The sequence below is a fragment of the Muscardinus avellanarius genome (assembly GCF_963383645.1).
Source record: "Muscardinus avellanarius genome assembly, chromosome: 1".
Classification (NCBI taxonomy): Eukaryota; Metazoa; Chordata; class Mammalia; order Rodentia; family Gliridae; genus Muscardinus; species Muscardinus avellanarius.
Window position 1 is genome coordinate 36,359,504 of NC_137786.1, and position 144,179 is coordinate 36,503,682.

The following is a 144,179-nucleotide window of genomic DNA, read 5'->3' on the forward strand; positions in this document are numbered from 1 at the left end:
AATATTCACTAACGTGAAAGAGGACTTTAACAAAGTTGAAGGAGACACAACTCAGTCCATACATTCATAGATTTGAAAATGGTTATGTAAGACATGTCATAACCATAGCATGAAACACAAGTAGAGATATATATGAACTGACATAACAAGATGTTTAGGATCTTGTTCATAGGGATAAAAGGTTGCAGACCAATATATTAAATATAATCTGATGTGTGAACAAAAAGTATAGGTTTTTATATCTGCATAATATATATTATATATAACATGTAATTTATAATATATCATGCACTGGTCCTCTGATCCATACCTTGTGGCCTTCATGATATATATTACATATATATTTTATATCTACATAATATATATCTCATCTTTTTCCTACCCATTTTTATACCTATATCTATCTATCTATATATATCTGTATATATATAATATATATTATATATTATATATATTATATATATTAATGTCTATATATGTATATATTCTTTTGTTTGTGATATAAATTATCTAGAATAAGTTATCATAAATTTTGGATTTAAATATTTTATAATATGAATGCTATATATTATTGGTGTATCTGTACATTATTGTTATAGCTTTTCAACTATGAAGAAAACAACAGTTTACTAAAGAAATACTGAGGTACAAACAGGTGGAAAATGTGTATGCATGTGTGCGTATATGTGTGTGTGTGTGTACATGTGTACTTGTGCACATTGTGTGGCTGTTTGCAATTACTTTTATTCTTAATAACTTCAGCAATGTGAGCAAATTATTTGTGATTTATGACACTTGTCATCTTTTCTAAATCTATAAAAGTTATTTTATACATTTTTCCTCTTAGTCACACAATTCACTTTAACTGGGAATTTTAAAATGTGACTCAAGTATCTAGAGGAAGGCAATGAATAAAGTGATGTTATCACTTGAGTTTTGTATGTGGAGCTCGTGTATGTGGGAACAAGTTCTTTCAGCTAAGTGTAGGCAGGCAGAAAATGTCTGACAGGTGGCATTTAAGTTTTGGATCTCTACCGTCCCCCTTTATATGTAAGCGTTCCCCACCTCTCCTTGTTCTCTTTTTCTTATCTTCTCATCTATTCCTATGATTCCTCCTACTTTCTCATGTTGCCCAGTTCTATTCCATGTAAACTTTATTTTCTGTCTTTCATTATAATAATCCAAAATATTTTCTCCTTGAAACTCCATGGGAAAACATGTGTCTATGTGTCTATCAACAAGCTTTAATACCTATCAATATTTTATTCTAATTTTATCTAGAACCTTTCATGTACACACATCTTATTTTACTTAACTTTTAGTTGTGGTATTTAAAGAAAATCACAGATAGCGTACATTTCAGTTATAAATAGTTTGTATCTGAATCTCTCTGTAGATTCTTAAATATTATACTTCAGGGTAGTTAATCTAGAGGGCTGGAAGGTAAGCCAGCCTCAGCAAGAACTTAATGATGGAGGAATATTCTCTCTAGTGTGAGATTTTAACACCCTGGCAAGAGCCTAACAGATAGGGCATGTTAACTGGTGGTGTGGCTTTTAGAAGTCTGTAGAATGCTTTAGCCTTGGCTGGGTGATGCTGAACTGCATAGTTGTAGAGGCAGATTATGGAGGAAGCAGAAATGCTGAAGGAGGTGACCACACTGGGGTGCATATATTTTGAGGCCAGAGGACTCCATTGCATGAGATGCCCAGGGGACACTGCATAAACAAAAGCTACCAGGTATGGCTACCAGGACCAATGCTTTAGCATCATCATCAGAAGGAGGCAAGCATAAAGGAGCAAGAGGTGAAACAGTTGTCCAGTAAAATGTCATGATCCCTTGCTCAAGTCATGATTGCTAAACTAATTATCAGATCGGAAACACAGTGAATCTAAGGGTGGTCAGGTAAAAAAGATCGATCCTAAAACATCATTTTATAATGTATACTATAAAAATATCTCTAGTTCTTCTCCAAAGGGACCCAAGGCCATTCAACTAATTACTGTACATTGTACGAGAGAAATGAGAAGGTTTAAATGTTTTGGAGGAGTGTCAGATACAGGCCTGATCAATAGACGCTGGTAACTAGAGACCTGGCAGGAGCCAGGTAATAGATACTGAAGCCTGCTGTGCAAGGGGCTCATTCCTTTGGCCTTAGTATGTCATTGAGACTGATACACTTGGAAGTTGGAGTAACCTTCACATTGTTTGGCTTAAGAGCAAATGTGATGGAGATGGACAAATGTAAGACTCGAAGGTGTCTCAAATCCCAGGAAAGCATAAAACAATCCGGGGGGGGGGGGCTATAAAAGTTGAAGTGTAAAATTTCAAAGATTAACAAATGGTGTTGGCAAAACTGGTTAGCCATATGAAAAAATGAAAATAAACCCCACTTCCTCACTCTGCATAGAGTCATTTCAAGATGGACAGAAATTTAATTGATTTGCTAGCAAATTAGAGACATCAAAGAAACGAAATGTTCAGGAACAAGCTCTGGATTCTACTTTTAAGAGTTAGCTCTTCAGGGCCAGGCAGGGTTGCTTATCAGAAAAGACACCATTCATGTCCATGCCATCTTTGAGTTGGTTCTTTTCTCAGACCCACAGATGTGTCAGGTCTTCATCTATTCAGTCAGAAAATTGATAAGAGCATGTTATTTGTTAACAACAGTAGAAGGAAAGGACAAAAATAGTCAACTTTAAGCAGGTCCTCTGTTGGCTCCCAGGGCCAGAAGCTCCAAAGTGGGCCCTGTTACACTCCGGAGAAGAGTGTTTTAATATTTGCTAGTGCCGGGCATGGTGACACACACCTGTAATCTCAGTACCTGGGAGGCTGAGACAAGAGGATTGAAGGTTTGAGGCTAGCTTCAGCAATTTAGCAAGACCTTCATTGACTTAATGAGACCTTATTTTAAAATAAAAAATAAAATAAGGTTGGGATATAGCTCAGAAATAAAGTGCCTCTGGGTTCAATTCCTAGTATCAAAACAAACAAAAACCAAACATTCTGGTATTTTTAGCAATTTCTCTTGGATTTTGAATTTTATAATATTTATTGTTTTCCTGTTCTCTGACATTTTTGTTTGCAAATTCATCTAGTATAGGATTTATGTGTATGTTTATACATATTTGTTTGTATTGTCTTTATACCTTGGCATATACCTATCACGATGTCAGTATTTCACAGTTGCATTGCCCAGTATGCTGGAATTCTCAGCTTGGAATCAAGCCTTATTTTGTCAGCCTAAGTCCTTCATTCTCTGGCAATATTGAAGAGTCATTTTCTAATCCAGAAGGTTAGTTCGACCCAAGTTTGGGATCTTAAATGCTGCTGCTTTTTCCAGCAAGGATAGACCTTTAATAAAGGCTTCAATTATGGCAGGGTCATCGCTGGATTCATGCTACAATGTGTGTCTAAAATGTGTGTGATATTATAGCTCCTCGTTAACTACATAGAAATTGATCATCCACATATTTTTCATGATTCCATCCTGAAGTCTAAGGAATTTTATCCCACCTTACTTCTCTTTCTGGATCATGAACTTCTGATTAATACCATTTCTTCCTTCCTTCCTTCCTTCCTTCCTTCCTTCCTTCCTTCCTTCCTTCCTTCCTTCCTTCTTCCCTCCCTCTTTCTTTCTTTCTTTCTTTCTTTCTTTCTTTCTTTCTTTCTTTCTTTCTTTCTTTCTTTCTTTCTTTCTTTCCTTTTTTTTGGTACTGAGGATAGAACCCAGGAGCATTCTACCTCCAATCTATACCCCATCCCTCTTTTCTTTCTTTCTTTTTTCTTTTTTTGGTGGTACTGGGGTTCCTGGAAACCCTTCTATCTCTGGGCTACACTCCCAGACCTATTTTTATACTTTTTATTTGGAAACAGGGTTTCTTAAGCCAGCATGGCTGGCTTCGAACCTACACAATCCTCCTGTCTCTGCCTCCCAAGCATGGGGATTACAAGCGTGAGCCACCACGTCCGGCTCCTATTTTCTATTCTTTCTTTATTTTTTTAAAAACAGGGTTTCACTGAGTTGCAAAGAGCCTCACTATGTAGCTGAGGCTGTCCATGAGCCATGATCCTCCTGCCTCAGCCTCCTGAATGCTGGGATTACAAGTTTGCATCACCATGCCTGGCTGGTTTAATACCATTTCTAAGTACAAATAAATATTTATGAAAAGCATTTTATTTATGATTATGAAGTTATAATAAGGATATCTATTTAACAGGCAATTTTATAATTCCATGTCAGCTAGAGTTACTATTTATTATATGGTATTATTGCTAATAATACTATAGTAATAATATTAGCAGTAGAATTAGTAATGGTAATTACCTCAGGGTTTTCATTTTAAGCTTATTATCATACAAAGTCTGACTTTTTAAAAGATGAACTGTTGTAAAACTACTATTTAATTTTCTACAAACAATATTTTTATGTACATTAGTATAATTTTCTAGGAAGAAAAGGCAATCTGTCTAATTTATTTAGTCTCATGATAGCTATTTATAATGAACTAGCAAAGGAAATACAACTATAAATTGCCCACTTTTACTAAGGTGCAGGGAAAGAAACTAAGTCACAACAGGTATCTTGAGAGCAACAAAGAGAGTGAAAACTTATGAAAATCAAGTACAAAACTGATAATAAAACATCTAAAATATTGGACTTCCAGGAAGATGGCGACCGAGAAAAGCGGGGCTTAAGAGCCCCACTAACAACCAATCTCCATTACCACAAAATCAGCGCCTTTCATAGCCAGAAAACACCATCACCAGAGAAACAAAAAAATCACCAGGCTCCAGAGAGAAAGCGGTCTGAGAACAGAGCTCAGAGCCACAGAGGAGATACACTGGCCTCACGCCCAAGGATGCAGCAGCAGCGCCATACTGCCGGCGGTAGCGGCGAATTCACCGAACAGCCACAGCAAGCTGAGGTGAGCCATTGCGGAACAGCCAGGTGGGATTTTTCAGCGCAGGGAACATCTAAAGCTCCCAGTGGCTGAGCTCAGCACACGCTGCAAGGACTCAGAGTGGAATTCAAAACCAAGAAAATAAGCCAGCCTCACAGCCGAGGGCGTAGCAGCAGCACCATATTGCCACCGGTGGCAGCAGCAGCAAATTCAATGAGTCCAGTACAGCTACATCTGCGAACTCAAGAACAGTGAGTCAAATAGCGGGCCACAGAGGAGAAATTCCAGTCCTGTACTTCCTGGGACTTGACCCAGTGGGGGAGTGGCAGTGGCAGAGATATCACACCATAGGAGAATGTGCAACCTGGCACCCCCCATAGTTTAAAGCAGCCTCTATCGACTCCCTGGGTCTGAGACTCTGTGATACAACCCAGTAAAGGAGTAGTGGGGTCTGAGATACTACAGACTCGAGATCCAGAGCACCTTAAGTGAAGTCATAGTGACCCAAGGGAAGAACCCAGAGAAGGCACAAAATTCCGAAATCATGGGAAAGAGGAATAACACTGGAGCAATGAATGCCCACAACCCCACAACATCAGAACCTGATAAAACAGAAAATCAGAGATTTCTAGAAGATCAAATCAGGAAAATAACTGTAGAAATAATAGAGGTGCTTCGAAAAGAACTCAGAGAGAGCCAAAAAGAGATAAAGGATGCAATTAATGAAGTAAAGGCCTCAATTCAAAGCACAAACAACCGATTAGACCACATGGAGAACAGAATCTCACTCTGAGAAGATGATCATTCCAAAAATGAACGCATAGTTTCTAATCTAGAAAAAAATATCCAACAGCAGGAATCTGACATTGAAGAAATATGGGCCCATCTTAAGAGAGCTAACCTAAGAATAATTGGAATAGAGGAGGGAAAAGAAAGTGAAACCAAAGGGATCAACAATCTCTTCAAGGAAGTAATAGCAGAAAATTTTCCAAATATAGAGCAAGAGGTTGATACACAGATCCAGGAAACTTATAGAACTCCCTTTAGACAGGATCGGAGAAGAGGATCCCCACGCCACATCATTGTCAAAATGACCAATGTGGAAGCCAAGCAGAGAATCTAAAGGCAACAAAAACAAAGGGCCAAGTGACATTCAGAGGCAAACCAATTAGAATCACTCCAGACTTCCCAAACCAAGTCATGAGAGCCAGAAGGGCTTGGAGTAACATATTCCAAACTCTGAAAGTAAACAACTTCCAGCCAAAAATTTCCTACCCAGCAAAACTTTCTATCAAATTAGATGGAGAATTAAGAAGCTTCCATGACAAACAGAAACCGAAGGAATTTATGTCTTCAAAACCACTGCTAGAGAAAATACTCAAAGAGATTAACTACAAAGAAGAAATAGGTAACACACACCAGAACCAGAGAAACAAGATTTTCTATCCAACAAACAACTAAGATTGGTTATCTGTGGAGATTCATTATTTATGTTAGTCTTTTACCTATCTCTAAATGGTATTGTTTGCCTTTATTGTTGTTAATTTTTAGGATTTCTAGTTGGAATATTAATATACCTTCAGATATAGCATTTGGAAATATTTTATCCCATTCTATTAGTAACTTTTAATTCTGTTTACATTGTCTTTGGATATACAATTTTTTTTTTATTTTTTAGGGAGTTTGTATACTCTTCTATTGCCTGTGCCATTGAAATCATATCCAAGAAATCACTGCCAATTTCAATGTTGTGAGGTTTTATGACCCAGATTTTCTTCTAGAAGTTTATAGTCTTAAGATTTATATTTAGGTCTTTTATCTATTTTGAGTTAATACTTGTATATGGGATTAGGTAAGGGTCCAATTTTATTCTTTTTCATGTAATTATTTTTTAACAATATTTAGTTAAAAAATTATTATTTCCACCACCAAATGTTCATAGAAACCTTGTCAAAAATAACTTGATAATATAGGGAAGAATTTAGCTCTAGGCTTTTATTTAACTCCAAGGGTTTATATATCTGCCTTTAGAACAGTACTACACTGTTTCAATTATTGTAGCTTTATATGGTTTGAAATCAGAAAATATATATCTTCTAGCTTTGTTGTTTTTCAAGATCATTTTGGGTATCTAGAATCCATATTCCATATTAGGATAGATTTTTTTTCTGAAAAATAAATATATAAATATATGATAGTTTCACCTAAAAAATAGAAAAAAATATTCTCTGGTAAGAAAGAAAGCAAAAAGAAATATTGAAATGTTATCTTTAAGTCATCAAAAGCTTGGTATCAGACAAATGAAACTGTTATGTGAAATTATGATTTTTAATTTTTGATAAATTGCTATAGTACTAGATGTCAACCACTAAGCCAAGCATGGGAAGGAGGGATGGGGAGAGAATGGGGTGGAGATTGGGTGGGGGCTGACTGGGTGATGTGTGCATGTATGTCTACAAAAGTTTGTATCCCACTATGATATATGAATACAGTGCGCCAATAAAATAAATAAATAATTTAATTAATTAAAAAAAATTCCTGATGAAAAAAAATAAAAAACATCTAAAATACTAAGTTGATACTGACAGTGCTGTGGGTCTTGTGATTCCAGATATTCCAGTTATTTAATTAATTTCTTAATGAGTTAATTAATTTAATTTTTGTTCTTTTATTACATAAATGTTGAAAATGTAAGCATCTAAAAGATATTCAGTGACGGGTGTGGTTGTGCACACTTGTAATCCCAGCATTTGGAAGGCTGAGATGGGAGGATCATGGTTTGTGGACTGTCTCAGCTACTTAGTGAGGACCTCTGCAACTTAGTGAGATTCTGTTTCAAAATACAGAATAAAAAATAGGCCAGGATTACAAAACTGTGGGATATGTACACAATGGAATTTTACTCAGCCACCAAAAAAACTCAATTACATAATTTTCAGGGAAATGGATGGAACTGGAGGACATTATGCTAAGTGAGATTAGTCAGTCACAAAAAATAAGAAATCAGATGCTTTTCCTAATTTGTGAAAGCTAAGGAGAAATGGGTCATAGGAGGAAATCTAGATGAAAAAGGAAATCCTATAGAGGAGTAAACAAGACAACCTAAATGAGGGGATGGGAGGAGGGAAGAAGGAAATTTTCTAAAACACACAGTGTACTTAAACATATCGAAGTCAACCTCTAAGCCAAGCAAGGGAAGGAGGAATGGGGAGGGAATGGGGTGGGAATTGGGTAGGGGTTAAATCAGTGATGTGTACATGTATGTCCACACAAGTTTTTTTTTTTACTCCAATATGATGTATGAATATAATGCACCAATAAAAAATAAAAAAAGAAAAAAATAGGGCAGGGGTATAGCTTGAAGGTTGAATGCCCCTGGTTTCCATCTGCAGACCTGCAAAAAAAAAAAAAAAATATTCAGACATTCTGTCAAAGGCACACTGCATGGATACCTGACAAATTTGGTCTTATATTAACATAGTTGGAAGTTAACAAAACTGCCAAGAAACATTTAAACTAAATGGCTTTCTATCTGAAGCACATACAATTAAAATTTTTCTTTAATCAGTAAACAGTTTAATGAAACAGGTGCAAAGTTGCTCTTTCCACATCACATTTTCCCCCAACTTCTTTTGGTTGCATCCTCATGGGCTAATGCATAGCTGGTAGCTTGCACTTGGTGATTATCTTGTTCTTCCTCTTTCTGTTGTCTCTTCCCTAGCTGATGAAGTTGAGGATTCATCCTCAAGAGAACAATAAACGTACTCAACAAGATAATCCAATTAACGCATTTGGATTTTAGTTATAAAGGTTGGATTAATCATAATCCCTGGGCCTCAATCCATTCTGATAATTAGTTTAGGCATGATCCTCATTTATTTTTGTCTGTGGGATCAAACTGAAAAATCTTTTTTTCAATACAAATATTCATACAATTAGAAACATAATTTTCAATAAGTGGATGAACATGAGGAGGGTCCTTGGATAGGACTTATCTACCTTTTGCTTATTTTCAAAGGCAAAATAATATATTACAAAACATGTTTTCATCTACTTGGCAGGAGTTGGTAAACTGTATATGAATCTATTATTAATGGCCAGAAAGTGATTAGAATAGTGAAAAAATTGGATTTGAATGCCTATAGGGGGTATGTATATTGTTGGTTTATCAAAAGACCTTCTTCCCCATTCTCTATGAACACATAACTTCTTCACCCATCTTATATTTTCTCACTCAGAAGGCATTTGCCACTTATGGTGAAAGCCACACAATTAATATTTGGTCACTTTTAAAGCTAAATTCCTAAATACATTTTTTTTGCATTGTCGATCTAACACAGACATGATGATATTGAGTAGAATTTTTTAAAGGAAAGTTAATTCATTGTTACAGAGAATATTGGAATAAGAGACAAAAGAGCTAGATTTTTAGTCTTTGTTTTGCTTCTGTTTGGAAATCACAGAATAACCTCTGATTTCTCTTGGCTCTCTAACCTATTCTATTACTTTTCTATTTCATTTTATTCAACCCAGAACCCTGAGAGGTAACTTCTCAAAGGGTCTTCCACTGAACTATTAATGCCCTTCAGTCCTTGTTGCTTCTATAGCCCTCTTGTGCCCTAAGTATATAATTTTCAAATTTGTCTTGCCTTTTGTTTTCAGCAACACATTGGTCTTTCACTTACATGACACCGGAAGTCAGAGTAGCCTCATTTTCTGGAAGAGCCCCACACCTGTCTCACCTTGGCTTCTTGACAGCACAGCTCACACTGTCTGCCTCCCTAAGACGCTGTGTCTACCTTCTGCCAGTTCTCCAGTTCTCAGCTTGGATGTCTCCTCAAAGACATGTTTTTCTGACTCCTATTTAAAGCAGATTTTTTCTTATCCTGCCTCTCTGTTATAGTCTACCATAGCATTCTTTTTCCTTTTCACTTGTAGCACTCACTACAGTTTATAATTTATTAAGAATTAATTTATTGTATCTCCTCTACAATAAAGAGGGATAACCTTCTGCTCTATGGGGATAAGAATTTTATGTGTCCCTAAAGGTCTTTTTAGTAAGCTCTCAATTGAATGAGTAAGTGCTGAAATGAATTAGAGAGTGAATAATTGAAAAAGAAAATTGGGCTTTCATCTCTTAGGGGAAATTATTTACTCGTGTAGTTTTTTGTGTCCGTCATTGATAGATGTTTTCCAAATTTACCTTTATAACCAAATATTTTTTTATTTGTGCTTTTACTTTAACTAATTAAGTATGCTATGATGAGTTGCTGTGTCAATAACTCTGTGCCAGTTATTTTGAGGTATGCCAAGAAGATTTTTAACATAGCTACTTTCCTCATATATATATTGTGATCAATTTTTAGGAGGCACAATTATTAAAGATTGTAGTACATGACATCTAAAGATTATCAAACTAATTTTTTCTCTAAAACATTTTCCTCATTTAATTTATGTTTTTACCCAAATTATTGTCAGTGTCCTAGATACTGAAGCAAGTCACTTCAAAACCATCCCCAGACTTCCTTCTCATTACCAGAGCCTAAAAAAAATGCTATAATCCTAACCAAGCCACTTCTGTGCTTGGGAAAGTTATGTTTTTGGAACTTTACTTGTTAAATTAGAAATGTTAAAATTCACTTCACTGACTAACATATACATTAAATAAAATATGCATCATCTGATGGTTCCATTTCTACCTTTTTGGTACTAGAGATTAAAATTCAGGAAAATTCTGCCACTGATGTAAACCCCCAGACCTTTTTTGTATTATTTGTTTTGAAAAAGCATCTCTTTATGTTGCTGAGCTTCTCGTTAAATTGCTAAGTCTGGCCTCAAACTCGTGATCCTTCTGTCTTCCGAGTTCTGGGATTATAGGCATGTCATCATGCCTGGCACATTCCCAGTTAAAGAATGAAACAGTTCAAATAATACTATGGCAATATGTGTAGACATTACTACCAATTTCATTAACATGTGTGGGGAGGGAGCGGGGAAGAGAGTTGTGGAGAGAGATACATATAGAGCTATGTGCGTGTATAGTTTAGTCAATTGAATCTTACTGTGATGTATAATTACAATGCAGTAATAAAACAACTTTTAAAATGAGAAGATAATTTTAAAGAAGAAAATAATAAAGAGTGGAGCTAAAAATATTGACTATATTAGAAAAATATTTCTTTCAGTCATTGCAAGATTAATAAAAGCAAATACATAACGTACAGGTTTCATTGATAAATTTACTAGCAGAACTTCAGCAGAGAGGCCTGCAGGTGTGGGGAAAGGGACCAGTAGGTTTGTGCTCTAGGAGGACAACCCTCCAAGTATTGGGATTACGAGCGTGTGCCACTCTCCATTTACTGTGAGTTTGCTAACAGGCTCTTCGTGTTTTTTTTTTTTCTTGCCTTATAAGCCCTTTTTATTTATTTTATTTTTATTTTTTATTTATTTTTTATTGGTGCAATGTATTCATACATCATAATGGTATAAAGAAAATACTTTTGTAGACATACATGCACACATCGCACACTTAGCCCCTACCCAATCCCCACCCCGTTCCCTCCCAATCCCTCCTTCCTATGCTTGGCTTAGTGGTTGACATCTAGTTTTATAGCAATTTATCCAATATTAACGATGATAATCTCACAAAACAGTTTCATTTGTCTGATACCAAGCTTTTGATGACTAAAAGATAACAGTTCAATATTTCTTTTTGCTTTCTTTCTTACCAGAGAATATTTTTTCTTTTCTTTCTTTTTTTTTAGGTGAAGCTATCATACATTTATTTATTTATTTTTTCAGAAAAAATCTATCCTGGTATGGAATATGGACTCTAGATACCCAAAAAATCTCGAAGAACAAAGCTAGAAGATGTATATTTTGATTTCAAACCATATAAAGCTACAATAACTGAAACAGTGTAGTACTGTTCTAAAGGCAGATATATAAACCATTGGAGTTAAATAAAAGCTTAGAGATAAATTCTTCCATATATTGTCAAGTTATTTTTGACAAGGTTTCCACGAACATTTGGTGGTGGAAATAATAATCTTTTAACTAAATATTGTTGAAAAATAATAATCACATGGAAAAGAATAAAATTGGACCCTTACCTATCACATATACAAATATTAACTCAAAATAGATAAAAGACCTAAATATAAATCTTAAGACTATAAACTTTTAGAAGAAAATCTGGGTCATAAAACCTCACAACATTGAAATTGGCAGTGATTTCTTGGATATGATTTCAATGGCACAGGCAACAGAAGAGTATACAAACTCCCCCAAAAATAAAAAAAATATTGTATATCCAAAGACAATGTAAACAGAGTTAAAAGTTACTGATAGAATGGGATAAAATATTTCCAAATGCTATATATGAAGGTATATTAATATTCCAACTAGAAAGTCTAAAAATTAGCAACAATAAAAGCAAACAATACCATTTAGAGATAGGTAAAAGACTAACATAAATAATGAATCTCCACAGATAACCAATCTTAGTTGTCTGTTGGATGGAAAATCTTATTTCTCTGGTTCTGGTGTGTGTTCAACCTATCTCTTTGAGTATTTTCTCTAGCGCTGGTTTTGAAGACATAAATTCCTTCATTTTCTGTTTGTCATGGAAACTTCTTATTTCTCCATCTAATTTGATAGAAAGTTTTGCTGGGTAGTAAATTTTTGGCTGGAAGTTGTTTTCTTTCAGAGTTTGGAATATGTTACTCCAAGCCCTTCTGGCTCTCATGACTTGGTTTGGGAAGTCTGGAGTGATTCTAATTGGTTTGCCTCTGAATGTCACTTAGCCCTTTGTTTTTGTTGCGTTTAAGATTCTCTGCTTGGCTTCCACATTGGTCATTTTGACAATTATGTGGTGTGGGGATCCTCTTCTCTGATCCTCTCTAACGGGGGTTCTATAAGTTTCCTGGACCTGTGTATCAACCTCTTGCTCTATGTTTGGAAAATTTTCTGCTATTACTTCCTTGAAGAGATTGTTGATCCCTTTGGTTTCACCTTCTTTTCCCTCCTCTATTCCAATTATTCTTAGGTTAGCTCTCTTAAAATGGGCCCATATTTCTTCAATGTCAGATTCCTGCTGTCAGATTTTTTTTTCTAAATTAGAAACTATGTGTTCATTTTTTGAATGATCATCTTCTAGGAGCGATATTCTATTCTCCATGTGGTCTAATCAGTTGTTTGTGCTTTGAATTGAGGCCTTTACTTCATTAATTGCATCCTTTATCTCTTTTTTGCTCTCTCTGAATTCTTTTCAAAACACCTCTATTATTTCTACAGTTATTTTCCTGATTTGATCTTTTATAAATCTCTGTATTTCTGTTTTATCAGGTTCTGATGTTGTGGGATTGTGGGCATTCATTGCTCCAGTGTTATTCCTCTTTCCCATGATTTCGGAAGTTTGTGCTTCTCTGGGTTCTTTCCTAGGTCACTATGACTTCACTTAAGGTGCTGTGGATCTTGAGTTTGTGGTATCTCAGACCCCACTACTCCTTTACTCGGTTGTATCACAGAGTCTCAGACCCAGGGAGTCAATCGAGGCTGCTTTAGACCATGGGGGGTGCCAGGTTGGGCGTTCTCCTATGGTGTAATATCTCTGCCACCACCACTCCCCCACTGGGTCAAGTCCCTGGTAGTACAGTACTGGGATTTCTCCTCTAGGGGCCGCAATTTGACTCACTGTTGAGTGCGCAGATGGAGCTGTCGTGGACTCGGTGAATTTGCTGCTGCTGCCCGGTAGCAATATGGCGCCACTGCTACGCCCTCAGCCGTGAGGCTGGCGTATTTCTTTTCTGTTTTTGAACTCCACTCTGAGTCCCTGCAGGGTGCGCTGAGCCCAGCCCCTGGGAGCTTTAGCTGCTCCCTGAGCCGAGAAATCTGCCAAATCCCGCCCAGCTTTTCCGCAGCGGCTCACCTCGGCTTGCTGTCCGCTGCTCCTCTCTGGAGCCTGGTGCTGCAAAGCAAAATGGTGCCCGCCACTTCATGCCCTGGCTCTGGTTGCAGCACTGCGGTCTGGTTTCTGGTGTTTCGTTTTACCAGCCCTCTTTTTCTCTGTTCCTTAAAATTACATTTTTTGTTTCTCTGCTGATGGTGTTTTCTGGCTAAGAAAGGCGCAGATTTTGTAGTAATAGAGATTGGTTGTTAGCGGGGCTCATAAGCCCCGTTTTGCTCTGTCACCATCTTCCTGGAAGTCCTCATCAGCCTTTTTTATTGGAGCTACAAGTTACCTTTCTAACATAAAATTCAAATTCCCCTGTTTCCAGATTTAACATAGTCAAGGATTCCTTTTATACAGTTTTCAACTTGGAGGTATAGTTAGAACAAGAATTCATGATTCTAGGCTAAGAAGTTTTGATTCATTACATTTATAATAAAAGCAAATGGATATCCATCACTCGCTGTGCCCTTAAGAAAGTGACTTGAATTTATTCAAGTAATATTTCCAGCATCATCTTTTAAAAAATGTTTTAATTTCTTCATCTTTAAAAATGATGAAAAGGAGCAGAGTGTGGTAGCACTTGTTTGTAATCCCAATACTTGGAAGGCAAAGATGGGAGGATCACAGGTTTGAGACCAGATTCAGCAAAACAGTGAGATCTTCAGCAATCTAGCAAAAACCCTGTTTCAAAACAAAACATAAAAAGAACTGGAGGTGTAGGTCAGAGGTAGAATTTCCTTGGTTTCAATTCCTATTATTACAAATAAAATAAATAAAAATAAGATATGAGGAAAAATAAAATAAAAATAAAATGAGGAAATAAAAATGAGGGTCATAGCCAAGTTTCAGTGTATTAATCCAAGAAAATTTTTGGAACTGTATCTATCATGTAGTAAGTGTTGAATATTATTAATTTTAGTATCATTGGTTAAATTGTACCTTTGGTCAAGTATACTCAAAGTGCCTGTCAGAGAACATATTTTTGTTGGTTTTAATAGGGAAAGAGCTTGTATCAGAATGTACATCGCATTATCATTAATTGAACTGCTTGGGTTAGCTGGGCATTTTTGTTGTTGTTGTGGCAAGGTTTTGTGAAAGAAAGCAGTTGATTTACATTCTGGCGCTAGCTCATTATCTTGTTGGACACTGTAATCAGTAATGGACAGACTGTTTGCTTTGAGTAGTACTTGAGGTAATTTTGGGAGAGATGGTCTTGGCACCATTTTTTTTTTTGAGAAATATGTAAAGTTCATGCTCTTTAAAATGTTACCTCAGTCTGTCATTGTATTCTCATTTTACTCATAGTCCACCATATTCCCCCCCCCCATTCTTCATTATGTTAGAGCAATAAATGGTGTAGAGATAATGAGCAGGAATCCCAGAGTTCACTTACTAAGTGGGTAATTATTTCTGTGATTCCTGAACTTAGAGTTAGTCAATGAATCGACCAAGCTAGAAGACTTGGGCAAGATGGTTAAAGGAATACATTTTTAGGGAAAAAAAATACTGGTAGCTATGTGATCTGATTATACTGACTCAAGCCAAGGGAGGGGATGGAGGCTTAAAAATGAGTGGAAGAAAATGAATGAAGCATGGAGTGTGAACTAGGGCCATGTTGAAAGATTCAGAGCAGGCAGGCAGGCCGATTCCTGACACACATTGCAGGCCTCAGCCAGCCCTCAGACAGTGTTCTTGATTGGGTTTTCATTGAGTGTGTGCTATCATTCAAGCTCTAGAGAATGTTCTAGTAGTCTAAGGATGAGACTTGGGAAGCAATATATTTAAAAAACTCTCCAAATGATTTTGATGACCACCAGGTTTGGGAACTTCAGTGGTTGGATAAATACCCTAGAAGTCCATGTCTGCACCACATTCTCAGAACCAAAAAGCCAGAGAAATCATAGGCTGAAACTTCCAGAGAAGCTAAACTCAATCTGTTCTCTTGATCAATTGATTATCTGTTATAGTGATAGAAAGCTGCCCAATACAGGTGCCACTGCTAGAGCTCCTATTATAATGTGTACTTTTTCTAAAGAAGGTATTATTGACTCAATTTAAAACCCTGCATTGTCAGGTGAGTTGATGGAAAGTTCATGTGTGGTTAAGGCATTGCACTCCCATAGGAGTTTCAAAGGAATTGACTAGCACCCTGACGCCATGCCAGCCACATACACTACAGCAGGAGCATACCCTTTGATCCCAGTTGATTGCTCTGAGGGAGAATAGCCCCCTAATCAGAATTCATGAGAATTGTCCCTTGAGGTTTTAATGTGCCATTTAGAAAACAAGGCTTATCCACTAAATTTTATATAAATTCTGGACTCCCTGTTTCCTACTATGTGATAGAGCATAAAGAATGCATAAGAAAACTGATATATTATTAGGAAGAGAGTCCTGGCAATATTAATGTAATATTAACAATTCTATTATTACAATAATTATTATACTAGTATAATAATTTCTAAGGGACCTGCTATCTCTGCTCTCATTATTGGGATCAAAAGCAAAGAGGTCAGGATGCCATTAGTATTGTAGAGGTGACCTTGGTCTTCTGCTTTGAAATTTATAATTAATTTGAAAAACTTCCAAGTTAATAGAGAACTTAAATCTATCGTGGCTAATGAATAATATCTGAAGTACATCATATGTAGTAAATGGATTCATAGTTCCCCAAAGATGGCCACTTCCTAATCTCTAAAACCTGTAAAAATATTAACTTATAGCCAAAGAGGCTTTACAAATGTGGCTAAATTAAGGGTTTGAAATAACAATTATCCTGAATTATCTGGGTCGATGCAGTATAATCCCACAGGTCCTTATAATGGCAAGGGAGAACAGAAAAGAGCATGAGAGGAGGAAGACGTGGCGACAGAAGAAGAGGTTGGCGTAATGTGATTGCTGGCTTTGAAGATGAAGAAAAGGTCGATGAGCTAAGGAATGAATGCAGGTGGCCTTTAGAAACTGGAAATGGCAAATGAAAAGAGATTTTTCCCTACATATGCACTTTGCTGGCATTTTGCTTTTAGTCCAGTGAGATCCATTTTCTGGCTTTTGACCATTCTCTCTAGAACATCAATCAAATAATAGTAGTAATAATAATAATAATAATAATAATAATAATAATAATGATGATGATGTATTAAGCCATCAAGTTTGTGCTAATCTGTAAAAACAATTTAAAACTTCACCAGCAGAAACAATATAAGTAGAAAACTAAGGATTTACCAGGTGAAAACAAAGGCACAATTCAAAGTTCCTTAGTACAATTTGAAGTTCCACTGACTAAGTGGCCAGTCGTGTTGTTTTAAAGGCATGATTTCTGTCCACTCAGCAGTCCATAGTTCCATGAAAACACAGGCATGGATTTGGGTGCCCTTGCATTGCTCAGATTCAGCCTTCTTTCACTATTCCCACTCAGTTCTCTCTTTAAGAAGGGAGGCAATCAGTCCAGTCCTCCAAAGGCCAAAGACATTATTTAGAAGTAAGAGCAAAATGTTACAACATGGGATTTGTGATTTCTAGTTGTGAGTAAACTGAGCATGATCAGAAGAAGAAGATAGCCACTTCCTAGAGGAAAGTTCAACCCATCACTCTACTGTTAACCCATAACTAGAGGGTCTGCGCAACTGGGCTGAGACCGTCCCCCTTTGAGTGTTGTGTGATTAGCTTGGTGTCGGCCCATCAGTTTAGCCAGGTGAAGAACACAACACAGTTCTTGTTCATAGTTTAATGGAATCTTGTGCTCAAGGAACTTTCTGTTCTGAAATTTTTTCAATCTGCTTTATCTACATTTTTTAATTTATAAAAGCAAACAGCTTATCCAATGGATGACTGTCTTTGAAGAGTCACCAGTTCTACCCAGATTTGCCTGTTCTTTCTCCCTACCACACACACCATGTATTTAATATGGTTTATATCTCTCTATATATTCTCCTACTCTATATATGTATACATATAATATGTAATATATATTTATAATATACTTTTTCCTAGATACTTGAGAGTATCCACCTAGTTTCTTGAGTGCCTATTGCCTTTTAAATAATTATACAAAAAAGTGTTTATGAAAACTGTAATGTTGAAATTGAATTGGGGGTTGCAAAGGAGGCAAAAACCAGCCAAGTTATTGTGAGACTAGGCCTTTTTAATTGACACCTTTGGGTGAGGCCTGCCAACTGTGGGGGAAGGGACCAATGATCAGTCAGCAGAGTCTTGCTGTAGACTGGAGGGGAGGGTATTTATCTTGGGGTGGAGCTAGCGGCATCTGGAGTTTCGAGACCTCTGGAGTTTGCCCCTTGATGTTGGAAGTCTCCCGGCATTTCTGCTCTGGCTTCCAGGGTTCCGGCTCCTGTCCCTGCTGTGGGATCCCAAGGGGGAAGGACCCTACCTATCAAAAACAAACTGTGATTGTGTCTTATAGTTACAATGCCAATTTTCAGATAGAAAATGAGTACATATTATAATATGACTTGTATTCTGGGTGAAAAAAACAAACAAACAATACTTTGTGATTCTTTTCCCTCACTCTAAGAAGGAAAGAACTCTGTTTTACTTCTGAGTATCTCCCTTCCAGATAAATACTGATGCACAGAAGTGGAATTATGTGCTTTGTATCAGGTAGCTTATCATAAAATTGGACACAGCTTCATGTTATTACCTGTGGTTTTACGTAGGTATGACATTTCATACACATCCTGTTAAAAAGCCCATGGGTTCTCTTTTTAAATGTGTTTATTTTAAAATAACTTGTAACAGGAAAATCTCAAAAAGGATGCAAGAAATTCTCAAATATGCTTTACTGAGATTCACCAATCTCTCACCCCCAAACCCACACACACACACACACACACACACACACACACACACACACACACGGTATGTTTGTATATATTTGTGTGCAATTATATATATATATATATATATACACATATATATATGAATGCTAGAACATACTATATATATAAACATTTTAATTATATGTTCCTATATATATACGTATAATATATTCATATATATATAGAATATATAGTATATATTTCTTCATATATAATATTTATAGTTATATTTATAATATATATAGATTTTCCCCCTGAGTTGTTTGAGAATAAGAGGTGGACATTATATTTTTATTCTCATATGCTTTGTCGTGTATATCCTGAGAACAGAGACATTCTCTTATATATAAAAATCCAGTCCCAACTTCCTGGTGTAAAACCATAGGCACTTAGCATTGCCAATCCATTCTGTGAGAATGGTTGAAATGGCTTGTCTGCCTCCTGCTGTCTGGAGCTTCAGCTGGGAGGGTTCAGACATCAGGTTTCAAGTGTCTGAATCTGGAAACTTCTGAAGCCTTCTTCATTCACATGCCTGGTGTCTGGACTGAGATCTCTCAAAACCTGGGCTAAGTTGCACGTGTGGGACAGGTCCTCTGCATGTGGCTCCTTTGTGTGACTTTGGTTTCCTCCCAGCATGGTTATTGGTTCTACCATGGTAATTCAGGGAGCCAAGGCAAGTGTTTCTGTAAAAAAGTCAAAACTTCAGCCCTTTTGAGAGCCAGTGAAGTCACATAGCATCACTTTTGTCATACTCTGCTAGGTAATGCAGTCAGGAGTCTGCCAAGATTCAAGGGACTGGGAATTCAAAACCCACATCTCAATGGGAAGAGCGCCAAACACTTTACAGCCATTTTTACAACCTCTACAAGAAGCATCGTATAGCTGGGTGTGGTGACACATGCCTGTTATCCCAGCTTGGGAGGATGAGGCAGAAGGATTGCAAGTTCAAGGCTAGCCTTAGCAACTAGCAAGGCACTCAGCAAGACCCTGTTTCAAGGTACAAAATAAAAAGGGTTGGGGATGTAGTTCAGAGGTAGAATGGCTCTGAGATCAATCCTCGGTGCCACACACCCCAAACAAAAACCGGGTATAATATAAAAAATAAAAAAATTAACATTAATATGCCTCAGTCAGTTCCTTGGGTGTTTGATTTATGTGAGATATGTTATGTTTGAATTCTGTCTTTGATCTTTATTCATCTTTAAACAAGTCTTATAAGACTCGTCTTTCTTAGAGTTGCTGTGAGGGCTAAATAAAATAATTATACGATGAGTCTTTCACCTGGTAATGGCTTTAGGTCTCACTACTCAGAGAATTAAAATAATGTTGAGTGCTCAGCAAGCCTATAATTAATTATTGGTTATTTTGAAGGCTTTAGAGGCTCCTGGCTTTCTACAAAATAATGAAGTGACTTATTATAAATTTATACTTTTGACTTACTAGGTTCAATTTCTGAAGATTCATTTTACCTTTATTAGATGTAGGATAAGTATCTAACAACTAAGTGGAGGAATAATCCAGATTTTTAGACAAGTTATTGCCATTTTAAGAGCAAAGTCATGCTGTTAACCTATCAACATTATGAAAGCACAAACCTCATGATCATGATTATTTCTGAATTAGCATATATTTAACAAGTAGAAGATTTCAACTCAAAGAATAGTTTAAACATTCAAGAAGGCCTATTATTTTATAACAATAGAAGCTTGAACAGTCCAGTTCAGTGGCTCAAGGATGTCACCAAGGATTAGATTCTTCTTATGATGTTGTGGGACTTTTCCCCCTGTTGGCCTAGACCATGGAAGTCTCATGGTGGCCAGATCCTTCTAGCTGTCTCAAGGATCACATTAGACATAAAAACTTTTGGAAGACATAACATTTTTTTCTGGGAACTCTTGAAGAATGAGAAAATGCTTCTCAAAAGATGAAGATGGCTGGGCGTGGTGGTGCACGCTTTTAATCCCCGCGCTTGGGAGGCTGAGACAGGAGGATCGCGCAGGTTTGAAGCTAGCCACAGCTACTTAGTGAGGCTCTTAGCAACTTAGTGAGACCCTGTTTCCAAATAAAAAAATATATAAAATAGGTCTGAGAGTATAGCCTGAAGGCAGAAAGCCCCTGGGTTCCACCCCCAGTACCACCAAAAAAAAAAAAAAAAAAAAAGATGAAGATGCCCCCAACCTTTCATTCATCTAACTTACACTACAGACATGTATGATATGATGTATGCATGATATTTACCACACAGGAAGGGAAATAGGACCATCTTGACTGACTTACCCAATTGGGATTCACTTTTTGATCTAACATGGATTTGATATCGGGACTAGCCTTTTCTGAAATATTGGCCTTCAGTAGGGATAAAAATAGATTGCGGGGAGCGTGGGGTAATAAATAATACCTACTCAATATACTAATTATATTTTAAGTTCAGTGATGCATTAGAAGTTGGAATGAAGGCTATATTTGTGTACATCTGCATCATTAGCAAATGCCTGGAGTTCTTTAGAATGCAATTTGACAAGCAAGTGCTGGGGAGTATAATTGGGAATGATTTGGTATCAAGAAATATAAAGCATACTCAAATAACTCTGAGATGCTTTTAAAAATAATACACATTTCCAAGATTCCATAAAGTTACTCAAATATAACAGAGTCTCTTAGGAGACTGCTCACCATTTTTGTATCTGTGATTCTTTTTAGTCCTGTCAGGTAAATTCCATATACAAGGATTTATTTTGTCATTGTAACTTGAATTTCTTCTAATCAATTTTTCCATGAAGTGATAAATGCAATTCAGAATGTATTTAAAACAAAACATAATCATAGCCGGGCGTGGTGGCGCACACTTGTAATACCCGCGTTTGGGAGGCTGAGACAGGAGGATCGCACAGGTTCGAAGCCAGCCTCAGCTACTTAGTGAGGCTCTCAGCAACTTAGTGAGACCCTGTTTCCAAATAAAATATAAAATTGGTCTGGGAGTATGGCCTGGAGGTAGAAAGTCCCTGGGTTCCACTCCCAGTACCACACACACAAAAAAACTAAACATAATCATTTCTTTCTTCTAATTTTGTTTATTTTTCCCTTAAGTATACTAGTGATTATAGGCCACATTCAAAGGAATTGCAATTCCCATTTACTCAGTAATGCCCAGACAAAATCAAAAGTGTTCTGGGAGGCAATTTTGGGAGGTGTAAAAGATTAGATTATAATGGCATCATGCCACTTGTTACACTTGCAGTTAATATCAGACATGTAGGCTAGATAGTGATGTAACAAATTGCCCCAACATTTTAATGGCTTAAAAGGAAGGTTCGCAATTTTACATCCCCACAGAAGTTCAGTGGAGTGTTGGGGGCTCTGCTCCTGTCAGTGGCTCAGGGATTCAGGGTGATGGAGCAGCTACCATGTCAAGTGTGCCATAGAGATGCGAGACTCTCAGTCAGCAATCACATGCTTGGTCCAGAAGCTACCACATGCTTCTGCTCATATTACATTGACTTGAATTAATTGCATTACACCCCAACTCATGGAAGAGTCAGGAATGTGATCCTACTAGGTCCCCGAGAGAAAGAAAGCCACTACTACTGGTGCCCCAATTTTTGTAACTGCAGAGCGTACCAGTGCATACCACTACATTTGAACAAAAGGGAGAGGTGCTCCGAAACAAGCCTTAGTTTTGGTCTGAGGAGCAAAATGAAAATGCTTCACTTGGGGTGTTGCTCTAGAATCTGATGCTATTAGAATTTCATGAGGGATGACAACAGCTCATAGACTCATGCCTTTGGACTGCGACATGGCTTTACTCTTAGAGAAGGCTTATTTTTTTAGTAAAATGGAGCCTTTCTAAATCTATTGTATCCCTGCCTACTGGGGAGCGGATAGTGGTGATACTAAACAAGTAATTCATAGAGTGTATTTTCAATAACCCAATCTAATTTTCTAATTTTCTCCTTTCCTTTTCTTTTCTTTTCCTTCCTTCCTTCCTTCCTTCCTCCCTCCCTCCCTCCCTCCCTCCCTCCCTCCCTTCCTTCCTTCCTTCCTTCCTTCCTTCCTTCCTTCCTTCCTTCTTTCTTTTCTTTTTTCTCCTTTCTTTTTTTTTGGTGGTACTGGGGTTCCTGGAAGCCCTTCTACCTCCGGGCTACACTCCCAGACCAATTTTTTTTATTTTTGGAAACAGGGTCTTTTAAGCCAGCACGGCTGGCTTCAAACCTGCGCAATCCTCCTGTCTCCACCTCCCAAGCGCGGGGATTATAAGCGTGCTCCACCACACCCGGCTTTTTTTTTTTTTTAAGTACTGGTGCTGGAACCCAGGGGGCATTCTACCTCTGAGCAACATCCCCAGCCCTATTTTTTATTCTTTATTTGGAAACAGGGTCTCACTGAGTTGCAGAGGACCTAAGTATCTGAGGCTGGCTACAAACCAAGATCCTCTTGTCTCAGACTCCCAAATGCTAGGATTGCAAGTTTGCACCACCACATCCTACTTTCTTTTTCTATTCATAGGTATTTTCTATTCGTGGGTTTTTGGTTCACATTGCTTTAAAAGCATGCATTTATAGGTTTTTTTTTGTTGCTTTAATTTTTTTCAGTTTCAAACATTGGGCCATCTCTGTTTATTTGGCATGAATTATATCCCATTCTGAAGAGAACTTAAGAGCCTTATAGATGTTGTTGATCAAAGCAGTTGTGCTTCCATGAATGCAATGAACAAGCATATTTCACCAGCTTTGTTTGATTTGGATTCTGAATATTCCAGCCATTTATCTCCCTTGGACACTAAGTAAGCCCCCTGGGCTCCTTGACAAGTCAGGCTTCAATATCAAGTTTGGCAATAGTGAAAGTGATCTGATCAAAAATAAAGTGTGGAAGTCTAGCCACTTCCTTCCATTGGTAGAGTAATAGTACCTATGTGTTGAGTATAATTTCACTGTAGGTTCTCTAGTAGTACTTGTGGAATATAACACATACACCTCCCACACACATGCATGCACACACAAATAAATTTTCTTTTCTTTTTACTTTTAGTCAAAATCAGAACAAAGAGTGAACTGGCATTTTACCCCAAGGAAAATGAATCTGAGAGAGGTTTTTCTAACTTCAAATGGCTATTTAGTGTTTCCAACTACTATTAAGAATTGAAGATTTTGACTTGGTTTTATTTTATTAACTGTCTAGTTTTTATTTTTTATTTTTTTGTTTATAAAATGAATTTATGAAAATGCTAATAATTATAAAAGAATATTAAAATACATAGAAATTAACAAGCTTTAAGTCTTATGCCACCATGTATGAAAAGCAGCACGACTATTTCAGCTCTACTTTAGTTAGCCTGCTCATACATTTTTAACTTTTCAGACCCATTATAAAATGATCATAAGAAAATGGTGTGTTGAACCAACAGATCCCGTTGTGCCACCTGTTGTGACTTAAGGTTCTATGAAATCCAAGATGCATGTGTAATAGAAAGGGGAGTGTTTGGTGACAAATACTTTACAAGATGGCCATGATTAGTTTTATAACAAAAATGATGGCTTTTCAATTTTAATGAAATATCTAAACTGTTTGAGGGATGTTTAAAGAAAAATCCCCTGAGAATTTGGTTTAATACTTCAATCCATTAAGATTCACAGGCATTACACAAGGATATGAAACTAAAATCTCTCTAGTGGTTACCACTGGACAGGTTGAGGGCCAGATCCTCCTGCCACAGGCCCCCTGCCATGTCCCTTGGTGTTCCAGGAGTCTGGAGAGGCTGATTTACTCCCATGTACAGACGCAGGCCCCTAGCTTCTCTCTATCACCAATGAGTCAGCATGGGACTCACAAGAACACTGCTGATGTCCTGGGGACCCTGGGTCTCTGCTGAAGCTCTGTTCTTAGATGTCTCGGCAACATCAAATATTAAGAAATGTAGAGGATCTTTGCTCTGTCCATAGCAGCACATTTTAGCCTCCGAAAAGGAGTCTCTCAGCTGGAGTTACAAACACAAAAATACTCATTTCTTTAGAAATTCTACAGTATATACAAAGAGATAAGGCAAAAATGTGTCCTTCTCTAAGATGACACAAATAAAACCACCAATTTCCCACTAGTGGACTTTTTACTAGATGCAGGAAGTAACCAAATCACCAAGCACCTTTGCTCAAGATATAGCCTTGTGGTATGGCAATGCTCTGCATGGTCAGAGGAATGGTGAGGGCCCATGGTGAGCCACAATTTTGTGGTACTTGTGTAGGGAGCCCCTTCTGTCAGGAACCTGGACTGACTTTCTTTCCTTAGCCAAAGTGATTGACACATAAATGCAGCTGCTGCAGCAAACCTGGCCTCCTTCATGATCCAGCCTCTCACTTATCCAATAACTGTCTAGTTTTTAAATGTATGTTCTTAAGACAGTATCTGTATGCCCATAGGTTTTATAAAGCAACTCACTGTCCTCTACTTTGCACAATGTTGTTTTCAGTATACCTTTAAACTCTTTATCTCATGCTACAAGCACATTTATGATCTTTGCATGGTTAGAGACCTAACCCTGTGACTTAGCAGGTGCTCAGTGAGTGCTTGTAAACAAATGAACAATGCACGTGAGGCTCACAAGCTTGGCTGAAAGCTAACAAACCTCCCTCCAGTGGGTATGTTCACACTAGGGAGGTTTACACTATTTATGCCACCAGTGTGTGTACACAGCAGAACTGTTCTCATCTAAATAAAAAAGAAAAATATCAAATTATAACTTACATTTTTAAAAACAGTTGCAAACTCACTGGAGAAAATCTAGGACAAAAAAAAAGCAAATAAGAAAATAAAAGTTGTTTCAAATTTAAACAGTAGATATGACTTTCTTAGTCATTGCTTTTGGAGGCATTTATATACATACACAATTTTCATAGCTATAATCACAGTTTTGTAGCCTGGTTTTTAACTTTTAATTATGTCCCTTAAAAACATTTTTTAAAAAAGTTCTTGTTAGTTGCTTATACTTTCCCATTATATGGAGGGCCCTAATTTGTTACTGGGTATTTAGAATCCATGATTTTTTGACATTGTAACTAATGTTATAATGAACATCTCTCTATATAAATCTTTGTGAGCATGACTTTGAGGGCACCATCTGTCCCCTGCAGTCCCTTGGTGGGTGAAATGCATCCTCTACTGCCATTGGACACACGGAGTTGCAGCCAGGACTTGTCAAGAAGACATACAGGATAGTAATGGCCTGTCTCACATTCATAAGAGACTGGATCCAATGATGACTTTGCAGCCCATTTATTTGGTGAGAAGCTGGATGCCTCATTGGTTTCATTCATGATGCATTCCAGGAGAATGAAGGTGACCTTAGACAAAGCCAGGTATCAGGAATCCAATTAATCAGGTTTCAGGGCATTTTGGTGTCCAATGGCAACCAGGAACAGCACGATCTATCAGATTTCTGTTACTCAGGATTAGAGTTTAAGAAAGAATGCGGGTTAGGTGCAGTCTGTGAATGTACTTTTTGAAACAATGGGGGTGCTCAATTTTCAACACTAAGGAGTGTTGATTGTGGGGGTTGAAGGATTTTACAGAAAGAAAAAAACAATAACATATTTTGAAATTTAGTGAGCTTTACTGAAGAGTACTGAAAAAAGGAAAATGTTAAAGTGCTATGTTGCTGGAGTATTAGAATTTGAAGGTCATAGTCTTAGAATCATGCTTGTGTCTCTGCTTCCAGAACATCTGAAATATATAGCCTGCCTAGTTATAAAATTCTTTAAACTGAGGGGCTCACTTATTTTGTCATTGTTTTACAGAACCAACAAAATTAAAATCTATATTAAAAAAAACCCTGAACTAATTCTGTTACTTAAAGCATGAATGCTTAGTATTCATCTCTGATAGTCTAAGAGGAGAATGCTTGTACCTTTGATCTAGAATTTATTTAATCTTCCAGGATAGAATTGGAGACTCTAGGTCGAAATTCCATGCATTTAATATGTCCCAGTTTTGCTCTTTGTTTCATGAGTATAATTTTATCACCAGCTTTTAACACCTATTCTTCTTAATTGCCATATTAATATTAATACCAGAGTATGAAAAATTCCACTGGTAAATGGTATGCAAATTGGTCTAATACAAACTTTAATGGATTAGTGTACTCAAAAAATTCTCTGAGACAAAGATAACTAAAGTGGTAAAAAGACCAACTAATCACCATTAAAAGGGAATATTGCTACAAGTATAAGAATAAAATGCTTTAAAGTAAGCTTGTCTGATTTTAATTAATCAATATCAATGCAACTGCTGGTATATCCTATTGATTATCCTATGGGCTATAAACAGGAATTATGATTATAATTTTTAATCACAGTGTTGTGGGTTGAATTGTGTCTGCCAAAAAGGTATGTTGAAGTCCTAACATCTGGTATCTGGGAACAAGACCTTATTTAAAAATAGGGTCTTTGCAGACGTAACCATCAAGACAAAGTGAGTAGAGTGGGCCTAATTCAACACGACTGCTGTCCCTATAAGACAGTGGAATTTGGGAAGACATTCACAAGAAGGAAGATGATGCAGAAAGTATGTGACGATGGAGGCAGAAACTAGAGTGATGTGTCCACAAACCAAGGCTTGCTATCAACTACTAGGAAGAAAAGAGGGTAAGGAAGGTTTCTATTACAGATTCAGAGAGAACATGGCCCTGAGGACATCTTGATTTCCTATTTCTCTCTTTAAGAACTATGGAACAATAGATTTCTGTTGTTTTAAGCCAACCACTTTGTGGTACTTTGTGATGAGAGCCCCATTATTCATGTTTAGCCAAATTCATTTCCCTATTTCCTAATTAAGTCTGGGACACAGCACAGTGATTTCCAGTCAACTTCTTTTTTTTTTAATATTCTTATTGGTGCATAGTAGTCATACATCTTAATGGAGTACAAGCTGGTAGAGGCATATATGCACACATCACTCTATCCCTTACCCTATTCCCACTTCATCCTTCCCCCCCTTCCTCCTTCTCATGTTTGGCTTAGTGATTGGCATTCATATGTTTGTGAATGTACATCATGTACATTAGGGAGTTTCCCTCTTTTCTCCTCTCAACCCCCCAGTTAGGCCTCCTTATTGGCTCATTTATGGTTTCTCTTCCTTTGTCTAGTGTTCTTCCTATGACCCTTTTTCTCCCTAGTTTCCACATATTAGGGAAAACATTTGATTTCTTATTTTTGTGACTGACTAATCTCAGCATAATGTTCTCCAGTTCCATCCATTTCCCTGTAAATGACATAAATTTGTTCTTATGGCTGAGTAAAATTTTGTTGTGTACATATCCCATAGTTTTGTAATCCATTCATCTATTGATGGACATCTTGGCTGGTTCCATAGTTTGGCAATTGTGAATTTTGTGGCTATGAGCATAGATACACATGCTTTGTGATACATTTTAGCTGAGATGAAGAGACTCTTTTCCTCTTCTCAGATAATGGAACTCCAAAGGTTTATTTTTAGCTCCCTTAAAAAAGTAATTTCCACTACAGTCTAATCATGCTTACAGGAATGTATACTCCTGTTCCTTGCATAAGATGAGGCTTTAGGATGGGACTCACTCTTCTCTGCTTTATTTCCTCCATAGCCACATTAACATCAAATACACTTCATATTTTACGTGCATATTTATTTTTGGTATTTCTAACCTGGTATGAATGTGAGCTCATGAAGGTAAAGATCTTTGCCTTTTTTATTCACTGCTGATTTCCCAGGATGTTGAGTAGTACCTGGCACAATGTAGACACTCAGAAATGGTCTGTTGAACGAACATATGAAGGATGGGCTTGCAGAATGTACTTTATAGGTTCTGTTCTGTTTATTGATTCATTGAAGAAAATTATGGTTCTTGCTCTCAAATTTAATTTGAGATGCTTCATACCACAGGGTTCATCGGGTCTTGCAGAAGAATCATTATTTATATACAACATGAAAAAGAAAATTTACTAGACTAATGTGGTAGTTATAACTCAAGTGTATGCTATAGAGCAACATGGGCTGGAACTGTATAAGGGGTGCTAAAACAGGAGAGTTGGAGAATAACGGCATGAAACTAACACAAAAGTGTTCCTGTCAGTAACTCTTCCAGAATGCTCTTTGTAGGGGAATGTCTTTTGTAGGTCTCACTTTTGGATAATGAATCCATTGGCCAGTATGTTTGCTAGGCCAAACAGCTCCCAGCATGCAGTATTTCCACCATCCTGTTCGCACATCTCACAGCTCCCACTTCACAGATATTTGCTGTTCTTTCCCGTGTTGATGATCCCATTCTGACACAGTAGAGTTGGAGTCCACCTTTGATGCACTGTGGGGGTAGCAGGCAGACACAAGTGGAAGTGGAAGCTGCAATGAGAGAGAAAACGGGACTCATCATAAAACCTCAAGGACTTGCTTCTACTTAGCTCACCCGTGACAATGACTGGGGAAGGTGAAAAGATGCCCAGAGACCCCAAATGATCCCAAAGACCCAACTGTGGTTAATTGGAGAGACCCAAATACAAGCTGGCAGAGCACACTCCTACATCAGTAAGGTTCAGCATGGGGTCTGCTAGGACCGCCTGGTCCTAGCTCACTCCCTACTTCCAATCATGTTTTGAACTAACTCCAGCACTGGCTCTCACTCTCCGTCTACACTCAGACACTAGTCTTGTTAATTTATTTCCATAGCATCTTCAGTCTGCCCTTTTTCTTCTTTCTTGTTGGTACTCCCTGAGTACATTACCATTATTGTTTATTGAATATGAATTTTGAAACCACACAGTATGCCAAACATGCTCTATGCTTTATTTAATTGGATTTTCACAACAAACACAGGATCTATGGATCATACTAACTCTTACAGATGAGGAAACTGAGCTCAGAAAAGTCAAGCAATTTTCCCATGATCTCAGTAAACGGCACAGGTAGGTTGTGTAATAAATGAGGCACAGGCCTGATCTCTTTTATGTAACTCTGTACCATATTTGTTTATTTCTTTCTAGACTTTTATTTTTGTGGTACTAGGGGTAGAACTCAGGGGCTTTTCTACCTCCAGGCTATACTCCTAGATCTATTTTATACTTTTAGAAACAGGGTTTCACTAAGTTGCTGAGAGCCTCACCAAGTAGCTGAGGCTGGCTTCGAACCTGTGCGATCCTCCTGTATCAGTCTCCCAAGTGCTGGAATTACAACCGTGCTTTACTGTGCCCGGCTTTTCTAGACTCTTAATGGATGACACCTGGGGAATATGTTTTTTTTTTTTTTGTAAGCAGTTAAATTAGGTGACTCTTTTATGGGGCCTGGTTTTTGGAGCCAATTAGTAATTTCATACTTTATATAAATCTTGTGGTTGGTCTTGAAATATTTCTAAAATAATAATTTAGGGATAAAGGCTTCAAGGTTAAGTATATTAAATAAAATTACAGTAAAGAATTTTAGTTCACTTATATATGTGTATGTTTTAGTCAAAGTCTAAAGGTCCTCCATAATTTTACCTCAGCTTCTCTTTTTTTCCTCCTCCATTACAAGTATACTAACTCTGTTTTCCAAACAAGACCCCAAATGTGTTCCAATTTTTTGTCCTTCCTTATACTGTCCTCTTCTTCTGCCAGACTCGTGTGTTCTTTTCTACTTTCATTCACAAGTCTGTTTTCTACAAGTCTTACCTCTTTTGCGAAGCATTTCATAAGCATTTGCTAATCTACTGCCTCATATTTTTAAAAATAATTTTCAGAAGTATGAAAATTTCGGTACCATATCCGATATTTTTATTCTTTCTTTTAAGCTTTTCATATGTCTCCTCCTCAAGGCATTTTTAAGTGCTGTGTTTGAGAACGTTAAATGTAGATCATTATCTAGATATCCTGCTCATCTCTTAAAAAGATGCTCAATTAATTTTGCTGGATCCATTGATTTCAAATTCTGCATCTTGGGTGCATGCAAGAAGGAATACATTTGATAGGTCTGGGATAACAAATGTCACCAGATTAGCTAGGTCAGCCTGAGTATCAGCAGTGATGTCATTAGCTAAGAACTTCTCTTAAGCAGATGTGACTCAACTTATGGGAGAAAATAGGGAAAGGAAGTGGGGAGCTACTCATATGCACCATCTGTGCAGGCATCTTGCTCTTGATAAGAAACATTTTAAGGGAAAGTATGTATTTCCTTTCTAAATTCTTTGTCAACCACCTAGAGAAAATTCTAGTTATGAAAAGTTTTGTCCATTGTAGAAAGGCATGGAGTTTGGAGAAGGCCAAGGGGCTTTTCCACTTCTGATGGGGGGGGGGACTAGTTCTTACAGCTTTTACAAAGGCACTGGTCACCACTCTTTTAGTATGATTATAATAATGTAAATGCTCTTAGCTTGATTATTTTTAGAATACCTTTATCTTCCACCACTTCCACTAATTAATCCTTCGACCCTCAGATATCACATTTTCATGCTGATGAAACCCTTCAAGGAGAGAAGATATTTCTCTCTTATGGTTCTTATCACATACTGTCTTGTGTTCAGGTGATTCATGTAATTATTGTGTAATGTTACTTTTCTAATGAACAATTAGAGGGGTCCTTTGTCTTTAGCCCCCTCACAATGCTTTGGACCGTGACTTCCACATGTTGGATGCTAAATGAATTTTTGCTGACCAAATTTTCTCTTCCTGTTAGTTGATGGGAATATTTTTGAAATTCAGACATAACATTTAATATTCATAAAAATAAGCTCCCTAGGGGAGCCATGTCTGTTATAACTTTTCAAAAGTGAACTTTATGTTACTTTGAAATTCTACTTTAAACTTTTTCTTATTCTATTTTAGATAAAGAAGGAAGTACCAAAGAGCACAATGTAATCAAGAACATGGTTTCATCAAGGTGACATTCAATTCAATTTGAAATTACTAGTATCCCAACTTTCCATTAGTGGGTTGAGTATAAAATGCATTATAGATTTCTCTGTCTTTTTAAATGCATTAGTTTGTACATTGGTGCTATTTTATACTGCTACTCCAAACAGAATTTTCTGTGCTCCTGACAATTTTTAACCAATTTAAGAAGGTTGGAAGAGATACATAGACCATATCTTTAGGTAAAAATTCTTTGCTTTCTGATTATGTGCAGATCCAGAGAGTATTTTAAATTACTTAACTAAATCTCATATTAAGAAATACTCAATTATTGGTTTGCCCCCAAAACACCCTGCTAGTTTGAGCAATATTGGTTAAGTCCTTAAACTTTTAGTATCTATTTTTTTGGACAGACTTAGATTTCTGAAGTCTGTGGACAGGTAAATGTACAGCAAGAGTCACAGTAAAGTAGATATTTAATGAAATTGTATGCTGCCAATTATTTTTTATTCAATCATATTTGAAAAGAATCATTTGTGGAAACATATGGGAAAAGGGAAAGCCTTTCAATAAGAGAGTTTCACGAAGACCTTTCTTCATAATAAAGAAGGATGAGTGGAAGCTAAACCCAAATAGCTCACTAAATACCTCGCCTGCTTATTGTAGTCATGGACAATTTTGTTATCCTCCCTTCTATTCAAATTATATTAATTTTTGTGTATTTTTGACAGTAATATTCTTATACTAGATTTCTCAGAGAAAATAGTTATATTTAAATACAAAAAGGATGTGGCATAATACAGCTTGTTTTGACCACGAATTATTATTTCTGAGAGAAATATCAGTTGGGTAATGATGTTGGTCAAGCATCCAAACACTGAATAGTAAAATTTTTAATCTATAAGATGATTCCATAGTGATTAGAATTGTGCATATCAACCCTGGTTTGCTGTCTTTTGTGTGGAATTACTGATTCACATGAGGCATAAAGGTCAGAAGCCCCAGGTATTCACCTCCTGAGCTGGGGCCATTAGATGGCCCACTCACTGTGTCACTGAGTCACAGGCCAGTTTTGCAGCCTATTAAAACTGACTCTTGATGGTCAGCTTTAGATGGAACAAGAAGGACCTGGCTTTGAGTAAAAAGATCTCTCTTCTTTCTGGAACTGAGCTGATAGAGTCAGAAAGTGAAAGAGGAGCCAAGGAGAACCACATGGTTTTTGTCTTTTTTCTTGCAAACATAAGGCTGTTTTAGCAAAAGTTAGATGTAACAATTCAACTTTTCAATTGCATACTTTATGTCCAGATTTAAGATAGGGTTCTGAAAATGTATTGCGAGAGAAATTTAGCTTCCTATTCGATTTCGTTAAATCCTAATCTCTGACTGCCTTTGTGTATAACGTAAAGCTTAGTTTGGCTATTCTATGGACAAACTTCATCTTGGAGCAATTGTACTATTCTGAAACTCCTGTTCCTAAGCATTTCACAAATGTAATGTCAATGGCAGTACAAATGGAAATTGGATGTCAATTCATAAATATTAAATTGGCAGGGATATAAAGGTGTGACAACTCTAAGATTTGAAGAGGGTAGAGAAAGGTAGTCTTTATTATGTGTCAAGATTGGAATATAATATGGTGAAACACTTCAGGACAGCAAGTTTATGCATTGTCTCTGTAAAGTTTGTTACTTAAAATATAGTATTTACCTAGGAGTTCCGTTTTCTAAGGTATATCTCTGAGGAAATAATCTTAAATCATAGATCTATCTGTGATAGATTTACCCATCACAGCACTGTTTATAGAAGCAAATATAGGGGGACATTCAAATACCTAACCAAAATATTGGTTAAATAAATCATGGAATATCCATAGACACTTTTATAGACATTGAAAATTAAGTGGCAAAATAATATATGGTGACATGAAAATTGCTTCATGATGTATTAAGTGAAAGACAGCAATTTATAAATATCACATAGAACATGATCCTATTTTATCTTTTAAAATTTATATTATGTGTATGGCTACCCCTGAGATTTCTGAGGCCCCAGGAAAAGTAATTTTATGAGGGTGCATGTCTATATAATTAGTCACCCAAATTCGAATATCATCATTATACCGGCAGTCCAAGTTCAAGCAATCCTGAGCAAGAATAACCTTCTATCCAATGGGAACAGGTTGCTTATTAGGCTGCTATTGGGGAGTGAGGGTCTGCCCTTGGGCCAGAAATAACACCATAAGCATGAGTCACACTGCTTTTTAGAGCATCTAGCTTAGTCGGTCATGATGGAGAAGAGAAGCAGGAGAAGGGGGGATATAGTACCTGGGTACATGTGGAACCCTATATGGGCTCAGGGTGTCTGCGCCAGCCCTGGCTGGTCCAGGCACTGGGAGATTATTTAAGGCATTTAAGGAAGATCCTTTTGGCGAATGGTATCTACATGAGATCCAGTCCTACCAGCCCCTAGCAGGTCTCCACCCCAGAGGAATGACTAGACGATTTTGAAGGAGGGCCTTCAAAGCTGGTTGTGGAGGGAGTGCCTGAAGTGAGAGACCAGCACGAGGCTCTTATTACTGGGGTCTAAGTGTAATTCTGATTATGCACATAGAAAAAAATGAAAAAACACCCAGAGTATAAAGGAAGTTACTTCTAACTGTGTATGGTTATATTTTGTCCTTTCTGTTTAAGTCATTTCAAAATATTGCTTACAGTAAAAATAAATTATTTTTAGGAGAAGTTATTTGAAAAAAGAACCATGAGTTCTAAATGCAAAGAAAACATACTATATCACCTGAGATAAATTTAGAGAGTATTTCTAGTATGCGGCCGAAGCTTACCTGAACACCTTTCCCAATCGTAGCAGGTGTTGTAGCCACAGGATTCTTTCTTTGTGCTATTGGATCCAAGTTTTATCCTTTCAAGAATCCATTCTAACTGTGGACCATCTTGGCAGGAACCAATATGTAGAAAATGAAGTTTCTGATCATTTAAGCATTTCTCAGCCAAAAACTTACAAGCAGGTGAAGTAAAGTAATGTTTGGAATCCATATCAAATACACAGAGATCTTCAGAATAATGACTGTTCAGAAAAAGAAAGCAATAATTTACATAGGAAAATCCAGAAAAATCAGATAGTCAATATGTTAACTTACCACTCAGCTTTTTATATTTAAAAAAATATAATTTCTCTCCTTTCAGTCCCTTATTTCATCTTCTTATTTTGTGGCACTGGGGGTCAAACCCAGGAGAATTCTACCTCTGAGCTACGTACCAGCCCTAGTTTTTATTCTTTATTTTAAAACAGGGTCTCACTAAGTTATGGAGTGCCTCACTAAGTAGCTGAGGGTGGCTTCAAACATGTACGATCCTCCTGTCTTATCCTCCCAAGCACTGGGATTACAAGTGTGCGCCATCACACCTGGCTTGGGATTCACCTTTATAAACTTTCATCTTAATCTTGGTAGTTTTCCAAAATGACTTCAACTTTAAGTCTGAAGAACTCAGTAAGATCTTCCATAATTTTATCTGTTCAACTATCCTTCCTAGCATTATTTCCCATCCTCCTAAATTGCTATCACCAGGCAGTTGATTTGATTATTTTCTAGATTGGTATGATAATTTTTCCTTTGCTACCCTCTATGCCTTGCTCAGTAAAAAAAATGCATGGTCTCTTCTTTATCTTTATCCAGTGCAGTTCCTGGTGACACTGAAGCCTACCAAGATCAACCAGGTCCATGGTCTGTGTCTTCTCTGATCTCCAGAATACTCAGTTACTGCAACATCAATGTAGAATATGTCATATGGACCTTATATCATTGTATAGTGTTTCAAGTGTGTTTATACTGTGGTTAAAGCATACGCATTTAAAGGATTCCCTGGGTGACCTGCTTCATCTCCCTAAGTAAATGAATGAGTCCTATTACCATAGTTAACACGTGGCCATAGCCTTTCTCTTGCTGCAAAGGCAAGATTTCCTTGATTGCTTCAAATTTGAGTTTCTCTTCTGATATCTACTTTAGAGCTAACAATCAGTAAACCAGTGTACAAAATTGTTTCCAGGAACTAGAACCCATAAATGGGAACAAAAGGCTACTTTCTACATTCAGGGAACTGAGGCTGTGGGGATAGCCATTCCCATGAACACCTTCGATCCATATAAAAAATCTAAAGTATATAGAGGGAGAAGGGACAGCTTGTATTCTCAAGATTTGGTATTGAACAGATAAGGAGAGAAGCTTCCACTGATTAAATAGATAATGTGAATGTTGTAAGTAGTCCTCAAAAGACCATTTGCTGGTGATGAAACTCAGTAGCATGAAACCACTTTGAGGGCCACTTGTGATGAATATCAAGTAGGGTAGACCAAGTCACAATGGGCCAAACTATGTCAGGAGAGATAGACAGAAAAAACTCCTTGCTTTCCAAAATGACAGCCATTGAGTCCTTACAAATATTTGTTCACCTCGTCATAGAGGAATATATGAGCAATGAGAATTAGCACTGAAATAATCCCAGCTATGTATAGTCTTTGTTGTTGCTGTTGTTGTTGTTGGTAGTAGGGATTGAACCCAGAGGCATTCTGCCTCCAAGTTATACCCGAACCCTAATTTTATTTCTTATTTGGAAACAAAGACTCACTCTGTTGCAGAGGGCCTCCCTAAATTGCCGAAGCTGGCTTTGAACCTGCAATCCTCCTGTCTGAGCCTCCCAAGTATTGGGAATACAAGTATGTGCCACCATTCCTGGCTTTTGAATGTCTAGGCATAAAGAATTGCATTCCCCAGCCTCTCTTGCCATGTGAATAGGAGAAAGTTAAGAGATGCAAGCAAATGGTGGGTCTTCTGGGAAAACTTGAAAGAACTTGTCCCTGTTTGGGCCAGCCTTCCTTCCTGCTTCAACAGAAAAATCTTGCATGACAAATAATTGGGAGGATGGTGAAACAGAGTTCAGGGAAGACGCTCTGTCTTTAGGATATATTAGTCGCCATGCTACCCTGGAACACACACCTCTGCATTTATTTTGTGAGATAGAGAAACAAAATTTCATCTTAAGCTATTATAGTTAAAACCTTTCCCGATGCATAGTTGGGGAAAGGAAAACTTTGATATAGTTGAGTTTGAAGTTTTTAAACGGACAAGAGTAAGCCTTTAAAATAAAAATGAGACTGCTTAAATAAACAAAAGACATGCAGTCTTAGGGAACCAGGCTGAGAGATAACTAAAATAGCTTGTTACCCAATGGGGAATGAGAAATTCAACAGTGCACAGGGTTATCAGTTATGTGAAAATTAATATGTTTCATGTTTGTGCTCCAAGAAGCTCAGATTTTCCATCAAGCTGGTTACACTAGACTGGTTTTTCCAATTTGCAAACACAGTCCACAGAGGACTTCTTACCCACAGTCTTCTTCTGGAGATATACAAATGCATTCAGATCCAGACTGTTTTTGACCTGGCTGACAATGGCCCTTTAATTTTGTTAGACTATCTGAAACAAAATAAAAAGGAGAAAAAAACATCACACAGCATAGATTTCTAGAGATAAGCTAGAACTCAAGAGAAAAGGAGTAGCAAGGCGTTCTCAGTTATCTCCTGTAGTTTGGTCCTCCATTTTGGCTTCTACAAATACTCCACCTTCTATTATATACTCCACCTGAACCATCATTTCAAGCTAACATACACTGCCATTTTCCAACCTGAAATTGCTGTTAAGTTCAGAGAAAATGAAATCGGTGGAGTTTCTGTACATTTGCTTCTCAAATATGTACTGAACACTTGTGATATTCTCTGAAATCTGCTAGGTTCTGGGGATCATGGGTTGGGCAGAATCTAACCTGTATTCTGTGCCCACAGAGTTTGTTGTCTTGTGAGGCAGATAGGCATTGATAGAACACACTAACACATATAGAATTACTGCTATTATTAGTGCTATTAGAGAGAAAGCATCTAATCAAGCAAATTGATGTAACCAGAAAGAGTAGGAATGTCAAAACGGGGAGGGAGGAGAGGATATTGTTTGAAGCAGAGAGAACATCGGGTACAAAAGTGTTCAAAAGGCAGGCAGCATGTGAGTTTCCTGGAACTGAGAAAAGGCCAGTATGGTTGAAGTGCCGAAAAGCAAAAGCATGTGACAAGATGTGGCCTGAGAATTAGATATGTGGTAGTCTGTGCGGGGTCTAAGGAGGCTCCCCTTCCGCCTTCATTTTCTGAGCAGTGCAAGGTCTTTGATGGGTTTTAAGCAGGGAGTGGTGTGACAAAATAGCATCTCGATTTTGAAAAAGAAATGGCTTCTGGCTTTTGCTTAGATAATAGATTTGGAGAGGCACAGGGGCTCAAGAGAGATGTGTCAGATAGTATATGAGGTTATTATGGTAACTCAGGTGAAAGGGTATGGTAATTGAGACCAAAGTACCAAGGTGGAAGTAGAGAGAATAGATACACTAGGATATATGAAGCAAGTTAAAATCAATGGTATCACATACTGTGGTAAGTTATGAAAGCTGTCAAGTATGATTTTTAATTTTCTGGGTTGCATGAGGAAATAGACATTGGCACCTTATCTAAAAGCAAAAATATTTGAAGATGTTTAGTTTTAGGCAGAGAGAGTGATGAATCGAGTGTTTTTCTCCACACATGCTGAATTCATGGTAGCTTTAAGACATTCAAAGAATATAAAGAGAGAAGAGTTTAGGTATGATTTTAAAGCTCAGTAGAGAAGGCTGTGCTCAAGATATAAATTTATTAGCTTATGAGGGACTCACTGAAGCTCTGAATGTGGGGGGATTCCTCAGCAGGAGGGTGTGACATGAGGTGAGGGGACATATCTGAGCCTGAAGGAAGTCTAACGTTTAATATCCTAGCACAGGCAAGAGGCTACAGAAAGCATAAAGCGATAATCAGAGGGGTAGGAGCTAAACAAGAAGGTGTGTCTTAGAAACCAAAGAAAGAACATATGTGTTGAAGGTTTCTGAGAAGTCAGAGAAGATGAAGACACAAATAATATACACTGCATGGAACAATATGACTGTTGACTAGGAAAACCTTGCAAATGGCTTTTTTGGATCCAACATTTGACTTAAAAGTCCAAAGTTCTTGCAAGAGGAATCAATAGAGAAATACAACTCCTAACTGCAAGAACTTGCCCATGAATAATATCTGAGGCAGTAGTATATTATGATGAAGAAGGAAATAAGGGCAAGAAGAAAGTATGGACAGAAAGTAGAAAAGGATGGAAGTAAGGAAGTAAAAAAGAAAGAAGGAAAGAAGGAAGAAGAAAGGAAGGAGAAAGGGACAAGGTTAAGTGGAGGGGAGGTGATGGAGGAAAAGGGGAAGAAAGAGGCAGCATCAGTTGCTTCTTCATCAATCTAGAGTATAAGAGGAAAGCAGACATTAATCAATTAATCTAATAATGGATTTATTATCAAGAGTTGACAAGAGTATTAAAAAAAGGGAACACAGTTTCAAGAGATAATATATTATAAAGTCTCTAATGGGAAAAGATTCATCAGGAAATGATGGTTGGACTAAGGCGAGGGAGTGAGTAATATGTACTTGAAGGAAGGGGATTAAAGTAGAAAGAATGACACTTGGGGTATATTACCCTTGGTCATCTTTGTCTATATGGAGGCCCACCCAGAGAATCTTTAGAACAATTATGCTGGAACTGGGGATGCCCTCCTGCACATGTTAGATGAAACAAACTCTCTCCATCTGGAGCTGACAAGTCAGGCATCCAGTCCACGGGAGCAAGATGGTCTTTGTGATCCAGTTAACTGTCAAGATAGGAAATAGCAGCCATATCTAGATAGTGTCTCAAATTACATGGCTCATGGTTTTTCTTCTTGGCCCACTAGGTTTGATAAGAGAAAGGAGGTTTATGTTATAGACAAGAATAAAGGTTGAAAAAATCATAGCTTTCCTTCTTTGCTGCATTTCATTTTTTTTACTATGATCCTGTGTTAGGGTCCTCATTCCATCTGGTCAGATTTGAACCAGAAGCTTCATAAACCTGGAGATCTGTAGCTCGGGAAAGGCTGATGCTACTAAGATTCACAGTGATGTGGGATTATGGGACTGGGTTTTTTGTTTTGCTTTTATTTGGCTGGTGGGTTTGTTGTAAAGTTATGCTTCTTTGCCTTTGTTAAAAAATTTACACATGAGACAAGCAAAAGCCACAAGAAATGCATTGTTGCCAAAGAGAATCAGTTTCAGTTGTCACAGAGCACATGGCAGGAGTCCTTGGTCTTTCTCAAAGCCTCAGATTGAAGCAGGTACTGTTACTGAGCTGCCCACATTGCTCAGCGTATTGAGAACTTGGACATGAGAACTTTTTGTGACCTTTGGTGAGAGAGAAAGAGAGGAAGAGAGAGAGAGAGAGGGAATGTGTGTGTGTGTGTGTGTGTGTGTGTGTGTGTGTGTGTGTGTGTGAACCCAGGGTGTTTTACCTCTGAGTTACACCAATTTATGTTTTATTTTGAAACAGGGTCTCTTTAAGTTATCACATGCTGGCCTTGTCCCAGCTTCCTAAATACTGGGATTACAGGTGTACATCCATCACATCCAGCTGGATCATAATTTCAATTTCTTATCCAAGGACAGAGTCATCTGTGTGTGTGCATGAATATGTGTCTACACATGCTCTTAGGGATGCTCTTAGGAAGAAGCTATCAGTGATGGTGTCCATAGCATGGTAATTCTATGGAGCCTGCAATTTCCAAACACACCCATTTATCTGATAGTCATACTATTTATCATTTCTTATTGTGATCAGGAGCCCAATGAAACCAAGATACAATATTAACCTGAAGATCTCAAAAGTTCCCAGGAAATGTATTTATCAATAGTTCTACCTAAAGTCATTTGAAAGGTTAACTTTCTCCCTTTCCTTCATACATTATAGAAGCCCAGGAGACAATAAAGAAGCAGCATGATCACGAGTTTAGGGGTTATCAGAACAGCTGCAGAATTTAGTTTGACTCAGACTTGTATAACCTTGCATCTAATTTAGCCTCTGGGTGCCTCTGATTTTTTTTTCAAAGGCAAAATGAGTCTAATCATATCTGATCTCAGATGGCTCCTCAAGGATTTTCTGATTAAAAATGAGACATTATTTGAACAAGCCTATTGAGGAACTTGGAAGATAAGAATTAGCAAGCACTCTCTAATCTACAATCAATGGACTGGCCAGATGAGCTGGTGCTCAGACCCCAGCTAGCTGACCGCCTCACACTATTTCACATTTTTTGCGCCATTCTCTTCTTGAGCTTCACGGTGCTCTACCTTATGGACAGAGCTGTATGTTTGCTAGATCACTTTTGCTTGTCTCCAAATCTACTTATGACAGTTATTATTGCAGAAGTTGATTCAATATGTAAACTAAAACAATAAAGGAGGAGACATTGTGTTATTTCATTAAGGCTTAAACAATTAAACAAAAGTGATTTGCAACAGTTATTTTTGAATTAATTGTTAATGAGGCCACTGAAATGATTGAGTAAAAACATATGTATGAGAATTCAAAAGTATTCTCTAATCAATTTCTTCAAAAATGTTTTAAAATATTTTCTTCTCTCTAAAACAATGATTCACTCAATTGTGGAGAACATTTGGATTAACTAGAAGAGTTTTAATTTATTTTGCTTATTTTAATTGAAACTTTTTTGTTGTTGTTTGTGGTACTGGGAGTTAAACCCAAGGATTCACTGAGCTACATCTCCAGAATTTTTTACTTTAAAAATTTGAGACAAGATCTCACTGAATTGCCCAGGCTGGCCTCAAACTTGCAGTCCTCCTAGCCCTGTGATTACAGGTATGCACTACTGTATTGAGATGAAAGCATTTGAATTGATACAAAGATAGTAGATATTTGGGAAATACAATGTGATGCCTGGATACATGTATGCATTGTGTAATGTTTAAATCAGGGTAAATAAGTCTATCTCTTCAAATGCTTATTATTTATTTTTAGTGAAAACATTCCTAGTTAGGAGGGTTTTTTTTTAAACAAATACCAAATGTTCAGCCAATCTCTAATCAACAGCTTCATGAAGGTTGAGGAATGGGGCTTAGGCAGATTTTTCAAAGTTTACCACCTAGCAGTAAACAACAACAACAAAACAAAAAACAAAAAAAAGATTTGTTTTAGAGAATTTGATACAAGGAAACATAGATGATGAATTGCTTGTTTTATTCAAAAGCATCAGAAAATTTCTTTTAGGTAAGAATAACATGCCCAATTATATTTTACTACTTTTCTATGGCTCTCCATTTGAACCCCAAAGTTTAGTGAACCATCAATTCTGATATTCCTAGATGATCAATTCTTCTTCTTTTTTTTTTTTCCATACTGGACATGAAACCAAGGGGTATTTTACCTCCAAGCTACACCCCCAGTCCTATTTTTTATTCTTTATTTTGAAACAGGTTCTCAGTGAGTTGCAAAGGGCCTCACTAAGTAATAGCTGAGGCTACCCTAAAACCATGATCCTCCTGTCTCAACCTCCCAAATGCTGAGATTACAAGCATGCACAATGCCTGGCCTATATGATCAATTCTGATCTTCAACTCCTAAATATCAAAGTTTTACAAAGAAAATTTAACCTACTCTATAAATTTGAAAACATCCACTGGTTAATCATTTATTAGACCATATCACCTCTACAGGGAGATATGACCTAGCTTTCCAGTGGAAACTTCTGCTCTCTGCCTCCAGAAAAATGTTAAGAAATAGCATTGCTATAGATCCTTTATTACCACTCCTGGGGAGCCAGACCTTATTAGAATCCCCACTCCTGAGCTGCTACTCACCTTTTTCACAGGTGAGTGAGTCTGAAATAGGTGGTGTCCAGGAACCCTCCTCACATGTGTACCTTGATGGCCCGGAGACAACAAAACCTTTGGGGCAGGTCAGCTCAATGGATTCACCAATCTTGTATACTGTCTGAAAGGGTGTGAGCACCAGGAGTTCCCGCACAACCGGCTTGAGGCACCCAGTCCCTGGAGGAGAGCAATATTTCAGTCATGATTAGTGTCTGAACAGAGCACTCAACAAATATAGGCAGATTTCATATAACTCAAAAGGTGATGTTAATAAGATTTACCACATTTTCTCAGTGTTGGCACCTCTGCTTGATCATGAGACCTCAAGGTTAAGGATTCCAAGTATCCCCTCAGCAACTCTACTGAAAATCCCCCTTGAGTTCTGTTATCTGAGGCTCCTTTGCTAAGAAGTGGCTCCAGACATAGACAACTTTCACTCTTTCATTGTGACCTTCTTTTCCTTCCAAGAAACTACTACTTTTCCTTTTTTCCTTTTCTACTTTTTGGGTTTTCCCAAAGCAAGTTACTACATTGTGAGTGACATAGAAGTAGGTCATTCTAACTGATGTTGGTCTCCACTCTTCTTCAAGGAGTCCCATAATAAGTTCCTGGGGTCCCCATTTGAGCCTTTTTGAATCTCAGTGTTTACTGTAGTAGAGTATGTACAGGGCCTACAATCTCATTCAGTCTCCTCAGCAAACAATGTCAATATGCTCCAATGGTTAGGGTCCTGGAGACAACTGCATGCCACATAACCCATTTCTATACAAAAAGAAGCTACGTATCATCTTCTTGGGACTCACCAATTTTTACATCAGACAAGGCAGATGTCTGTGGTTAGAGACAGTTTGCAGACTTCCTGGATTTCTTTCTAAGAGCATGCTTCACAGTGCTGTGCATATGAAACTGATATGCAGGAGAATTGCAATATGGAGTTGTTTTGAAATCTAATTTTGGCAAATGAGCCATATTTACTGCTTCACTAAGTCTTTTCACCACAGTGACTAAAAAATAGTAAAATGTGCTTATCCGAGGGTGTGATTTTCCTCTATTTATATTGAGCTCACTCATCCTGCAGAGTAATCACACAAAACGTTCACCCAGTTCTCACGTTGGCATTCCACATCCCCTCGCCTCCAGGTCCTGTCTGGTAAGCATCGGAAGTACTGGTATCCAACAGTTTTGAATCCAGTAAGGCATGAAATTTCAACTTCTTCCCCAACTGAGTATAGTTTCTTTTCATTCTAAAATTAAAATAGACAATTATTAATGCTATGAATAAGAGTCTCTAATGATCTCAGGATCATCTGGATTTCGTCTACTCCATCATCTATCTACTCAGTCACAGTCTTCTCAAATTATGCTCCAAAATACCTCCTGTTCTTTTTTTTAGATTTTTATTGGTGCATTGCAGCCATACATCTAGGTCCCTCTTTTTCTTCTTCATTATCACTATCTTTGTTCATAGCATTTTTTATCTCTTACAGGAAAACTTTCCATCTGGTTATTCTTTGAGTCTGTTTTCCTTATTCCTATTCTTAATTGATTATATACATTATACCTAAAAACTTGCTCCTCACTATATATTAGATTTTGTACTATTCCTAGAGTAGAAAAGCTACGTACTTACTTTGTGTTGTGATTATAAATTGAATAAGGTATCCTACATATAAAGCAGATAAACGTAGTTATTATTGTGACTAATGAACTACAAATCTTTTAAAAATATTTCTCATTTCCTAATAACCATGGGTCATTATATATTTTCCTAATTAATGGGTAAAGGGCAACTATTATCACACAGGGGACTTACTAAAAATTTTAACCAGCACTGCCAGAAAAATTAATAAATCCATTTTCAAAATAAAAACGAGTGTTATAGTTCTTAGTTTAAAGTATTAGCTTTAACCTACTTTTCCATCATCACTTACTATTATTTTCTACCATAGAACCCATGCTCTAGTGAAACAAATTGACTGTCATTCTTTGAAAATAATATTCTCTTTGGTGACTAATGTCTTCACTTGGCTGTTCTGTCTGTCACTGATACCTCCTCTCTTCCTTTCTCTTGAGATACAACTCAAACAAAACATCTTCTGTGAAAACTGCCTTGGCTTCTCCAGCTTCATGAAGTTTATACCATTCTTTCAAATCTGAAGGCAACTTGTAAAAGTTCTATTTTTGTAGGGCTCTGTATTTAAAGGCACGGAGATGGGGATGCACATCTCTGACGCCTGAGTGGCAACCTCAAAACCATATCTCTGTCTCCTGAATCTTGACAGGGGTCTTACTAATTCCTTGAAACTTTGCAAAACACTATTCTTCCCGGGGTGGAGTAGTGATGCAGTACTCTCTTCTTTTACCAAGAAGAGGACCAAGAATCGATTGGGAAGTTATTATCTCAGAATTGAAATTGGGATTTTTAAGATAGGTGAAAGCACAAACATCAACTTTTGTTGTTACTTGGCCACGCGACTTAACTTGTCTTCTAGAAGATTCTTAATTTCCTGGATATAAAAAGACTATCTTACTATTGGTTATTACTATTGTGTCTTTGTTTTCTAGGGAAAAGGGCTAATGGATAGGATTAATAATTTAGATATTTTATTCAAAGACTATACATTATTTTTGTGTGTGAATTCCTCTTGAAATAAATTATTATCGTGAACATTTGTTTCCATTCGTCTTATGAAGAAGTTACCTATAAGTTCCTATTGCAACTATCAAGTTTAGACCAACACACCTGCTAAGCCAGCTGAACAAAGAAACCTTACCCAAAGTCACTTTCACTTGTCTATAGAGGGAGGACTGTGTCCTGAGCACTGAATAAACATCCTCATGTTCAGTAATATCATAGTTCTAGCCTGCAGTTAGTCATAACTGCCTCTGTTTAAATCCATACAAGGGGAGGTTTGATTCTTTCAAAGCCAGAAATTGTTCATTAGGAAAAATTTAAGTTGTTATACTTTTGAGTAAAATCTATTAGCAGATACAGATCAGGTCTTTGATAAAGAGCAAAATAAATGAAGGAGCAAGTTTATTTCTTAAAAACATCAACACACTGCTTTGGTTTGAATGTCCCTCTTAAAACTCACATGGAAATTTAGTTATCATTTGCAACAAGAGAGGTGTTCAGGTCAAGGGTGTGCCCTCATGCATGGACTAATGCTACTGATAAAAGGACAGGTTCTGCTCCACCCTTTCTCCCGCTGCCTGTGTGTGCTCACTTCCTCTTCAGCCATGTTCTGACACAGCAGAAAGCCCTCAGCAGGGACCAATGCCACACTCTTGGACTTCACAGCTCCAGAATTTTGTTTGAGGTAATAAGCCTCTTTTTTGTAACCAGTCTGTGGTATTTGGTTATTGCAGCAATAAATAGACTAAGGCACAAATAAATTAATATTATAAAAGGAGTTATAATAATCATGAATCATTGTGTAGAGCCTTCATGTGTTTTTAAAATTTGAATGACAAAACAAGGCTCATTGGTGTATGTATGTCTGTAATCCCAGTACCTGGGAGGCTTAGAGAGGAGGCTAGTTGGTTCAAGGACAGCCTCAGTAACTAAGTGAGACCCTCAGCATCTTAGTGAGACCTTGTTTTAAACTAAAAAATAAAAAGAGCTGGGGGTGTAGCTCAGAGATAGAATAACCCTGGGTTCCATCCTCAATACCGCAATAAAGGAAGAAAGGAAGAAAGAAGGAAAGAAAGAAAGAAAGAGAGGTAAATTAAATAGGGAGCATGCCTTATGTAATCAAATTTAAGTATTATGTATCTCCTGAAAGGTTTATTTCTAAAGCCACAAACCTGACAGTAAGTATTAGAAGCACATGTGGCTTCATAAGAAAGATGAAATTAAAAGGCACATTACGATTATATTGACTGCTTAAGGACTCTACAGTTTCCAACTTAAAAAGACAACACAAACCCAGTGCCTCCAATTACAGATTATACCTAAATATAGTTTATCTTTCTGGTAACATGCCTGAAATAAAAAAAATTAGTTTGTTTATATTTTGAAATAAACAACTGGACTTAGTTTCAGATTCTTATAAATAATCCAAACTTATATTATGCTAAAGTTACATTTTGTGTGTGTGCAGTACTGGGTATGAAACCCAGGGGCATTCTACCTCCAAGCTATATCCCCAGCTTCATTTTTTATTCTTTATTTTGAAAAAAGGTCTCCCTAAGTTGCAAAGGGCCTCACTAAGTAGTAGTTGAGGCTGGCTATGAGCCATAATCCTCTTGTCTCAGCCTCCAAAAATGCTGGGATAAAGTCTATTCTCTACCCACACAATTACACCATCATCCTTTGAACTAAGTGGTATCAAAGAACACAAACAACTTTCTGTCCTTTCATTTAACAACCAGGTATGAAGACATCTGCAGGGAGCTCAGGATGAGAGTGGTCAGGCATGTATAAATCTTACTTTGTATTTTTAATGTCAACAGAAGATTATTAAAATAGGAAAAGGATAACGCCATTGAAAAGAAAATACATTCTTTCTAAGTTCTCTTTTTTGAACTCCAAACCAAAAGTGAAGGTCAGCATGCTAACCCAGATAAATCCATTTTCTGGAAGAACTGGCTGAGGACACCCTGAGTCTGCTTCTATCTCAGGAAGATCCACCTCTTTTGTTTCTTCATCATCGCTGATACATGGCTGCCCACTAAAAGGGAGAGATAACATGTTTATGCATATGTATAATCTCTATGAGTACATATTATATACATATATACAAATTAAAGAGAAAAATTACTTAGATAAGAGTAATAGATTGAGTGTCTCGCTAATATACTGTTGACATAGATACTATTCTAATTATTTCTTTACCTAGCAGTAAGATATGAGTATCTGAATCATATGTTAGTAGAGGAAATGACCCAGTTTTCCATCTTAGCTCAACTTAAAATTTTTCTCTTTTTGTTGTTTTAGAGTTTAAAAATAAGTGTTTTCTCTTAAACTATTGACATTTTAAATTTTTTGCTTTTATTTATTTAGTTTTTATTGGTGCATTGTAGTCATACATCTGAATGAGATAAAAGATGGTGGAGACATACATGTACACATCATCCAGTTAGCCTTTATCTAATTCCTGCCCCATTCCCTCCTTCCTATACATGGCATAGTGATTGACTTTGATATGTTTAAGTACATCATGTGCTTTAGAGAGTTTCCCTCTTCCCCTCTCCTGTCCCCTCAGTTAGGTTGCTTTATTTGCTCTAGAGGAGCAAATTATTAAAATAGGAAATTTTTAAATCTCTTTTAAGATCTTTTAAGATTTTTAGATCTCTTTCTTCATCTATAGTTCCTCCTGTTACCCATTTCTCCCTAGCATTCACATATTAGGGAGACCATTTGATTTCTTATTTTTTGTGACTGACTAATCTCACTTAGCACAATGTCCTCCAATTTCATCCATTTATCTGTAAGTGATGGAATTGTGTTTTTCTTTATGGCTGAGTAAAATTCCATTGTGTAAATATCCCACAGTTTTGTAATCCATTCATCTGTTGATGGGCATCTTGGCTGGTTCCATAGTTTAGCCATGGTGAATTGTGCAGCGATGAACAAAGATACACATGTATTAGTTTGATAGTTTTTTTTCCTTTCTTTTGGGTAGATACCCAGAAGTGGTATTGCTGGATCAAATGGTAAGTTTTTTCCCATTCTTCTTCTGAGGATTCTTCATACTGGGTTTGAACTGATTTGCAATCCCACCAACAATGTTTTTGAGTTCCCACTTCTTCACAACCTCACCAGCATTTGTTGTTGTTTGTGTTTTGAATGATTGCCATTCTAGTTGGAGTTAGGTGAAATCTCAGGGTAGTTTTGATTTGCATCTCTGTGATTGCCATTCTTGAGCATTTTTTCATGCATTTATTGGCCATTTGAATTTCTTCCTTCATGAAATATCTATTTAATTCACTTGCCTATTTTTAATTGGGTCATTTGTTTTCTTAGTGCTGTGTTTTTTGAGTTCTCTGTATATTCTAGATATTAGTCTGCTATCAGAGGAGTACCTGGCAAAAATCTTCTCCCATTCTGTTGGCTCTCGGTTGAGGTTCTTGATAGTTTCCTTTGCTGTACAGAAGCTCTTTATTTTATGCAGTCCCGTGCATTGATTTGCCTTTTAGTTTGTTGTACCTTTGGGGTCTTGTTGAAAAAGTATTTATCTGTGCCTATGTGTTGCAGTGTTGGAACTATGCCCTCTTCAAGGAGCCTCAGGTCTCTGATCTAATTTCAAAGTATTTGATCCATCTTGAATTGACTCGTGCAAGGTGAGAAAGTTTCATTTTTCTGCATATGGTTAACCAGTTTTGCCAACACCATTTATTGAATGGGCTATCTTTTTCCAGTGTAAGTCTTTGGCCCCTTTGTAAAAAACCAATTGGCTGTGGTGTGGGTTTGTTTCTGAGTCTTCTATTCTGCTCCATTGGTCTATGTATCTGTTTTTGTGCCAGTATCTTTCTGTTTGTATTACAATAGCTTTGCAGTATACTTAGTCAGTTATTGTGATTCTTCCTGCATTGTTTTTGTTGCTGAGAAATACTTTGGCTATCCAGGTTTTTTTTTCCAAATGAATTTAAGGACTGATTTTCTATGTCTTTGTGAAATAATCTTGGTAATTTAATGGGCATTACATTGAATCTGTAGATCACTTTTGGAAGTATGGCCATTTTGATAATATTTATTCCACCTATCCATGAACATGGAAGATCTTGCCATGTTCAAAGGTCTTCAATTTCTTTTTTCCATGTTTTATAATTTTCTTTGTAGAGGTCTTTTATTTCCTTGGTTAAATTTACTCCTAAGTATTTTATTTTTTGTGGGAAATCCTGAGTGGAAGTGTTTTCTGGATTTCTTTTTCAGTGGATTTATGGTTGGTATACAAAAAAGTTTCTGATGTTTTAAGATTGAATTTTGTATGCAGATACTTTGCTGAATTTGTCCATAAATTCTACAAGCCTTTTGGTTGAGTTTGTTGGGTCTTCTAAGTGTAGTATGTCATCTGCAAATAGTGAAAGTTTGAGTTCTTCTTTTCCTATTTGTATTCCTTTGGTTTCCTTTTCTTGCCTTATTGCTTTGGCTAGAGTCTCAGGTACTATATTAAAGAGAAGTGGTAATAGCATATCAAAACCTCCGGGACACTTTGAAGGCGGTATTAAGAAGAAGATTTATAGCACTGAATTCTCACATAAGAAAAACAGAAAATCTTCAAATAAATAACCTAAGGACATGCCTCAAAGCCCTTGAAAAACAGGAACAATCTAACCTCAAAGCCAATAAAAAACAGGAAATTATTAAAATCAGAGCAGAAATTAATGAAGTAGAGCATTAAAAATACAGAAAATCAACCAAACTAAAAGCTGGTTTCTCGAAAAAATTAACAATAGCCAACCAAACCAAAAAAAATTAAAAAAGGAGAAAGAGAATCAACCCAAATTATGAACATAAGATATGAAAAAGGAGATATCATTACTGTCATTGTAGAAATCCAGAGGATTATCAGAAACTACTTTTAAAAACTATACTCCAACAAAATGGAAAATCTGGAGGAAATTGACAACTTTTTAGATAAATACCACCTGCCTATACTGAGTCAAGAAGATATAGAAAATTTAAACCAACAAATAGCAATCAAAGAGATTGAAACAGCAATAAAGAGCTTACCATTAAAAAAAAGCCCAAGACCAGATAATTTACCAAGTAAATTTTATAAAATCTTTGTAGAAGAGGCAATCCCAGTACTCCTCAGTCTATTTCATGAAATAGAAAAAAGGGACTCTCCCAAATACATTCTATGAAGCCAACATCACATTAATACCAAGACCAAATAAAGACAGTTAAAGGAAGGAAAACTACAGGCCTATATCTTTGATGAACTTGGATGCAAATTGCTAAACAAAATACTAGCAACATGCATTCAAAACCACATCAAGAAAATCATACCCATGACCAGGTAGGGTTCATCCTAGGGATACAAGGCTGGTTCAATATACGAAAATCAATCCATGTAATTCATCATATAAACAGAACCAAAGACAAAAATCACATGATCATTTCAGTAGATGCTGAAAAAGCATTTGATAAAATCCAACATTTATGATAATAGCACTACAGAGAATCGGAATAGAAGGAACATACCTCAACATTGTAAAGGCAATCTACAATAAGCCCACAGCCAACATCATATTAAATGGGAAAAACCTCGAGAATTTCCCCAACTTACAAATTTTCCATTATTGAAAATGTGCAGTCCTCTTCCTGATGTTCCTCCCCCTCACAGCGGCTCCCTCCTTGTTGAGGGGCAGGGTTATTGCACTCCCGGGTTCTAGATCTCTTGTAAGTAGGATTGCAGGTGCTCCAGGAAGACCAGCAGCCCCAGTTCCCATCTACTGCATCTGGAAGAGAGAAAGAACCATCTGTCATTGTGAGAATTTGGGCTTTGCACCAGGCCAACCCGGCTTCTCCACTGTGAAGCTGTGTAAGCTACTTTGTGTAATAGTATAGGGTTAAATTGAGAATCAAAATGAATAACTAACCTGTGTATAGTGGCACAGGATTGTAATTGCAGTAATTGGAAAGCTCAGGCAGGAGGACTGTGGGTTCAAGGCCAGTCTCAGCAACTTAGTGAGGCTCTCAGCAACTGAGGGTGACCTTGTTTCCAAATAAAAAAATAAATAGCACTGGGGGTAGAGCTCAAAAGTAGAAACCCCTAAATTCAATCCCTAGTACCACACATATGAATAGAAATACTTATAGAAGTGTCTGATATATCACCTGGTTTCCCTTTCTTGTTCCCACAAGTATTAATAAAATGTCAACAATTATGAATCATTTTTCACTGTCAGTAAATATATACATATATATATGTACATACATACACATATTGTATATGTATAAATATGAGCATTTTAATAGAATTTGAGGTAACTTTGTATGAAAACTTTGGTTGTGACTTAATTTAACCCTTATTACAAAAGTATCCTCCAATATTATATGTAAAAGTTTATAATAAAGTATTATATATTTATCTTATGACATGTTTTATTTTATTTATTTCATATTACAGATATTATGCTACACAAATGCATATGCATTTTTTTTTTTTTTTTTTTTTTGCGGGTCTGGGGATGGAACCCAGGGGCATTCGACCTCCGAGCTGCACCCTCTGCCCTATTTTTTATTCTTTATTTTGAAACCGGGTCTCACTGAGTTGCAAAGGGCCTCACTAAGTATCTGAGGCTGTCCGCGAACCGCGATCCTCCAGGTCTCAGCCTCCCGAATGCTGGGATTACAAGCGTGCGCCACCACGCCTGGCTCGCATATGCATTATAAAACATACAGATAGATATTTTAATACTTGGGTAGATACTAGTATTGTCCTCACTTTATGGGTGACAAGATTGTGGCATGGAGAGGTGAGACAACTTTTCCAACATCACAGAGCTGATAGGTTATGGCTGAAATTTATAGTAGGGTTTGACTTTAGAGCATTTTTTTTTTTTTCTGGTACTGGTGATTGAACTTAAGGTATTCTACATCTGAGCTACACCCCACCACTTTTTATTTTTATTTTAATGTTCTATTTTGAAATATAGTCTTCCTAAACTGCTGAGGCTGCCTCTATGATTCTCCTGTCTCATCCTCCCAATTCCTGGGATTACAGGAGAGCATCACCATTCTCAGCTAGAGCCTAATATTTTGAAGGATTATTTTCTTTGTGGTTGCTAATAAGCCTTGTTTTCTTTTAATTAACCAATCTGCCACATCCTTTGGGGGAGAAGGTATATTACAAACAGTAAATTACAAATACTTACTCGATTCATAATCTGGAGACCGCCTCTCACAGTTGTCTCCGTAGGTGCCGCTCTTGCACACACACAGACATTCTGTCCCTGAGAGCGTGGGGCGGCCATTATTAGGGCATGGAGCACACTGGCAAGGGTCAAACTTGGCTGCATATTCTTGAAAAGCTTTCCTTAGGTTGTTCCGCTTTGTCACTGCACAGGGGATGTTTCTTACCAAGTCCATGATGGGAGCAAGCTAAGAACAGATATTAGAGAGGAGGTCCAGTCACATCCCCTTTAACAATATGCTTTCATCTCACGGAGTGAGAGGCAAGGCCTAGAAAAATCTAGCGCTTCCAAGAAATTATTGTAGAATACAGCGCAGCTCCCGACTGAGTCTGGAGAGAAGAGCCCTGTACCTGAGGTCAGGTGCAATCACACTTTCCTGCAGCTCTAAAGTGAAGGAAGCCATATGCAGGGTGTTGCTTTTTGGTCTTGCATGGTGCCATTTATTGAGTACCAAAGGCATGCACCAAAGAGCTGAGATAGGTGCCGGAGAATTAAGTAGCTCCTTAATGCTCTACTGAAGCCTCATTATGTTTGATTTGTGCAGAAAAATCTAGAGAAGATAAAGAAAGAAAAATCTAGAGAGCATAAAGAAAGGCTCTCCTCATTCTTTGTTTTCCTCAGGACAGTATTGCCTTTTGATGGGGCCAGATGAGAAAATGTGGAGTGGGAGAAAGAAAGAGAGAGATTTGTCAGTAGGGTGAATGGAAAAATTACAGTAACAAAGAATGGAGTTAACACCAGCACAAGAAAAACAGTGCTTATTTTATTACCATTTTTAAATCCCAAAGAAATGTCCATCTAGTATATGACTTAAAAGTGCCCAGATGGGCAGCTAGGTCTCATTTTCCTGCCATCCCCTGTTGTGTTCAATATATTTTCTCGCTGCATGTAAATGTCTCCATTTTCATAATGATTGAACGCCTTTATCTTCATTTGAATGAAATAAACATAATAGTTCCTTTGGAGGCCTTTTAAAATGCAGTACTGTTATATGCAAAACAGATTCTAAATGGTATATGACTGATACAGGCGCAAAGTGTTACTTAAATAACAAAAACAACACTTAATGTAATTACAGCAAATATGAAACTGGTACACTGAATCAATGATGACAGAAACAGGAAGTCAAATGGATCTAAAATCCTATTTATCGACAGTGCTCTAAGTGAAAATTTAGGAGTGTTCATCAAATAAAGACTTGCAAGGAAGCCACAGAAACTAAATTTATTGTACCCATGGGGAGATGAAGAGTACGACTGCTGGTACATTTGGGCCTTTTTACTTACTAAATTCCCTTTCCCAGGATTACAGCACGTTAGGAATCCTAAATGCTGTACCAGAATACTTGTTTGAATAGCCAAAGCCAAAGAAGTACAATGGAACTTTCTTTCTTTCTTTCTTTCTTTCTTTCTTTCTTTCTTTCTTTCTTTCTTTCTTTCTTCCTTCCTTCCTTCCTTCCTTCCTTCCTTCCTTTCTTTTTTTTTTTTTAAAAAAAAGGTACGTTGTGCATTCATATTAAAGAAACACATTTCCTTTATCATCTGAGCAGAAAATGGTAAAGGAATAGTGTAGAATGCAATTTGGGCTGCTTGAAATTCCTTTAACTCTCTTACCCTTTACACATTTTAATCTTACCTCAAAGTCAATCACAGCAGGATTTTCCTTCACTGATTCTAACCACTCAGAAAACACTTTCTCCTCTGGTCCAGAGTTCCCTTTTTCCCACGCCAAAGCTGCTGCATATTCACTCCTCCCACCTCGAACCAGGGATATGGATTTCTCTGCTCCTTGCAAAAATGAACCTGCAAGGAGTTTCAAGAAAATTACCCACTTAATTTTATTGAAAATTCGTCCTCTCAAGAAATGCATCTTTACATAGGAGCGAGAAATGGGTGGTGCCATCTTGTAGCTCTAATGAGTAGAGTTAAGTGAATAAAGCAAGAGAAGAAACACACCTCATCCCCAGAGGGAGTTTAACATGGGAGAGATGATAAAGTGCCAGCACTACCATTTATTTGGCACATGGTATCTGCCAGGGACTTTACACACATTGTCTTACATAATTTTCATAACAACTCGGAGAAGTAGACATTTAGTAGCTTTTAGTTTAAATGTAGATTTAGTTTAAAGGTGGAAAGTAATTTGTCCTGGAACACATGGTTAGTAAGAGGCATCTCTGGGATGGAAACATAACCTAGCTCTTGACTACTTTGTCCTTTATTGTTTAAGGCCAACCCTCCAGCTTTGGATTTACGTTAGCCCAGGTCGTGGGCCCCTGGAATATAAACCACATACTTCTCGTATCCAATCAGTTGATTACCATGCCAGAAACATCCAGTTACAGATAATAGATGATATGATGCTTTTAAGAGCATTTTAAAGGATAAACACATTTTACCCAAAAGGAAAAAATAAATCTCAGGTTAAGAGTTGGCACAATGTTTCTTTAGTGCATAGATTTCCAAAGTGAGAAATACCACCCCTGGTGGCCACTGGAAAAAAATTTAGATACATAAAAGAATGCAAAAATTTGTCACTGGATCTTTCTATTTACTCACTTAAAAAATGCTGATTTACAGGAGTGGGTGCTGAAAGTAATGTTTTTTTTTCCCTAAAAAGATGGCAGTAAACCAAATAAGTTTGGAAATTTATGCTTAGAGGAACCATATAACCATTTAACCATATAAGATATTTTATTCAAATTTCAAATTAATTGCTACTAACCGATGGTAACTTTAACTAATAAAAAAAAGATGTGAGTAGTAGAAAGCTACACTGAGGCATAAGATCAAGTAAAAATATTAAATGTTCATGTAAAAATTTTCAAAAAGTTTATATGAAATAGGGACTTATTAATAATAAGTTTTGTTCTAAGCATATGCAGCCATGACTATGAGAGACTAAAATTTTTTTATTCCATCCAAACTCTCTTCTACAATTTTCTAAAAATATTTTTTAAATAATACATTTATTCCGTTTGTTAGGAAGTGTATATGTAATAGGTATATCATCTCAAAGTAATTTAAAAATTATTATGGATTTGAAAATTTGGGAGTTCAATTACTTAATTGAACAGGCTCAAGGATAGAAATAGACAAATATATGTTCCTTCGTATTATTTTACCTTCACCATTTTTTTTAAATTTAAGCAATTTGTCATCAATAAGAAATTGTTGATAATCTTCCATGTACAAGGAGAGAGAAATATACAATATGGACCCTAGTACACATTTGTAATCCCAGTACTTGGGAGGTTGAGACAGGAGGATTGCAAGTTCAAAACCAGCTTCAGCAACTTAGTGAGGCTCTCAGCAACCTAGTGAGACCCTGTTTCCAAATAAACACATAAAATCGGGGTGAGCTTGGCGGTAAGAATGCCTAAGATCCAATACTAACTTCTGTGTGTGTTTAAGCTCTGTCTCTACTACACCTCTCATAATTCAAGCTGCGTCAAAGCTTTTGCATGTGCAGCTTCCAGTTAGAGAAGACTGAGAAAAAAAGAGTAGAACTTTGTGTTTTGAACTGGCAGGTGTACTTTTATAATTCTGGCAGAAATCGTAGATTTGAAGGCCACAATTTTCAATGTCAAGGGCTGGGCTCTTGAGAGAAAAAAGGATTCTTGAGATTTTTATGCTTGACTTGGAATATCAAGAGCCAAATCTGCTAGGATTCAACTCAGAATTTTTTTATAATATCACAAAATGAAAAAAAAAACATATAATGACATTAAGAGCCTCTTTCCTTTTCAAAAGGAAAAAAAATTTTTGAGCAGTGGGAAAATGGAGAAGATTAGACATGTGGTAATGATGTTTTAGAGTTTGTAGAATTACTCACTGCAGGTCTAGGATTTGTTTTGAGCAGAGTTCTGAGAGTGATCATGGTACAAGAGAAATCTGATAGAAACTCATGTATATTTGTACTTAAATTTTCTTTATTTAATAAAAATGGTGAGGCTTGTAGAGAATATTTTATATTCAGTCTGGCACCCGCATGAGTGGTTCCTTGGTTTGCTTTAAAAGCTTTCACACTTCTGAAGAGAGTCAGGAGTTCCCTGAATAAAGGTAGGTGAGGAAGTCTTGAGAGAGAGAGAAAGAGGCATAGATACAAGGGGCCTGATGTTGGGCAGCATGAGGAACATTCAGAGTAAGAACCTAGTAATCAAAGGCCAAGCAAGGCAGGACCAGCAACTTTGGCAATGGGTGCCAGAGTGTATCAGTGAAGCCCAATGCAGGCAAATGACATGTTAGCTGAGGCCAGCAAAGGCAAAGGCCTACATGCTAATAAAGCTTTCATTTTTCTCTGATGCTAGTCTGTACCCAATCCTTTGTCCAAACATCTGTATATACCCACACCCACCTACACACCCACACCCACACACTTTACACACACACACACACACACACACACACACACACACACACACACACACAGGTTATCTCTGGGAAGCAACAAAGGAAATAAGTGAGGGAATCTTGCATTCGATTGAAAGTTGAAAATTGAAGCCCAGAGGGACTAGGCTGCATTACATTGGCAGTTATATGTTTTTTAAACACCTAGAAGCAATGGAGAGTTGACAGATATGCTGAGTTCCATTTTAGAAAAAAAAAAAAAAAAAGCTATCTTTGAACATGTGAATTGTTCCAATTTTTTTCATTCATCTCTTGTTACTTGGATTTTGAAGTTGTCAAGTAAGAACTCAAGAATATATAATATCAGAAATCTCTCATTTTTCTGAGATAGTCTTCTTATTTTTCCATATGAAAAACTTTTTTCTTGTTACAGAAATTTGTAGATTTTTAAAAATTTTCTTGTTATATGGAATTTTGTTATTGAATAGTCTGAATATAGCCAGATTTTGTTGCTGTTATGGTTTTCAGTCAAAATACTTGTAGAATTCATTTTTAAAATCTTGAATTTAGTAAATTAACCATGATTTACTTTGAAGTTGCATACTTGAACATATACATATACATATAACTATATGTAACTATACATATAGTTAAAATTTTTTCTTCATTTATTTTAGAGATTTTTTTTGGTACTGAGGATTGAATCCAGAGGCACCATCACTGAGGTGCAGTCTCAGCTTTTTTATTTTTGTTTTTTGACTTAAATTCTTGCTAAGCTGCCTGGGCTGGCTTTGAACTTGTGATCCTCTTGCCTCAGCCTTCTAAGTAGCTGAGATAGGCATGTTCCACCACATCCATCTAGTGTCATTTTATCTATAGTGTATTTTTTTAATATAGTTTTTGTTCCATTTATTGGGATCTCTAATTTCTAATTTCTATGTATTAAATTATGTTTATGCCGGGTGTGGTGGCGCACGCTTGTAATCCCCATGCTTGGGAGGCAGAGACAGGAGGATCGTGAAGGTTCGAAGCCAGCTGCGTGCACTGGCTTAGGAGACCATGTTTCCAAATAAAATTTAAAAATGTAAAATTAGGTCTGGGAGTATAGCCCGGAAGTAGAAGGGCTTCCAGGAACCCCAGTACCACACACACACACACACACACACACACACACACACACACAACAAACAAACAAAAACTATGTTTATAATTCTACTTTCATTAGATTTTCCTTAATAATATCTGAATTTTATATGATTATTCATTTTATTTTCATAAAATTATATTTTGTACTTGCAGTAACAGATTTGTTCATAATTATAATGGTGACATTGCTCAACGTTTGTTTTTGTACTTTAGATTTGAAATCTTCCTTTTCCTTTAATTCTTGTATTAAATCTTTTTATCTTTGAGCTCTTGATTTATTGAATTAATATTCTTATTAAAACACTTTACTGCATGATAAGCTATTATGGAATCTGCATCCATTCCTGATTTATATTATTAAATTGTCTGTTTTGCCTGCTGTGTTTCTTTTTGCCTTCTTTTACTTTTTGCTATTGTAAGAATGTAGTTGTCAAGACAGTTTTCATTTTGGTTATGCATAACCCAAACATTTGTTATTATAAACCATCTGCATGCTTCATTTAAAAATTTTTATTATTTGCTGAGGTTTCCCCTCCATTATCTGGAGTTCCTAGTATTCCTCATAGTTCCGAGTTTGGGCATATTAGAGAAAACATGTGTCCCTTCTCTTTCTGTGACTGGCTGATCTCTCTTAACATAACATTCTCCAGGTCTTTCCATCTTCTTGTGAATGACATGATTTTGTTCTTTATAACTGAGTAGTATTCCTTTGTGTGTATTTCCCATAATTTTGCAATCCATTCATCTGTTCATGGAGATCTAGGTTGGTTCCATATTTTGGCTATTATGAATTGTGCTGTTATAAACATGGGTATGCACAGTTACTCTAGTTCTCTGATTTCAACCCGTTTGGACAAATACCCAGGAGAGGTATAGTTGGATCATATGGTGGATCTAGTCCCAGTTTTCTAAGGAATCTCCACACTGATCTCATAGCAGCTGAACTGGTTTGCACTCCCACCAACAGTGTAAAAGAGTTCCTCTTTCCTCACATCCTCGCCAGCATTTGTTGTTATTTGATATCTTTATGCTTGCCACTCTGATTAGGGTTAGATGGAATCTCAGAGTAGTTTTGATTTGCATCTCCCTGATGGCTAATGATGTTGGATATCATTTCATGTACCTATTGGCCATTTGTATCTCTTCATTTGTGAAGTGTCTATTCAGTTCAGTTGACCATTTCTTGATTGGGTTATTTGATTTGCCAGTGTAGAGCCTTTTGAGCTTTTCATATATTCTGTATATTAGCTCTCTATCAGAGAGGTGGCTGGTAAAGATCTTCTTCCATTCTGTAGGCTTTCTCTTTAGGTTCTTTATGCTTTCCTTTGATGAGAAGAAACATTTTAGTTTGATGCTATCCCACTTGTCAATTCTTGCTTTAATTTCCTGTGCTTTGGAGGTCTTGTCAAGAAATGAAGGATAGGAGAGAAAGAAGGCTGAGGTTGATTAATGGAGGACCTACATCTGAATATGTGTAAAAGTATGAATGTAGCAAGGTTAACTTGGACACTCATTGTTTGGAGGGGGAAGGGGAAACGGTGAGAGGAGAGGGTACCAAGCACAGTCTGAATATATGTCATTTTTAATATTATCCACATAAACATAAAAAATAAATTTTAAAAATTATTATTATGGTAAATATAATATTTTTATTTGTTCCTTGTCCATCTTTCTCATGAGAGTGTAATATTTAAATTGGGGAGCTATTGTGATTCCCCTTCCATTTGCTCTGAGAAACTGAGTAGCAGTCAGTCAGGCAAAGTAAGCGAATAAGAGAAGTTTACATAGAGTAAGGAGGTGTGTGTGTGTGTGTGTGTGTGTGTGTGTGTGTGTGTGTGTATTACTAGGGTTAGAATCAGGGCCATCAGGGCCTTCGACCTCTGGGTCACACCCCAAACCTTATTTTATTTATTTGGAAACAAGGTCTCTAAGTTGCTGAGAGCCTCACTAAATTGCTGAAGCTGGCTGTGAACCTATGATCCTCCCATCTCAGCCTCCCAAGCACTGGTATTACCAGCGTGTTCTACCACACTAGGCCCATAAGGAGTTATTTATAATGGCATGGCCCAGGCAAGAATGTGACTTGTTCAGGAGAGGCCACAAAGTTTAGCCCTGCAGAGAGAGAAGCAGGAGCTTATCCTTAATGCCATGTCAAACCATGGCATGTTTAAAGCAGGAGAGTTTCATGAACAAAATTTGCCATGGAAAATATTTCCCTTACAGCAGTGTGTAGGACAGACTTGAAAAAAGGCAAGGTAACAGCACTGAAACAATGAACGGAGGGTGTGTCCACAAAAAGAAAGAGATGACAACAGCTTGTTGAGGTATCCAGGAGGTAGACTGGATTGTACATGGTTACTTATTGGGTCTGGAGGATAGAAAGAAGGCAAAATCAGAGGCAATTCCCAGGCTACTGGCTCAGTTGATAGTGGATGGTAATGACATTCAGCAAGATTGGGAATGTTAAAGGAGAGGGTAGCAAAGAGAAGCCAATAGCTGATGGTCACTCTGCTCCTCTCACCATAAACATCACATTTAACCTTCAAAACAATCCTGTTAGACTCAAAAGGAAAGACCACACTGTTAGTGGTGGTAGCCACTTGATAAGGGAAAGAACATAGTGGTGCACTCAGGAAGAGTTGCTTGGTGGATGACTGGTGTTGGAGATCAGGAGAGGTGTCTGTGTTGGGGATTAGGAGGTAAGAGTGAAAGCCCAAGGGCAATGGCTGAATGTCTGGGAAGGCAGAAGATCATCCTGCAAACCCTGACCTGTGTCTTCTTTCTTCAGGAGTTTGGCCTGGATTCTCTCTTTTTCTCTATTTGTCCAAGTCTTCTGCTATTTTTAGTGTATAGCCTCAAAATAGTGCTGCTCACAAAACCCGATATATTGTTTTTCTTTTAACAATTTTTTATTGAACATAAATAGTATACATTTAAACTATATTTGGTGCCCTCTCCCCCCCGCCCCCGTTTTCCCTTCCCCCCTCCCACCAATGGTTGTCCAGGTTAACCATGTCTTATTCATAATTTTACACATGTTCAGGTGTAGACCCTCATTAATCAAGATCAGCCTTTCTCCTCTCCTATCTTTCCATTCAAACTTAGCTAGTATTTCCCCTCTAATATCTGGAGTCCCACTGGTATCCTTTGTGTTTCCTAGTTTGGGCATATTAGAGGAAACATATGTATCTTCTTCTGTGCTTGGCTGATCTCACTTAACATAATGTTCTCCAGGGCTTTCCATCTTCTTGCAAATGATATAATTTTGTTCTTCTTTATGGCTGAATAGAATTCCATTGTGTGTATTTCCCACAGTTTTGCAATACATTCATCTGTTGCTGGTGATCTGGGTTGGTTCCATATTTTGGCTATTACAAATTGTGCTGCTATGAACATAGGTATGCATATGTTGCTGTATTTTTCTGAATTCAACCCCTTTGGAAAGATACCCAGGAGTGGTATAGCTGGAGCATATGGTGGATCTATTCCCACCTTTCTTAGGAATCTCCACACAGATCTCCATAGTGGTTGAACTAGTTTGCATTCCCACCAACAGTGTAAAAGAGTTCCTCTTTCCCCACATCCTCGCCAGCATTTGTTGTTTGATTTCTTTATGCTTGCCACTCTGACTGGGGTTAGATGGAATCTCAGTGTAGTTTTGATTTGCATCTCCCTGATGGCCAGTGATGAAGAACATCTTTTCATGTATCTATTGGCCCTTTCTATCTCTTCTTTTGTGAAGTGTCTATTTAGTTCATTTGCCCATTTCTTGATTGGGTTGTTTGTTTTGCTAGTGTAGAGTCTCTTTGTATATTCTGGATATTAGCCCCCTATCAGAATGGTGGCTGGTAAAGATCCTTTCCCATTCTGTAGGCTTCCTCTTTAGGTTATTGATAGTTTCCTTTGATGAGAAGAAACTTTTTAGTTTGATGTTATCCCACTTGTTTATTCTTGCTTTAATTTCCTGAGCTTTGGAGGTTTTGTTGAGAAAGTTACTGCCTGTGCCAATATGTTGTAGTGTTGAACCTATGCTCTCCTCTACTAACTTCACAGTCTCAGGTCTAATTTCTAAGTCTTTGATCCATCTTGAGTTGATTCCTGTGTTTGGTGAGATATAGGGGTTTAGATTCATCTTTTTACAAATGGTTAGCCAGTTCTCCCAGCACCACTTGTTGAAAAGGTTGTCTTTTCTCCAGCGTATGTGTTTGGCCCCTTTGTCAAAGATTAATTGACTAAAGATGTGTGGGTTTGTTTCTGTATCTTCTATTCTAATCCACTGGTCAGTATATCTCTTTTTGTGCCCGTACCATGCTGTTTTTACTACTATTGCTCTATAGTATAGTTTGAAGTCTGGGATTGTAATGCCTCCTGTATGTTTCTTATTATTGAGAATTGCTTTGGCTATTCTAGGTCTTTTCTTTCTCCATATGAAGTTCATGATTGATTTTTCTAGGTCTCTGAAGAATGTCACTGGTATTTTAATGGGAATTGCATTAAACCTATAGATCAGTTTTGGCAGAATGGCCATTTTGATGATATTTATTCTGCCTATCCATGAGCACGGGAGATCTTTCCATCTTCCAAGGTCTTCTTCAATTTCTTTCTTTAATGTTTTATAGTTTTTGTTGTAGAGGTCTTTTACATCTTGTGTTAGGTTTATTCCTAGGTATTTTATTGGTTTTGAGGTTATAGTGAATGGAATTGTTTTCTTTGTTTCTTTCATTGTGGATTCATTGTTGGCATAAAGAAAAGCCACTGATTTCTTTAGGTTGATTTTGTATCTTGTGACTTTGCTGAATTGGCCAATCAGCTCCAGAAGTCTTTTGGTTGAGTTCTTTGGGTCTTCCAGATAAAGGATCATGTCATCTGTGAATAAGGATAATTTTAATTCCTCTCTTCCTATGTGAATTCCTTTGATTTCCTTCTCTTGTCTGATTGCTGCAGCAAGAGTCCCAAGGACTATATTGAAAAGGAGTGGTGATAGTGGGCATCCTTGTCTTGTTCCTGACTGTAGCGGAAATTCTTGCAGTTTTTCCCCATTCAATATAATGTTGGCTTTGGAAAACCCGATATATTTTTATCTTGATTCCCATCAGCCCATTTTCTTCTGCCTGAGGTACTTTTGTAGCCTATAATCCCAGTACTTGGGAGCCTGAGACAGGAGGCTCTCATGTTCAAAACCAGCTTCCACAACTTAGTGAGGCTCTCAGTAACTTAGCGAGATTCTGTTTCCAAATAAAAACAGGACTAGGGGTATAGCTTGGAAGTAGAATTCTCCTTAGTTCAATCTTTAACACCACAAAAAATAAAAAACAAAACAAACAAACAAAAAGACAAAACAAAACAAAAACCCAAACCAAAAAAAAAACAAACCTGTTCTAGACTCTTATCAGTTGATAGTGTGTAGTTTTAATGACTGTTCATTTACATCCTTACTTTGTAAGTTTTTAAATAGGGAAGTCTAGTTCATAATCATATTTACCTAATCCCTGATACTAAGCTCTGCATATGGGAGAAACAATGTTTATTACGTTGAACAGTCTCAGGAAGAGAAAGAAAACCTTTACTTTTCTACTTTTAAGTAATGCCAACATTTTTTTTTGCACCTTCTCTCCTACCACATGCAGGGTTCTGAGGCAAATAAATAAGCGAAAATTTAAAAACAACAGTCAGGTGAAATGAGGCTTAAATTGCAGGAAGCCACAGGACACACTGGACCAGCGGCATGGAGGGAAGTCAATTACCTTCATACTTTTCTGACAGCTTGTTAGTGGTGCACCGGTGTTCCACTTTTTTTTTCGTAACAAAAACGAAGCGTTTCTTTGTTACAACACAGACACAATTTTGGGATTCTTCTTCTGTTAAACCTAAGTAATGGAATACAAACAAAACTTACTGAGAATGCACTGCAGAGAATTCAAAGATAAGGAGCATGAAGTTCTGGTCTCTTTGGACATAGATACCATCTCTCAGCCTTTGTGCTCACTACGTTCTTCTCATTTTAAGCATCACATTGATTTAATCTTCACAACAATCCTATTTTAGGCTAAAAAGTAAAGGCTACAGTATTAGTGGCAAGAACTACCTGATCAGGGAGAGAACATCTACAGACATCTACAAAGAGATGCTTAGTAAACAGTTTGTAGTGGAAGAGATGTCTGGGTTGGGGATTAGGATATAAATATATAAATATGAGTCCCCATAGAAAGCTTTAGTACAGATTCAATCCTGCATAGGCCAGAGATGACTCTGAACAGAAGAGGTGTCTGAGCCAGGCTTGGGACACACACTAGTAATCTCAGTACTTGGGAGGCTGAGGTAGGAGGATCACAGGTTCAAAGCAAGTCTCAGCAACTTAGTCAGACTCTCAGCAACGTAGTAAGACCCTGTTTCAAAACAAAAATTTAAAAAGGGCTGGGGTATAGCCTGAGGGTACAATGTCTCCAGATTCAATACTCCACCACAAAAAAATAAAAAAGATATTGTGAGTCCCTGTCATCTTCCACACTGACTTTAGGAAGCAGCTGTGGGCCACTATGGCCCTACCTGGGGGATCCTGTCAGCCTCCTCGGTCACCTTCACCTCTGGCCACTGGACACAGTGGGCCTCTCAACCTCTTCCCTCTGTGCACTGCTGCAGTGCAGCCCTGCAGCTCAACAGACTCAGATAGCTTCTGTTCAGTTTCTCATCATAAGGCCTGCTTCCTAAGCCACCGCTGATCTGTGAGACCGAATCTACAGCACCTGTCCCTGACATCCAATGTAAACCCTGGCCAGCTCTCCTTCCCCGAGCACTTCTTTCCTTACTGTTCTGTGTGTCTTCTTCTGCATGTAGCTACTCACTCCCCTTCCCTCCAAACTCTACTTACTTTAATCATAGAGATTCTGACATCCTCGCTTAGGAAATTTCCGCCTCCTCCCTGACTCATCATCTGGACACAGACTGTATGGGATGTTGTTTCCTCTTGTCTCTGGGGGAGGGGGTTGCCACCTCATTCCCTCCCCCTTCACAGGTGGTTTCTGGGACTGGCTCTTTCCACTTTCCCAGGCTGTTTATACTGGATGCCTGCCCATGGTATTATGTGTTTCACATGAATCCTTAGGCTCCAGGGCTCTGGTCTGGTGGTGCAGCTCTAACACCTCCAATCCTCACTGTGGTCCTTTCCCAAATCCCAGTGACCATTCTTTGGAGATTTTGACACCTGAGTCACGCCCACCACGATGCCTGTGGTCATTCTCAGTGACCTCAAAATCTACATGTGCATGGAACACAGCAGGGAAACATCTGGCACATCTGTGAGCTGGATGGGTGCCACCTCTTCAGGGATTTGGAGGAGAGTCCATGTCTGCTTTTTCTTAACAGCTCAACAAGCTCCCTGACTCACTTCCAGAAGCATCAAAGTTAAAATCCAGGCCTTTTGAGATTTTGTTGAAAGTTGCTTTGCAAAATACAAGCATGTGAGTGATACAACTGTTAATACAAGCGCTTCAGCATCTTACAGCAAAGTACTTTATTACATACTAATATTTAGGAGTGCTGGTTACAAGAGGCAGGGAAGGGTATTTTTAGAGCTCAAGCTACCAATCGAGTGTGATGCTGAAGATGGAAATCAGACAGCACAGACCTTTGAAAAATGAGGCTGGTTGATGTGAATTGGGTCTGCCTTCTTTATAGTTTTTTTTTTTAATTTTTTTCTTGTAGTTTGACACGTTTGAAGAGATGTATTATTAGTTGGGATTAAAAAAAAATCGTTCTTTTGAAGCCCTCATGTTTACCTTGTATTTTCAACTCTAACAAAAAAAGATGGCTATTTTAATCTGGCTGAATAAATATGGTTTGTTTTTCTTCTGGGAGCACTATTTTTATAAGTGGGTCAATCAAACATTGAGGCCATACTAGGAATTTAATGCAATTATAATGCACAGTCCCTTTTCTTCTTCTTTCATGAGATGTTTGTTATTTGTAAGTGAAAATTAAATTTGTGTCCAGTCAATTAATGATAGCATGCTGAACTGACTATAAATATAATTTCAGATTTTAAGGTCTATAGGTGAATCCTAAAAAAGGCTATAAATCTCATTAGTGGTGTTGGACATAGAGTGATCAAAATATCAGGGTCTCCTCAGTGAATTTCCTTTTATTTATAATTATTACTTTCATACTTTTATTGGTGTATTATATAGTCTACAAGCTTTTTCTTCCTCCAAGGTAGGTAGGGCCAACTGCTGCCTGGCCTCTGTCTAGATGAATTCAGAAACTTCTGGATGGTGTGGAACCTGGGCTCTCACACCTGAGTGTCCCTCCGCTGGGCCACAGGGCTTAGAATTTTGGGATCTCTGAGTTTCTCTGAGCAAACCAATAGTGTTAGTCAAAATATCATACTGCTAAATAATGGGGTGAATAATTTTTCACCTCAAATTCAGAGTAGAAGATGTTCCCAACAAAAGAATTTTAAAATTACCACCGTGTATATTATGATATTTAATTGCTTAATGTTTTCACAGTATTCTTGAAGTTCTTTTCACCTTGCATACTGAAGAAATGTCAACTTTTATTCAAGATTTTAGCATGACTATGGGACACTGAACAAGAGAGGAATAAATCAAGAGATGCAAATAAAAAGGAATTGAATTTTTACTTTATTCTTCTTGAGGGAGAGAAAGTACTATGAAATATTTGAATACTTTTTCAAAATTAATGGCAAAGGGTATAAAACTTATTGAACAAAGTGCAACAAAACTGAGTCTATTCTCTAGTTTTATCTATGTCTAAGAGAGAAAAGTTGAAAGGGAGAAAAGAGAGGAGGCAAGAATATATGCTCATCTTGTGTGTGTGTTTGTGTATGTATGGGTATGTTTTTCTAGTGGTTTCACACATCTCAAACTCTCTATTTTTTCCTTTATTATTTCCTTCTGACCTGATTTAGGAGGGTTGTATGAGTCTAGAAATTCATTAATTTCTTCTAGATTTTTCTATCTTTTAGGTAGTAAAATTTCAAAATAGCTCTCGATTTTCATGATGTCCATGGTGATAGACCCCCTTTCATGTCTTATTTTATTACTTTGGGTTATTTCTTTTTCTTTATTATTTATTTCTGTTTGTTCATCTCTACCTCTGTTTATAGAGAAAGACAAGGAAGGTAAGAATGTTTTAGTAGGGAAGTATGGCCTGTCATTCTTCATTTTGGTTATAGGGCATCAACTATTGAAATACTGATTAAAGATCCATATAACCCTTTGGCCAGATCTCTACACATTTGCTTTAAATTCCTAAGTATCCTCATCAAATGGGAAATGATTGTTGGGTTATAACAGCAGTGAGCAAACTAATTTTATCTGAAGGATGAAGTGAGACTAAGACAAGGGCCAAGCATTTCCCCTAGCTGTATTTGATCAGTGCAAATGCTGATGCTGCTCAGAGTGTAGAGACATCAGATTCATCATGCAACCATTGCTTCAGTGGAACAGATAATGGAATAAATTAAAAGAGGCAGGCAGTATGGAAGGCTGTCATAGCATACTTTATTTTGGATTTTAGTAAACATGCCAGGTAAAAATTTTTTAAGACCTTACTGAAAACCCTCTGGAAACTATCCTTTCCTCTTTTCTAGGAAGCAGATCATGAAGGATCTTAATATTTGGAAAAGCTCAGGGTAGCCATATTAAACATTAGTATTTGCCATAATGAGACAAAATAATAGAGTGGCTTAAATTCTATTAACTTCAGGACTGGTCCATTATTGTGTTTTAAAATAAGTTTCTGGTTTATTTTGTATAAGAGTTTAGTTATGAAAACTTTTGATTTATTTAGTGGAATTTGGTCTGGTTCTGGCTAGTACCCAGTTTCCTAATTTTGTTCTCAAGAGACACCTAATATATCATCACAAGGACTCCCTGTCATTTCACATAGGATCCTGAAAACAAATATATAATTAATATTAGCAGTTTCTGATAATTTATAAGGAACTAAGATGTTTGGTCTATATTGCTCTTTTACATGCAAACAAAAGAATATCTGCTCTAAGTTTCAATACACAAAGGGTAACCTTTAATAAAAAAATACCTCACATATGGTTTCTGGTTTTATCACCAGTTTTGCATATCTGGTCCTCGGTAGATTTGTCTCTTGTGAAATTCTTAATTGTTCTTTTATCTTATGCCTTTGACTTCTACTTAAAATCATTAAGAGAGAATGATTGCTACCAAATTTTCTATAAATTTTTGCTCTATACAATTATCTACAAAATAAAGGCTATAAACAATCTTTCTTTAGATTTATTCTAGGACAACTTTGTTTCCCTTGAAGTATTGGCAAGCAACTTTCTTTTTAAGTAACCACTGCCATATAGCTTAAGACATCCCAGATGCCAGAAAATTCAGAGACAAAGGCAATGTCTAATCACAGGGGTTAAGCCTACTTATTTTTTTCTTCTTCATTATTCCTAATTTTCTATTTTTACCTTATTTATGTGTGTGCCTTTTTATTGTTTTTCATAATCATTTTAGAAATAAAACACTTACATAAAGCCAAAGAAGAATGAAATGAGGAATAGGAGAAAAAAATGTATTGCATGTGATTGTACCTGTTAGAAAAAAAAGAGAGAGCTGAGGAAGAAATACCTGAATTCTGCAGCTCCTCACGGCTGAACTGGTAGAGAAGGTCATACACACCCCCCAGGGAGCCAGAAGTGAAGTAGTGTGTCCCGAACTCGTCAAAGATCCGGCTGTACAAAGCAGAGTTGTATTCTAAAGGCAGATGGTTAAGTGCTTTCAAAAAGACATCAGAAAGCTGCAGCTCCTCAGCTTTCATCGTGAAGTTTAAGACTTTTATCACTTTATGGATCCTAATAAAACTTGAATCCTAAATGAAAGTGACAAAAAGAGTGAAATAAAAACATAAAAGGAAAATTAAAGGTAATGAAAGCATGATGTTATCAGGCATATAAATGTCAACAATTTATCATTAGCTTCATGTCTACCATAGTACAAAAACAACTGTAACTCCTGATTGTATGTTCTCACATATAAAATTGTGATTTTCCTTTTATAGTCCAGCATATTTTCCTGAGATGTTTACAGTGCTAAATGAATGAGATTATCTCAATAATGTAAACATATGTTCTCTACCAAAGAAGAGACCAACGATCAAATAGTCATTTTCTATTGATTGCCAATTATGGCTGCATCCCACTGAGTTTTTATTTATAATACCTTTCAAATGCAAATAATTAAGAAGAGTTCCTGTAAAGATTCAACTGAAAGATTTTCAACTGAGATACAAGTTTTAACTTCATTACAAAATGAAAAAAGCATTTAAATTCTCTAGGCTTCTGCTGTGCAATGATTAGATGAGGACTAATTAGTACAACCACTTTGGAGATCAGTATGAAATTTTCTTCAAAGGTTAGGAATGGAACCACCATATGACCATCACTACTTGATGTCTTTACAAAAGAATTAAAATCAGAATATTATAGTGATACATGCATATTCAGGTTTATAACAGCACAATTCACCATACCCAAATAATGGAATCAAAGTAAGTATATGTCAAGAGATAAATGGATAACAAAAAGAAAACACTCTATACACACATGATGGAATCTTAATTATAAAGAAAAAATTATGTCATTTGAAAAATAGATAAAACTAGAGAATATTGTGCTAAGTGAGAAAAGCCAGTAGCAGAAAGTCAAAGGTAATATATTTTCTTTTATATGTGGAAACTAGAAAATAGGAAACAAAAGGGACCTCAGAAAAATTAAGAAAGACCAGTAGAAAAATGAAAGAAGTTTTGGGGAAAGTTGGGAAAAACAGAATCTATTAAATAAGGATGTTATTAAAATAATTCTATGCCCATACATGAAGATATTGCTACCACTTTCACTAATATATATGGAGAGTAGGGTGGGCAGGGCTGGGATCCAGAGGGAAATACACCAAGTTTTGTGAGCATATATGTATTTGTAGCACTTTGAACCTCACTATGATGTATAATTACAATACACCAATAAAAGTATAAAAATTAAGCGATATTATTCATATTCCTTCTCTTCCACCAATATTGCAGAAACATTTTTTTTTGTTGATTCTTAGAAAATTTACTTGTTTCATCATTTCTTATTATGTCAAGTTAACTTAGGATTGGATGGTTGATACTAGTTTAAAATCTTATTTCATTACTTGTTTTACACAGCCACTTATGTTTATGTGCAAATCCACCTGCACTGGCTTTAAAAATTAAATATTTTGTAATCCCAGAATTTGGGAGGCTGAGACAAAAGGATCTTGGTTTGCAGACAGCCTCAGATACTTAGTGAGTCCTTTTGCATCTCAGTAAGACCCTGCTTCAAAATAAAGAATAAAAAATAGAGCTGGGGGTATAGTTCAAAGACAGGATGCCCCTGGGTTCTGTCCCCAGTACTGCAAAAAAATGTATCTCACCTGCTCTCTCAATTTTAACAAATTGTAGTGTTTGAATAACAGTAACAGAGTGAGGACTATATTTTAGCAAAAAAAAAAAATCACAAAACTTTGTTGTAATATAATTGTTAAACGACAATCCTCCTGTGTGCTATAATTGTGGTACCTAATGACTGTTAATAGGAAAAAAAATCTCAAGGATCCAAAAAGCATCATTCCTCAGCACCACAAAATAACAGCAAAAAAAAAAAAAATCACCATTTTTTCTCACTCATTTCTTTTCTTTTCTTTCTCCTTTCTACTTTCTTGCCTTCAATTCACTTATTGCTTAGCTATCTCAGATACCGTAGAAATAGAAGTGAGCAAGGCAGATAGAGTTTATGCCCTTGCAGAGCTGACGTTCTGGTAGGTGCCCATTAATTCTATTTTTAACTTTACCACTTGAATTTTGTCATAGAACTATTGCTTTCAAAAGTTGGAGGGCTTTTTGCTTTTAGTAAGACACGCATGCATTCTCTGAGTATCTTAAGTGCCTGTTCTGGGAGGTTCAGTATATCCAATTTTCTCTAAAAACTGAAATGGAGAACACAAGTTAAACTTGGGTAATTTAACTTAGCACATGCACAGGCACGCTGTGCCACTCACTGGTGGTGGGATTCGGCTATTTTATATTAAGGAATTGCATTACAGTAGGATATTAAACCTTATATAGATTCCGTCATTTGTGAGATCTTGCTGTATTTTAATCACACTTCTGTGGCTTCAGTTTTGTACAGTAAACTGGAAAAGCACCAAATCCTACTTTGAAAAGATTATCTGTCCCAAATATGTCATCAGATCTGGGATCAACAAAATAAAGCATTTAGCTCAAGTGAAGGGCTTGGATTAATGCTCAAGAGAGGGGTGCACTCTTCTCACTCCTGGAAGACTAAGAGAGATGGTAAGAACATTTTCATGTAGACTGAGATTTCCTTATTCTGTTCAGATCTAGTAGAAGGTAATGGTCATGATATTGAATTGAATCATGAGGCTGATATTTTTTAAGTTAGAAATGGCTGCAATATAACAATATCATATATTACAACCTGTGTCTACTTTGGAGTAGACTATTAGGAGCAAAAAAATATTCATCTTCAGATGAGGTTTACATATATTATTTAGCATCTTTAAAACATTTGTAAACCATTATGTGATGCATATCATGAAGTCAGTACTGAGACCCACATTTACATCCTTTCAACATCTCCACTTTTCTCCCATCTTTGACTATATTTTAGGCATCTAGTCTTGGATTCTACATCAGATTGAGCCAACGGTTGCACTACTGCTATGCCAAGCATGGTGGTGAGCGCTATAATCCCAGTATTTGGATGGCTGAGAAAGGAGAATCACAGAGACAAGGCCAGCCTCAGCAACTTAGCGAGACCTCAGAAAATTAGCAATACTTTGTTTCAATAAAAATTAAATAAAAAGTCTGGGGATGTAGCTCAGAGATAAAATGCCCCTGAATTCAATCCCCAGTACCAAATGGAATAAAACACCATACCATACCATACATCGCCAGATTTGCATGCCTAGTATCAGTATTACTTCTACTGACTTGTTTTATAAACACAGTTTGGGGAATCTGTATAATCATAGTTCATTTGAAACTGGAATGATAATATATGCTATTAAAGAAATCTATATTGTTCTCATTGTTTTACATGCCCATATTACCAGAACTTTATTCTTTAAATATTTTTGAAATTATGATTAAATAAATGAATGATTAATAGCCTGATGTGTTAATTATGATTAACACCCTAATTTAGTGGATGAGAACAGTGGAAAAAATCAGATCATCTAAGCTCAGTTTCCAACTCTGGCATTTATTCACTGGAAGGTCAGTGAAAGTCACTGAATTTTTTTAGGGGGAGTAGGTAATGGTGCTGGGGATGGAATCCAGGGTGTCACACATGCTAGGCATACTGTCTACTGCTGAACTGCACCTTGAGCCATGCTTAGTTTCTTAGACTTAAATGCACTGCCTACCACATAGGTATTTGATAAATGTTTGTTGAATTAAAAATAAATGTATGAACTTCAATGTATTTATCTACAAAATGGTGCTTAAATATCAACTCTGATGATTAGCCAGGATTTATCTCAGGATAAACGAAATGCTTAGGAAGTATATATAAAGTATTATAAGTTCTCATCATATTACTGTGTGAAGGGATGAATGGTAACAATATAAAGGATTCTATGGTAAAGGCAGGTGGGGCCATACAAGGAGCACCCCAGGTTCTTATCTCAGTGGCTCCTGTGTTGGTTTCTATCTTCTCTATTGACTTCCTCTATCTCAGGTTCTATTATTTATTCATTTATTTATTTTTTGTGTGGTACTGGGGTTCCTGGAAACTCTTCTACCTCCGGGCTACACTCCCAGAACTATTTTATATTTTTATTTGGAAACAGGTTCTTTTAAGCCAGCGAGGCTGGCTTAGAACCAGCGCGATCCTCCTGTCTCTGCCTCCCAAGCACGAGGATTACAAGCGTGCACAACCATGCCCGGCTCAGGTTCTATTATTAAGAGCTCATTCTCCTTTTTCATCTCTTGGAAAAGAACAAATATTACTTAGAGTGGTGATCGTAGTAAAGAACAGACACTATTTTAAAAGACTTTTGCAATGTCTACAAATTTCTGGCAGAACTCTATTCCCTAATTCACTTGAGGTACAAGAAATATTTAAGAGATTTAATGTGCAATAATAGGATAAAAGATAAAGAAAGATGAACAAATATGTATCTTTACACATTAAAAGTGTTTCATGAGCTTCTGAAAAGATAAATAGGGGAAAATTCAATACTTAGACATTCCTGAACTCTAAGCATAAAAAAATGCAAATTTCCAGACAGAGGGAAAAAATTTTAAATTAGCTTTTCCAGTAACTTTCCTGTGCAATAATAGAAATTATAATACAGTGAAATGTCACCTGCTATCAAGAGAAGAGGACTTTGATGCAAACACTTGTAATCCCAGAGCTTGGGAGGCTAAGACGGGAGGATCGCACAGGTTCAAAGCCAGCCTCAGCTACTTAGTGAGTCTCTCAGCAACTTAGTGAGACCGTGGTTCCAAATAAATTATAAAATAGGGCTGGGGGTGTAGCCCGGAGGTAGAATGGCTCTGGGTTCCATCCCCAGTACCTCAGGACATTCTTTTATATTTATGGCTTAGAGAAAAGGCAAGCTATCCTAGATATATGTGGATTTAAATTGGGAACACATCTTGCATGTACCCTATCCGAGGTAAAGACTAGAAATGACAAATGAATGAGAACAGAGATCTTAGGAAAGGGAAGATACAAGGAGAGGAAATGGTGATACATACATCCAAATACACACAAAGATACAGCAGAAAGACTAATACAGACTGTGAATGTGGAAGCTGTGTTATGTGAGAAATACTTAAATAGCAAGTTTAAGAGTCAGAATAAATTACAAATCAGCACATATACTATTAAAACAAATACACAGCATTCCCTACAAATAACTTGAAATGCAAAGGTTTTTAACTATTTTACTAAAACTGCAGCGTTGGAAGCCAGTGAATAGGGAAGTGTATATGTTCTCAAGAAAAGGGTGAGAATGGCAGCTGGAACTTAAAAGTATAGTGGAGCTTCTTAAATGACTCACAAGACAAATGAGAATAGATAGAAATGTGACAGAAGCAGAAAAAGTGAGAAAATTAGAATACATACATGTGTTAAAACACAAGTGAAACAAAAAAATTTAAAATGGGAAGAATGCAATCAAATGTTTCAGTGCATATACTAAATGCAAGTTGGCTGAATTTCCCTAGAAAAGGCCCCAAATTGTCCTATTACTGAAAGAGACAGTGTTCTATTACATGTGGTTTATAAGAGCCAAATTATGGAACCAGCCCAGGTGTCTAAAAACATTAAAAAATGAACAAAAGTGTGGTATATGTACACAATGGAATTCTACTCAGCCATAAAGAAAAACAAAATTAGGTAATTTGCGGGAAAATGGATGAAACTAGAGAATATTATGCTAAGTAGTATCAGCCAGTCTCAGAAAGGCAAGGGTTATATTTTTTTCTGATATGTGGAAGATAGAGAGAAAATAGGAAACATAAGGAACTTTTGAAAAATATGGAGAGATCAGTAGAATAGTGGAAAGGGACTGGAGGAGGGAAATGGAGAGGGGAAACAGAGAATGGGTGAAGGAAACAGTTCAAATAATTGGGAATATAGGGAGCTGTTACTGTCAGTTTTGCTAGCATGTTCTGGTGTTCTGGGCGAGAGGAAGGTGTACAGGATGAGACTCAGAGGGAAGTATACCAGGAGTGTGTGCATGTATGTGTGTACCACATTGAACCTCACTATGATGTGTACTTGCAATTCACTAATAAAATTTTGTAAAAAAGAAACATCTATAAGAATATAAGAGAGAAAGGTGAAAATAGAACTCAACACAAAACAGTCAGCTGCAGAAAGGAAGCATCATCTGACATATTAACCTCTATAACTTTAAAGCTGAGATTTAACGATAAAAAAGTAAATCTGTTTTGGCTGGGCATGGTGCGAACACTTGTAATCCCAGCACTTGGGAGGCTGAGACAGGGTTCAAAGCCAGCCTCAGCTACTTAGTGAGTCTCTCAGCCACTTAGTGAGACCATGGTTCCAAATAAATTATAAAATAGGGCTGGGGGTGTGGCCTGGAGGTAGAATGCCTCTGGGTTCCATCCCCAGTATTGCAAAAAAAAAAAAAAAAAAAGTAAATCTGTTTTAGTGTGTGTTAGAAATCCTGCTAATAATGATATCAAAACTCTTCCTTTCTTCTTATTGCTTGATTACTTTAGCTGTTATTAATTTCCAAGGGAGAATAAGCAGATTAAAAACCATTTTTATTACCTTTTTGTGGGAGGCCTGAATGGCTTGTTTGAAGGCTGAGTTCTGTATGATGTTTTTGCTCTTCATAGAAGAATAAAAAATTGGTACATGAAAAGAGCTCCTCCCTGCATCCAACAATGAAGTTTTTTCATTGTTATTCTTCCCAAGATCACTTAAATCCTTGTAGAAATCTGTTTTAAAATCGTCATCTTCAGTTTTTACCTGGAAAAAAAAAACCCATATGAAATAAAACATAATGAGAAATACTGGGGCTTCTTGTAAATCTCTAATGGAATGACTACATTCAACAAGTATTTTTCAAGTATTATTAGGTAACAAGGGTAATGTTAGTCTTACACCCAGAGAACTAAGAGTTTAGTGGGGGAGAGAGATAACCAACCCCCAACACTTAATTCAATACATAAGTGTTGTGCTGCCAATGGGATTTCACAGATAAAAATGAGACACAGAGAATCTCAGTCAAAGAAATGACACCTAAATTCGGGTTTCAAGTAATGATAAGCAATGAGGACTATTTTTAGTCTGTCTGTGATGTTGGTGCCATGTCTGATGTAATTTAGGAGATATTTCAGAAAAGGAATCACTAGAAAGACAGGATAGGAATTGTCTGATCCTGCTTTAGCTCTATTCCCACTTCCTTTTCCTTATTGAGGTCTTGGGCTTTAGTACTCCACAGCCATGTCTGAGATGGAGGAAAAACAATCAGTTGGTTCTGCCTGGTAGGTGATTATAGTTTTCCTTGACTTGGTCTGGGAAGAAGAGAATACTGTGTTAAGGGTAGAGTAGGGTATTTTGCAAACAGTTAAGCTCCTGTTATGATTATGTTGATAAGAAGAAAACAGTAGATAATTTATTTTTTTTCAAAACTGACAAGTATTGCTTTATGGTAAAGACATCTGGTTTGCAATGGAAAAATATCTCTTCTTGTTTTAAAATACTCAATATTAAAATTCACTGAGAGACAAACCACATGTCACCATTAAGTAACTTGCAAAATTATCCAGGGAAAGAAGATAAAATAATCCAGCTGCAAGAGACCATTGCTTACCAGTAAAACATAGTCCAAAGTTCAGTGTTACTTTCAGAGTTTGCAATGCATGATAGCATTTAAAATATCCACAGAATGAAGCTTTTAGTTCATAACAGGGCAATAAGATCATGTAAAGTATAAATATAGCTGCTTACATTTTGTATTCCTTCTTTAAAACCTCAAGCTATAGATATTTTATTTTATGCACTAGCTTTCACACAAGAAAAGATTATCATCTTAAAGAAAAAAGATGTTAACATGCAAGGGGGCAGGTGGGTAGCTCAGACTTTTGTCTATAATCTGACTACATGTATTAGCAGAGAGGAGCAGGCTTCTGGGTGAGCAGTGGTAAAAAATTAAAACAGACTGGGAAATTGTGGCCAGGTCTTGAATGTTCTGCTAAAGTGTCTGGATTTCATTCTAAAGGCAAGATTTTGCATATAACAAACTCTTTATAAATATTAAGCAAATAAATGAAATATTCAGAGTGCCTATCAAATTTTCTTTGTGCAAAGATTGTGTTGCAAAGATATTTAGGAAGTAAATCAACAGAAGTTATTAAGCAGATAGAGGTAGGGAGAAGAAGGGAGAAGAGATAGCATAGAGGATGAAAGGAATGCTGTTCTGCAAAGGGAATACAGAAATCCAAGGCAACTTTTGAAAGCAGAGATGAGTTCTTTTAGTGATGTGCAAGGGACAGAAGATTAATTCCAGTTTTCCAGATTTTTTCAGAAAGAGATGTTAGCCAGAGGTGGGGAAGAGGTTTATTTCTTATTTCACATATTGTTGTAGATACTCCAGTGGAGCCCATCCCGGCTATCTGTGGATCAGGCACACTGATAACCTCCTGGAGCTCGATACGTATGAGCTGACACTTTTTGTTTTGTATGGGTGCATTATAATTATACATACTAGTGGGATTCATGTATGAATATGAATTCCCATGAATATGAATTCATACATGTATGTAACATAATTTGATTGATTTCATTCCCCAGTACCTCTTTCTTTCCTCCCTTAACCCCCCTCCACTCTAATGATCTCCCTTCTACTCCTAGGGAGATTACTGGGGATTGGACCCAGAGGAATTTTACCTCCGTGTTACACCCCTGGCCTATTTTATATTTTTATTTTGAAACAGGGTCTTGATTAAATTGCTGAAGCTATGAGAGAACACATGTGACCTTGATTTTCTGAGTCTGGCTTATCTCACTGATCATAATGTTCTCTACTTCTATCCATCACTCGTGGATGGCATAATTTCTTTTTGTGGCTGAATTGAGCTCCGTAGTTGACATATATGGCATTTTCTTTTAGTAATGTTTGAAGAAAGAAGGTGGGAGTGTAGAAAGAGCAGAAGAGAGTTGAGGGATGTGAGGATGGCGGGCATCTGGTGTCATCTCATTTCCTTTGGGCTAGAGACAGTACCTGAAGTTTTATATGGGATATGGGGAGGGGGGTGAGTTGAGTGCAGAGCTACTGAGGTTCCTCAGGGTTTTGTGGTGCAGTAAGAGAGTGCCTAGGCAGGTCAGTACATTGATAATAACTATACTCTATAGGCTGCGGGAGACAGCAAATGCTCAGCAGACAGCTGCAAAGTAGTGAACTGAGGAAAATGGAGCAGAATTCCCAAGTAAGCGATGTAACTCTGGGACCAGTACAGATTCTGACCATTACAAAGCCCTGTATTTAGCAGTTGGGGATTTCGAAGGGGTGTAATTCTAGTGTTATTGATAATATGACATCATTGGAAAGTCCCCACACAAACACAAAACAAAGAGATCAACACACACACACACACACACACACACACACACAAGCACACATGCACCGCTCATCTTTAATATGCTGATTGCAGAGATGAAATAATAGTTAATAACTTCACTCTTGACTTGAAGGACTTAGTGACCTCCCTACACAGTTCTTTGTATCTCTCTGAACAGATTTAACTCAGGGACCTGACTCCATATTTACCTCAGCTTTGGGCTGAAATATATTTTCATTGGGGCCATAGTTCCAGGAATCAGACTTGCTCTTTTTAACCAAGCCCCACCTTGGTTCCTTACTTTAAGATTGTTTTATAATTTTTCTAGAGACTAGAGCCTGAGGTCAGCATCAGTTTCTGTGATTGGGTTCCCATTTTAAGTAGATATGCTGTAATGCCATCTTGGAATTATAACATCACAGCCAAATCTATCCTGATGGGAAAAGTGCTGCACCTGATGTCTCAGTCCCACCATCTACTCGTCAGGGCTATCTGCTCTGACTCCTATTCTTCTATCTGTCCTAATGAGCTCTAATACTACAGAATGAAGAGGTCAGATCCCCAGTGCAATTCCTTTCCTGTTGTTTTCAGAAGGCATAGTTTAGATTTGGGCAGATGCCTGCTAAAAACATGAAGTAATAGATCAGTAAAAAGAAAAGCAATAGTTGGTGCCCTTGAATATGGTAACTTCCAAGTCATTTTTGCTTTTGTTTTGTGGCACCGGGGATTAAACAAGGGGTGTTCTGCCTCTGAGATATACCCCTCACTCTATTTTATTCTTATTTTGAAACAGGATCTCACTAAGTTGTTAAAGGCCTCCTTAAATTGCTGAGGCTGGCCTTGAACCCGAGATCTTCCTGTCTCAGCCTTTCAAGTACTGGGATTACAGGCATATGCCACTATATCCTGTTTGTAATTTCCAATCTTTTAAAAGAATCATAATGACCTTCCTGCAGCTGAATTATTATATCTCTTTAACACTGGAGAACTTTTAGAGCTGTATCGGTTGAACAATGAGTATATTTTGATTTGATAGAAGGCTTTCAGGCTGATTTCGTTATGTAACTTGGCATTCAGGATGGTGTGATCAAGTTATGTGAGTGAACTTGGTGTCTGTTGGTAAATGTATACAATCAGATCTCTGGGAGGAGTAAAACAGCCCTGAGTTTTCACATCATACCCCTTTTCCTAAAGTGTATATACTCCTATCATGGCTGATTTTAAGCTACCTACTTAAGCCCTGAATCCAAATTCAAGAGAAGGTATATAGTGACAAATTATACTTTCATGAATCAAATACAGTAGGAGATTCATGGCAGCAAATTATAGAAGACTTCAGGAAAGCAATACAATAGGTGTAAATAACTTTGAGAGCACAGAATAGTACAACATAGCAAAAGTAATTAAGAAGTGATACATTTTGGGTAATTATGATTTTTAAATGATATATTTAATTATGTAATTATATATTTATAATTTAATAATAGCTATGTTTAGCAATTAGCCTGTAAATTTCACAGCTCGCTTTTGTGAGCTGCTGGCTCAGCAGCTCTCTGGTGAACCTTACAGGTGATACTTTTTAAATAATAGTTTATGAAAGGCACTCAGAGCTTCCTTATTTTGCCCAGGTGTTAGGGTCTTTCTTGGTATTACTATCATTCTTTTATCTAACAGAGGCAGCATCAGGCTACAGGAGCCAGGAGAACCTAGGAGTTCCACGCCATTTAATTGTTGCATAACACTGAACAAATTGTTTAACTTAAGCGAGCCAAAATGTCGTATTAGTAAGATAGATATAAACAACTTTCTACTTGTCTGGGGAGGTTGCTATGGGAATCAAGTAAAAACTATGGAATTTGAAAACTCTAAAGAACTCTATAGACATAAAGTGTTATGTATCCCAAATTTGCCCTAATTTCATGTTCTGCATTTACCTTTTTACCTGAAAACTATATGAGTATAGGCAGTGTGTTTTTTATGGAGGGGGAGAAGAAGTGGAAATTATTGCATTTTGAAAACAAGTTCATGGGTTGGTTGTTTAGACACTGGAAAGCATCCTCCAATAGAATAATATATGTAAATATTTAAGCATTAGCTCTGTATGTAAATCTTATTCTCTCTATATATATTACTTAGGGTAGTATATTATTATTATATAAGATATCTATATGTATATTTAGGGTAGTATCATCAATTTTCCCCAAATCATTTGTGTGTATTAGGTGGTTTTTAAGCCAGGCATAGTGGCACATGCCTGTAGTCCCAGGACTTGGAAGGCTGAGACAGGCAGATTGCAAGTTTGATACCAGCCTTAGTAACTTAGCAAGGCGTTCAGTAACTTAGTGAGACCATGTTTGAAAATAAAAAAATAATATAGGGCTGGGAGATGGTTTTGAGTTGCGTGTATTAAATTAGGATATGCCTGTGTCTAAAAAGATCTTTTTAAAGGAGGATCAAATGACTTCTTGTTGAACACATTCTACCCATAGAATGGTTCTTAGAAACCATTAGTTAGATCTTTAAAAATTCTCTCCAGTATGTCAGATTTGTGTGCATGGATGTCAACATTGAAATCATGTGTTTCCTGTTTTTCTTACACAAACTAAAGGAAATAGATGGCTCACCTTGGTGTCCCAAGCATTCAGCACTTGAACGCACAGCAGTACAGCAGTGGGTAGACTCAGAGGGTGGAGAGCATGCTGATCATTGCCACTTAGGAAAACAAGCAAAGTAACCAAAGCCACAAATGAAGTAGGAAAGAAAGTAAGCAATGCTTACTTCCTGGACTTGGACTCATCATAAGTGTTCTTAGGAAGCTGGCACTTTTATATGCTCCATACTCTCATCCAGTACTTTTTTTTTTTTTTTTTTTTGGTGGTACTAGGGGTGGAACCCAGAGGCTTTCTACCTCCGGGCTATACTCTTAGACCTTTTTCTAAAATATTTTATTTGGAAACAGGGTCTTGCTAAGTTGCCGAAAGCCTCACTAAGTAGCTGAGGCTGGCTTCGAACCTGTGAGATCTTTCTGTCTCAGCCTCCCAAGCGCGGGGATTACAAGAGTGCGCCACCATGCCTGGCTCATCCAGTACTTTCTAGATGTTTGATTTTGAGCAAATTAAAATTTTTCATCTGTGAATTTATGATAATAACCCTGACCTCTCTGGGTTGTGAAAGGATTAAATACAAACATGTGATAGGTGATTTAAAGTTGATGATGACCTTTGCATTCTGTCCATTCATTACTAATTTTTAATTAGAAATTTAGCTCATCGCCATCACTGGTGTGGGAGCTGCCACAGCAATATACTGTCATACCTCAAAGTTGACATTTTCCAGATTGGCCGGAACACGGTATGGATTGCTTGCTCGGCTGCTTTTGACAGTTTTACATATTCCTCCAGTGAAAGAGTTATCAAGAACTTCTCCTCTGGGTTCTCCCGCCAGAAAATGAAATCTAGAAACAAAGTAATTTTCAAAAATCCGATAGATGTAAAGCAGTCTTTAACATTTATTTTATTTATATGAAAGAAATTCCTTTTCCTAAACAGTTTTGACTCATGAAAAATGACATGAAGAAAAGCCTGATTTTTTTTTTTTTCACAGTCCATGATAAGGGCTCCAAACAGGGCTGGAAGCCAAATCTGTTTCCTTCCCTCTCACTCTACAAGTTTCTCTTGTTCCACTTACTTAATTGTTCTAAGATTTCAGCATTAAATACATTTTGAGTTTATGTTTTATATAGACTTCCAAAGCAAGGGCAAACTTTGGAAGTAGATTATGACATAGACTGTTACATAAGAAGTACCATTTTGGGCCCACTTTCTTCCTTACATGTATTTAAGGAATTTTTCTAGAGAGCTAATAGTAAGATAGTAATATCAGCATTTTGGTGGAATTGTAATAATACTATGCTTTTATTAATTACTAATTATAATATTTAAAATACATTGTTTTAACAAATGCTTATACCATTTACTATAAAGCAAGCAATAGTAAGTGCTTTATGGATAATTAACTTGTGTATATAATTGTATACTATAGTACTATAACTATATGCTTATGTCCATTTTATGATTGAGGAGATCAAGGCATGGGAATGTTAATTAATTTAGGACAAGCTACATATTTAAGCAATTATTTTGTGATAGATGAAAAATATCTCTGAGATGCCAGTATTTTGAATCCAAAATTGTTCTAAGATTTCAGCATTAAATACATTTTGAGTTTATGTTTTATATAGACTTCCAAAGCAAGGGCAAACTTTGGAAGTAGATTATGACATAGACTGTTACATAAGAAGTACCATTTTGGGCCCACTTTCTTCCTTACATGTATTTAAGGAATTTTTCTAGAGAGCTAATAGTAAGATAGTAATATCAGCATTTTGGTGGAATTGTAATAATACTATGCTTTTATTAATTACTAATTATAATATTTAAAATACATTGTTTTAACAAATGCTTATACCATTTACTATAAAGCAAGCAATAGTAAGTGCTTTATGGATAATTAACTTGTGTATATAATTGTATACTATAGTACTATAACTATATGCTTATGTCCATTTTATGATTGAGGAGATCAAGGCATGGGAATGTTAATTAATTTAGGACAAGCTACATATTTAAGCAATTATTTTGTGATAGATGAAAAATATCTCTGAGATGCCAGTATTTTGAATCCAAAATTCCAAAATTTTAGAGACTGTAACCTATATTCTGTAAACTAAGTAGCTTTTGTAAAAAAGTTTGGTAATGCTATATTATATAGATGACAAAATACGTATTATAAAATGTATTATATAATTTATTAATTGCAATCAATTAAAATTATCATCTATATTATATAGAGCCTTTAAAATATAAATTTTCAGTCTCCAAGTACATTTTACAAGATAACCTTGCCCTCCATAGAACAGATAACATGGCTTTAGAGAACATCTCTGTGAAATGCCATGTAGCAGTGGACTCACACTCCCACCCACCCACCTCAGGATCCTCAAGTGCGCTTGTCTGTTCTCATGGTGGCAGGGTGCTCCAGAAGACTCTGCAGGTCCTCAAGGTCATCTGCCACCTGCATTTCCATTTCTGTACTTCTATAATATTAACTTAAGATACAAAATGCACCTAAAAGGTTTCACCCCTTGCACAGGATGCAATATTGTTTCCCATGACCACCACACAGAACTGAGAAAAGATAAATAAGCTCGTCTGTTTGAAACAGGACTTCAAAAGTAGCTTGCTATGTGATACTAGGCACTTGCTTTAATTAATTAATTTATTCATTTATTTATTTATGGTACTGAGGGTCTTTCTACCTCCAGGATACACTCCTAGACCTATTTTATATTTTATTTGGAAACAAGTTCTCACTTAGTTGCTGAGAGCCTCACTAAATAGCTGAGGCTGGTTTCAAACTGGTGCACTCCTCCTGTCTCAGCCTCCCAAGTACTGGGATTACAAGCATGTGCCACCATGCCCGGCGAGGCACTTGGATTTAAAGCAAAAAATTTCATCAGTGACTCAGGCACTTATTCTAACCAGCTGACAACATCCTTGTAAATAAAAAAGGAGTAAAGAGAATTTGAAAGTTGTAAATCTAATGTTAGGTCATTAAAAATAAATTGTTGACTAATATAAGTACTTGTGAATTTTTTATCACTATCATTGCATTTGTGTAAAAATATATACACACATACACACAAAGTTTTAGCTTCTGAAATTGTTTACTTGCTTGAAAAATGAAGGTTATAATTGCTTCCTTAGGGTAGTTATGGGAATTAATAGTTAGCAGAAGCCTGGCCTCCTAGGATATTCTAAAGAAAAAACAATACATAGTTTTCCTAATTTGACACCCATTTCATTAAACAGGTCACACATTAAGTTCAAGAGTGATTTCCTAGAGGATTCAAGATCAATAGACAAAAAAAAAAATCAAGTGCATTCCTAATGCAAATCAAAATCACAATGAGACTTTATCTTGCCCCAGTTCAAATGCTATTATCTATGGAAAGAACAGCAAAAAGTATCAAATACTGGCAAGGTTACAGGGGAAGGAGAACTCTCAGAAATTGTTAGTGAGAATATAAATTAGTACCACCATTATGAAAACCAAAATGGAGATTCTGGAAAACACTGGAAATTCAGCTATTACATAATACAGCATCCTTCTACTGATTATATAGCCAAAGAAAATGAAATCAGTATGTTGAAAGAACATCCACGCTCACATGTTTATTACATCACTATTCATAATAGCCAAGATATAGAATCAACCTAAGTGTCCATCAACAGATGAGTGGATAAAGAAAATATGGTATATATGCACAAGGGAATATTATTCAACCATGGAAAGATTGAAATTCTGACATTTGTTGAAACATGAATAGAACTGGACGATATATCAAGTGAAATGAGTAGGAACAGAAAGACAAATACTGAGTGTTCACACTTATATGTGGAAGCAAAAGTTGATCTTGAAGAAGTATAGAAGAGAATAAGGTTGTTAGAGCCTCGGAAGGGTGTGGAGGAGGAAGGAATGGAGAAAGTATGGTCAATTAATACAGGGTACAGTTGGATAAAAGAGAGAACTTCTAATGCCATGTAACACAGTAAGATACTATAGTTGGCAACAATGAATAGAATATTTCAAAATAGCTAGGAAAGAGAATTATGACTTCTCCCAATGCAAAGAAATAGTATACGTTTGAGATGATAGATATGTCAATTGCCCTGATCCAATAATTACATATTTACGTGTATTGAAATGTTACACTCTATCCCATAAATCTGGATAATTAATATGTGCAAATTAAAAATTATACAGAGAACTCAAGAAACTCAGCACTAAGAAAACAAATAGCCCAATCAAAAAATGGGCAATATAATTAAATAGACACTTCACGAAGGAAGAAATTCAAATGGCCAATAAATGAATGAAAAACGCTCAACATCATTGGCCATCAGAGAGATGCAAATCAAAACTACCCTGAGATTTCACCTAACTCCAATTAGAATGGCAATCATTCAAAACACAAACAACAACAAATGCTGGCAAGGATGTGAAGAAGTGGGAACTCTAATACATTGCAAATTAGTGCAACAACTTTGGAAAACAGTATGGAGAATCTTCAGAAGAATGGGAACAACTCTATCATTCAATCCAGCAATACCACTTCTGGGTATCTACCCAAATGAATGGAAACTAAACTACCAAACTAATGCATGTGTATCTATGTTCATCGCTGCACAATTCACCATAGCCAAACTATGGAACCAGCCAAGATGTCCATCAACAGATGAATGGATTACAAAACTGTGGGATATGTATACAATGGAATTTTACTCAGCCATAAAGAAAAAACACAATTGCATCATTTACAGGGAAATGGATGGAACTGGAGGACATTATGCCAAGTGAGATTAGTCAGTCACAAAAAAATAAGAAATCGATGCTTTCCCTAATATGCGAAAGCTAGGGAGAATTGGGTAATAGGAGAAAATCTAGATGAAGAAGGAGATTCTATAGAATGAGCAAATAAGGGATCTAAGTGAGGGAATGGGAGGGAGAAGAGGGAAACTCTCTAAAGCACATGATGTGCTTAAACAAACATATCAAAGTCAATCATTAAGCCAAGCATGGGAAGGAGGGAGGAGGAGGGAATGGGGCGGGAATTGGGTAAGGGCTAATTGGGTGACCTGTGCATGTATGTCTCCACCATCTTTTATCTAAGATGTATGGCTACAATGCACCAAAAAAAAATAAATGTAAAAGTATGAATATTTAATAAAATCAAATCTGTCTCTATTCCATAGCAATGAGCATCCAAAAGTTAATTTAGAAAAGCAATTTGATTTGTAATAGCATCTAAAATCAGCCAGATGTGGTGGCTCACACTTGTAATCCCAGTACTTGGGAGTTGAGAAGGGAAGATCACTGGTTTGTGGCCAGCCTCAGCTACTTAGTGAGGCCCTCCGCAACTTAGTGAAACCCTGTTTCAAAAATAAAGAATGAAAAACAAGGCTGGGAATGTAGCTCAGAGGTAGAATGTCCTTGGGTTCAATCCCTAGTACTGGAAAAAAAGAAATAAAATCCTCAGAAATATATTTTAAAAAGACTTCTAAAACTTCTACATTAAGAGTATAAAATACTATTAAAGATGTTAAATAAGACCTCAATAAATATAAAGGCATTTCATGTTCATAGATTGGAAGAGTTTAATTGTTAAGATTGGAGTACTTCCCAAACTGATCTATAATTCATTTTTAAGCTAATTTTTTTTTTGGTGGTACTGGGGTTCCTGGAAACCCTTCTACCTCTGGGCTATACTCCCAGATCTATTTTATACTTTTATTTGGAAACAGGGTCTCTTGATCCTGTGGGATCCTCTTGTCACCACCTCCCATGCGCGGGGATTACAAGCGTACGCCATCATGCCTGGCCATTTTTAAGCTAATTCTAAATTCAGCTGGAATTACAAGAGATCCGGAATAGCCAGACAATCTTGAGAAATGACAAAGAAGAATTGCACTTCCTGATGTGAAGCTTGCTTTAAAGTGAGAGTAATCAAGACAGTGTGATACTAACATGAGAATAGATACGTAAATAAATGAGCCTGAAATAAGAGTCCAGAAATACCATATGTCTGTGGTCACTTGATTTTTGACAAGAGTCTCAAGACAATTCAACCAGGAGAAATAATCTTTACAAATAAATGGAGCTTGGACAGTTTAGTGGTCATATCATCATGAATGAAGTTGGACTCCTTTATCATATGATACAAAAAATTCAAAATAGATCATAGTCTTAAATATAGAGCTAAAACTATAGAATAAGAAGAAAATATAAGATTAAATCTTTTGGTCTTAGGTTAATCAAAGCCTTCTTAGATATGGCACCAAAAGCACCTGCCACAAAAGAAGAAATAAATATATTGAACTTTATCAGAATGAACACTTTTTGCACTTCAAATGATACTTTTTTGTGATACTGGGTATGAAACTCAGGGGCATTCTACCTCCAAGGTACACCCCCTAGCCCTGTTTTTTAGTCTTTTTTATTTCTTGAAAAAGGGTCTCACTAAATTGCAAAGGGCCTCGCTAATAGCTGAGGCTGTCCATGAACCGTGATCATCTGGTCTCTGCCTCCTGAACGCTGAGATTAGAAGCATTTGCCACCATGCCAGGCTCAAAGGATACTTTTAAGAAAGTGAATAAACAACTTGCAACAGGAGATAATAATTTTTTTATCGCATATCTGCTGAGGAACTTACAGAATGTATAGAGAACACTTAGAATCCAATAGTAAAAAAAAAAAAAAAAGCACTATTAAAAAGTGGGCAAGGAATCTGAATATCTGAATAGGTATTCTTCATAGAAGATATATGATCCAGGTGTGGTTGTACATTTCTGTAATCCAAGTACTTGGGAGTCTGAGACAAGAGGATCACAGGTTCAAGACCAGCCTCAGAAGGTTAACAAGACCCTCAGCAACTTAGAGACCCTGTTTCTTCCTTTCTTCTTTTTCTTTGAATTCAGGGGCATTATAACTTTGAACTACATCCTTTATCCTTTTTATTTTTTGTTTGGAAACAGGGTTTCACTAGGTTACTGAGAGTCTCCTTAAGTTGTGGAGGCTGTCCTTAAACCTGTGATCCTTCTGTCTCAGACTTCCAAGTACTGGCATTACAAGGGTGCATCACTATGACCAACTGGGAGACGATGTTTCAAAATAAAAGCAGATGAGAGTGTAGCTCAGAGGCAGAATGCCCCTGGGTTCAATCCTGAGTACCAGGCCCCTCAAAAAAGATGATATACAAATGCCTACAGAGTCATTCAGAAAATGCCAATCAAAACCACAATGAGATACTACTTCACACCCACTAGGATGGCTTTAACTAAATATATGGATAAAAAATGCTGATGAAGATGCAGAGAAATTTTTGATCAAATAAAACTAATGGAGATATAAAATGGTGCAGCCATATTGTAAAACAGGTACAAAGGGTTTGTTGTTGTTTGTTTGTTTTATTTTTTACAGGGGAAGGGATTGTTCAACATGTTCTAAAATTATATTGGGGTGATTATTACATAAGTTTGTGATTATACTAAATGATTAAATTGCCTACTTTAAGTGGCTGAATTGTATGGCATACACATTACATCTCAATAAAGCTGTTTTAAAAAGGATTGGTTCCTGTGGGTTCTTCAAAATGAACATTGGACTCATAGAGTTGCAAACACAGTTTGAGACTTGCTTTAATTCATAGTTGAATTTGTAACCACAGTTATTTGAAGGAGGACATTTGAGAAGCTGTTCTGGGAAGAACTTTCCAAAGTACTTGCACTCACATGACAAACACAGGTGGGTTTGTATGTAACTCATTCATTTGCATTGTCTAAGTTAAGGCTCAATGGGGAAAAGAACTAGTCATATTATACTGCCTTATACTATGTACTTAATTTGTAAAAAATAAGAAAATGTTTGAGCAAAACGTTTCCTAGATCATGAGAAATCTGAGCAGATACTTGCAGAGCATTTAAAGGTAAGATTTTTTTTTGGAGTTGGTTCCATTGGGCATTCCTGAAGAATCTTTTAGGAGCTAAGCCAACTAGGCAACAGTTTTTAGTTCCAATCTTTCCTCTCTCTTATGAAATGTTTAGAATGACTGTAAATATTTTCATGTTTCAAACACATACTGACATTTAATATGTTAGTCTTCTGAAGTGCTTTTATCCCATTTGCTTATGTGTCTGACCTCTAATAAATTAAAATACATACATGTGTGTATGTGTACATGAATGTGTTTTTATATTTGTACCTTGGCTAAGATGGAGGAAAAATAAATTGCATGCTATTATTGCCTGACTCTTGGCTCAGATATAAGTACTGGTGACTGATGTTGGCAATGTAGGAATTTTCTGTCCATTTTTCTTGGAGAGATGTCATTCAAATAAAGGTACAACCACCTAGGAATATGCTGGGGGCAGGGGAGATAGAGGCAGGGTGTGTTTGTGTAATGGAAGAGGCAGAAATTCTAAGACCAGCAGATTAGAAATCAATTACAGTAAGCAATTCTCAAAACTCTCTGTCCCTGAGGAAGCAAGGAAAGGACTGGCTGTCCCTATGCCAGCAGCTTTTGCTCATTTCTGAGAATCCTTGGGAAAACATTTCAGATTGGCAAAAGGCCACACGGTCGTCCTGCCAAAGTACACATAGCATGTGGTCCTCCCCATCTGTAACTGCAGAGTCTAGGGCAATGGAACAAGAGGTGAGTTTGTGATGTCACTCTTCATCAATCAGAACACTAGAAAATGTGATTATCAGTGGGTGATTTGGACTGAGGTTTTTCTTCCCGGGAAAGAAAATAAAGCAGACCATTTCTGAACACTGATAAAAAATAAGATGCTGAAATGCTCCCATCGAAACCAGCAGTAATTAGAAACTCTTAGGACAGACCTGAAATCAGTCTGTAGTCAACCAACATACAGATGAGGAAAACTAAGGCCCAAAGATGTTACATGACGTGGCTAAGATGCAGTGAGTTGCAGAACAGCCTCCTCTTACTTCCAGACTGAAGTCTTTTCTGTTTTACTGGAGCTCTTGAGTTTTGTTCAATGGCTTCTGGTTTTGTAATTATGGCAGTTTGTCTTTCAAGCCTCAAGATTTCATGTTATGTAACTCTGGCAACATAAGTGAAGACTTACATTTTTTAAAAGTCCAGTATGAAGCTGATGGCAAATTAGCTGCCTTCTGGCCAAAATTTGAAGGGGACAATGGGAAGGCTCTGGAAAATATTTTTACTGATTTTTCTTATGCTTCAAACTAAGGCTTAGTTCTTCTGTTTTCATTGACTTCTCATATTTTCTAAACTGTTCCAAGGCTCTGACTCAGCCTAGTCAACTTAGAACCCCGTGCTAAACCCCCAGTGCATGCATGACTGGATAGTGCTGAAATAGAAATATTAGAATCTCTGAGTACTGTCCAAAGATGGGGTTTGGTGGTCTCTTGAGGTTTCTTCCAATATTTTCTAATCTCTAAGTGGCTATTGTCCTGAAATAGCATAAAATGATGGAAATAACCTGGGTTTTGAAGTCGAGATTAGAATCCGGGTTCCACCTTTTACTGCTTGGTAGACTTGGACAGTTTTGTTATACCTTCTGAGGCTCAGTCTTTCAGTTTGTTGAGAATAGAGAGAGAGGAAAGTCTGAGCTTTTGCCTTTAATCTATGCTGACCTCCAATACATCACATGGTCCATGGGAGAGGATCCCCAGCCATATTCACTCACCTCTCCCTTTCACACTTTTTAGTTACCTCATTGAAAGAATCTATTTATTTTGCTTGCCTAACTCCTTTCTTTCTGGTTTTTATAACCATTTAGCTATCTCTGGGCTTGCTTCTCACACCAAAAAACTAAATAGACTTCTCTAACTTTTACCTTTCAACACACCCATGGACACACTTTTCTGATATATTCTTTCTCAATTTGCTCCTGGTGTTTCTGAGTGGTTATTTATCTACTTAAGACCTAATCCCAGGACTCCTTGCTGGCATTTCTAATATTGGCTGGCCTTCTAATAAGCTGTCCTGATATATTCCAAGGCTTTCAGAGGGGTGTATATGAATTAAAACATGAAATGTTTATGAAGGGCCTATAACATTTCATGGCACAAACTAAATGAGAACATGCTAAATTATTTTATTTCATGGTACCTGAAAATGAAAACCAAGTATCAGAGACAGTACTGATGGATATAGTAAGTTAGGCATGGTGGTACACTCCTGTAATCTTGGTAATTGGTAGGCTGTGACAGGAGGATTGCAGGTTTGAGGCCAGCCGGAGCAATTTACCGAGGCCCTGTTTCAAAATATGAAAATACAAAAGGTTGGGGGATGTAGCTCAGAGGTTAAATGTCCATGGGTTCAATTCCCAGTACCAAAGAAGAAGGAAGAAGAGGAGAAAAGAAGGAGGAAGAGAAGGAGGAGGAGGAGGAAGAGGAGGAGGAACAATTGTTAATGAGGATGATAGGCAGTGATAGGGCTCACAGCTTCACTGCTGATTTCAGCTCATTGGTTCTAAGACACCTTCTCCCCAGATAATAACAGGGTGTCACATACCCAGCGCCCATCAGCTGCACACCAGGGATGGGATTGTACTTCCGTGAGCACACTGCCTTTGTTCTTCCACAGTCTCTTTCATCTGAATTGTCTCCACAGTCATTTTCTCCATTGCACTCTAATTTGTTAGCAATGCAGCGCCCTGGTCAAGGAAAGCATACAACAACATTGCAATGTGTTATAATCTAAGAAGCGATTTATTGAGTTCAAATACAAATGCTTTAATGTTTAGTGAAAAGATGAGGACAAGTTTTCATTACTTTTGATAAAGGTTTAGGAAGACATAAAAAGGGAAGGATAAACTGCTGCTTTCCCTAGTTTTTAGGATTACATGAGTTACCATAGAATTTTAGTTGTCATCAGGGAGATTGTTTTTAAAAAAGAGAAGTAATTCTAGAATTCCATTACAGTGAGCTTGCTGTAGAGATTGTGAGAATTAACAGTTCAGAATTTTGTTTTGATTCAGATGGCAAAGTCTGGCCCTAGTTTTTATTAAAAAATGATTTATTTTCTACAATACACACATACACATGCATGCGCGCACACACACACACACACACATACTGCTGGTAAACTAATAACACTGAAGAAGCTCTAAAATTTTATGCTGTATGAAAGAAGCAAAACATAATATTCAGGCTATATGATTCTTCATATTTTTATAAGAATGAGAATAAGGTGAGGAATTAGAAAAAAGGGGAACCTTTTGTTTTTATGAAAAATTTCTATATTTTCATTGAGGGTTGTTTACATGCTTTTATACATTTGTGAAAATTAAATTGCACACATAGGATCTATGAATTTTATATAAGTAATCATTTTATAACATAATTACTATTCATTTCATTAAATATTCTCACTATACACTTTCCATATAAAATTACTGTATATAATTGTTTTATTACATAATTTACTATATCTAGCTATATTTTAGACAAGTTAGAGAGCTGAATTGCAAGTTACATGAGTAAATTTGGGAAATGATACAAACTCCAGGAACTCAGATAATTTCCTCCACTTTTGGTCTCGGTGAATTTCAAAAGACTGTTTGGAATCCCTATGTGTCTGTATATTGTATAAACTGAAATGCCTTGAATGAAGTAACAGATATTTCCCTCCTGTCCCTCACTCTCTTGCCTTGTCTTCAGGGATACTGACCTCTGTACCATTCCATACAGGTTGCATTGACAATAATTGTCTTTAGATTATCCAGTTAGTTACTTTAAGTTGTGGTCAGCATCTCATTATAGCTATTCATTACTATTTTGACCAACTAAAATGCTTAGTGGAAATTTTGTATTCGGTCAAATTAATTTTTTATTAATGCAGGATATCCCTAAAAGCACTTAGTTTCAAGATTTTTTGGTTAATAATCTTCACTTAAAAGGTAAAGTATAATAAAAATAATTGCCTTCATTTGATTATTCAAGATCTTTCATTGTGTCCAGACCATTATTATAATTATACTTATGAACACCATAATCATAAAAGACTGAAAATAAAGATGGAATTGAATTTCTGTCAATCTCAAGATAGAACCTGGAAGATACTTCTTTTTTAAACAGTGTATCTTTAGTATTTTTTTCCCTAAACAATAGAACATTTGAATTGAAGAGGGATTTTCATTAAACAAAGACCTTTATTATTTTTTTCAAAGTTTCAAGCCCAGCACTTGAAAATTTAAGAAAAATAGAAGTTTTGGTTTGGTTTTATTTTAGAAAAACATCATAAATTTATTATAAGGAAATAGAGATACTTATGTAGGGTACAGTTTTTATTATCCTAGCTTTGTGAGCAGGATTCTTTCTATGCGAGAATACACACAAAAACAACCCCTTATTCATTTGATATTCTAGAGGCATTGGAAAGGGCTGATTAGCAAGGGCAGGGTTGACAGGAAGAGGGTGCCCCCCAAGTGATGTTTAGTAATAGGCCTCTGAGATAGCATAGGACTGATGATAGGCCATAGAGACCCAACAGAATAGAACACAGAAAGGAAGAGACATTGTAAGTCATAAACATATCTTACACCAAAGAAAGGGTACAAAAGAGTAAGGGTAGTTTGAATATTGCAAGAGTTTTAGAATCGGCATACTTAAGCCAGCAATGCATATACAGAACTCCTCCTTTATCTGTGAGAGATGGACTTCAAGACTCCCAACAAATGTCTGAGACTTCAGATAGCACTAAACCCAATATTTTCCGTTTTAATTAAGCACCTATCACACACTCTGGCCATACGTTTGGCAGTCTGAGTGTAACAAAAAACTAGCACAGATCTCTTTGTCCTTCTTCATAATTTCATAGATAGAAGATTCATTCTAACCCTTTATTTCAGTAACCATAGCTTACTACTTTTTTATGCTGAAATAAAGCATTTTGTGGCTTGTATTTGAGATATACAAATTGCTATTAACAGTACGCGTGTGCTTTGGGGAACAGTGCTAAGTAAAATAAGGGCTTAGAAACACAAGCACTGCCACGGCTTGACCGTTGATCTCATGACAACTAATACAGATGAGCAGGTAGTCTATATCTCATGGGTACACTCGACAAAAGGGTGATCCCTGTCCTGGGTGACAGAATGGGATGACACAAGATTTCATCACTCTGTTCAGAATGACGTGTAATTTAAAACAGGTGACTTGTTTATTTCTGCAATGTTTTCATTTACTACTTTTGTTCTGTTGGTTGACTGTGGGAAACTGAAACCGTGACAGTGGCACCGTGGATGAGGAGGGGCTATTGACATGTGGAGCTACTAATGCAATTATTTACATGCTGTACACATTCTTTCATTTACTGAAACTGATTTTTGGTACTGCAATGGCATGTCATTTTTATAACAAGCTGCAAATTCTCTCATTTTCGTATGATTGAAATTAGGACTTGAAGAGAGAAGGTTGACACTGTACATGGGAATTGACCTTGTGGATAATTTTCAACAATTCATGTGTTCCTTAAAATAATATATTTAGTCTTAGGGAGACTGAATGACAATTACGAGGCAGAAAATAAAAGGTGAGTATGTCCTGCACCTGCACCAGGGTCCTACAGTCAAAGGTTGGATTTGGGGAGTATATCAGAGGTCAGGGTAAAGAGTCTGGAAAGCAGGGAGCTCTGTGTAGCAGCTGCTTACCAATCATCATGGGCTTGTGATAACTCAGGTTTTTTAAAATTTTTTTTGTACTGGGATTGGAACCCAAGGGCATTCTACTTCCGAGCTACATGTCCAGCCCTTTTTAAAAATGTTTATTTTGAAACAGGGTCTCACTGAGTTGCAAAGGGCCTCACTAAGTAGCTGAGGCTGTTTGTGAACCATGATCCTCCTGTCTCAGACTCCCAAATGTTGGGATAACTCAGTTTAGTTTTTATTAATAGCTATGGATACATTGCTAATAAATTGGAAACCAGCTGTGCTTCCATGGCTACCTTTTTTGACATCACTATTATGTTTTGGTGATCCATGGATGAATAAAGAGCCTTCTCAAGGTGTGAACGTTTTGTCCCATTCAAAGTTTCCTGTAACTATTTTGTAACATCTACTAAATAAAAGAGATGTTCCTGGTTATTTGTTTTGAAAACTATTTTTCAAGCTTCAAATACTTGTACTTTAGTTTTAGACCCTGATTTTAACCTGGTTTGTCTCATTGTCCCAGAAGTGGAGCATATAAAAAAGACCTATATGTAATGTATAAAGTATAGTATAATTTTATATTACATATAACAATAAGAATATAGTTCTATGATGTACTATTGATTAATATTAATATTATATATATGCTATTAGTTATTATTGTTTTTTGTGATACTGGGGATTGAACTCAGGGGCATTCTATCTCTACACCACCAGCTCTACTTTATCTTTTATTTTGAAACAGAGTCTCATTAAGTTGCTGAGGGTCTTACTAAGTTGCTGAGGCTGGTCTTGAACCTTTGACCTTCCTGTCTCAGCAAATAACCTCCCCCAAGTAATGAGGTTACAAGCATGCACCAACATGTCTAACTAGTTCTAGATTATTTCCAAGCTCTTTTAGAGCACCTTTTAAGTTTCATTGAACTATCTGAAGGATTTAAAACTTAGTTAATATTCTGGGTGTGAGGCTTAAGTTTGTATTACTCTTAGCCATTGTCATCAAGATTTTGCTCTTATCGCCCCTTGAAATCCCTTAATGGCATAATTTTATTTGCATACACATGATGTATATTTACCCCAAGCCCTTCCTCATTCTCTAGAATTGGGGTATCATGAAAAAAATCCATTAGTTCCAAAGTCTCGGGTCAATTTTCTGTGGAATTTAAAATTTTCTATCTGGTTATAAATATTTTTCAGTATATACCAAAGAAATGATGTAGAGTTTATTCTTCTGAAATTTAATTTTGTTGCAACTTCAAATTGACTATATAGATGGGAAGTCAGTGAACTACGGCTCCTGTGCTAAAATTAACCTGCACTTGTTTTTGTAAATACAGTTTTATCAGAGCACAGCCATGCTTGTTTGTTTATGTACCGTCAAGGACATCTTTGGTGCCACAATGCGGTAGCAAGTTATGCCATATGGCACACAAAAGCTAAAATATTTGCCATCTGGACCTTTACTGAAAACTATGCAGAAATCTGATGTAGACTGTTCAAAATGGTAAACATGAAAGAGATGTTAATTAACAAGATAAGACATTGTGATTAAATATCAAGATTTGATTATAATATAATGAAACTTAAATATCAGATTTTATGCATGTGAATGAATATTGGACTTGATGGTAATGTTGCCAATGATTTAACTCATTTTGATCTTGTCTTCTGAAATTTTATTTGGAGCCCAGCAAGAAAATTTGCCTTATCATTTCCAGTCTTTCCACAGCATGACATCTCAACAGTCTGTGAAAATCCTTTAATCTGTCACTATTTTTTCAATTATCTTCATTATAGATTTGTGTTTATTAGTAGCCAATTAAAATATATGCCTATATTTTTCTTCACCCCTCCCCACTTTATAACAAGGTTGAGACCTGAAATGAATTAGGTAAGTGGTCAAGATGATTATAACTTAAAAACTGTAGTTTCACTTATGAATATAGTGGTAATTTGTTGCTTAACATTTCTGTCCCCCATTCTTGAAATAGAGTGGGACTTCTGTCTCATAGCTTTTTACTGGCAGTCACTTGGAATAGCTTTGATTTAGTCAAGTCTTTCTTTGTGGACACTGGACATTTTCTAAAAGTACTTTACCACTGTCACAGCGGAATTTATTCTTGCAGTCAGTGTCTTCAATTTTGCAGAGCTTAGATGGAATGCACGGTCTAAAGGTTGCCAGGGGCTCAGTGCATGGTTGTCCTCCAAACTGACTAGGGCGCAAGACAGATCTGACCTTAGACTGAAAGAAAAAAAGAGAAATGTAGGTAATGCAGTTGCAAGGCAGGTCAAGGTCAAAATGCATCTAAAAAAATTGGGCTTCTCAATCACAGTGGGGATTTTTCCTATGGTGATGTTTCCTACATTTTACTAGCAATCCTTTCACCTTTTGGGGTTTCAGTTTTTCAACCTGTAAAATTTAGATATGGGTCAAAAAAGTTCTATGGCTACTTCTCACTTGGAAATCAAATCAAATAGTTCTCAATTCTATCTACATAAAATGTACACATGTTGGCTGAGAGTCTCTTTGTACCTTATATTCCTCCAGGCAATAACAATTGTCCCTCTGTATCTCAAAGACAGCATGGAGTAATAAGTGTGAAAGGATTTTGAGCTTCTTTTGCATAAACAAGTCACCATGGAAACCAAGGTTGGCATAGTCTCCACACTTTAAAGATTGTAAGTGGTGGGGAGAAAGATGGAGAGTCAGGAAAAGATGGAACTATGACAAGACTAACAATTGCTGACTCTAAAGTTGGGAAATTTCAAGTTTAAAATGTAGTTACTTTATTAATTGTGTACTCTTGGGAAATTAACACCTAATGTGCTATAATTTACTAATCTACAAAATGGGTTAGAAAAACACAGTATAAAGTGACATTTGAATAAAGTGATACATGTAAGGGGCCTCAGAGAGTGGGTGCTCTGCAGGTAAGTTTCTTTTTCTCTTCTAATGTGCTTATGCTCAGCATATGCCATCCTGATGGGGTTCACGTGGGTCATTGCCCTTACAGGGATAAGCTGTAGTTGAGTAAATATCATAGCTGGGAACAGTAAACAAATGGGGGACTTTCCCACAGGGAGAGGTAATTTAGAGGAAGGGTTTGGAGTCAGGCTTTTGATTTATTTCTCTCCTTTCTGTTTAGTTTTAAGCATTGGGCTGATAACTCTATTTTTTTTAAATGTGATTTTGCTTTCAGAATTCTCAGAAGGCAAAAACAGTGGAACAGTGGAACTCAGATATGGACAAGTAAAATAGCAACACTGGAGATAGAATTGCCTTTTTCTGTTCACATGATGGCAAAGCATATAAAATGAATCCCTTCGCTCATCCTCTGCCAAAGGGGTGAAATGAAATTTTCACTAAAAAAAAAAATGTGGCTTATTTTCAGAAATTAAAGAAATCCAGCATTTCTGTATTATTGAGCCTATCAAGATCAGAGGATTTGTATGATTCAGACTTGCTGGGTGTGCATGTTCATGCATCACCTACCTGTTTTCTGACACAAGGATCACAGTCTGACCATGGTCCATAATCTCCCAGGAGGCAGTTTATAGGGCAGGTCTGCCAGTTACATTCTCTGGTTTCTTGTTTGGTGCAAAGCTGGTCACAGAAGTTCTCCCAATAGTAATTATCTGCTACTATTTGTCTGCAATAGTGAAGAAAAAGCTACTAAGTTTGAATGTATTCACTGTAGCTCCAACTCTATAAGAAAAATATTGAACATTCACTAGAGAATGCAAGAAAAACATTTCTCATCGAAAAGCAGGCAGATTGGCACATTCGATAGGCATCTAATACAGTTTAATGGAACTCAGGACCAGCTCCATCATTTGTGTGGCCCAGGACAACATGAAAATGAGGAGGGACTTTTGTTTGAAAATAAAGCACTTCAAGACAGATGGCATTTGGCCAGGCGTGAAGCCCATCTAAATGTGGGAGCCCCTATGTGACTGCACAGGTCACATTCATGAAATTGGCATTGATAGATCTCCAGGAGAGCGCTGGAAGGAAAAGAAAAGACAGAAGAAAGCAAAGAGTTTCTGCAACACACAATGTGACAAGTATAATAATTGAGATAGGGTCTGGGTAATGTGGGGCCACAGATTCAGAGACAAGGTGACAAGAGGTACATTTTGAAAAATGTATGTGAATCCTCCAGGTAAAAAGCAGAAGGGCATTTGAAGGGAAGGACAAAAATTAGAGGTGAAAGAGAACACCAGCTGTCCAGGGAGGAGCCCTAAGACCAGCAGGGGAGGAGTGCAGGGCCCAGTTGCAGGGACGTCCTGTGCTTTGTTGGGTAGGCAGGAGAGAGATGCTAAAGTGGAAGGACTCTTGAGGAGTATTGTAAACAAGTCTATTTTCACACAGTCAGTGGATGATTTATTGGAAGTCGATTGGTAATTTTAATGAGATTCACACTACATATGTAAAAGAGTTTTCTAAAATAAGTCTCTAAAAAGTGTTATACTAGTTTAAATAGATCCACCATATGCCTTTCTCCCTCTAATCATGGGAGCATCTCCATGGTACAGAAACCTCTAACAGATTTGGAAAAATTGTGGGGGATGGGAAGTCTGAATTTGTGAAAAGACTGAATTTCTGAGATTATCAAGCAAACATTATTTTCTTGCCATTCTGTACATGCCAACAATTAGGCTACTAGCTAGCCGTGTTGCTTGACTGGGGTCCTATTAGACTTGGCTTAATGACTAAAATGTTCTCTATAATTAACTTACTAACTGTAGATGAGCAATGTTATATGCTAATTGAAAAAGTAAAAGCTTGAATACCAATTTTAAGTAAAATTTGGTCAACTAAAAATACTGCACAGTTACTTAATTCAATTTATTTGAAACCCTTTATTTTTATGGGGAGATCAAAAGTCATCTTCAGTTCAACTCCATGTGGAAAAGACCTTAAATTCCATCCAAATTCATATGTTCTTATTTGAGATTCATTTTCTTCTGCTGCTCAGAGTTATACCTCTGATGTTGCTAACTTCATCATTGACATCTCCCAGGACACACAAAGAAGCTCCAGAGCTCTTACCCACCTCTGTCTGCTCTGGGTTCCAAAATTACAGGTTTTTGAGCAGCTGGACCACTGAGTCCATGGGTAGTGATCACAGAAGCAGGCTTGGTTCCGGGGAATCAGAGCGGTCAGCAGGAGGACGTACAAGATGGAGTGTCCAGCCATGCCTTGAGAGCCTCCAGGCCCTGAAGTGGAAGACAAAGCACATTTCCAGAGTTTGCTGGGGCTACAACTTTTCAACTCATTCTGAATCACAGACTCCAATGTGATTTTAGAAGACATCTGCATTCTCCTACCTTCCTTAAGCCAAGCAAGATCATAAATTCATATGCTCACATGTACAATTCCAATTACTAAAATTTTTTGGAGTGAAAATTGCCATAATTATACTCCCCTGATATAGTAATTTTCTTTGAACTATAGTGATATGATATAAGATACAGTATGCAGTAAGTATTTGTAAGTCATTTCATTCTGCAAAATATTTGAGATTTACATAATATTCCATTTTCCAAAATGACCACTCACTTTGTGTGGGCAGTACCCTTAAGTACATTTCAAATTTTCATACTATTTTGGGTCTGAGGAAGGAGTTTGGGCTATTCTTGTGGAACTTGTATTTTCTTGTCTGTTATCCTGAAACCTGCTGAAGAGAGAGTTCATGGAGTCTTGGAAATTAGAGCTGGGATGAGCTTTGGAATATCCAGATCAAACTCCTTCACACTGTGGCAATGAAAATAAGGCTCACGGGGCTGGAATAGTGTTAATGTGTGTGATAGATACGATTTCAAGATTCCCGGTGCTTGCATGAAGTGCATTCTTTGCAGAGTTTCTAACAATGCTATTGTGTTACTGAAGCAACAGATGCCTGGAGCTCCACTACCTAGGCCACAAAACAGCTTTATCCAGAAAATGCAGCAAAATCTAGACCAGTGGTCTTCCATCTTTGTGCCCTGGAGCCTTGAGCATCTTTGAGTTATTTGCAAAATCACCTCTGCCCCACAGAATCACCAATTTAATCTTTATATTTCTGGTAAAACATACAATATAATTCATATATATATATATATATATATACACACACACACACATACACACGTACACACATAATACTGCTTTACTTAATATAGTATTTGCACTTCAAAAATAAAATTCTATCACCTAACTTCTCAGTGTCTCAGTTTTATTATCTGTAAAATAAAAATAATAATTTTACCTGCCTCACAAAGCTTTGGGATTTTTAGGATTCAGTAAGAAAGATTATGTAAAATGCTAATAGTAATATTAGTATAGATTAATCACTCAATAAATATTAGTTTTTCAAATGATAAATAACTTTTAAGAGTGTTACAAATATAATAGTAGCTGCTAGTCATGATTTTTTTTAAAAAATAGGGTTTTTAAAATTACATCAAGTGAAGATAGTGCTTGGGAGGCTGAGTTCACAGTACTTTAGCAAGACTTTGTTTCAAAATAAAAAATAAAATCCTTCTGAATTCAGTATTTAATAACACACACAAAAGGAAATATATCTTTATATTAATGTCTATTTATGTGTAAAATACTTAGAAATATGACTTCAGTTGCTTTGGATCTTATGAATAAAATCATATTCCCAACCTTTCCACCTTTAACTGCTTTCTCTGTGTTATACATCTGTTCTGGATATATACATTATTAAGTTTAAATCCATGTCTCCTCTTTCTTCTACCTTCCTTCACTCTAGTGTAAATACCACGGTGGTTTATCTTGTTTGTCTGTTTTGTTCATTTCAGCATTTGGAAGAATGAGAGGAGGCACAATGCACACTGCGTAAATATTTGTTCAGTTGAGTCCAGGATGCATTTTAGAAGTGGATTGTAATGAAACTTGAATAATGTAATTTGGATTCATCCTTACTACCACTTCTGTATACTACTATTCCTAAAATTTCTACCAGATTGTGCGTATTTCAAAGACTTTAAAAAAAAATGGACTTGTCTGTCCAACTGTCATCTGTTGTTTGTTGTAAGAGTGACAATTTGAAGCAAAAGTGGCTTAATTCTGGTTTGTTATAATAGTTGATTGAATGGAAAACTAGGATTCTAAAGATTCACATTTATTTTTTCTGGGCATAACATTTATTTATTCTTAAAAGACTTGTAATATTTTAGTCCATTTTAAATTTATTTAAAAACATTTACTGTGTTCTAAAAATATAGAAATGTTTAAAGAAAACTGAAATATCAGATAACCAACTAGCAAACCTCTGCTGATATGAAAACAAGCAATGCATGTTGGCATTTGAAAGTTTTAAGCAGAATAAAAGGAAAAATAGAAAACCTGGGATCTTGTCTACCTGTCACCAGAAGGTCTCCCCACAAATGATCACTGCTTTTGCTTTTTTTTTTTTTTTTTTTTTTTCAAAACTATGAGTTGAACCCAGGGGCATTCAACCTCTGAGCTATACCATCAGACCTATTTTTTATTCTTTGTTTTGAGACAGGGTTTCACTAAGTTGCAAAGGGCCTCACTAAGTAGCTGAGGCTGGTTGTGAACCTGTGATCCTCCTGTCTCAGCCTCCCAAATACTGGGATTATAAGCATTCACCACCATGCCTAGCTGTTTTTGTTCTTTGATAATATCCGTAGGATACAAACAGGATTGACTAGATACCTATATGCATATGTGTGTATGCATATTCATTCAATATATTCACTAAAAGAGAACATGATGTTTAATATTCTACACATAATTACCATAAAGTCAGAATATGCTCTAATATCATTTCACATCAGTAGATGCATATCTGATATATTATTTCATTGGCTACATTGAACTACATGTACTATATTGGATTTAACCATTTTCCTTTTTGTGGACAGGAAGTACACACCCTGCAGTCTCTCTGTAATTGTACCTCAGCATACTTTTGTAGTATATCTGTGGAGCCAGGAGGATATTCCTAGCAGGAGAATGGCTCTGTCATATGATGTGTAAATTTAAAATGTTTAGTATCACCAAATTGCCCTACTGAAATATGGCTCCCTCAAGTGATTCAGAGGGTGAGTTATGAATATATTTTAATGTGGTTAGTTCATGTTTCTTAGTTGTGATGAAAGAATATTTCAGTTAAAAGAAAATGGGGTTCATCATTTTGTAAAACTGTTTAAGCCAAGAGATCAAGGATAGATACAATAATCATTTTTCTAATATGCTCAGAATAAGAGTATTTCTTGCTAATAAATCAGTAAGATTTTTGAACTCATCTACAATCTCAGAAAGACGCTGAAATAAAAGCAACCGAATCATTGGCATATGGCTGAATATGTCCTTCAATTGGAAAGGGAATCAATACCTATTTGAGTATCCATTTTGTGATGCTGGGCATTGAGTGAAATACAAAGAAATAGGAACCATTATCACTGTCTGGGGAGGATAGACAGACATTGAAGATACTACTAATGCTACATATCCAAATTTTATTTTATATAACTCATAGACCAGCTGCTGCAGCCCTAGGCTATTTCAAACATAAGAATGAGAGTCTTCTGCTTGAAAGATCACTCAACATGCCTGCTGACTGTAGTTCCTGATAAGCAATTCACATTTCCTGGCTTTCCTGGACATTGCAGAACCACAGGACACTGGGCAAGATGGCCAAAGGGAACCTAGGTTGTGATCAGACTGAATGGCGTGAGTCCTAAATATCCAACCTCAGTGTCAGATAGGACAATTTATTCATTGGCTTCAAGGCCTTGGGAACTGAGTTTCCTGGGAGCTTTTTGTCAACAACTAAACAAATTAGAGAGACACCCCATAACCATCCACTCACGCCACAGCACCACCAAACCTAGTTCTCCTAGAAAGACTTTCACAACAAGAAAACCTAAAGACATGTTAGGTGTTGTTGTTTGTTTTTTTTAGATTAAATATTGAAAGAGACAAATATGTTTTAGAAAAACTTTCTCAGAAAGGGAACAAATTCTTAAAGCATCTGGGTAATTAACATGTAAATAGTTGGGAGAAATGAAATTGTAAGAGATTTTCAGTCCTCAGCAGAGAACAATTCTCTATGCTTTCACTTACTAAAGGTGGAACATATAGTTGGATTTTTTCTGAAATATCATCACACACTAAGATGTTATGATCTCTTCTTTGTCTCTAATTGTTCTGAGAAAATGGAAAACAATATAAATTAAGATGTAACATTAACATTTATTTGATGAGCTGTGAACAAAAAACTGTTAGCTACTCCTTTTTATAATAGTTTATTGTTAGAATGAAAATTTGTTTTATGTTGCAAGGATAATTTTCATTCAAATAAAAAACCTGTTTCTTTGGTGTTTTGTTGTTGTTTCAATGGCCCAGCATAGACTATCATGTTTCCCTATTTATTAATTCTAATATCTCTAAATATTTTGGAAGTAGTTAATATTACATGCAGGTATTTTATCCATTACTGTATCATTTTTATACAAATAGGAACAGAAGAAGAGGGGGAGAGAGTTTGGAAAGCTCTTCCACTTCTGAGCTGGAGTTTTCTCTTAACTGTTGTCCCCTCTCGAACTCTCTAAAAATCAATGATCTCATTGAACCACCCAAGGTGGCTCTGTGAGCACAGAGAATTCTAGTTAAAAAGAAGTTCATCTTATTCTAACCTGCCACCCTCTGGTGTTATTTACTCAAATGAACTGTTATGTCTGTGAGGCAGTTCAAGACATCTGACCCGACAGATTTCAGAGAATGTTCTAATTTATCCCCAACTGTAGGTTTTCCCTTTCAATTCCCTGTAAGCATCTTGAATCTTTTATTTCATATTTTTCCTTCTGTACATGCCTCAGAGGCTCAAAAAATGATATTTACCATTGTTAGAGTAGACTGGGAGTCCAGGCTTGTGACTGACCTTAGCTACAGAGTTTGTTTGCTTTACTTTTAGCTCTTTTAATTGTAGTTGAACTCGTACAGAGACTTGATCTCAAATGCCTTCTGAAAGAACATTTCTTTAAAAACCATGAACCTCTGATTCTTTTGAGATTTAAGCAGTTTTCTTAGTTTATAAAAAGACAGAATGGGAGTTATAGTATGAGTGTTGTCACGCACAGAAAGAAAAGTTTGTTGGAAACATGATTGAATATTCTGAAATATTAAGATTGGAAATAAAATAATTTTGTCACTTACCTTTAAATAGAGTTTGTGGTGTCCAGGGACCTAATCTGCAAATGAGTGAGGAAATGATAGATATAGAGTATAAAAAAATTTACATGATAATCCAAACAAAACTTCTTTTTCTAATGCTAGCTCATCCAGGTACTGCTCTTCTCTCCCAGAAACCAAACAATAACCTAGGCTGTTGTCAGAATAAACATTGTGTGGAAACTCGGACTTTACCAATGATTACTCCAATCAGCAGTAACCCTGGAACCCTAGACGTGACATATCATTCAGGGTCCTGAGTTTTCAGGAATTTTCCTATTCAAGATTATTGCAATAGCAATTGCTTCTATAGAGAAAATAAATCTATGACACTATGTTTAAGAATACTAAGAATAATAGTTTTATACCTCTTTTCCCCTTAGACATTTGCCCACTAATTTTTGCACCTTTTTTTTTTTTTTTTTTTTTTTGGTGGTACTGAGGTTCCTGGAAGCCCTTCTACCTCCGGGCTACACTCCAAGATCTATTTTTACATTTTTTTAATATTTGGAAACAGGGTCTCCTAAGCCAGCGCGCGCGGCTGGCTTCGAACCTGCGCGATCCTCCTGTCTCTGCCTCCCAAGTGCGGGGATTACAAGCGTGCGCCACCACGCCCGGCTAATTTTTGCACTTTTATTGGTGCATTAGACCTACATGGTGATGGTGACCTACATGCGCACAGCACCTTGTGGGCTTTCCCCTGGCTCCCTCCCCACTCCCCCTTCCCCACTCAGGGTATTGAGATTGGCATAGGTATTCTCATGTATGTACATAATGTCGATGAAGTTGATTCCTTCATTAATTCTTCTCCCTCCCCCACTTCCCCTAGACCACCTCTCTCAGTCCACTGCAGTTTCTCCTCCATTATTTGAAGTCCCTCCTGAATCTCAATTACTCCCTATCTTCCACATAAGAGAGAAAGCATAGGCCCCTTCACTTTCTGTGACTGGCTAATATCATTTACCATAATGTTCTCCAGGTCCATCCCTTTTTCTGCAAATGACATGATTTTGTTTTCTTTATTGCTGAGTAGAATTCAAATATATTCTTATTTTTCTAATTACAAAATATTTATTGTGGTTTTTTCTTCAGTACTGGGGATGGAACTCAGGGGCATTCTACCTCCGAGCTACAGCCCCAGCCTTATTTTTTATTCTTTTTATTTTGAAACAGGGTCTCACTGAGTTGCAAAGGGCCTCACTAAGTAGCTGAGGCTGTCTTCGAACCACGATCCTCCCATCTCAGCCTCCCAAATGCTGGGATTAAAAGCATGAGCCACCATGCCTGGTGATTTCAAAATATTATTTGTAGACAATATGATTGTGAATGTAGAAAATTCCAACAAATCCATAGACAAGCATTAGAATTAATTAATGCACATCATCAAGATGTATGATTTTAATGCACCAATAAAAAAGAAAGCTCCATGTGATAAAAATCAAATTATTAGTTTCATATACAATTTATCTAAATATTTTATAAATAATTATTAAATATGTTAGACTCTTATTTAAAAATAAATTAATTTAGTAAGCTTGATGGATATAAGTTAAAAATGTTTCTTTATGCCAACAGAACCATATAGAAAACTTAATTTAAAAAGGTTTAAAATGGTGACGGTCTGTTGGGTTTTATGACTAATGATGATTATGCTTCTCTAAGTCACAAGATAGCTTTAAATTGACTAATATGGGCATTGTATGTATGTAAAGCAAAGCAAAATAGTGCAGTAGAAAAAAGAGACGAAGAATGTGGAGATTTATATTTTCTTGACTTTGTGCTAACCAGCTATGTGATCTTTAACAAGCCATTTTACTTCATTGAAATTGTAAAAGTATTTGTGGAGCATGGTGTCATGTACTTGTAATCACAGCATTTAGGAGGCTGAGACAGGAGGATTGTGGTTTGGGGACAACTACTTAGTGCGGTCCTTTGCAACTCAGTGAGACCCTATTTCAAAATAAAGAATAAAACGTAGGGCTGGGCGTGTTGCTCAAAAGTAGAATGTCCCTGGATTCCACACCTAGTACTGCAAAAATAAATAAATAAATAAATAAATAAATAAATAAATAAAATATTCATTATCTTTTCAGTATGGAAAATAGCTAAAACAAACATCTCTCATACTACTTGTTTCTATTATGTGGTGAGAAATGATGATCAAAGGAGGTGTAAAGATTCTCCGGTATACAACTATGAAACCAGATTATACTTTTGGCATGCATGCATAGTAGTAACTTCTCCAAGGCTGGACTAAGTCAGGAAATAATATAGGTTGCTCCACAGATGGTCTCTTTCTTTTCACCTCTACTGTAGTAAGAATTTAAAGCAAGAATCAAAGCACTGGTGTACTGCTGCAGAACAGAGCTGGAGACACCTTGGGTTTGGTGTCACAGCTTCCCCTTCAAAGGTGACAGGACAAAACAATGTGTTATTTAAGAACATACACTTCTTTGTCGAGTTGATCTTTGAGGCCCTGAGATCAAATACATTTCTCCTGAATTCAAGATGTTTGTAGCTAAAAGTAAATTTCAGAAGTCATAACCAAGAAAGATGAAAAGTCAAGAGCCCAGAGGTTGAGCATAAGCGAGGTTGTTAATTAATGTGAGCCAAGAGGAGGACAGAGAGGTGAGAAGACATTGTGCCTCAGCACAGGTAAAGCACAAGAGAGATGACGGTGGTGTGGGGGAAGTCTTGTGCTAATGTCTGATCCAAACACTAGAAATGACCTTACATCAATTGAAAATCTAGTGTCTTTTCAATGATGGATTTGGGTTCACCTTCTTGGGTCTTCATGAATAGTTCATGGACATATTCCACTCAGGAGCCTTTTCCTGGAGCACGGACTTGCAATCAACAAACCAGTAGTGCAAATCTATCCTGCTGCCTGTTTTTGCAAATGATATTTTATTGGAAAAAAGTCTCTCAATTAGTTATTGCCTGTGGCTGCTTTGCACTACAACAGAGTTAAGTAATTGCAACAGAGACTTAGCCTGAAAGATCTAAAATATTTGCTATTGGGCCCTCTGCAGAAAATGTTGTAACCCAAAGGGAGGGATTCCTGGTCTGACAAATACAACCACAGTGTTCCAATGGCTTTGGAAAGGGAATAGTCTTATTTGGGGACTGAGGAGTGGGTTCCAGGGCTAGGAGTCAAATATTTGTATGCAATTGTTCTTAGTGCTGCCTCTAGGTGTGCAAAGAATATAGATGCTCTCTAAACAATATCTGGATGTGTGCTGCTGAGAAACAAGCATTCTATGAAGTTTAACAGCTGAGCTATTTCAGCAACTGCAGGGTTTCTTATTTTTCTTTCTTTTTCTTTTTTTGGTGGTACTGGGGTTCTTGAAAGCCCTTCTACCTCCCAGTTATACTCCCAGACCCAATTTTTATACTTTTATTTGGAAACAGGGTCTCTTAAGCCAGCACGGCTGGCTTTGAACCTGCGTGATCCTCCTGTCTCCACCTCCCAAGTGCGGAGATTACAAGCGTGGGCCACCACACCGGGCGTCAACTGCAGGGATTCTAAGGGGTTGGCTGGTGTTATGAAATATTTTTTTTCACACAAAATGCTCTATATTTTCATAATATGCAAAATTGCTATGACTGACCAATAGAAAACCAAAAGGATCAGAATAGTATAGAAGGAAATTAGAGCCAGTACATGGAAAGTTAAGATGAAGTAATTATCATTTTTTCCAGGAGACTATACATTGTTGCAAATCATTATTTCTCCTCTAATAAAATATTCACAGCCAAATGCTATTTTCTGCCAAGAAAATAACCCTAAATATAATATAATAAACAGTAGGAATTTCTAATTATCTAAAGGCTTTTTCACATGCTAAGTATTCATATGTCAATTGATCATTACAACAGAAATACTATAATTTCTCATTGGAGTCAAGTCTAATGACCACTCCCATTTCATAAACCCAAAGAGTATACTTTGTCAGTGAATATGCAAATAGATAAAATGAAATGGCAAAGTGAGCTATTTCACTTGGAAAATCAGAGATCCAAACTCCCAAACACAGAGTAAATAGAAGTTACTTTGGACCTCAGGTTACCAGGCTCTTTTTTTTACTACTGCAATTTTTAGAAATACAGTCTAAATGAACTGCACTTAATGTCTTACCATCTACCTCATCCACTTTACTCTTTGCAACATGAGCTATAAATACAACCATTCTAAGTGAATTGTTTTCTCAACGACCACCTCTAACTTCCTAATCACTACACTGGAGGATGAGTAGATAGTACGATATTAAATACAATTCATTATCCAAAGTCTTTTCTTCATCATTTTATAAAAATAATTACTATAAGGGACTGTGTTAGGCGCTTAGGTAGTGAACAAAATCCTGTAGTAAAAATAAAAGAATAAACTAAATAAATAAGCAAATTCTATGATATTTTAGAAGCTTCTCTTTAGCCTTCATTTAAATATTGTAGGTATTTAAATGACAATGTAGGTCATTCTCTCTGCCTGAAGTTTCTCCTAGCTCTTATGAGTTCTTAAAGAAAATCTGTCCAGTATAATCTAGAAAATTCCATCCTAGAGTACCTACTTGGTTGACTTTAGGTCTCATAATTTTGCCCCTTGGATACAGATGATGGGCCAGAACTGTATATGGGTCAACTAGATTTTAGGAGTGGGACTCAGAGACTCTAGTTAAATAAAATGTAAAGTTTTCTTAATTTGTCTGTGAGGAGGAGAAGAGAATGCCTTTCTCTAGAGAGAGAGAATGAGGTGGGAACTTCAAGTAATGTGTAGATGTGAGACCATGTATCCCCAGAGAATGCAAATGTTGCTTCTCATGAGGCCCTGCATTTTCTTCCCTTGTATCCCATAAGATCTCTTTTCCATTCCGTGAGTTATATTTTTTTGCTTATATTTTTACTATATTTTTGTTGTTTTATAAGCAAGTGATCCATAAGACATGATGGATGATTTTTCAAACAACTGCAAATAATTTCAAAGCCAAGCACATTTATTACTCTATAACAGCACTGCTCAGTCAGAATGGATGCTGTCCAGTTTAGCTAAGCCATGTATCTTGGCTAGTGTCAGCCCTGGGCCCTGTGTACCACATCAAGGTGTACACAGCCTGCTCGCTCTGAGCTACATACAGGCACCAGAAATTATAGAAATTAATAAATCAATTATTCAATTAAAATGCTTTATTTTTTAGAGTGGTATGGAAGGAGAAGCTAGAAATTATGCTTTCAAATTAAAATACCTTTCTTGAGGTAGGGTTATTAGTCTTCAGAATGGAAGAGACGAGGCTGAGAAAGAAAGGTCATTCCATGGTCAGGTATGGCTTTTAGGAGAGCTTGGAGCGGGCTGTATTGAAGAGATTTTTTTCTCCTTCTGGGTTGTGAGTAGTTAATAGATGAGGCAATAAAAGCAACTGAAGGAGATGTGAGGTTCTGGAAATAGCTCTGACGGAGTGCTCTGAGGGAACATTTTTATTCTGAATTCTGAGGCTGTGGAAAACTACTGAAAGCTGATGATGTGAGCTTCTGGGCAGAGGGCAGTACCTGAAACACTGTAAGAAGGAAGAGAATCCAGGCCGGGGATTAGTGCTGTCTTGCTTCGCGTCTGTCTGCCAGGCAAAGGAAGAAATGCTATGTTGGGGCACAAAAACAACTCCAAGTTTTATCAGCAGTCTCAGAGTGGGGCCATGAGAGGAAAGGGGAGACAGAGCATACCCTTTCTGTGAGACCTGGATCACACAATGAAGCAGACATCTTATTCAAGTTCTTCAAGGAGGGAGATGGTCTCACTCACACACATGGAGGTCTGACAATCCCATTCACAGCATGTGCCCAGCACATTTAATCTAGCAGTGAAAGACAGCAATTCCCAGTCATTCTACAAATTGCCAAGTGGCCAAAGAAGACAGGATAATGAGAGACAAGAAATGAATGAAAATGTCTGAGGACAGTTTTTAAAGAACCAAACGCCAATGAGTCAATTTTTTTATATGCACGATGATAAGATATAATATTATGGTAACAAAAATTCAACTTCTGTTGACTCGATAGTATGTGATACAGAAAAAGAACTTCCTGATTTCTTTTTTCTATTATTATGGCTATTAGCACATCTTAATTGCACAAATGAATGGATTTCACTGCGAAATCTTCATACATACATGCATGTAGCAGGCCTGATACATGCTCTTAACCTCCCCCCTCCTTCCCTTGTCTCTCTCTCCCTTTGCTCACAGTATCCCTTCTACTTTCAAGTTGTGTGTGTGTGTGTGTGTGTGTGTGTGTGTGTGTGTGTGTGTGTGTTACTGAGGATGGAATCCAGGGGCATTCTTTCTCCGGGCTACACTCCCAGAACTATTTTTTATATTTTGTTTGGAAACAGGGTCTCACTAAATTGCTGAGAGCCTCACTAAGTAGCTGAGGCTGGCCACGAACCTATGCAATCCTCCTGCCTCAGCCTCCCAAGTACTGGGATTACAAACATGGGCCACCAAACCCGGCTTCGAGTTATCTTTTGTGTGTGTGTGTGTTTGTGTGGTACTGGGGATGGAATCCAGGAACATTCTGCCTTGAGCTATTCCCCCAGCCCTATTTTTTATTCTTTAGTTTGAAATAGGGTCTCATTGAGTTGCAAAGGGCTTCACTAAGTAGCTGAGGCTGTCCTCACACCAGGATCATCTTGTCTCAGCCTCCCAAATGCTGGGATTACAAGCATGCGCCACCATGTCCAGTGAAGTTATCTTTTTAAAAAGTTGTTTAATTTTTTTTGGTTCCACATATGAAATGATATATATTTTCAACACATGCAAAAATGGATCTGGTCACTTAATTGTGTTGTTTAGTCTGTTTATTGTTTGGTATTCTCTTTTTCTCTTCCTTTTAACTAATTTTTTTAACTGATACATAAAAAAACCCATAAAATTGCAAATGATAATGGGGCAATGGGATGTTTCAGTACTCTGTAGAATGTATAACCCGAAGTCAGTTTAAACATATATATCTTTTCATAACTGGATAAAAACCATTTTTTTCTTACCCATCTGTCACATTTTACTTAAAATTGAAAATGAATTCAAACTGCTTCCTAACTCACCTTCAAACTTGAAGTATTTTGGGAACTTGTTTTGTTAGGTTTATTTTAAACCCTGAATACAATTGTGACTAAAATAAATATTATCTTTGCTTCCATAAGCATTCTTACAATATACTAGGTAAAACTAATATTATTAAACAAATAAACATACATGAAAAGTATATTATAAATTTGACATGTGCCTTAAAAATAATATGATGTTATGAAAAAGTGCATAGGGTAGAATCAGAATTGGAGGCCAGAAAGGGCTGGAAGTCAAACCATTGTAGCTGAGATCTACTATGGAAAATGTAACTAGAGTAGAGAGAGATAAGTAAAGAATGTGAGTTACAGAATTATTTTTTTCTTTTAGGCACTGGGGATTGAACCCAATGGTGTTCTATCTCCAAGCTACATTCCCAATCCTATTTTATCTTTTTCTTTGAAACAGGGTCTCACTAAGTTACTGAAGGTCTCACTGATTTGTTGAGGCTGGATTTGAATCTGCAATACTCCTGTCTCAAATTCCCAAGTATTGGGATTATAGGCATACATCACCACACACCACACATAGCTAGAACTCTTTTGATGTTAGAGTGATGTTTGAGAGCTTCAAGTGATGGTCCACACTTTTATGCTAGTAACACAGTACCAATAATGGAGAATTTAAGGCCCTTGGCACTTAGGCAATTAGTCAAGTTAATACAATAAATGAATGGTAAAAAAGGAATAGAAGTCTTCTGCTTTCTGGCAGAATTTGCTTCTTTCTTTTTTGTCTTTCAGGATGCCTTGGCCAACCCAACCCATCCCAGTACATTTATTTTCCTTTAGTAGACTTATAATGTTGTGTATGTAATCAGAAATAGGCCTTTGTATGAACTAGGTTATAAAAACCCCAAATATTTATAATGCATTATCGATAGCTTAATTTAATATTTTATTATTTTTATTTATTTTACTAAATGAATTATTTATGTCATCAAAATCATAAGACTTAAAGCAGCAAACCAATACTGCTGTTTCACTCTTTGCTACTCCTCCAGTCTTCTCTCAAGAACAGTCACCTTCAAACTAGAACTAGATTTATCCCCCTCTTTTCAATTTTTATATTCTTTTTATTTCTTATTACTTGCTACCATATAACTGCATTTATTTATTTGGTTTTTTGCAGTTCTGGGGATGGAACCCAGAGGCCTTCTACCTCTGAGCCAAACCCTCAGCCTTACTTTTTTTTATTTCTTATTTTGAAACAGGGTCTCACTGACTTGCAAAAGGCCTCACTAATTAGCTGAGGCTGGCTGTGAACTACCATCCTCCTGTCTCAGCCTCCTGAAGGCTGGGATTACAAGTGTGTGCCACTATGCCCAGCTTAACTGCATTTATCTTCATCTCAGGTCTTTATGCTGCTATAAGTTTTAGCACTGTAAAGCTCAATCCTAACTTGACATAATCACATGCTTTAACATTTAATTTCTCTCACTGGGCTTTCCCCGTTCTTGGGAGGCAGAGACAGGAGGATCGCGCAGGTTCGAAGCCAGTCTCACTGGCTTAAGAGACCTTGTTTTCAAATAAAAATATAAAATTAGATCTGGGAGTGTAGCCCGGAGGTAGAAGGGTTCCATCCCATTACCACCAAAACAAAAACAAAAACAAAAACAAATATATACTATGTCTAAAGTTATTTATATAATATTATTATATGTTTATAAAACTATAAATATATTTATATAAACACATTTATAAATAATACATTAATTATAATAAATAAATATTAATGAATTAAATATATATTTTAAATTTTTTATTGGTGCATTGTAGTCATACATCTTTTTTTTTTTTTTGGTGGTACTGGGGGTGGAACCCAGAGGCTTTCTACCTCCGGGCTATACTCCTAGACCTTTTTAAAATATTTTATTTGGAAACGGTCTCACTAAGTTGCTGAAAGCCTCACTAATTAGCTGAGGCTGGCTTTGAACCTGTGTGATCCTCCTGTCTCAGCCTCCCAAGCGTGGGGATTACAAGCGTGCGCCACCACGCCCGGCTTGTAGTCATACATCTTAATGGGATAAAAGATGGTGGAGACATACACACACACATCAACCAATTAGCCCTCTCCCAATTATCACCCCATTCCTCCTTCCCATGCTTGGTATAGTGATTGACTTTGATATGTTTGTTGAAGTACATCATGTGCTCTAGAGAGTTTCTCTCTTCCCCCCTCCCATCCCCTCAGTTAGGTCGCCTTATTTGCTCCTCTATAGGATCTTCTTCTTCATCTAGAGTTCCTCATGTTAGCCATCTCTCCCTAGCTTTTGCATATTAGGGAAAGCATCCAATTTCTTATCTCATATGACTGACTAATCTCACTTAGCATAATGTCCTCCAGTTCCATCCATTTCCCTGAAAATGATGCAATTATGATATTCTTTATGGCTGAGTAAATTTTATTCTGTACATATCCCACTATTTTGTAATCCATTCATCTGTTGATGGACATCTTGGCTGGTTCCATGGTTTGACAATGGTGAATTATGCATCTATGAACATAGATACACATGCATTTGTTTGGTAGTTTGTTTTCCTTTCTTTTGGGTAGATACCCAGAAGTGGTATTGCTGGATCAAATGGTAAGCTCATTCCCATTCCTCTGAGGAGCCTCCATACTGTTTTCCAAAGTGATTGCACTAATTTGTAATCCCACCAACAATGTTTTAGAGTTCCCACTTCTCCACATCTTCATCAGCATATGTTATTGTTTGTGTTTTGAATGATTGCCATTCTAGTTGGAGTTAGGTGACATCTCAGGGTAGTTTTGATTTGCATCTCTCTGATTGCCAGTGATGTTGAGCACTTTTTCATACATTTATTGGCCATTTGAGTTTCTTCCTTTGTGAAGTGTCTATTTAGTTCACTTGTCTATTTTTTGATTGCATTATTTGTTTTCTTAGTGCTGAGTTTCTTGAGTTCTCTGTATATTCTAGATATTAGTCCTCTATCAGAAGAGAAGCTTCCAAAAAATTTCTCCCATTTTGTGGGCTCTTGGTTGAGGTTCTTGACAGTTTCCTTTGCTGTACAGAAACTCTTCAGTTTCATGCAGTCTCACATATTGATTTGTCTTTTAGTTTGTTGTGCCTTTGGGGTCTTGTTGAGAACATTTTTACCTGTGCCTCTGTGTTGCAGTGTTGGACCTAGGCCCTCTTCAAGGATCCTCAAGGTCTCTGGTCTAATTTTCAAGTCTTTGATCCATCTTGAATTGACTTTTGTTCAGGGTGAGAAAATGGGATTTATTTCCACTTTTCTGAATATGATTAACCACTTTTGCCAACACCATTAATTTAACAGGCTCTCCTTTTTCCAGTGTATGTTTTTGGCCCCATTATAAAAAATCAATTGCCTGTAGTGTGTGCATTTGTTTCTGCATTTTCTATTCTGCTCCATTGGTCTATGTATCTGTTTTTGTGCCAGTACTATGCTGTTTTTATTACTATGGCTTTGTAGTATAGTTTAAATTCAGATATTGTGATTCCTCCTGCATGGTTTTTAATGGTGAAAACTATTTTGGCTATTCTGGTTTTTTTCTTTTTTGTTGTTGTTCCAAATAAATTTAAGGACTAATTTTTCTATGTCTGTGAAGAATGATCTTAGTAATTTAATGGGTAATGGGTATTGTGTTGAATCTTTAGATCACTTTTAGAAGTATGATCATTTTGATTATATTTATTCTGCCTATCCATGAACATGGAAGATATTTCCATCTTCTAAAGTCTTCTTCAATTTATTTTAAAAATATTTTATAATTTTCTCTGTAGAGGTTTTTTTTTTATCTCCATGGTTGAGTTTACTTCTAAGTATTTTTTTTTGGTGGGAAATTCTGAGTGGAAATGTTTTCTGAATTTCTCAGTGGATTTATGTTTGGTGTACAGAAAACCTTCTAATTTTTTAGAAATGATTTTGTATTCAGACACTTGTTGAATTTGTTGATCAGGAATTTTTGAGGCTTTTCTCCATTTAATATGATGTTTGCTATGGGATTATTGTAGATTGCCTTTATGATGTTGGGGGTATGCTCCTTCTATTCTGATTCTCTACAGTGCTTTTAGCATAAGTGGATGTTGGATTTAATCAAATGCTTTTTCAGCTTTATCTTTGGTTCTGTTTATATGATGAATTACATGGATTAATTTTCATATGTTGAACTAGCCTTGCATGCCTGGGATGAACTCTACCTGGAGATGGTGTATAATTTTCTTGATGTGGTTTTGAATGTATGTTGCTAATATTTTGTTTTGCACTTTTGCATCCAAGTTAATCACAGATAGAGGCCTATAAGTTTTCCTTCCTTGAACTGCCTTTATTTGGTTTTGGTATTAATGTGATGTTGGCTTTATAGAATGTATTTGGGAGAGTCCTGACTTTTTTCTATTTCACAAAATAGATTGAGGAGTATTGGGATTAGGTCTTCTATAAAGGGTTTTATAAAATTCACTTGGGAATCCATCTGGTCCTGGGCTTTTCTTTGATGGTAAGCTCTTTATTGCTGTTTCAATCTCTTTGCTTACTATTGATTGGTTTAAATTTTCTATATCTTCTTGACTCAGTTTAGGTTGGTTATACTTATCTAGAAAGTTGTCAGTTTCCTCCATATTTTCCATTTGTTGGAGTATAGTTTTTTAAAGTAGTTTCTGGATAACCTCTGGATTTCTACACTATCGGTAGTGATACTCCATTTCATCTTCATAATTTTGCTTGATTCTCTCTTTTATTTTGGTTAGGTTGGCTAGTGGTTTATCTATTTTGTTATTTTTTTCAAGAAACTAGCTTTTGGTTTTGTTGATTTTTTTTATTGTTTTTTTTCCTCTACTTCATTGATTTCTGCTCTGATTTTAGTAATTTCCTGTCTTCTACTGGCTTTGGGGTTTGATTGTTCCTGTTTTTCAAGGGCTTTGAGGTGTTTTATTAGGTTATTCATTTGATTGTTTTCTGTTTTTCTTTTGTGAGCAATCAGTTCTATGAATTTTCCTCTTAATACTGCCTTCAAAGTGTCCTAGAGATTTTGATATGTTGTATCTCTATTTTTGTTTGTTTCTAGAAATTTTTTGATTTCACCCCTTACTTCTTCTATGACCCATTCTTCATTTAGAAGTGTGGTGCTCAGTCTCAACATGTTTATGTGGTTTTTCTGGGTCTTTATATAGTTGATTTCTAGTTTCATTCCATTATGATCTCAACAGACACAGGGAGGTATGTCACATTTTCTTGAATTTGCTACTGCTCACTTTGTGGTCCAGGATGTGATCTTTATTGCAGAAGGTTCTATGAGCAGCTGAAAATATTTAAATTCTGCTGTAGTTGGGTGAAATATTCTATATGTATTTAACAGGTTCATTTTATTCATGGTGTTCTTTAAGTCTGAGGCAGTGCCCTTGGCCATGACATAGTCAGGTTTTCTGGTATTGAGCTCTGCTCTAGATCCCTGGAGGGTGTGGTGAGCATGGCTGCTGGAAGTTGTAGCCAGTCTTTGTGCAGGAAGAACTGATGAATTACAAGCCATTGATCTGCAGCTGCTCACTTAAGGTTCTTGTTTTCCTTTTTGTCTCTGGAGTCTAGTACTGTGAGATAAGATGGCACTGCTGTGGTGCCACCACTGCAAGGCAGGTGGGTTTCTTTTCTATTCTCTGGTCGGTCTTCTAATCTTATTTTTCTCTGTTCCTTGTATTTATAATTTTTATTTCTCTACTGATAGTATTTTCAGGCTGTGTAGAATGTTGGTTTTGAGGCAATAGAGACTGTGTGTCAGCAGGACTCATAAGCACTGCTTCTCTTGGTCTCCATCTTCCTAAATATATATTTTGTTTTGGGGATTGAATGAATGCCAGGGCATTATACCTCTGAGCTCCAGCTCCAGCTCTTTTTATTTTTTATTTCAAAACAGGGTTTTCCTAAGTAACTACATGCTTGATGGACTCAAACCTTCAATCCTCCTGTCTCAGCTTTCTGAGTACTAGGATTACAGGTGTGCCTCACCACACCCATGTCACCTTTTAAGTAGGGATACATTTAATCTCTTAACTGTATCCATTTAACCAGATATTTCCCTATCCTTCTTTCTCATCTTTAAAACCTTTGATGTGCTCACATTCTTTTGACTTTCTATTGTAAAGTAAATCTTCTAATCTGTTTGGATCACAGCTATAAAATACAATTTATGTTGCTGTGAAAGAAAGACTTTCATTCAGCCTGAAGCCAAACTTGCCTCAGGAACCACTGTAATAAGTAAATTCTTTGGTTTCTGTGGCTTCTCCTATAGCTGACATGTAGGGATTAGAAGGGTACTATCACCACAATGGGCACCAGGGAGAGATATGTCAGAGGGTACTGGAAAATAGAGAAAGCACCAGGGAATTAGAGTCAAGAAACTGATTTCACTATTCTCTAAGGACTGGATGGTTGGATGGAACTCCTTGAATATAAATGCCTTTTAAGTCTTGAAAGTAACCCAAGTGAAAACCAATAAGGAACAATAATTATACCACAGACTAGGTGGGTGAGGAAGTCCAAAGCTCCCTAGACAGCTTGGAGAAGAGAACAGTCACTGCCCAATACATGGGAAAAAAGTTCTAAACATACCTTTTCTTGACTTTATGTAATATGAGCAGGTGGAATTTTGGGTGATCTTAGAAGCTCAAACTTTTCTAATTGGTAAGTTGAAAATAGATAAAAAGTATTTAGTTTTCATAAAAACAATGTTCTCTTAGGCTTTGATGTGATAAGCAAAAATTATTGAAGGCCATTTGAACTAGATTCCAGGACAAAACCACAGAAGATGAGACTAAACCAAAATGGTGTTACTTATGCTAAAAGAAACATAAGCAGGCAGAACCTCAAGGAAGCAGCTAGATAGCAAAACAGACAAGATTTTGTTCTGAAAACTAGAGACTCCAGTTTATGAGTCAGCATAATAAAGAAGTCTCTTCCACTTACTCTTTTACAAATAAATAACCTGGGGTAAGCTGATGTTAACCAATTTGTCCCCTACCCCAATGTCTGTTTTCTCGTTTCCACAGTACAAAACTCACTGTTTTTCTAGTGGAAAATTTCAGTTTACTTTGTGAAACAAAGCTTGTTCCTTTCAATAATAACAGATAACAGCTAATTATATCTATAACTAAATTTGTGATAACTTTTTTATAGATATATGGAAGACAACAAAGATCCCACACAAGGAATTTCACAGTTTATAGTTTTCCCTTGATTCAAGCACAGTTATCAAATTTAGAAACTTTAACAAATGGCAGAGTGTTTTTATTTAGTATATAGTTCATATTATTAATATTTCATTATTATTAATTTTTAATTTTTGTGGTCCTGAGGATTGATCCCAGGGGTTTTCTGCCTCTGATCTATATCTCCAGCCCTTTTTATGTTTTTGTTGTGAAGTAGGATTTTTTCCCTTTTTTTTTTTTTGTGGTACTGGTGTTCTTGGAAACCCTTCTACCTCTGGGCTACACTCCTAGGCCCATTTTATATTTTTATTTTGGAAACGGTCTCTTAAGCCAGCAAGGCTGGCTTCGAACCAGTGCAATTTTTTTTTTTTCTCTGCCTCCCAAGCACGGGGATTACAAACTGTGCCACCACGCCCAGCCTCCAGCCCTTTTTATGTTTTTGTTGTGAAGTAGAATCTTACTAGGTTGCTGAACCTGCCCTGAACCTGTGATCCCCCTGTTTCAGCCTCTCAAGTGCTGGCATTACAGGCTTGTGCCATGGCACCAGGCTTATTAATTACTTTAATGGTCTTTATTCATTCTCTTCTTGCCAGCAGATTCACAAGAAGATGGAAAGACCTGGAGAACATTATGTTAAGTGAGATCAGCCAAGCATAAAAAGAGAAGAGGCTTATGTTTCCTCTAATATGTCCAAACTAGGGAGTGTTAGGGATACCAGAAGGACTCCAGACAATGGAGAGGAAACCTCAGCAAAGCTAGAATGAAAGGATAGGAGAGGAAGAAGGCTAAGGTTAATTAATGAAGGAGGTACATGCGAATTTGTTTAAAAATATAAATATAGCATGGTTAACCTGGACACTCATTGTTGGGAGGGGTAAGGGAAAGTGGGGGGGGTACCAAGCATAGCCTGAATGTATGTCATTTTCTACATGTTCCACATAAAAATAAAAAAATAAATTAAAAGTTTTTTTCTGAGAATTTGTTTATATTTTTTCTCATGTGGTGAGAAAAAAATTTTGAAAGTGTATTTGTAATTATTATTGATTTTAATTTTATATTATTAATAATCATTTTTATCTCTCAGTTTTGCTTGAGATATATCTGTTGTTAGTTTTTAAAACTCCAACTTTGAGTTTTATTTTCTTTTTAGCAATTTGTTTTATACTTTAATTTCTTTCTTTTTTTTTTTATCTTGCAGATCTTGGGATGGAACCTAGGGACATTCAACCTCCAAGCTACACCTCTTGCCCTATTTTTTACTCTTTTTTTTTTTTTTTTTTTTTTTTTTGGTGGTACTGGGGTTCCTGGAAACCCTTCTATCTCCAGGCTACACTCCCAGATCTATTTTATATTTTTATTTGGAAACAGGGTCTCTTAAGCCAGTGTGGCTGGCTTCAAACCTGTGTGATCCTCCTATCTCTGCCTTCCAAGCACAGGGATTACAAGCATGCACCACCACGCCCAGCTTTTATTCTTTATTTTGAAAAAGGGCCTTACTATGTTGCAGAGGGCCTCATAAGTAGCTGAGGCTGTCCGCGAACCAGTATCTTCTGGTCTCAGCCTCCCAAATGCTGGGATTACAAGTGTGTACCATCACTGCCTGGCTTACTTTATTTCTAAAATAATCTTTGTTTCTTTTTTATTTAGTTTAGAAATTGCTGTTTTGTAACAATTATATAATTGCATAATTTTAATTTTATCCCTTTTCCCCTAAAATGTATGTTTTCTTTTTTTCTTTTTCTTTTTCTTTCTTTTTTTTTTTTTTTGTGGTACTGGGGTTCCTGGAAGCCCTTCTACCTCTGGGCTACACTCCCAGACAATTTTTATTTTTACATTTTTATTTGGAAACAGGATCTCCTAAGCCAGTGCACTCGGCTGGCTTCGAACCTGCGCGATCCTCCTGTCTCTGCCTCCCAAGCGCGGGGATTACAAGTGTGCACCACCACACCCAGCAACATGTATGTTTTCATCTTGCAACTTGACTGCATTTGCTAATTAGATCTAATAGTTTTTTGGTGAAGTGTTTACATTTTTATTTTTTATATTTTAATATATTTACTGGTGAATTATGGTCTCATAGCATAATGCAAATGATAGTGATATTGACCTATATACACACAAGACTTGGTAGCCTTATCCTCGGCCCCTTCCCCATACCCCCTTCTTCATACAGAGTACTGACATTGACGTTGGTATTCTCATATATGTACAAAAAGTGATTCCTTCATTGACCTTCCCTCTTCCCTTCTTTCCTCTAGACCACTTCCCTGGCTCCACTGAAGTTTCTCTTCCATTGTCTGGAGTTCCTTTGGTATCCCAAGTACTCCCTAGCTTCTGCATATTACAGATAGCAATGGCCCTTCATTTTCTGTGATTGGCTAATCTAAGTGAGATTAATCTAAGTGAGATTAATCTAAGTGAGATGTTAAGTGAACATGATGTTTTCCATGTCCTTCCATTAGATACAGGACTGTGTCATTTGCAAATATACTTTTTCCTTTATAATTTAGACTTGGAATTTTTTTTCTCTAAATGCCTAATTGCTCCACTTAGAATTTCAAGGACTACGTTGAATGAAAATATTAAGAATGATCATACTTATCCTAATATCCTTAGGACTATACTATTGGGTATAATGTTGGCTGTGGGCTTCTTGTATATGGCTTTTGTTGTGATGGGGTACATTCCTGTTATATGTAATTTGTGGAGTGTTTTGGAGTGTTTGGAGAGGATGTTGAATTTTGTCAAATACTTTTTCTGCATCAATTGTATGAAGATGTAGTTTTTGTCCTTCATTCTGTTAATATTTTTGCATGTGTTCATTGAATATATTCACCTGTAGCTTTAATTTCTTGTAGTATCCTGGTATGCTTTTGGCATCAGGATAATTCTGTCCTCATAAAAAGAATTTTGAAATTTTCTTCTTTTTAAATTATTAGAAAGGTTTAAGGTTTGTTAATATTTTAAAATTTTTTTATTGAACTCACCATGAAGCCATATCATCCTGTGTTTTTCTTGGGAAGTTTTTTTTTACTGATTTAGCCACCTTACTCATTGTATATCTATTTAGATTTCGTGTTTCTTCATTATCCAGTCTTAGTAAATTGTATCCATCTAAAAATTTATCCATTTCTTTTATATTTTCCAATTTGTTTCCCTATAATCATTTAAGGCAGCCTCTTATATACTTTTTTATTTTTGTTTCATAGGTTATGTCTATTCTTTCTTTTCCAACTTTATATGAGTCTTCTCTCTGCCTACTATAGTTTGTAGATTGTTTTTATCATTTCACGAAACCAATATGTAGTTCTTGATCTTTAAAAAATATTTTTCTAGTCAGTATTTTATTTTCTTCTGATCGCCTCTTTATTATTTCCTTCCTCCTGCTAACTTTGGGCTCATTTTCTTCATTTTCTAATTCCCTGATGGGTAAACTTACACTGTAAGTTTTTGTTTTTCTTAATGTAGGTGTTTATCATTATAAACCTCCCTCTTGGAATGCTTTGGCTACATCTCAGATTTTGGTGTGTTTTCATTTTCATTCATCTCAAGATTTTAAAAAACATTTTCTTTTGATTTATTCTTCTATACATTGTTTGTTCAAGATCATGTTGATTTATTTCTACATGTTTATGAGTTTTCCAATTTTACTTCTGTTAAATATTTCTAGTTTCATTCTGCTATGCTTGGAAAAGGGCCTTGATATGATTCAGTCTTTTTGAGTTTGTTAATACTTGTTTTATGGCCTATTATAGAAGTTTTCTGGGAAAAAATTCTGTATGTGCTTAAGAACTTGTTATCTATTACTGTTGGATATAATATTCTGCATATGTCTGTTAATTGCATTTGGTCTAGAATGTTGTTTAAACTTGATGTTTTCTTATTAATTATTCTCTAATCTAAATTATTTCCTCATTGCCAGAAGTAAGATATCAAAATCCTCTACTTTTGTCTTGTTCTCTAACTCCAGCTTTATTTATATATTTTTCTTTCTCTCTTCTCCACATATAGAAACATTCACATGTTTGTTCAATGTTGGGTACATATATATTTATATTATCTTATTTTCTTGATGAACTTACTTTATTCATCTTGTGACAATTTTTACCTTAAAGGCTATTTTGTCTGATGTAGGTATAGTTCCACTTGCACCCTTTCAGATATTATTATATATTTTTTTTGCCTTTAAGATTCTCTCCTTGGATTCTATGTTGGTCAGTTTGACTATTATGTGACATGGTGAATCTATTCTCTGATCTTGTCTAAAGGAACATCTATAAGTTTCCTTTACTTGTGTATCAACCTCTTGTTCTATGTTTGGAACATTTTCTGATATTACTTCTTTGAAAAGATTGTTGATCCCTTTGCTTTCACCTTCTATTCCCTCAGCTGTGCCTATTATTCTTAGGTTAGCTCTTTTAAGATGGGCCTATATTTTCTGAATGTCCAATTCATTGAATTGTTTTTTCTAAATTATGTACTATGTATTCATTTTTTGGAATGATCTTCTAAGAGCAAGATTCTATTTTCAATGTGATCTAATCTTTTTTTATAGTTTCAATTGATGCCTTCACTTCAATGATTGCATCCTTTATTTCTTTCAGACTCTCTCTAAATTCATTTAAGAAGTCCTGTATTATTCTACCATTACATTCCTGATTTGTCTTTTTGGCAACTTCTGCAATTCTGTGTTGTCAGGTTCTGTTATTGTAGGGTTGTGGGAGCTCATTACTTCCTTATTATTCCCCTTTCTCATGATTTCAGAAGTTTGTATCTGTCTTAGGTGTCAGCTGGTATATCCAAGGGCATGTTGTGTTGTATTCAACAGTGAAAGTTGAGTGAGGAGGGAAGTGATGTCATAAAATGTAAGAATAGGGTAAAGCAACAGATATAATTGAATAGAATGAGAGTATGAGTTTGGTATGGTAGTATATAGTAGAAAATAGAAATAGTGAATATGTAGTAGTATTCTAGTAACAAATGTAGAGTTTTTAGTATAGTGATATAAAGTGAATTTAATATAGGACAAGGAAGAGAAAAGAAGATAGAAAAATAAATAAAAGGGATAGAGAGAAGAGAGTAGGTGTGTACAAAGGAAGATGCTTGGGAGAGTGGTTGGGAAGACAGTAACAAACAAGCATACAGAGTCATACAGAAACCCAAGAAGAACAATAGTGCAGAACAACAACAACAACAACAACAACAACAACAAATTAATGCAATACTATAAATATATGAATATTCAGGAGATTGGGCCTCTGCAGTTTCTCTCTGTTCAGACACCAGTGCAACTGGCACTTTTCCTGCTGCAAGCCTGGTTCTCTGAGTCTTTTTCAGTCTATGCAAATGTCCAGCACCAAAGGAGATGAATCTAGTGTCAATAGTAGGTCACCCTCTATATTTTCCATGAATATGGAGCCTGAGTGTCTCCCTGCCTGCATAGGTGGTGGGTGCCTCTGGAACCAAAATCAGTGTATACGTAAGAGTGTCCTTTCTCTAGAGCTAAGGCTAGGCTGGTCTGGCTTCTCTCCATTTATAATGATTGGCTGGTCTGTGGTGATCTCATAGATCATCCTAGTTGGATCTAGTGTTAAGCATAGGTCTCCCTCCAAGCTTTCCAATGATGCAGAGCCTGAGTCTTTCTGAGCCTCTGCTATGTCTGATAGCAGACTCAACCCCCACTTTCTCTAGGTTGAACTGCAAAGTCTCAGACCCAGGGAGTTTATTGTGGCTGCATGAGTCACTGGGAGCACAGCACTGGGCTTCTCCCACAGAGATGGCAGGTTCACTTAAGGTGTTGTTGGGTGCCACTTTGGATCTCTAGAGAATGTGGTGAGCTCAGCTGCCACTGCTGTACGTTATTGCCAGTGTTTGTGCAAGAGGAACTGATGGTTTACAATTCTGATGATCTGCAGCCACTTACCTCATATCAAGTCATTGGTTGTTTTCCTGTGAGTCTCTGGATTTGGGTGTGGTGAGGCAAAATGGTGCCACCACGGCACTTGTGGCCACAACCATTGAAGATGGGCAGGGTTCTTCTCTACTCTCTGATCAGTCTTTTAGCTTTTTTCCCCCTGCCATGTTTTAATTATCATGTTCTTTATAAAGTTATGGTGTTTTCTTGCTTTTGTAAGAATGCTGATTTTAGGAGATCAGGTGTCAGCAGGACTGATATGTGTTGCTTCCCTAGGTTGCCATTTTCCTGGAAGTCATAGTCATACATGGAGTACAAGATAATAGAGGCATACATGCACATGCCACTTATTTAGCCCTTCCCAAATTTTCACCCCATTCTTTCCCTTCTCATCCTCACGTTTGGCTTAGTGATTGACTTTGATATGTTTGTGAATGTACGTCATGCACATTAAGGTATTTCCTTCCTCCCCTCTCTGATCCCCCTCAGTTAGGTTGCCTTATTTGATCATCTATGGTTTCTCCTTCCTCTTCTAGTGTTTCTCCTATGACACATTTTCTCCCTAGCTTTTGTATATTAGGGAGAACATTTGATTTTTTTACTTTTGTGACTAACTAATCTAACTTAGCATAATGTTCTCAAGTTCCATCTATTTCCCTGTAAACATAATTTGTTCTTCTTTATAGCTGAGTAAAAATTCACTCTGTACATATTCCATAATTTTTAATCCATTCATCTGTTAATGGACATCGTAGTTGATTCCATAGTTTGGCAATGGTGAATGTGCAGCTATGACATAGATATGCATGTTATTAGTGTAGTAGTTTGGTTTCCATTCTTTTGGGTAGATACCCAGAAGTGGTATTGCTGGATCAAATGGTAAGTTTGTTCCCATTCTTCTGATGCTCTTCCATACTGTTTTCCAAAGTGGTTGCACTACTTTGCAATTCCACCAACAATGCAGTAGAGTTTCCACTTCTCCACATCCTTGGCAGCATTTGTTGTTGTGTTTTGAATGATTGCAATTCTAATTTTAATTATTAATAAGGACTGAGAAGAAAATACCTATCTCAGGAGATGAAAGAGGAGCACTGCAAGACTAGCAGCAAAACTGAGATGAGCTCAGATAATTTCTTTTGTCTTTTATGGATTATTGTCAGGTGATATGAGAACCTCTTCTATGTATAAACATTAAATAATTTTATAATTATTTTTGTCATGATAAGCATATGGTGGCATTATTAGTATCACGTTTCTTTAATGATTTCCACAAATATTTCTGTTTCCAGTATACATTACTAAAATTAAAATGAAAACCTTTCAGTATTGCCATTCTTGATGGGTGGGCTTTGGTCAACCATTATAATCAAAATTTATTAGCTGCAATTTGCAAAACTAGCTCCATAGTATCATATACAGAATAATCTTCCATAGGAATCATTTTTTTCTAAATAAATTTTGCATTATTTATTTTGAATAATAAAGTAGAAAGTATGACATAATTGCAAGGTATCAATATTGATACCTTCCCAACTAGATTCCTTGTCTTAACAATAGAATTATACTCTGCTATAATATTTAGGGGAATGCCTAGTATTTTTCAGAGGGAGAAACTTGGTTTTTCTAAGTTTACTTTGCTTGGAAAAAATTGATTAATCTGGAGAACTGAAATAATTTCCTCAGAGGATTTGGCAATAAATATATTTCCCAAAGGTTTGTTGTTTTAAACTCTGTCTTGCAAAGTGGCCATTTAATCAACAGGCTGAGAAAATAAAGATTTAGTATGGATCTTAATTGGACCAGTACTGAATTTAGAAGCTAAAAAAAGCTGAAACATTCATTAGTCTGTAGTTTCTCCAATTTTATAAATGACTATTAGTGACTAATGAAGCAATCACCTACTGCCTGTGTGTCATTTGTGGAAACAGGCAGAAAACCCTCTGCCTTGAGGTTGCTATACTCAGATGATTCCAGCTGCTGATGATGCTAAGGGAACACAATTACTCATGTTTGTCGATTGCTAATTAAATCAATTCAGCTTTATTACCATGAGAAATTAAGAAAGTTCTGAGGAACCAAGAATGCCAAGGTGGTAAAATTTGGAGGCACATTTGCTATTATGAATTGTTCAGAATTTAAAATGGATGCTACTTAAATCCTCACTCATGGGACACTCTTAATATGGAGTTTGGGATGATTTGGAGTATTGGTTAAGATTTGTTCTTCTATTTACTATGGAACTGAGGTTTGGAAAACAAGTTAATACTAAAACAGTATGTGTAATATTTTTGAAGTCTAGGTCCTATCATTGTCCTTCTTTATTGTTAAGTAAAAATGTGTCATTATTGCTTTTTTTGACTCAGATAAAGAGAAGGATACAGGGTGAAGTCTTTTCACATGTAATAAAAAAAACCACACCCTTATAACACTGGAAAGATTTGAAGGGGAAGAAACAGAGTTCAAGAAAATGATAGTCAAGAGGTGAGACAAGAGCAGCAATGTACTGTCAAAAGTATAACATGGTATTTGCTTGTTTCTGTGGTGTAAATTCTCACATCATGGATAATTTCAATCTACCATTTTGATGTCACTGAATGGAAAGTTGGACAGATAAAACATACACATTAACTTGGTTGGGCATAGATAATTATAAAGGCTACTTCACTGACTATAAAATACTAATAAATTCAGAAAAATTTTATTAAAATTATTAGAATACAATAGAGTATTTAATACCTTTTTAAAAATGTAAATAATTTAAATGGAAATTTATATAGTAAGATGTGAAATAGTGTCTATGTCTAAAAAGTGGCAGTAAAAAATATTCAAAAATGTAACAGTCAATTTTTGTGAGTGATTATGAGCTGGTTGTAGCACACCCCTGGATCTGGCTTCCCTCTCTCAGAGTTGAACCTCGGGCAGAAAGCAAAACATATCCAAGTAAATTTGAAGGAATCCAAGCATATTGGAACTTGTATTTTGACTTCCTGGACTTAGATTAGAACTTGTAGAAAAACATTGAATTTAGAGTGACATTGTAAACAACATGGCTGGGAGGAAAAAAAAGAAGCAATGTTGGAGAAAATGGCTGGATCTGGGGTAGCTTTCCCAACTTATTTATGATATCCACAAGTTCTGTGTGACCAGATGGGGTGACAAGAAAATGTTGAGAAAACTGATAAAACAGAAGAGACTTTGAGTAGATGTTATGACAGGAAATACGGGTTTCACAGTGAGTGTTACTATAAAACCTTAAAAGACCAGATGGCAAGACTGGTTTAAGATTACTACCGGTGAAGGGTGTTTAGTAATTCTATAGGGCAAAGCACATCACAATGCAAGCCAGAATGGTGAGAAATGACAATCTGCAGGTCAGAGGTCCCACCCCACACCTCCATAGCTACTTAGATAAATCTTTTTTTGTTGTTGTTCTTTGGGTCTTCGAAAGATGTATTTATTCTTTCTTTTTAAAATATGTATTGGTGCATTATATTCATACATCATATTGGAGTAAAAAAACTTGTGTGTACATACATGTACACATCGCAGATTTAACTCCTACCAAATTCCCATCCCATTTCCTCCCCATTCCTCCTTCCCTTTCTTGGCTTAGTGGTTGGCTTCGATATGTTTAAGTACATTGTATGTTTTAGAGAATTTCTTCTCCACTCCCATCCCCTCATTTAGGTTGTCTTGTTTGCTCCTCTATAGGATTTCCTTTTTAATCTAGAGTTCTTCCTATGACCCATTTCTCCTTAGCTTTCACATATTAGGGAAAGCATCTGATTTCTTATTTTTTGTGACTGAGTAATCCCACTTAGCATAATGTCCTCCAGTTCCATCCATTTCCCTGAAAATGATATAATTGCATTTTTTTAAATGGCTGAGTAAAATTCCATTGTGTACATATCCCACAGTTATGTAATCCATTCATCTGTTGATGGGCATCTTGGCTGGTTCCATAGTTTGGCTATGGTGAATTGTGCAGCTATGAACATAGATACACATGCATTAGTTTGGTAGTTTAGTTTCCTTTCTTTTGGATACCCAGAAGTGGTATTGCTGGATCGAATGTTAGATTTGTTCCCATTCTTCTGAGGATTCTCCATACTGTTTTCCAAAGTGGTTGCAATAATTTGTAATCCCACCAACAATGTTTTAGAGTTTTCACTTCTCCACATCCTCACCAGCATTTGTTGTTTGTGTTCTGAGTGATTGCCATTCTAGTTGGAGTTAGGTAAAATCTCAGGGTAGTTTTGATTTGCATCTCTCTGATTGCTAATGATGTTGAGCATTTTTTTTCATGCATTTATTGGCCTTTTTTTTTTTTTTTGCGGGTTTGGGGATGGAACCCAGAGGAATTTGACCTCTGAGCTACACCCCCTGCCTTATTATTCTCTATTTTGAAACAGGGTCTCACTGAGTTGCAGAGGGCCTCACTAAGTAGCTGAGGCTATCCTCAAACCACGATCCTCCGGTCTCAGCCTCCCAAATGCTTGGATTACAAGCGTGCACCACCACACCCGGCTTTATCGGCTATTTGAATGTCTTCTTTAGTGAAGTGTCTATTTAGTTCGCTTGCCCATTTTGTTATTGGATGCTTTGTTTTCTTAGTGTTGAGTTTCTTGAGTTCTCTGTATATTCTAGATATTAGTCCTCTATTGGAGTTGTAGGTGGCAAAAATCTCCCATTCTGTTGGCTCTCGGTTGAGGTTCTTGAGTTTCCTTTGCTGAACAGAAGCTCTTCAGTTTCATGCAATCCCACATATTGATTCGCCTTTTAGTTTATTGTGCCTTTGGGGTCTTGTTGAGAAAGTGTTTATCTGTGCCTATGTGTTGCAGTGTTGGACCTATGCCCTCTTCAAGGAGCTTCAAGGTCTCCAGTTTGATTTCCAAGTCTTTGATCCATCTTGAATTGACTCTTGTGCAGGGTGAGAAAGTGGGATTAATTTCCAATTTTCTGCATATGGTTAACCAGTTTTGCCAACACCATTTGTTGGACAGGCTATCTTTTTTTCAGTGTATTTTTTTGGCCCCTTTGTCAAAAATCAATTGACTGAAAGTGTGTGGACTTGTTTCTGGGACTTCTATCTGCTCCATTGGTCTATGTATCTGTTTTTGTGCCAGTACCATACTGTTTTTATTACAATGGCTTTGTAGTATAGTTTAAAGTCAGATATTGTGATTCCTCCTGCATGGTTTTTGTTTCTGAGAACTACTTTGGCTATTCTGGGCTTTTTGTTATTAACAAAAATTTAAATAAATTTAAGGACTGATTTTTCTATGTCTGTGAGGAATGATCTTGGTAGTTTAATGGGTATTGCATTGAATCTGTAAATCACTTTTGGAAGGATGGCCATTTTAATATTTATTCTGCCAATCCATGAACATGGAAGATCTTTCCACCTTCTAAGATATTCTTAGATTTCTTTTTTCAATATTTTATAATTTTCTTTGTAGAGAGATCTTTTACCTCCTTGGTTAAGTTTATTCCTAATTATTTTATTTATTTATTTATTTATTTATTTATTATTATTATTATTTTTTTTTTTTGGTGGTACTGGGGTGCCTGGAAGCCCTTCTTCCTCCGGGCTACACTCCCAGACCTATTTTATATTTTTGAAACAGGGTCTCTTACGCCAGCACGGCTGGCTTCGAACCTACGCGATCCTACTGTCTCTGCCTCCCAAGCGCGGGGATTACAAGCGTGCGCCACCACGCCTGGCGTTTTTATTTATTTTTTTGTGTGTGGAAGATCCTGAGTGGAAGTGTTTTCTGAATTTCTTTCTCAGTGGATTAATGGTTGGTGTACAGGAAAGGTTCTGATTTTTTGGGATTGATTTTGTATCCAGACACTTTGCTGAATTTGTTGATCAGTTCTATAAGCCTTTTGGTTGAGTTTGTTGGGTTTTCTAAATATAGTATCATGTCATCTGCAAATAGTGAAAGTTTGAGTTCTTCTTTTCCTATTTGTACTCCTTTGATTTCCTTTTCTTGCCTTATTGCTCTGGCTAGAGTCTCTAGTACTATATTGAAGAGAAGTTGTGATAATGGACATCATTGTCTCATTCCTGTATTTAGGGGGAATTCTTGAAGATTTTCCCCATTTAATATGATGTTGGCAGTGGGCTTATTGTAGACTGCCTTTATGATGTTGAGATATGTTCCTTCTATTCCAATTCTCTGCAGTGTTTTTATCATAATTGGATGTTGGACTTTATCAAATGTTTTTTCATCGTCTATTTAAATGATCATGTGATTTTTGTCTTTGATTCTGTTTATATGATGAATTACATGAATTGATGTTAGATAAATCTTAAAAAAAAGGTAGAATAGAAAACATGTAACAGCAAAAATAGCTTTGATAGGGAATTTAAATGTTGAGTTGACTGAATAGTTATATGGACAATATTTTTAAATTTTTATTGATGTATTATAGTTATACATCTTACTGTACAAGATGGTAGAGGCATATATGCACACATTACTAATTTAGCCCTTCCCCAGTTTCCACCCATTTCCTCCCCCTCCCTTCTCATGTATGTATATGTTGAAAAATATTAGTGGAAAAGTTTAAAAAATTTTTCTTTGTCTTTGCAATGAAGCCAGAAAGTAAGAACAACTCAAGACAAAAGTTATATTTTGAGATACATCTGATTCTCATGATGACTAAATTTACCTTATGCTTGTAAATGAAGAATTTGAGGTTTCATGAGGTTAAAATCTTGCCTACTGCATTAGTACATTTTATGTTATTATAATTAACTACATGACACTGAGTACCTATGCAGAAAAGAGATTTATTTAGCTCAGTTTTGGAGGCTGAAATCCAGACACTACCTCTAACAAGACTCCCACCACCTGGCCTTGGAATAGTGGATACCATTACCATGAAAAGGACCATACCACGGAAAGGTCACAGTGAGGCATGGTGGCACAGACCTGTAATCTTAGTATTTGGGAGATAGGAGGATCACGGGTTCAAGGCCAACCTCAGCAACATAGTAAGGCTCTCAGCAACTTAGAAAGACCCTGTTTCCAAATTAAAAAATATATAAAATAGAGGTGTGCATATACCTTAGAGATAAAAAACCTGTAGGATAAATTCTCAGCACCAACAAAACAAAACAAAACAAAACAAAAACATCACACCAAGAAAGAGAAAGATGGTCCCATGAGTTAGGAAGCCAGAGTGCAGGAAGGAGCCAGCCTTGTATACTTCTACTAGTTCCCACCTCTTAAAGGTCTCATCATCTCTTACCAGCCCCACATAGGGGTCCAAACTTCCAATACATGAACTTTTGCAGGAAAAAGCACATTCAAGCCCGAGCATCCATTATGACAGTGTTAGGAAGCCTGGTGCCACTCCAGTGTCAAACCCAAATATCTAATTTTCAGAGCTTGCTCTCTTAGCCAGAGTGCTCCACTGCCTGCACATGTTTTAATTAGTTCTCCTATCATTATTTTTTTCCTAGTCTATCTTCTTGCAAAATTCTAAGCTTTGTGAAAGAAGAGACAGTATCTTCATGATACCACACACATCTAGGTTCTAGATCCATCTTTGGCACAAACAAACATCTGAATTTTGCTTATCTAATAAATGAATGAACCAAACAGTAGATACCTAATCCTGGACCACAAAATAAATTATTTTTGCTCATATTTTCATTGGTGTCTATGGTTTTATTTTATTGTTACAAGCATCTTTTCTCATTTTTTATTACAGTAATTCTGACCACATAAAATGAATTGGGGAGTATTACCTCCTGCTTTATTTTATTAAAGAGTTTATAAAATATTAGCATTATTTATTCCTCAAAATATAATGAAACTCACCAGTACAGACACCTAGGCCTTGAACTGTTTTGAAGAGTATATTTTAGTTTTAAATTCAAATTGTAGTTTAATTTGTAAAGAGATTTTTCAAAAATCAAAATTATTATTGAATTCTATCAAACAACAATTTGCTCATTGGTTACAATTATATATCTCTTTTCTTTATTCTGAAAATGTCACTAATTTATTTTTAATATTATATTAAACTTGGAAACCTGAAGTAAACTGAATTTGGTTTTGTGTTTTTATCTTTTTTTAACCTATAATAGATCCTGTTTGTTTAGGAGTTTTGTGTTTCTTTTTAGACATTTTGGGTTTTTACCTGTAAAAAGATAATTTTCCTCTATTTTTGCAATGTTCTCATTTCAGTTGGGGTATCGAGATTATGCTAGCCTTCTACAATGAATGGGAAAACACTATATCTATATATGATATATATTTTATTGGTACAATGTAGTTAAATATCATAGTGAGGCTCAAAGTGATACCAAAATACATGCACAAATTAGGAGGGTTTACTTCTCTTCTTAAAGGCACTTAAGGTAGGGGTAAATATTAACTCTTTTTAAGGTAGAGATTATTTGGATTAGGCTTTGGCAAGGCTAACCCAACTCCTGTGATAGTTACCAGGGCCCACCTCCTTGCCAAGGAGGAACTCCACTCCACCCCCACACCACCCCAATCAAAAAGTCTGCTGAGTTTTAGGTGCTTGGTGCTGCTCTCCTCATGGCTTCTGTGTTCCTTGGCATCTTTGATGTTGGGTCTCAATCTGCTCATTGTTTATAAATCAACAAATGTCCCTATTTGCAAAGCTGGGCCAAATACTGGGCTCATTTCTGCACTGAGCTTCACTCTGCGCTCTTGGTCTTTCCCATCCTCTTAATGCTTTGGCACACGTTTTTGAAATTACTCTAATTATTCTTGGTGGGAGCATTGATCTGATAAATATCTTTCTGACATATGAAGGTAGAGAGTGTCTAAACTCATCTTTATGTGAAATAATTTAGTCATACCCCTTAGAGTAATATCTGATGTATCAGATAGACACATGAGTTAAAAGTGACTCACTGGGTTAGGCTGCATGTCTCTAAGTGTTTCAAAGGAAACTGGAAATGCTGGGGAGTCCTTAGACAGTCCTGGGCATCTCGAGGATGCTATTTGGGGAGAGAAAGTAGTCCTTGTGTATTTAAGCAGTTGAAACTCTGTTCCTAGCAGCTAAACAGAATCTTTGTTTCAGAAGAAAATAGAATAAATAGATTTATTTGATAAGGACTAAATCCATGACTATAATTTTGAGCTTAAAGAGAAAAATTCACAACAAATAAAAGCAATATATCTTTACATTTCATGGACCAAATCAATTAAACAGTTTACCTCTAGAGGTAAGATAATAAACTTATAACTAGACTCAGAAAGAGTTTAAATTCATGCAGTAATGATTGATACATGTTACGAATTGAAAATAAAAATGTTGGTCAAATATTATACTCTAATTTTATTTAGATCAAATGTAAGTCCACTGTTCATCCACTTGTGCCATATAAATTGCTAGATAACTGGGCTGCATATCAGATTTGTGTTGATTATTCTGCCATAACGAAGGAGTGTGTGTGTGTGTGTGTGTGTGTGTGTGTGTGTGTGTGTGTGCTCGTTACTGGAGATTGAACACAGGGGCATTCTACCTCTGAGCTACACTCCCAGGCCCATTTTATTTTATTTTATTTATTTATTTATTTATTTATTTTGGTGGTACTGGGGTTCTTGGAAGCCCTTCTACCTCCGGGCTACACTCCCAGACCTATTTTTACATTTTTATTTGGAAACAGAGTCTCCTAAGCCAGCACGCGCGACTGGCTTCGAAACTGTGCGATCCTCCTGTCTCTGCCTCCCAGGCCCATTTTATTTTTATTTTGAAACAGAATCTCATTAAGCTGTGAGGGGCCTGGCTAAGTTGCTGAGGGTGGCTACCAACTTGAAATACTCTTATCTCAGTCTCCAAATACTGGGATGACAGTTGTGTGCCACCAAGTCTGGCTTCAAGAATTTTTTTTAATACAACATATTTGAGTATTTATTTGCTAATAGTAACATAATAATAAAAATCAAATATTTGAAAAACACAGAGAAATAGAGCTATCATATTTGTGTATATATACATACATATATTTATATGCATGTGTGTATGTCTGACTTTGATGTAGTAAATTACCTTGCATTTTAAAGCTCTGCTATTGAGAGCCAAAGAGAATTTCTTTCTTTCATAATATTTTTGTTATAACCTTCAGCAAAGCATCAGAGATGTAAGTACTAGAGATTAGGTAGATGTCTTTTGTATCCTAGCTAAACTGTTTTCATTACACAATCTATCATACCCTCTGCTTTATTCTTTGCTGATGGGTTGAAGTCGTAGATGTAAGGGAAAAGTACATTTTGTCTCAGAGTTAAGAGTCAGAATTGAGTAGCCATGCATATTCCCAGTTAACTTTTAATTGAGTCATCTGAAATTCAACTGATGGTATACATAGAAAAACTAACAAGAGCGCTCTTAAAAAACTAACAAAAATGTGTTTCAAAGAGTCATGTCGATAAAAAGAAAAAGAAGAAAAGAAAACACGAAAGGGCAGCTTCCAGTAAGTCATGCACTACCATATTAAATGAAAAATAAATTGTGTGCTCTAAAGCCTTTAAGTGGAGGTAACTTTGCATTTATTCAGCTACATATGTGGAGCCATCTCTTTTTAACTTGTTGTCAATAGCTTTTAGTCAGGGCTACTTATTTATAGTTAACGGCAAGAGAGGGATTTAATATATGACGGTGGGTTTCTCAGCATAGTACTCTATTTAACATTCTTATACTTTTATTAGTACATTATAGTTATGGTCTCATATCATAATAAAGTTCAGTGATAGTGACATACATGCACACAGCAGTTGGTGAGTAATATTTTTAACTGCATTCCTGAATGAAAGATCTCCACTCTTATCCACACTTCAGGTTTGATAAAAAACTAAAATTATATTACCTAGTATTCAATCATCAATATAGATAGTCATTAGAATAGCTGAGAACTTGCATAAGTCACATAACTCTATGGGTCTTAGTTTTTGGATTTTTAAAATTACCTGGAAGGATTGTGTTTGGTAAAAAAAACTCTTTTAGAGCTATTGTCTCTATTTGTGACCCTGGAATTTGTGACCCAATTCAGCAAACACCTTTCAAATACATAATTTGGACCAAGTATGTTTTAGACTGTGAAATGAAAAAATAAAGATATTATCTGTACCTATCAGTAGCTGTAGAGGAGTATATTCTTGTTCAGTAATATCCATTTTTCCCTGCACCTACTTTGTGTAAGGAGGATCCTTTCCTGTGCCATCTGTGTTGGGCTTGGTCAACAGAATGTGAACTGACCTCAGTACATTACATCCGAGTAGGCCTGCAAGGTCCTGGCAAAGTTATTGTCTCTTATTAATTACTATACAAAGCGTCCACCCTCAGGTGCAAATGGATATCTAGCAGCCCCAGAATGAGAGCCATGGAGCATTCCAGAGCCTGAGTCCAGTCCAGGTGAGACTAGTTAGGCCACTGTCAGCTTTTCATCCCTGTGAATAAGACAAATACTTGCTTTTGTATGCTACTGAGATTATGTGGTTGCTTTTCATTGCATCAGAAGGCAATACAGTGGCATATAATCTAGTGTGTGTTTTGGGTTTCCCCAAAACATTTCCATGTCATTTTTCCACAAATAATTTTAATGTAATGTAAAAGGATTCATGTTGAAAGGCTTTAAAGGCTGTGCATGGTGGTGCATGCCTGCAATCATACTACTGGGAGGCTGAGACAAGAGGATAAGAGGTTCAAGGATAGCCTTAGCAAGTAGTAAGACTCTCATCAATCTAGTGAGACTTGTTTCAAAATAAAAATAAAGAAATATGGCTGAGGTTGTAGCTGTAGGTAGAATGCTTCTGGGTTCAATCCCCAGCACCGGGCACACGCAAAAATAAGTAAATAAATAAAGACTCTAAAGATCTTAATTTGGACTAACTTGCTGCTATTGTTGTTTTAATTACCTTAGTCATTCTCTCAGGTTGTTTTTCCACTTTATAGCTGACGAGCTTGATATTTGGGAAGGATTCATTACTTGCCTCACAACACACAAATAGAGTGGGTAAAGCTGTGATTTAAAAATGGGCCTCCTGAGTTTGGAATTCAAACTCTAGGTGCACCTTACATAACATCCCCCTGCCTTTGGCACATGTATATTGGTTATTTTGTAGTATATTAGGCTTTTCCATGAAAGTTTTTATGAACATTGACAGCAGTTAAGCATGCCAAAAGCAATTTATTTAAGAAAAGATTGTGTAGTTCAAATATCCAATGGGCAGGCTGAGAAACCAAGCTAGGAACAGTCTGAGATAATACTTCAAACTACCCCAGATCTGTGTTTACCTTTTTTATATTTAAATTGCAAATGAAAAGTTTAAATTCAGAACCTGAAAAGAAAACCAGTAAAAACATAGCACAAATCTATATTAGGCATAATATTGTATTTTCTCAAAACAGCATTTATAAAAGGTTGTACATATATGTGTGATTTATCTCACCTTGAGTATCTAATTGATTTGAAATGAGGAAATGAGCCTTTTAAAATCAATACTAAGGCAAAACTTCCAAAGACATTTGTGAAAAGAATCTGACAATGAATACTTTCCTAATGTCCTTGGGATTCTAAATACCCCCACGATGGCTGAATCTTCCCAAGTATTAAAAAAAAGCAAACTAAACTCTTAAGATTTTTCTTACAAATATAACACATCTTTTCTATTAATATGCCATCTATTCTAAAAATAATTTTACACATAATTTGATCAAGCATGAGGTCAGTAAAAGATAACTTCATGGTATAGAGAAGCCAAATTAGAAGCATGAAGATTTAATCAGCAGATTATCTATGAACGTGTTACATTAGGCACTGACTAAAATAATAAGCATGAATTCAAAAACTTGAATCAGATTTCAAAGGAGCACAGATAAATGGTTGGGATAGCTCTGAGTTAACTGACCATGTGAAACCTAATGGACAAACTTGAAATGAGAAAGTACTCGTGACCAAGTAGCCACGTAACTAATACTACATGGTACATCTGCATTTAGTTTTATTTTCAAATGTCATATCTCTGACGTAATAAGTAGCTACCTTCTAGAATATTCTCTGTACTCCTTGATATATTTTCTATATTTAAAAACTGCTCATTCCTGATGGCTTGACTGTCCTCTCCTATTTATAGATTTCTTTTGACAGCTACAGAAGTCGTTTTATGCAATTAAAGCAATCTTAACTAAAATACAGTAACCATTTATGGCTACTATGTAATTAAATAAAAACATACAGGATGAAACTGTTCACATTTTCTATATCATTCTAGTAAAACAAATTACCAAGCTTCAACTTTTAAAAATCTTTGTAGTCATAAATAAAAACAAAAATATTATTTTATAACTGACAAGACAGGCTATTTCTAGTGGACCTCTTAAAAACACACTATGATACCTGGCCTGAAGGAGTAGAAGCAAGGTGCATAAAGACATTAATATTAGAGCTGGGAATGAACCCTGAGAGGACTGAGTCTGAAGGCATGTGTGGCCTTGGTTCAGCTAATAATAGCTCCTGGTACAGAGAGCTAATGCCTGAGGAGCAGCAGAATCTCTAGCCTGACAGGCCCAACATGAGTGTTAATAGTAAAAAAAACATCAACAGAAGATTCATTTTGTAAAAAAGGTAAGGTTTTCAAAATGTCTTATTATGAGTCTGGGTTGACCAAAGCTACCATTCTCAATGTTGGATAGCTTTCTGGAATGAGAAATAGAAGCGAGCCCCCAAATCTGATGGCCCAAGTTGTCAGCCCTGACCAGGCTAAAGAGTTTGCAGTTGATGGCATTTCCTAGATGTGTACACAGAGATTTGTTAAGGTAATAGGCAAATACAGAAGCTGAATACAACTTAAAGGTGGTTTTTAAATATTCTGTGGTTGGCTTTCAACTTGGTCCTCTTTTATATATTACAAATAGACATCCCTAAAATACTGAAAGGCATGGACATAGGCTACTCAGAGGAGTGGGTGAAAACTTCATTTGCTAGATAGGTATTCTACAAAGGGAAAAAGGCACAGATTTAGACTGGAATGGATGGAACTGGAGAATATTATCTTAAGTAAGATTAGTCAGTCACAAAAAGCAAAAAAAAAAAAAAAAATTCAGAGGCTCTCCCTAATATACAGAAGCAAGGGGGCCAAAGGTCAGAGGATGAACTCTGGAATGAAGAAGAAACCATAGATGAGCAAATAAGGCAACCTAACTGAGGGGAATAATGAGGAGGAAAAGGAAAATTCCCTAATGTACATGATGTACATTCACAAACATATCAAAGTCAATCATTAAGCCAAACATGAGAAGGAGAGACAGGAGAGGGATTGCAGTGGGAATTGGGGAAGGGATAAATGAGTGACGTGTGCATGTATGTCTCTAACATCTTGTGCTCCATTACATTACGATGTATGACTACAAAGCACCATAAAAATAAAAAAGAAAAATAATTATATGCTGAGAATTAAATGTAATTATTTTAAGCATTTGATTATGAAGTATGTTGGGATATTTCTCTTTACTGATGTTGTGCTTGGAGTTTTCCTCTCTGGCTGGTAAGGGCACAAATATTCTCTGCTTATTTGACCTCTGGGGATTGTACGCTATAATTCCCTTTGGTTGTTCTTTCCTTGGCCCTGAGTAATTTCTTCACAAACAGGAGTTGTTCAATACTCATCTGAAACTGGGGGAGCACCCGGGTGGCCCTGTAAACTCTTGTGGGCTCAGTATCCCTGGGTTTCCACCTCTGGGAGATTCTTAGGCCCTACTTCGATTCTCCCTCCTTATCCAGAGGCTGAGACACCTTTACTCAGTATGTAAACCAGGTAGACAATTGTAGGAATCACTTCATTTATTCCTTTCTTTCAGGGATCATTGTCCTATGCTTTTTGCAATCTAATGTCTGAAAAAACATTATTTTACTTAGTTTTTAAGTTATTTCAAGTGATCCCTTTTACTCCTTTTTGACCCAAAGCAGAATAAAATTTTAGGAAAATAAATGTGTTCTTTTCTGTAACATTAACAACACAAAGTGTATTTTTAAAAGATGTTATTTTTGTTATTTCTTTTGCAAAGTTGTAATTAAATCGGTAGTGCTTTTTAATGCATTTTATAATAGCAGAAGGCATTGTGTGTAACAGTGAAAAATTATAATTGATGGTTAGTCCCAAAAAACAGTGTGTAATTTGGGGTTTTATAACAGTTTTGTAGTTTTCTAAGTGTAGACCCTTCACCCTCAACCTTAAAAGTTGCACGTATGCACAAATTACACATAGTTAGCTTTATTTATAAAACACACGTTTCTAGAGATGCTTTTATGCAAATCTCTGCCTATAGAGTATGTGAATCAGATAACATAGAAGAGGAAAAGCAACCTTCCCGTTAGCTAGTCAAAAAGTTTCTACAGAAGCACTCACGTTTAAAGTTTGCACTTCTTAAGTTTAATTAAGATACCACTTGTAGATTCTATCACCAGCCTCATTGTAAAGCTACCATGGGGAAGAAAACTTGTACTCTATTCACAGCACTTTCAGAAATATTTTTTGTGCTTTTATTGGTACATTATAGTCTCACATCATAATGTAAAACATGTTGACAATGACTCCAGATGATGAGGAGAAACCTCAGGGGAGCCAGGGAGAGGATAGAAGGGTACGTATGGAGGAAGACTTAGGTTAAGTAATGAAAATACTACCATAGACTATATGTATACATGTGAATATATACCAATGCCAGCCAATCAGAAGTATTTTAATCATTGTCTAAGGGATCAGAGATCATCACTGTGTAATTTAGTTCAGTGTGAAAGTTAATACTTCCTTTTGGTCAGGAAATCATAAAAAATACAGCATGGAATAGATTTTAGACTCTCTGATAATGTTTTTTGTAATTATGCAAAAATATACTTTTAAAATTTTCAAGTTTAATGTAGCCCCAACAGAACCTTTTAGCTTCCACAAAGTGCCACTAAAAGCAATTTATTAAAGAAAAATAAATGCATGTTTAATCTATTTGTAAAAAATAATCTAAAAATTTGGCATGCGACCATATTTCTGGTACTATATTAGTTTGACAGTATGATATAATTTTTGAAGATTTTTTTACTTTTTTGTTTGTTTTATTTTTTTTCTGATAATACTTAATCTTCATGAATCTTTGACTGAAGAACAGCAGCAAATCAGAAAGCAAGATTTGTGGCAAGCATCAGTGACTAATCATGTCATAGATTAGATAATTTATGCTACTATGGGTTTATGACAACATCTGAGTTTCTTAGAATAATTTAAAAAATGAGCTGCCAGGTATAGAAAAATTGGATCACTCTAAAATTTTCCAGGTTACTGTAAAAAAGCTAGAATTCAATGCATAGTTCTCATGTCTGACCTCAGGTCACCCAAATTCTCATGTCAGGAGAGTGATGGATTTGAGGGACACTTTAAGTGGCCAGCTAGAAATTGCCTTTAATAAAAGCACAACATTTTGAGATTTTGCCATAGGATCCACTTTTTATTATTTTATATTCTTTGTTAGGTGGAAGTTGGACTCTTGGCTGCAAGTAATATGAAGAAAACTTACTTAAAGGGAATTATATACAGTGGTACAAGAATGTCTCATGGAATCAAAGGCAGCTTGAAGCCAGTCCTTGAGAAGGAACTCTAGTCATGAAATAAGGAGTGAAGCCTGAGCACATCTTAGCTTCTCTCTGCCTGTCTTATGCATTCTGTACCTGCATCAACTGCTTTGCCCTGTATGTAATCTGTGGAGAAAAGACCGCATTCCACAACTGAGTTTACATTCTATCCGTCTGCTAAAGGGAAAGGCAGATTGGGCACAGTTCTTAATTCTCAAAGGAGAGAATGAGTGGCCAGCTTGGTTCGTTCATGGTGCAAAGGAGAGGTTTTCTTACTGTGAAGAATCTTTCTCTGTGGCATTATGTTTGGTCCTGCTCACCCCATAGCTGAAGTTGCTGCCCCAAAGTGATAAAGATTTGAAATTCTGAAGAAAGAAGCCCTAAATTCCAGGGTGATTGGTCCAAAGCGTTTATTAAGAGGACTTACAGAGTGTTGAAGCATAGCCTCATGATGAACTATGAGATAAATGCTCTGGGCACATCCACAGCAAGAGTCCGAGAATGGTGTTCATATGAGGGCTTAAGGACTTTGGTTGAAAATCAGAGCCAGTTTCTTTCAGTGTTTTGAGAAACAATCTAGATACCTTTACCAGGGCCTAGAAACATTCAAGGCCTCAGGGTGGTCAAGTCTTCTGAAAAAACAACAAAAAGAACCCTCTACCCCAAAATAAACTGCAGTGGCTGAGTCAAGCAGTGGTTAAAGTACTGTGATTTTTTTTTATTAGAACACAATAAGGCAGTAGAGGAAACTGGGGAACTCTATAGTTAGCATCTTCAGAGTGAGCAAGTCCCAAGAGAAGGAAAAAATCTTATGAAAAGATGTCTAAGCATCTATGAATGGAGACATGTTAATAGAAAGAGGTGTGTTAATACATTGTCAGTTTGAAATGTTGCTATCAGAAGGTTGCTGTGTAGTGAGAACAAATGTTCTATTAAAAGTGATTTTGGATTAAGAATACTAGGCTCTACAGGCTTCAGACTGGACTACAGCATCTAAACTACTAAATATCCCTCATTCCACCTTTTTAGTGCTTGGAATCAGAGGGCCACACTGTAGTTTGGCAGCAACTAATCCTTGTGTCACTCAGGGGTTTCTCAATTGGAACTAAATTCCCTGCCATAAATCTTCCCTGGTTCCATGGTTTGAGTGATTTTATTGTAATAATTGCAGTGTATTTCAAACCAAGCTTTCTCCCCACCCCCGCTCTGAGCTTCTACACCTTGAGTGCAGGTTGAAACTCTGCTGGAGAAATTAAAGACCAATCAACTTCTTGATAAAATGGAATATGTTTTACAAATGGGTGAAGGGATGATTGCCTCATTAAACAACATCAGGGGGAGGTTCCAGTACTCACCTCCTACTTCAGACTCTTTTTTGTTGTCTGAATGAACTGGGATTTCTATTGTTTAAACGACAGCATTCATCATTGTCATACTACAAATACCACAGAGCGGACGTCTTCAGGCTTCTAATGACTATTACACTTTCATGTAAATGAAGTATGTATGAGAATTTAATTAACGGCATAGGTACTATTAACAAATCAGAAACCGTCAGCATAGCATGAACAACCACAACCACATCTACTCATTTGTGGGCACATGCTTTGTCCTTTCTCCTGTTGGTACTTTTAACTGTCTCTTCTCCCATTTAGGGCCAATAAGTGTACCAAATTTCTTTTATTCTTGCTGGATTAGGAAGACTCTGCTGTCACATCTCTCTTTTTTTGTCCATCATCCAAATATCTTTCTCTCTTTGTGCGATCATTCCAACCTATGTATATATCTTATTTTCTTTAAAAAAAGAAAAAATATAGCTTTCAGTATAAAACTCAAATTTAAAAATTCAGATAAAATATTTTTGCATAAATATTAACTTATTTCTATAAAGCCACATGTTTTTATCAACTCATGAAACTTGATTTTTTGTGATGTTCAAAAAAAGTGAAGGAAAGCATAAAGGGATGGCTCTTATAAGCAAAAATAATTGTTTTAACTCTCTTCATTACTAAGTAATAGTATATATATGTATATATATGTGTATGTATATATATATGTGTATATATGTGTGTATATATATATATATATGCATGTATATATATATAAAATTTCCTTTTGGTAGTACTTGAGAAGCACTCTACCACTGAGCAACATCTCTAGTCTAATAGTAGCATCTAAATTTTGTTTTAAAAGTCTTATTTATAGTTGGGCGTGGTGGCGCACACTTGTAATCCCACATTTAGGAGGCTGAGACAGGAGGATCGCACAGGTTTGAAGCCAGCCTCAGCTACTGAGTGAGGCTCTCAGCAACTTAGTGAGACCCTGTTTCCAAATAAATTATAAAAATAGGTATGGAGTATAGCCAGGAGGTAGAAAAAAGCCCCTGGATTCCACCATCAGTACCACAAAAAGTCTTATTTATATATTATGATAACAAAGTAAAACAAGCTGGGTGTAGTGGCGCACACTTGTAATCCCAGCATTTGGGAGGCTGAGACCAGAGGATCGCGGTTCGGGGACAGCCTCAGCTACTTAGTGAGGCCCTCTGCGACTCAGTGAGACCTGGTTTCAAAATAAAGAATAAAAAATTGGGCAGGGGGTGTAGCTCGGAGGTCAAATGCCTCTAGGTTCCACCCCAGACACGCAAAAAGAAAAAAAAGTAAAACAATATTAAAACTTGTTGTTATGTCACCATATGAGTTTAAAGACCAAAAGAAGAACTGGGAAATCAAATTTTATGGACTGGAGAACAGATATTCTTTTTTTTTTTAATTTTATTTTATTGGTGCACTGTATTCATACATCATAGTGGGATACAAACTTTTGTAGACATACATGCACACATCGCCCAGTCAGCCCCCACCCGATCCCCACCCCATTCTCTCCCCATCCCTCCCTCCCATGCTTGGCTTAGTGGTTGACATCTAGTATTATAGCAATTTATCCAAAATTAAAAATGATAATCTCACATAACAGTTTCATTTGTCTGATACCAAGCTTTTGATGACTTAAAGATAACATTTCAATATTTCTTTTTGCTTTCTTTCTTACCA

General features: G+C 36.6%; 1 protein-coding gene across 2 annotated transcripts; it reads right to left on the minus strand.

The window, feature by feature from the left end:
• Window positions 1–28,870: 28,870 nt before the first annotated feature.
• C6 (complement C6) lies at window positions 28,871–99,298 on the minus strand (the record flags this gene model as incomplete). Of its 2 annotated transcripts, none has more annotated exons than XM_080703580.1 (17): window positions 28,871–29,052; window positions 34,369–34,610; window positions 36,927–37,017; window positions 42,336–42,524; window positions 43,459–43,591; window positions 46,909–47,020; window positions 50,585–50,756; window positions 52,176–52,401; window positions 53,850–54,016; window positions 63,454–63,576; window positions 68,329–68,569; window positions 75,051–75,251; window positions 81,161–81,299; window positions 90,963–91,104; window positions 96,196–96,340; window positions 97,592–97,748; window positions 99,156–99,298. In XM_080703580.1, the coding sequence occupies 17 exons, from the start codon at window positions 99,296–99,298 to the stop codon at window positions 28,871–28,873; spliced, it is 2,805 nt and encodes a 934-aa protein (XP_080559706.1). The 2 variants fall into 2 exon arrangements, with proteins under 2 accessions (XP_080559706.1, XP_080559705.1); XM_080703579.1 differs by having other exon boundaries at window positions 36,927–37,013; window positions 42,332–42,524.
• Between the last annotated feature and the right edge of the window lie 44,881 nt (window positions 99,299–144,179).